General features: G+C 37.1%; 3 protein-coding genes and 1 pseudogene across 14 annotated transcripts; 2 read left to right on the top strand and 2 right to left on the bottom strand.

Annotated features, from left to right (window-relative positions):
• Window positions 1–15,923: 15,923 nt before the first annotated feature.
• KLHL23 (kelch like family member 23) lies at window positions 15,924–38,713 on the bottom strand. Of its 3 annotated transcripts, XM_077154100.1 has the most exons (5): window positions 38,453–38,713; window positions 36,212–36,299; window positions 33,365–34,579; window positions 29,822–29,974; window positions 15,924–20,139 (listed from the first exon to the last, which is right to left on the bottom strand). In XM_077154100.1, the coding sequence occupies exons 3-5, from the start codon at window positions 34,575–34,577 to the stop codon at window positions 19,829–19,831; spliced, it is 1,677 nt and encodes a 558-aa protein (XP_077010215.1). In that variant the 5' UTR covers window positions 34,578–34,579; window positions 36,212–36,299; window positions 38,453–38,713; the 3' UTR covers window positions 15,924–19,828. The 3 variants fall into 3 exon arrangements, with proteins under 3 accessions (XP_077010215.1, XP_077010213.1, XP_077010214.1); XM_077154098.1 differs by lacking the exons at window positions 36,212–36,299; window positions 38,453–38,713 and adding an exon at window positions 35,998–36,161; XM_077154099.1 differs by lacking the exons at window positions 36,212–36,299; window positions 38,453–38,713 and adding an exon at window positions 35,510–35,713 and having other exon boundaries at window positions 15,925–20,139.
• Window positions 38,714–63,419: 24,706 nt separating this feature from the next.
• Window positions 63,420–73,845, bottom strand: PHOSPHO2 (phosphatase, orphan 2). 9 transcript variants are annotated; one of them, XM_077154092.1, is made up of 4 exons: window positions 73,145–73,845; window positions 72,529–72,563; window positions 70,672–70,817; window positions 63,420–69,028 (listed from the first exon to the last, which is right to left on the bottom strand). In XM_077154092.1, exon 4 carries the CDS (start codon window positions 69,000–69,002, stop codon window positions 68,277–68,279), a length of 726 nt encoding a protein of 241 aa, XP_077010207.1. In that variant the 5' UTR covers window positions 69,003–69,028; window positions 70,672–70,817; window positions 72,529–72,563; window positions 73,145–73,845; the 3' UTR covers window positions 63,420–68,276. The 9 variants fall into 9 exon arrangements, with proteins under 9 accessions (XP_077010207.1, XP_077010206.1, XP_077010204.1 ...); XM_077154091.1 differs by lacking the exon at window positions 70,672–70,817 and having other exon boundaries at window positions 73,145–73,265; window positions 73,556–73,845; XM_077154089.1 differs by lacking the exon at window positions 70,672–70,817 and having other exon boundaries at window positions 73,145–73,276; window positions 73,659–73,845.
• CFAP210 (cilia and flagella associated protein 210) lies at window positions 73,836–137,833 on the top strand. 2 transcript variants are annotated; one of them, XM_077154086.1, is made up of 9 exons: window positions 73,839–74,029; window positions 87,810–88,036; window positions 93,560–93,733; window positions 93,866–94,059; window positions 117,756–117,912; window positions 123,106–123,245; window positions 126,493–126,685; window positions 127,408–127,572; window positions 137,345–137,832. In XM_077154086.1, the coding sequence occupies exons 1-9, from the start codon at window positions 73,981–73,983 to the stop codon at window positions 137,687–137,689; spliced, it is 1,644 nt and encodes a 547-aa protein (XP_077010201.1). In that variant the 5' UTR covers window positions 73,839–73,980; the 3' UTR covers window positions 137,690–137,832. The 2 variants fall into 2 exon arrangements, with proteins under 2 accessions (XP_077010202.1, XP_077010201.1); XM_077154087.1 differs by lacking the exon at window positions 87,810–88,036 and having other exon boundaries at window positions 73,836–74,029; window positions 137,345–137,833.
• On the top strand, window positions 112,256–114,436 carry LOC143676797 (E3 ubiquitin-protein ligase RNF13 pseudogene; annotated as a pseudogene).
• Window positions 137,834–144,179: the final 6,346 nt, after the last annotated feature.

Here is a 144,179-nt window from a genome sequence, read left to right as displayed (position 1 = left end):
AGTTTTTCCTCCATATCAAATGTAAGTTTATTCAGATATATTCATACACCATTGTAATCCATCCAAAGTATACAATGGTTCACATAGTTGTGCATTCATCACCACGATCAATCTTCAAACATTTTCATTACTTCATAAAAAGAAATAAAAAGAAAACCCCAAATATCCCATACCCTTAATCCCCCTTTTACTGAGCCTCCAGTATTGCATTCTACCCAATTCAAAGACTTATAATAAAGGTAAGTTAACTTAGACAGTGTTAAATTGTCAGAGAGATATATATGGATCAGTCTCACATGTTTTTTCTCTTGTTTTTTTTCTTTTTTTTTATTGTATAGTATAACATATATACAAAGCAAAGAAATAAAAAAGCAATTGTTTTCAAAGCACTCTTCAACAAGTGGTTACAGGAAAGATTCCAGAGTTTGTCATGGGCTACCATATGATCCTCTTGTATTTTTCCTTCTAGCTTCTCCAGAGCATAGGAGGCTAGAGGGCTTAAATACTTTTTTATCATCACAATCAACTTTTTTCCCTTCTTTTTTGTGAAAAATGACATATACAAAAAAACAATAAATTTCAAAGCGCAGCACCACAATTAGTTGTAGAACATATTGCAGGCTTTGACATGGGTTACAATTTCACAATTTTAATTTTTTACTTCTAGCTACTCTAAAATACTGGAGACTAAAAGAGATATCAATTTAATGATTCAGCATTCATATTCATTTGTTAAGTCCTATCTTCTATGTATAATTCCACCTTCACCTTTGATCTTTCCCTACCCCTCTTTAGGGTTGTTTGGGCTATGGCAATTCTAAATTTTTTATATTGGAAGGGTCTGTCACTAATATGGGGTAAGGAGATGGAATTATCTGATATTCTAGAGGGGCTGGGCTAGGTTTCAGGGTTATCTGAACCAGAGACCCATTTGGAGGTTGTAGGTTTCTGGAAAGTTACTCTAGTGCCTGGAACCCAAGTGGAATCTTATATATCGCCCTTGTGTTCTTTAGGATTGCCTGGAATGGTCCTGGTTAGGGCTTGGCAGGTTATGATAGGTAGCAAGGTCTAACTGAAGTTTGCATAAGAGCTATCTCCAGAGTAATCTCTTGACTGTATTTGAACTCTCTCTGGCACTGATACTTAATCAATTACACTTCTTTCCCCCCTTTTTGTAAGGATGTAATCGCTGATCCCATGGTGCCCGGTCTGGATTCATCCCTGGGAATCATCTCCCACATTACCAGGGAGACTTTCACCCCTGGATGTCATGTCCCACATAGCAGGGAGGGCAATGATTTCACTTGCAGAGTTGGGATTAGAGAGATTGAGGCCACATCTGAGCAACAACAGAGGTCATCCAGAAGTAATTCTTAGGCATGCCTATAGGTAGTCTAAGCTTCTCTGCTACTACATAAGCTTCACAAGAGTAAGCCTCATGATCGAAGGCATGGCCCATTGATTTGGGTATCCCTAAACTTTGACACAGTATCTGGGGATTCCCTAATGGTAAGGTTTAATAGTTCCATAGTCTTTCTCCCCTCCTTCAGGGGACTTTGCCAATACTTTTTTTTTTTAACGGGCAGGCACCAGGAATCGAACCTGGGTCCTCTGACATGGCAGGCAAGCATTCTTGCCTGCTGAGCCACCGTGGCCCGCCCTGCCAATACTTTTTGATTATCTGCTTAATATACTCTAGGATGTATCCAGTCATTACAATAATCTATACAGGATTAAAGGACCTCTTTCTTATTCTGTGCTTCCTGTGTTTCAATTGTTCAAACAAACTATACAGATAGGTTGAGTTAGATTATGCACTACAGAAAATTTCAGTTCCAAATCAAATAAACATTTCTTCCATTGGTCTCAAAGAGTATGTGTGGTTCTAAAATATAGAAACTGTCTTCCTTACCCCTATGTTCTGAATTACTTTAACCCCAACCTGTTTGGCTTCGTTCTTATCTCTAAATATCAGGTTATATATATAAAACAGCCTCTCAAAATCCAGAAATAATAATCACCACTCTGAACTTAATGTGTCTTTTCTAAAAGCTTGCAATCTAGTCCCCAGTTTTCTTATAAGCATTTTCTAAAGGTGACCATACCATTGTTGTTTTTTTGTTTCTGGCTTATTTTGTCTCACCAAATGTCCCCATGTTCATTCACATCGTTGTATGCCTCACGACATTGTTCCTTTTTGTAGCAGCACAACCTTCTTTCATAAGTACACACCATTGCTTGCCAATCTACTTCTCCATCAGTGAATCCTTCAGCCATCTGCATTCATTGGGCATCACGTAGCATGCCCAAAGTCCACAGTTCATCAACATTCACAATTTTAGATAATTTCATTGTTCCCAAGAGAAAGAACACCAATAAATACCCTCGCCAAATAGGAAATCTAAACCTCCTTTTAACTCTTGTTCCTCACCCCATTATTTACCTCTGCTGTTGCTGTGGTAGTGCTGATGGTTTCCTTTTGAACAGAGCTCATTGCATGCAGTAGCAGTACCCAGGACTTAAACAATCTTCATACAAGAATCATATCTTTGAAGTAATTCTTATGAGAAGTCATTCATATTTCTAGTGTGAATCAATGGGACATGTAAGTTTATACAACCCCTTTCAATCTTGTTTATCTTCAATATGGTAATATTACTTCTAGGCCCACTAGAGAATCACCTTTGCTCCAATCTATTCCCTTACATTGGAGTTCAACCTCATTAGCTAACAGTTCACCCATCTCTAGCTTCTATGTATCTCTATGTCCCCTATATTCTGTTTTGTAAGCCTCTGATTATACCTGTATGCTGGTCATAAAAGTGGAATCATACAGTAGCTATCTTTTTGTAACTGGCTAATTTCACTCAGCATTATGTCCTCAAGGCTCATCCATCTTGTCATGTGCTTCAGGAAGTCATTTTGTCTTACTACTGTATATTATTCCGTTGTATGTATATACCACATTTTGTTGATACACTCATCAGTTGATGGTCACTTGGTTTGTTTCTATCTTTTGGCGATTGTGAATAATGCTACTATAAACATCAGTGTGCAAATGTCTGTTTGTGTCATTGCTTTCAGTTCTTCTAGGTATATACCAAGTAGTGCTATTGCTGGGTTATAGGGCAACTCGATATTTAGTTTCCTAAGAAGCCGCTAGACAGTCTTCCATAGTGGCTGCACCATTATACATTCCCACCAGCAGTGCATAAGTGTTCCAGGTTCTCCACATCCTCCCCAACATTTAGTTTCCTGTTTGTTTAATAGTACCCATTCTTATAGGTGTGAGATGGTATCTCATTGTAGTCTTGATCTGCGTTTCCCTTATAGCCATTGAAAATAAGTATCTCTTCATGTGCTTTTGAATCATCTGTATTTGCTCTTCAGAAAAATGCCTATTCATATCTTGAGTCTATTTTATATTTGGGTTGTTTGTTCTTTTGTTGTTGAGTTGTATGATTTCTTTGTGTATACAGGAAATTAAACCATTGTCTGATATGTGATTACCAAATATTTTCTCCCATTGAATTGGCAGCCTCTTCACCTTTTTGACAAGGTCTTTTGAGATACAGAAGCATTTGGTTTTGTACGGTTCCCATTTATCTCTTTTTTTCTTTTGTTGCTTGTGCTTTCGGTGTAAAGTTTAGGAAGTCACTCCTATTAGTAGGTTTTGAAGAGATTTCCCTGCATTTTCTTCTAGAAGCTTTATGGTACTAGTTCTTATATTTAGGTGCTTGATCCACTTTGGGTTAATTTTTGTGTAGGTTGTAAGATAGGGGTCCTCTTTCATTCTCTTGGCTATTGATATCCAGTTCTTCCAATTATTGAAAAGACTGCTTTGTCCCAGTTCAGAGGATTTGGGGGCCATAGATTTGGTGGTATGTTTCTGCACTCTCAATTCAATTCCATTGGTCAATGCTTCTATCTTTGTGCTAGTACCATGCTGTTTTGACTACTGTGGCTTTATAATAGGTTTTAAAGTCAGGGAATGTTAATCCCCCCACTTTGTATTTCTTTTTTATGATACTTTTAGCTATTCAGGGTCTCTTTCCCTTCCAGATGAATTCGGTAATTAGCTTTTCCAAATCTTCAAAGTAGGTTGTTGGAATTTTGATTGGTACTGTATTGAATCTGTAGATCAGTTTGGGGAGAATTGACATCTTAACTATATTTAGGTTTCCTATCTATGAGCAGGGAATGTCTTTCCACCTATTTAGATCTCCTTTGATTTCTTTTAGCAATGTTATGGAGTTTTCTGTGTACAAGTCCTTTATATCCCTAGTTAAGTTCATTCCTAAGTATTTGATTCTTTTAGTTGCTATTTTGAATGGAAATTTTCCTTAACTGACTCCTCAGCTAGGTCATTGCTTCTGTATAGAAATGTTACTGATTTTTGCACATTAATTTTTTATCCTGCCAGCTTGCTGAATTTGTTTGTTAACTCAAGTAACATTGCTATAGATTTCCTAGGATCTTCCAAGTATAGTGCCATATCACCTGCAAATAATGAGAATTTTACTTCTTCCTTTCCAATTTGGATGCCTTTTATTCCTTTGTCCTGCCTAATTACTCTAGCTAGAATTTCTAGCACAATGTTGAATAATAGTGGTGACAGTGAACATCCTTATCGTGTTCCTGATCTTAGAGAAAGGCTTTTAGTCTCTCTCCATTGAATATGATACTGGCTATCAGTTTCTCATATATTCCCTTTATCATATTGAGGTAGTTACCTTTGATTCCTATCTTTTGAAGTGTTTTTATCAGAAAAGGATGCTAAATTTTGTCAAATGCTTTTTCAACATCAATCGAGATTATCATGTGATTTTTCCTTTTTGATTTGTTAATGTGCTGTATTATATTCATTGATTTTCTTGTGTTGAACCATCCTTGCATTCCTGGTATAAACCCCACTTGGTCATGCTGTATAATTCTTTTGATGTGCTTTTGGATTTGATTTACTAATATTTTGCCGAGAATTTTGCATCTCTGTTCATTAGGGTGATTGCCCTGTAGTTTTCCTTTCTTATAGCAACTTTACCTGGTTTTGGTATTAAAATGGTAGTCACTTCATAAAATGAGCTAGGTAGAGTTCCTTTTTCCTCAATTTTTTGGAAAAGTTTGAGCAGGATAGGTGTAGTTCTTTTTGGAATGTATGATATAAAATTCCCCTATGAAGCCGCCTGGCCTTGGACTTTTCTTTGTAGGAAAATTTTTAATGACTGATTGAATCTCTTTACTTGTGATTGGTTTGTTGAGATCTTCTATTTCTTTCTCCCACAGGGTCCATAGCTCTGTGCTTCCATGCCAAGCTCCAGCTTTCAACTTCTCAGTTCCTTGGCCTCTGCAACCAGGGCTGCCACATGTGGTGCAGAAGGCTCTTCAAGATCAGTCACAATCCCGAATTGCCACCTTAGTCACCCTCCTGCCCCTCTCTAACTTTTCTGTGGAGCAATGCTTATTTTGAGCTACTCTTGTAGGCCATCTTCCCGGAAGTCCTCACAGTTTTTTTTAATAGCAGGGTTCATAACTTACTAGATAAATAAGGATTGTTTAGTTATAAATTATATTTAGCATCAAGATTCTTCGTTGGCTGAAGCCCAGGGTTGAGTGGGTAGCTTTTGGCCCTTGAGTGTCATGTTGGGTACTGTATCAAAATTAGAGCATAGAATCTGGTGTGGTTTGGGGAATGGAGAGAATAAAGATTTGGATTCCATCCAAACTGTGTTTACTTTGTGTTACTTCTGGATAAGATGACAAGCAGAGAAAAGAATAAAAGCAAGATACAGATACAGGAAAGTGAATGTGGCTCCCTTGTATCTCTGAAAGGTGCACCTAAAGTTTGCATTTCTTGGCAATTCTGCAGAGTGAAATATATACCAAGTCAGAGGAGCATAGAACGACAAGTTTGCTGCCTTCTATATTGTATATTCCCAATTGCATCAGTATACTACCATATTAGGCAATAGTTCTGAGACTCAGTGACTATGTCATCAGGACAGCATCCAGATTTGGGGCCTTGAAATTCTTGTGGTGCCAACATCCAGGCAGTCTCTTCTTTTTTGTAACTGTATGGCAGGGTCTGGGACTTCTCCATTTTGCTCTGTTAGGGTTTTTCATAGGCATGTGTGCTGGTTTGAACCTATTATGTACCCCAGGAAAGCTATGTCCTTTACTCTTCATTTAATATTTCTGGGTGGGAGCTTTTTGATTGTTTCCATGGAGATGTGACCCACCAAATTGTGGGTGGTAACTTTTGATTAGATGGCTTCCATGGAGATGTGTCTCCATCATTCAAGGTGGGGTTGCATACTGGAGCCCTTTAAGAGGGAACCACTTTGGAAAAAGCTTTTAGAGCCACCAGAACCGACAGAGCCCCAGGGAAGCCATTGGAGAAACCTGGAGAGAAAGCTAGCAGACTTTGCCGTATGCCTTTCCAGTTGAGAGATAAACCCTGAGCATCATCGACCTTCTTGAACCAAGATATCTTTCCCTGGATGCTTAATTTGGACATGTCTATAGCCTTGCCTTAATTTGGACATTTTCATGGTCTTCAAACTATAACTTGCAACTCAATAAATTCTCCTTTTTAAAATCTGTTCCATTTCAGGTATATTGCATTCCAGCAGCTTGCAAACTAGAACAGCATGCCTAGCCAAGGTCTATGTATTTGGAAAAACAATGAGAAACCCATACATAAAACTGAACCCAAGTATCATCATGCAGTGTAGAAGAATTATGGTGGCTAGTGCTTAGTTTAGCATTAATTATTAATTCCAAAAATATGTTTGGAAGTCTTACCATGTGCTTCACCCTGAAGACACAAAAAAAGTAAATAAAATTTAGCTCTGCTTTCTATCTCAGAAAAGTTCATATTCTGGTTAAATTCATCATGCCTCTAATGACAATTTCTTTGTAAAAGGTAGAGAGGAAAAATACAGGCTGCATTGGTTTGAAACTCATTTAAAAACATTATTATTAATTCCAGGTGGTTTAATAATCTTTTGATTCCCTTTTCCCCTTCCATCCCTCCTCTGCAGTTTCCCTTAAAATAACCCTCAGTGTGCACTCATTGTCTATTTTCATTAAATGAATGTTTATTCTAAAAACAAAGCTAGAACTATCAACATAGAACATTTTCCTGCCCAGGCCTCCTTTGTCTCTGGCAAAAGCAAATTTGGGGATATTCACAGAAGTTGCAGAGAGATGTTTGTTCTGGTTCTTAGAGTCTGGTTCTTGGGTCTCTGAAAGAAATAGAACTTAAATTCTCTTAGATTTTAGAAGTGTCACTGTGGAAGACCAAATGTATTGATGTGGGTCTGCATGTAGACTCTGCACAATCCTAAATTCCAGATTCATCTGAAGTAAGTCATGTTTTCATGAAAATTCACTTTTTGATTTTCTTATTGATGGATTACTTTATGAGAGCATATATTTATTAATATCATTGTTCCTTGATTTTGTAGATATAAAATATTCTAAAAGAATTAATTAAACACAGGAAAATCATTTCAGATAACAAGTGTACAGATTCCACGTACATAAGGCTCAGGGCCTTTGCACCTGTTTCCAAGATTCTAGTCTCATTTCTTTCAGACCTCAGCATAAAAAAAGAGAAGCCTTTGTGAATCATCTTATATAAATTGCACCCCCCCCCCCCACTTATTCTGCTCCATCTTCCTTATTCTGATTGTCATGGTTAGGGACAGGTGTCAACTTGGCCAAGTTGTGGTACCTGTTCATCTGATTGGGCAAGCGCTGGCCTGTCTGTTGCAATGAGGACATTTCATAGGATTAGGTCATAATCACGTCAGCTACATCCACAGCTGGTTCCATTTGTAATCAGCCAAAGGGGAGTGTCTTCTGCAATTAGTGATGCTAAATCCAATCATGGGAAGCCTTTTAAGGAGGACTCAGAGGAGACAGGTTGCATTCCTGCTTTGGCTGGTGAGCCTCTCCTGTGGAGTTCGTCCAGGCCATCCATTGGAGTCATCGGCTTCGCAGCCTGCCCTGTGGATTTTGGACTCTGCATTCCTATGGTCACGTGAGACACTTTCATAAATTTTATATTTGCAAGTGTTCCCTGTTGGTTCTGTTTCTCTAGAGAACCCTAACTAATACACTGATGTATTTTTTTCAAGATACTTACCACCACCTGATATCTTAGAATGGGCACATTCAAGTTTTATGGAGCTTGAATCTTATACATTTGTGAAGGGGTGGGGGGAGTAGCTTCTTTAAGAAACAAAATACAAAAATTACAATTACAAAATTAAATATGACCATAAATATTTATTTAGAATGTGAGAAAAACTCAAACAAATTTCTGGAGCCTTGTAGATGCAGTTCTTTCTTCTAAGATCACTTTGGTTCCCTGGTTCTTTGGCAATTTACCTGAAATGCTTATATAAGAATACATAGTGATTGCAACCTGGCTTTTACTGGCCTCAGTAAAACATTCTACAACCCTCAGTAATTCCCAGCCCTCTTTGGGCATCATATTATATATTGATTTGAGCGTGTTTATTGTCAGGCTGCATCAATAGAATGTCTTAAGCTTCTTGAAAGCAGCAACTTTGTCTTCTTTGTTGAGTGTTTCTTGCCCAATATCCATAAACGGGCTTGGCACAGAGGGGCACACTACACATTTGTTGACTAAACTTATCCCCCCTGTGGTGATTTGAACTTGTATGTAGCCCAGAAAAACTTGTTCTTAAATTTAATCCATTCCTGTGGGTGTGAACCTATTGTAAGTAGGACCTTTTGATAAGGCTACTACAGTTAAGGGGTGACTCATCTCAATCAGGGTGGTCTTAATCCTATTAATGAAGTCCTTTATAAAAGAGTGACCTTTAGGCAGAGAGAGAGAAAGCCAATGAAGCAAGAAGCTGAAATCAACAAATTTTCATTTTCTTCAAACATGATCACTTTTTAAAATGATCTTACCTGCTTATTTACTCGTTTGTCCATCTGCCCTGCTAGGGTAGGCTCTACTAAGAAGAGGGAAGGTTCATCACTGTTTTCCCAAGTTTAGAGCAGGGCCTAGCATAGAGAAGGCTCTCAATAAATATTTTCTAAATAAATGAAATAAGGTAGGCACTCCCCTGCCCTATGAGTACACTTCTTGTTCAAAAGCAGTTTTCACTTGTAACTTTGATTTGTTTTCCTCAGTTGCCCTCCAGAAATGTCCCAGTTATCTTCCTTCCAGGTGAGCATGGAGACCCAAACACATATGAAAATTCAGTATATGATACAGGTCTTTCAATTACTTGTTGTCTATTCATTTCCCAGTGCCTCGGAATTTTTCTTTAACTTTCCTTCTTTATTTTGAAATGTAACATACTGGAATTTTAATTATGAAGAACAGCATGCTCTAAAACTTCCCTATTTGTAATGTGTGTTTAGAGTTTCTGGGTGGAACTCATTACCATTAGTTCCTTCTGTCTGGATAAAAATCCAAATCCCAGGTGGTAGATAGCCAATGTCAACCTCACCTTCTTATCTGTTTACTGCTTATAATTTCGAAGAAATCCGAAATTCATACCCAAACTGAAAACCAGTATTGTTATTCTGAGAATGGTGTGTGTTTGTGCATGTGTGTGTGTGTGAAAGAGAGAGAGATTTAGAATAAAGGAAATGAGTTACAATATGACATTCTAATTCTATTATCCCAGGTGACCTTGAGAACCAGGATACTTTCTGTAGGAAAAGAGGACTACAGTTGTTAGGGAAAAAGATTTATAAACTCCCTATGGTGCTTTGACCACTTTCTGGCAAGGCTAGATAGGATCTTAAATTTTAATTCCAGTTACCCTTCTCCTGACTTTTGTTTTATCATCATGTTTTTAAATTTAAGCTTAAAACGACAAATTCAGTAATGGTTAAGTAGCCCTTGCACCGAGACTGTGGTCTTCAAATTCCATTTGCCACTGAAAGAAACCAGGGCTTTTGGTGAAAAAGAAACCATGGCTGCTTGGAGAAATGGTTGGCTCTAGGTCTGAAGCAGGAAATATGCAAGATGAGCATGGGCATCTTGTCAAGCCAGATATCAAAGAAGTTGTCAAAAACCGTTAGGTGGGCTGTGTGACAGTGGCTCAGTGGAAGAATTCTCGCCTGACATGCTGGAGACCCGGGTTCGATTCCCAGTGCCTGCCCATGCAAAACAAAACAAAACAAACCTGATAAACAGAGGTAAGAATCAAACTTTTGTCCTGTCTTTCATATACAAACTATTCCTCTGGGTAAACAGATAGTAAATGAGGGGAAGTTTCCCTTTATGAAAGTACCTAAATAACACCAAGAAGAGATGATACCATTGGGAATATTACCATTTTGCAACCCCTAATGAATTAAGGATCTAGGTATTGAGCACCCATGGCTGCTAATATCACAGACAACCAGACATTATGCCTTTTGACAAATGCACCACCACCTATGAAGTATTTTTGCAAACAAATCAAACCTGTATCTCTTTAAGCTTCTAATCTACCAATTTATAGGAAATATAGAGGACAGAGGAATGTAATCTGTAAATCCTGACTTGGAGAAAGTAGGGAAGTAGAAGAGCCAGCTTTTTCAACAAATAAATTTCAAGGGGTTAGAGAAAAAAGAGGTTATTTGAAACCTATAGACAAAGAGACCTAAAAAGCATTATAAAAATAAATAGGCAGGAGGTGCACGGTTAGTTCAGTGGTAAAATTCTCACCCGTTGTGCAGGAGACCAAGGTTCCATACTTGGCCCCGGGCACTAAAAAAAAACAAAATTAAAAAAATCAACAAAATGGTGTTGCAATAATGAGATATTCACATGGAAAAGAATAAAATGTGACCCCCACACACACACTGCAAGCATACTAAATAAATAAGTAGAAAAAGCTAAACTGTAGTATTTAGGGACTTACACTTGGTTAATACCATCCCGAAGAAGAATGACAATGATCACCCTAGTGAAGACAGAGGTTGTGTTTGAGGGGTGCACGCGGACAGCGTCTGTGGTAGGAGGCAAGGCTCCCTCTCCTGACATGGATGCCAGTTATAAAGGGCTTCACCTTAGAATAATTCATCAAGCTGAACATGTGTTTCACATGGTTTTCTGTACTTGTATTATGTTAGCAGTAAAAAAAAAATTTTTTTTCAAAAAATCATACCAAAACTAGTGCTCTTATCTCAAACCTCCACCCTGTGCACAAGGTCTAATAAACTCTAACAACCTTCTCTGTGTAACTCCAGCATCACCTTTGATCTTTCTCCCGCTCTTTAGGGGTATTTGGGCTATGCCCATCCTAACTTTTTCGTGTTGTAAGGGGCTGTCTATACCATGGGGAAGGGAGACGGGTCTAGCTGATGTTCTGGAGAGACTGGCCCCTCTAGGTTTCAGGACTTATCTTGTCCAGGGACCCATCTGGAGGTTGTAGGTTTCTGGAAAGTTGCCCTGGTGCATGGAACCTTTGTAGAATCTTGTATTATTGGCTGGAATGTTTTTGGTTGGGGTTTGGCAAGTTAGGATAGGTAGCAATGTCTAACTGAAGCTTGCATAAGAGTGACCTCCAGAGTAGCCTTTCTACTCTATTTGAACTCTCTTGGCCACTGTTGCTTTATTTGCTGCACTTCTTTCCCACCTTTCTGGTAGGCTTTTTAAGTTCTCAGATTACATGTGTCCAGCAGGCTTTATAAATGTTGGTGACCAAAGTGAGGGGAGGGGTACAGGGAAAAATTGGCTATACCTATCCCTATTAAGGCTGATGTGTGCAGTGCTGGTATTTCAGATTTTCCAACAAAGATAAACTCTGTAGGTATTTGCAGATATATAGAGGTAAAACACTGTGTTCTGACTTGAATTTTAAAGGTAAAAGTTGAAATGTTGGCAATCTTGCTTATATACAAAAGGGGATAGTTTACATGGACTCTTCCAAGGCCAGCACAGCATACCCGTGGAATAAGGCTAATTGGAATCTACAATAGTCTCTGGGGTTTAAGCAAGATGTTTATCAATACTACTCCAGTGAAGCCCCAAAGATATTCTTACCTTTTAAGCCAGAGGGCTAAAGTTAAGGGTTAACAGCTCATGACTCGCAATTTCAAAATGTCATTGAAACTTAGATGTACAGTTAAAGACTGCCTGATAACACCTCTAGCATATGACTGATGTTCCTTTGTTGAGGACTTTACATTCATTGCTGTGTATTCCATGAAGTTTGTGTCCTAGTTAACTGCTTTCCCCATTCTTAGATTTTTGCAGTTTATGTATCACCAGCTTTATTAATGATTACTATATGTTGGTAGATGTTCCAGTTCGAAGTTATTATGTACCATGTCCTTTAATCCTTCTTCAGTATTGCTGGGTGTGAGCTTTTTGATTGTTTCTGTGGAGATGTGACCCACCCAATTATGGGTGGTTATTTTTTATTAGATAGTTTCCATGGAGATGTGTCTCCATCCATTCAAGGTGGGGTTGCTCTTTAAGAGAGAACCACTTTGGAAAAAGCTTTAGAGTCACCAGAACTGACAGAGCCCCGGAGAAGCCATTGGAGAAGCCTGGAGAGAAAGCTAGCAGACTATGCCTGCTGTCTTTGCAGTTGAGAGAGAAACTCTGAACATTATTGACCTTCTTGATCCAAGGTATCTTTCCCTGGATGCTCTAATTGGACATTTCTATAGCCTTGTTGTAATTTGGACATTTTCATGGCCTTCAAATTGTGAACTTGCAACTTAATAAATTCTCCTTTTTAAAAGCCATTCCATTTCTGGTATATTGCATTCTGGCAGCTTTTACAAACTAAGACAGAATTTGGTACCAAGAGTGGGGTGCTGCAGTTTGCAAATACCAAATATATTGGAACAGCTTTTTAAATGGATAAGGGGAAGATTTTGGAAGAGTTGTGAGGAACTTGATAGAGAAGGCCTAGAATACTTTGAAGAGACTGTTGGTAGACAGTGGACTCTAAAGATATCTCTGATGAGGCTTTAAACAGAAATGAGGAATGTACCATTGCAAATTGGAAAGAAGGTGACCCTTGTTTTAAAGTGGCACAGAATCTTGCAAAATTGTGTACTGATGTTGGATGGAAGTTAGAATTTAAGGCAATGACCCAAGATACTTAGCTGAGGAAATTTCCAAACTAAGTGTGGGAAAGGCAGCCTGGCTTCTCCTTGCAGCTTATAGTGAAATGCAACAGAAAAGAGATAAGTTAAGAACTGAACTCTTGGGTACAAAGAAAACAGAAATTTGTGTTCTAGAAAATTCTGGGCTTCCAGAAAGGGAAACCCCAGAGAATAATGCCCCACATGAGGATTTAACCAAACATTGAACCAGTCAGCCATTTCAGAAAAAGCCAGAATTGGAGATGGAGTTATCCAGGAAGTTTGTGGAAACTCCTTTTGTCTGATAGGCATGATCCTTATCTACTACAAAGAAAGGCAACAAGAGTGTTGTGGGATCTGTATAAACAGAACCACTGCCAGTCTGAATGAGGAAGGGCAGGAAGGGACATATTGGAGGAAAAATACCTTCAGAGACAGAACCTTGGAAGCTAAGGTCTGAAGTCAAGAGACCTCAGGCTGGGAAAGTGGGCCCTTCCAAGTACATGGAGAGGGTGAGTTTGCCCCAAAGGCAGAGGATGGGCTTTCCACCACATTGTAGTGGAGGAGTTGTACTGCCTCAGGATGTGAAGAGGGTGGAGCACATTCCTTGGGGATTGGGGAGAGGCTGGCTGCCATCAAATTGTTGTGGAGGGGTTGAATGTGTGCCCTGGAGATGGCAGAGAGCCCGGGTGCAGCCTCGATGCTTGGAGAGGGTGGAGTCAAGAAAAAAGTGGTCTCCCCACTGTCCCCCAAGATTGCATTTGGAGAGAGATTGGCCCTCGGAAAGGACGGGACTGCTGCTTTCTTAAGATAAATGACACTCAGACTTTGAAATCTAGTGGACTTTGCCCTGCAGGTTTTCCAAGCTGTTTGGGTCCAGTGACCCCTGTGTTCCTTCAAATCTCTCCCTATGGAAATGGGAATATGTATCCTATGAATGTCCCTCTTTTGTATATTGGCAGCAGATTGTTCACAGCTCCAGAGCCAGAGGAAAATTTTGCCTTAAGATAGACCATGGCTGCAGCTGACTTTGATGAGATTTTGTACCGTTTTTAACTTTGTATTGTATTTGTATGGCTACTGAAATGGTTTAGGGCTTTCTGATATTGTTGCAGAATTAATGTTTTTGTTTTTTTTTTACATGGGTAGGCACCGGGAAACAAACGAATTAATGCATTTTGCATTTGGAAAGGACATGTCTTTTTGGGGTCCAAAGAGTATAATATGCCAGTTTGAAGCTATTATACCCCCAGAAAAGCCATGTCCTTTAATCCTCATTAGTATTGCTGGGTGGGAACTTTTTTATTATTTCCATGGAGTTGTGACTCACCCACTTGTGAGTGGTAACTTTTGATTAGATGGTTTTCATGGAGGTGTGTCTCCACTCATTCAAGTTGGAATTGCTAGTGGAGCTCTTTAAGAGGGCACCATTTTGGAAAAAGCTTTAGGGCCACCATAGCCACGAGAGTCACCAAAACCCACAGAACCAACAGAACAGACAGAGCCCTGGGGAAGCCATTGAAGAGAAAGCTAGCAGATCTTGCCATGTGCCTTTCCAGCTGAGAGAGAAACCCTGTCATCGGCTTTCTTGAACCAAGGTATCTTTTCCCTGGATGCCTTAGATTGGACATTATTAAAGCCTTGTTTAATTTGGACATTTTCAAGGCCTTGTTACTGTAAACTAGCAACTTAATAATTTCCTCTTTTTAAAAGCCATTCAATTTCTGGTATATTGCATTCTGGCAGCTTTTGCAAACTAAAACAGTATGTAAAACTGTACAATTACTTAACTTCAGTAAAAATTTAAATTCCTTTTATTTTCAACTTTCATTTCTTGACAATGGAATTAATTTCATATTGAGCTCATTAAACATGAAATATTAAGTTACATTTTAAATTACTGTAGTAACTAATGAAGCCCTAATATCAGCATTGATATTTCATAATTCCACAAAAATAATGTTCTTTTCTTATATTGTTTATTTCTTAGCAGTTAACTGTCACTGCTGTAACTACAACACCTTTGAAATACTTGATATTCTTAAGTACTTTGGGGCTATCCTTTGTATACTGACCCTTAATGATAATCTGTGAATAAATTGTAAAAGGAAAATCTTTGTATATTAACCTCAAGAAAGATGAGATCTTTACTATGTTGAGTCTCACCTAACCATCCTCTAAGAGCAAAAAAAACTTTCCTGGAAGTCTCTCATGTCTTTAGAGGTTAGAATGTCTTCACACACATTCCTAATTCAAAAGCTAGCAGGGAGGGTTGTATAGTCATGTCTGGCTTAGACTAATTAAGTTCAAGCACATGACTTCCTCATACAGAAAAATATCTAGAAATGTATCAAGAAAGTCTAGAACCAAGACTTAACACCATCCCCCATCCCTAGTCAATGTTTCTTCTCTGTATCAGTTCTCTTCACTCACACCAGGTTGGTTCCCATAGAAGGGAACTTGGCCAGTCACAATTCTGGTCTCATCATTGGCTGGGGATGAGATGCTATGATAGTCCTGGCTTAAGTGCCCCATAGTGGGTAGGTGTGCCATCAGCATAAACAAGGTCTTCTGGAGAAATGTTTTGAGGCAAGCAGAAATCCCAAGGGGTATATTATAACCTAAGAAATGAAACTATATTTATAAGGTTTCAGACATGTTCAGACTAATGAAACAGGTGATTTGCGTTGCTTTCTCTGTTTGGCGAAGAGAGCGGGGAGAGGGTAGAGGAGCAGGTCCCCTAGAAGCAGCAGCTAGAAAAATAATGATAAAACTTCTGGGCACCAGCAACTTTTAAAACTTGGATACTTAGAAATTAGTGGTTTTTTAAAAGCATACTAGATATTTGTATGAAATAATGCTAGACTTTGAGAATACTATGAAGATATGGTCCATGATCTTAGTTATAGCCAGGAGGCATACTATGCATATACAAATGATGAACTCTCTAAATGTATCAATAGGAGTTTTACTGTGGCTAGACCTGTCAGGAGAGAACTCCCAGGGAAGGTTACCTTCAGTCAAGATTTTACAGGACTTAGATAAGCTAAAAGAAAGTAAAGGTGATTGCAGTTGTTCTTACCTAGTCCATAAAGCAGATCTCTAAAGCACTACTGGGCAACATAAAATTGGCCCATAGCTGATTGCTGAGTGTTCTTGAGAACAATAAAATATCATCTCTTTTGAAATAGTCTAATTCAGTTGTGAACTTCTTCAGAATGTGCCTTCAACTCAAGTGTTCAAATTCAACCAAATTTTACCATGAATACAGTGATTTATTTATTTTTATTTTATATGAAAAGTAATATTTAAAAATTTAAATAAATTAAAACTTATTATCCCCAATCACTAACACAATGAATTTCAATTTTGCATATTACTTTCCACATGCAAAAATTTTTACAAACTCACAATCACAGTATATATATTATTTTGTATTGTGCTTATTTTACTATATCATAGACATGTCCCATGTTTCTACATCATCTTTCAAATAATTATCTTTATTAGCCCACTTCTTCTTCTTTTACATGTAATTTGTTTCCATTTTTTTGCTATTATAAATCATACAGACATAAAAACTTTCATGCATTTACCATTTCCTCTTTTGAATTATTACTTTGGATGGAGCAAGGACATGGTCATTTTTATAGTTCTTTCTGTATTGTATCGTACTGCAGTCCCAAAGGGTTGTTCAAAATGCCTTCTGAATGAATGCCTTCAACAGTTTCTTTCCAAAATTATATATATCCAAATATATATATATATACACACACACACATACATTCACACACATACCGAGGGATATGTATCAGAAGTGTTAGGTAGCTTTAAACTTCAGTATTCAAACTTAAAAATAATTACTGTCTCCTTAAAAAAAATGAAGGGAGAAATGGGAGCAAGCATGTAGGAACTCTGCATTTTTCAGTGCTTTCTGTAAAGCTACAACTTCTTTAATTTAAAAGTGAATTTAAAAAATAATGAAGGCCTTCGGGGAATGGTGAGAACCAGGGAAAACTCAACTTCCCTAAGTTGAATTCTTGATATTCTCACAAGCAGTGTGGACAACCAAAGCTATAGGCTGAGCCCCCAGTCTTGGGATTTGTTCATATGAAACTTAACCCCACAGGGGATAGGTCAAACCTACTTAAAATTAAGCCTAAAAGTCACCCCCAAGAGAGCCTTTTTTGTTGCTCAGATGTGGCCTCTCTCTCCAGCCAATACAGCAAGCAGACTCACCACCCTCCCCCTGTCTATGTGGGACATTATTACCAGGGGTGTAGATCTTCCTGGCAGCGTGGGACAGAAATCCCAGAATGAGCTGAGATTCAGCATCAAGGGATCGAGAAAAACTCTAGAATGAGCTGAGACCCAGCATCAAGGGATTGAGAAAACCTTCTCCACTAAAAGGGGGAAGAGTGAAATGAGACAAAGTGTCAATGGCTGAGAGATTCCAAACAGAGCCGAGAGGTTATCCTGGAGGTTATTCTTATGCATTAAGTAGATATCACCTTGTTATCCAAGATGTAATGGAGAGGCTGGAGGGAACTGCCTGAAAATGTAGAGCTGTGTTCCAGTAGCCATGTTTCTTGAAGATGATTGTATAATGATATAGCTTTCACAATGTGACTGTGTGATTATGAAAACCTTGTGTCTGATGCTCCTTTTATCTACCTTGTCAACAGATGAGAGGAACATATGGAATAAAAATAAATAATAGGGAGAACAAATGTTAAAATAGATTTAGTTTGAAATGCTAATGATCAATGAAAGGGATCAGTAAGGGGTATGGCCTGTAAAATTTTTTTTTCTTCTGTTTGTTATATTTTTCTGTTGTCTTTTTATTTCTTTTTCTGAATTGATGCTTATGTTCTGGGAAATGATCATGATGATGAATATGCAACTATGTGATGATATTGTGAATTGCTGAGTATATGTGTTGGGATTGTTTGTTTCTTGTAATTTTTTTTAGTTAATAAAATTTAAAATATATATATAAGAATCCTACTATTCTGAAAATTAAATGTCTTATCCATAAAAAAAAAAGATCTAATGGAGACTGGAGGGAACTGCCTGAAAATGTAGAGCTGTGTTCCAGTAGTCATGTTTCTTGAAGATGATTATGTAATGATACAGCTTTCACAATGTGACTGTGTGATTGTGAAAACCTTGTGTCTAATGCTCCTTTTATCTACTTTGAAACAAACAAGTAGAATATATGGAATAAAAATAAATAATGGGGGAACAAATGCTAAAATAAATTTAGTTTGAAATGCTAGTGATCAATGAAAGCGACAAGGGGTTTGGTAGGTATAATCTTTTTTTTTCTCTTTTTGTTTTATTTGTTTTTCTATTGTCTTTTTATTTCTTTTTCCGAATTGATGCAAATGTTCTAAGAAATGATGAATATGCAACTAAGTGATGATATTGTGAATTACTGATTATATATGTTTGTGTTTTATTTGGTTTGTTAATTTTTTTAAATTAATAAATTTAAAAAAATAATGAAGGGTTTGGAATAGAGGGCCTTGCAAATTACTAGAAGTTTAGATGAGTTGAGTTTTTTTTTTATTTTTTAATACATGGGCAGGTACTGGAAATTGAACCAGGATCTCAAGCATGGCAGGCGAGAACTCTGCCACTGAGCCACCACTGCCCGCCCTAGAGGAATTAACTTAAGCAATGTTTTAGTACACATGGAAAGTGGTATTATAGGCCCACTGGGGTAAAGCAACAGAGATGTTTCTGGTCCAGAGGCTGCAGCTCTGCAGGTCTTCACCTTCTGCCCCAAGAGGTGAGGTGATCCATTATCTAGGCATACGTATAACTCACAGTGCCAGTTCACAAGGGTTGAAAAGCTCTAAATCAAGGAGAGGTTAAATGGCTTCACCTGAGCTGTGAACAGAACTTAAATCTGACTTTCATCAATGTATTTTCTACCAAATCAGAACTGTTGTGCATACTTTCTAGCTCTAAAATTCAATTTTATAAGCAAACATATATCTATAATTAAGAATACAGAATTTTCTGACATGCTCAAACTAAAAGCATCTAAACTACTAAGTTTACATCAAAGCTGAAAATTAAAAATAGCCTTTAGCATTAGCAAATGTATAACTATTTTCTCTGCAATTTTTCAGATTTGTAATTTTTAATTAAATTTTTAAATTATGTGCAGAGAATTGATCTTTTGCACAGTATTTTGTATATCGCTGTCATTAAATGAAGAATAACAATAGTTATATACATTACAAAGGAAAAAACTAAACTTAAAGTAAATCCACATTGTAATAACACTAAAGATGAAAAAACATTTGTTGATTTTATAGAGGTAGAAAAGATTCCCTCTTTCAATTTCAAATTCCTGACCACTAAATGGAACCATAATATATACTTTCTGTGGCATTACAGAGACACAAGAAACATTTCAGTCCATTGAATGATTTTGAACTACACCCAGTGTTGATGCCACCTGGAGGAAAAGATTCATCACAAAGGTATTTCACCTTTTACCAAAAGTCCAAGGTTTCACATTAATTTTTAAAAGCAGAGATTTGGGGGGGTGACCCTGCTGATTTTACTGCATATTTACATAAGTTTTCCTTAATCATTAATCATTGGGTTTGAAATAAAATTTAGTAATCCCCTACTATATGCTCAGTTGCAATAACAAGTAAGAGACACCAAACCCTGCATTTTTAATGCTATACCCCAAACAGTGATTATTCAATCATTTCTGTGGATTTGGTCAGACATTATACACACAAACACATCCATGGGACCGCATGGCACTTGGAAGATTACCCACTATTTCCCACTTATTAAGATCTGGATCATATTTCTCAATGCTCTGAAGATATGTTCCTTTTGAGTAGGAATACCCTCCAGTGACATAAATGCATCCATTCATGATCACAGCACCACATTCCATCCTCCGTTCCATCATGGGAGCTATTTCTCTCCATTCAGTTTGTTCAGGATCATAGCATTCCGTGATTGTAGTTTGTCCGCCAACTAGATAGAGCTTATTTTCAAATGGAACTGAACACAGTCCATATTCTTTTAAACAGAAAAAAAAAAAAGAGAGCAAAATCTTATTAGGATGACAAAAATAAGAGATACCATAGCATGATGATGTAATAATTCTTTACAATTTAGTATACATGAATAAAGTATGGTGGATAGCCAAAACCATTTTGAAAAACAGGAACAAAGTTGGAGAATTTGCATCTCCTGATATGAAAATTTACCACAAAGTCACAGTAATCAAAACAGTGTAGGGCTGGCACACAGACAGACATACAGACCAATAGAATTAAAATGAAATCTCAGAAGTAAACAGCCATGTCTATGGCCAACTGATTTTTTAATGTAATTGTATTGAGATATATTCACATACCATAAAATCAACCAAATTATGCAATCAGCGCTTCATAGCATCATCATATAGTTGTGCATTCATCACCATAATTATTTTTGAACATTTTCATTACTCCCAAAATATAAAAATAAAAGTAAAAGTAAAAAAAGGATACCCAAAATATCCAAAAACCCTAATCCCCCTATTATTTATTTATTTTCTGTCTTTATTTTCTTACTCTTCTGCCCATACACTGGATAAAGGGAGTGTCCCAAGTCACAAGGTTTTCACAATCACATGGTCATGCTGTAAAAGCTATATAATTATACAATCCTCTTCAAGAATCAAGACTACTGGATTATGGTTCAACGTTATGCTGGTTTGAAACTGTTATGTACTTCAGAAAAGCCATGCTTGTTTAGACTTAATCCAGTATTGTGGGGGCAGCCACATTCTTTTAATCCCAATTCAATATTGTAGGGTGGGACCTGTTGATTAGGTTGTTTCCATGGAGATGTGACACATCCAATTATGGTGACCCCTTTATTAGATTGTTTCCCTGGGGGTGTGACACACCCAACTGAGGGCATCTTCTTTTGAATAGATGGAGATGTGACTCCACCCATTCAAGGTGGGTCTTGATTATTTTATTGGAGTCCTTAAAAGAGCCAGCACAGAGCTCAAATGCAGACATTTGGAGAGGCTTGGAGTGCTGACAGAGATGCTTGGTAGCCAATATAGAAAAAGCTTAGACACAAACGTTTGGAGATGTTTGGCAACAGACAGAAGCTCAGAGAGGAGGCCACTGGAACCAGGAGTTGAAAGCAATGAAACCTGGGCACAAAGGACCAACAGATGCCAGCCACATGCCTTCCCATGTGACAGACATCAGCCTTTCTTTGGAGTCAAGGAATCTTTCTCCGGATGCCTTAGAACTGTACATTTGTAACTTAATAAATCCCCTTTATAAAAGCTGACCCATTTCTGGTATACTGCAGTCTGGCAGCTTTAGCAAACTAAAACAAATGGTTTCAGGCACTTCCTTCTCACTACTACAAACACCAAAAACTGAAAAGGGATATCTATGGAATACATAAGAATAACCTCCAGACCTCTCAAATCTATTTGAAATCTTTTAGTTACTGAGACTTATTTTGTCTCATTTCTCTCTTTCCCCTTTTAGTCAAGAAGGCTTTCTCAATCCCTTGATGCCGGGTCCCAGCTCATCCCGCCATTTCTGTCCCATGTTGCCAGGGAGATTTACACCTCTGGGAGTCATGTTCCTCATACGAGGGAGTACAGTGAGTTTACCTGCGGAGCTGGCTTAGAATGATAACATCTATGGCCAACTGATTTTTTTTTGTCATGGGCAGGCACCGGGAATTGAACCTGGCTCTCCGGCATGGTAGGCGAGAATTCTGCCACTAAGCCACCATTGCACTCCCCAGCTAATTGATTTTTTAAAATTTATTTATTAATTAAAAAATTAACAAATGAAATAAAAATTAACATAGGTAATCAGTAATTCACAATTATCATCACTTAGTTGCATATTCATCATTTCTTAGAACATTTGCATCCATTCAGAAAAAGAAATAAAAAGACAATAGAAAAAGAAATAAAATGAAAACAGAAAAAAAAAGATTATACCTACCATACCCCTTACCCCTTGCTTTCAATGATCACTAGTATTTCAAACTAAATTTATTTTAACATTTGTTCCCTCTATTATTTATTTTTATTCCATATATTCTACTCGTCTGTTGACAAGGTAGATAAAAGGAGCATCAGACACAAGGTTTTCACAATCACACAGTCACACTGTGAAAGCTACATCATTATTCAATCATCATCAAGAAACATGGCTACTGGAACACAACTCTACATTTTCAGGCAGTTCCCTCCAGCCTCTCCCTTACATCTTGAATAACAAGGTGATATCTACTCAATGCGTAAGAATAACCTCCAGGATAACCTCTCCGCTCTGTTTGGAATCTCTCAGCCATTGACACTTTGTCTCATTTCACTCTTCCCCCTTTTAGTGGAGAAGGTTTTCTCAATTCCTTGATGCTCAGTTTCAGCTCATTCTAGGGTTTTTCTCAATCCCTTGATGCTGAGCTTCAGTTCATTCTAGGATTTCTGTCCCACGTTGCCAGGAAGGTCCACACCCCTGGGAGTCATGTCCCACATAGACAAGGGGAGGGTGGTGAGATTGCTTGTTGTGTTGGCTGGAGAGAGAGGCCACATCTGAGCAACAAAAGAGGCTCTCTTGGGGGTGACTCTTAGGCCTAATTTTAAGTAGGCTTGACCTATCCTTTGTGGGGTTAAGTTTCATACGAACAAACCCCAAGACTGGGGGCTTAGCCTATAGCTTTGGTTGTCCACACTGCTTGTGAGAATACCAAGAATTCAACTTGGGGAAGTTGAATTTCTCCCTATTCTCACCATTCGCTAAAGGGGGCTTTGCAAATACTTTTCCACTCACTGATCAAATCACTCTGGGATTCATTGGGGGATCACTCTGGACAAACCAACAAAATCTCATGTTCTACCCGAGATTCCAAGTACTTATGATGTTCAGTCAAACTACCTACATAAGTTATATTAGGAAATGCACTAGTCAAAATATAAATTTTGTACCAAATAAACATTTTTTGCTTTAGTCTCACACATAAGGTGACCAGCCAATTGATTTTGACAAGGTTGCCAAGCCCACTCCATGGGGAAAGAACAGCCCCTCCCACAAAAGGTGCTGGGGAAACTAGAGAGCCACATGCACAAGAATTCACCTCTACCTTACACCATATACAAAAAAATCAACTGAAAATGGATCAAAGACCTAAATATAAAAACTAAAACTATAAAACTCCTAGAAGAAAACATAGACTATCTTCAGGACTTTGTATTAGGCAACAGATTCTTTGACTTTACACCAAAAGCATGAGCAACCAAAGAAAATATACATAAAATGGACTGCATCAAAAATTAAAACTTTTGAGCATTAAAGGAGATTATCAAGAAAGTGAAAAAAGACAACTTATAGAATGAGGGGAAATATTTCAAAACCATGTATCTGATACAATCCAGAATATATAAATAATTCCTACAACTCATCAATAAAAAGAGGAATAACTCAATTAAAAACTGGGTAAAGCTACCCCCTACATGGGACATGACTCCCAGGGTGTAAATCTCCCTGGCACTGTGGGACTGAGAAAGTCTTCTTGACTAAAAGGGCAAAGAGAAAAGAAACAAAATAAAGTTTCAGTGACTGAGAGATTTTAAATAGAGTTAAGAGGTCATTCTGGAGGTAAACTCTTCTTATGCATTATATAGATATCCCTTTTTAGTTTTTAATGTATTAGAATAACTAGGAGGAAATACTTGAAACTGTTAAACCGTAACCCAGTAGCCTTGATTCTTGAAGATGACTGTATAACTACATAGCTTTTAGAATGTGAACATGTGATTTGAAAACCTTGTGACTGATACTCCGTTTAGCCACTGTAGGACAAACAAGTAAGAAAATAAAGACGATAAATAAATAAATAATAGGGGGGACACAGGTATGGGATGTTATGGGTGTCCTTATGTTTTTTTAAACTGGGTGTCCTTATTATTTATAATTTTTTTTATTGTGAAAAATAACATATATGCAAAAAAGCAATAGATTTCCAAGTGCATTTTAACAAATAGTTATACAACAGATTTTTAAGTTTGGTATGGTTATAGTTCCATGATTTTTCATTTTTTCTTCTAGCTGCCTCCAAGATACTGGAGATCAAAAGAAATATGAATATATTGATTCAGCAGTCATACTCATTTGTTAAATCCTATCTTCTCTATTATGCTCTTCCTTCTCTTTTTTCTTTTTTGTGAAAAATAACATATAGCAGAAAAAGAATAAATTTCAAAGTACATCACAACAATTAGTTGTAGGACAGATTTCAGAGTTTGGTATGGTTACAATTCCACAATTTTAGGTTTTATTTCTAGCTGCTCTAAGGTACTTGGAGACTAAAAGAAATATCAATATACTGATTCAGCACTCATACTCATTTGTTAAACCCGACCTTCTCTGTATAACCCCACCATCACCTTTGATCTTTCTCCCACTTTTTAGAGGTATATGGGCTATGCCCATTCTAACTTTTTCATGTTGGAAGGGGCTGTTGAGAATATGGGATAGCGGGATGGAACTAGTTGATGTCTGGAGAGGCTGGCCCCTCTGCATTTCAGGACTTACCTGGTCCAGGAACCCATCTGGAGTTTGTAGGTTTCTGGAAAGTTGCCCTGGTACATGGAACCTTTGTAGAATATTATATAATACCCTAGGTATTCTTTAGGATTGGCAGGAATGGTTTTGGTTGGGGTTTGGGAAGCGTGCTGGTGAAAGGATGTATGTACCCTAGAAAAGCCATGTTTTAATCCTAATCCCATTTTGTAAAGGCAGCCATTTCTTCTAATCCTTATTCAGTACTGAATGTTTGACACTAATTAGATTATCTTCCTGGAGATGTGACTCAATCAAGAGTGTTTGTTGAACTGGATTAGGTGGAGACATGTCTCCACCCATTCCAAGTGGGTCTCGATTAGTTTACTGGAATCCTATAAAAGAGGAAATAGTTTTGGAGAAAGCTGGAGATTCTGAGAGAGCAGAACAACAGAGCCACGAGAAAGCCACAACAGAGAATGCCACGGAACCATGAAGCAGAGAGCCCACCAGTCAGCGATTTTTGGAGATGAAGAAAGAAAATGCCTCTCGGGCAGCTGGAGAGGAAGCTAGCAGATGATGCTGTGTTTGCCATATGCCTTTCCAGATGAGAGAGAAACCCTGACTGTTCACTGTGTGCCTTCTCACTTGAGAGAGAAACCCTGAACTTCATCAGCCTACTTGAATCAAGGTATTTTTCCTTAGATGCCTTAGATTGGACATTTCTATAGACTTGTTTTAACTGGGACATGTTCTCAGCCTTAAAACTGTAAACTAGCAATTTATTGAATTTCCCTTTTTAAAAGCCATTTCATTTCTGGTATATTGCATGCTGGCAGCTAGCAAACTAGAACAGAAAGTTATGATAGTAGTAATGCCTAACTGAAGCTTGTGTCACAGTGACCTCCAGAGTAGCCTCACAGCTCTATTTGAACTCTCTCAGCCATTGACACCTTATTTGTTACACTTCTTTCCCTCCTTTTGGTCAGGATGGCATTGTTGATCTCACGGTGGCCAGCGCCAGACTCTTCCCTGGGGGTCATCTCCCATGCCACGAGGGAGACTTTCAATCCTGGATTAAGGGTGTTCTTTTTATTTTTATTCTTATTTTTAATTTTTTTGGAAGTAATGAAAATGTTCAAAAATTAATTGTGGTGATGAACGCACAACTATATGATGATACTGTGAACCACTGATTGTATACTTTGAATGATTATATGATATGTAAGTAAATCTCAATAAAATTGCATTTTAAAAAACTGGGCAAAAGGATTTGAACAAGCTTTCTCCAAAAAAGTTACCCAAATTGCCAATAAGCACATGAAGAGATCTTCAATATCATTAACCATTACGGAAAGCCACAAGATACCATTTCACACCCACTAGAATGGCTAATATTTAAAAACAGAAAATCACAAGGTAGGAGAGGATGTGGGGAAATACATACACTCATATATTGTTAGTAGGAATGTAAAATGGAGCAGCCACTGTGGAAAACATTTTGAGAACAGAAAGTTAGGAATAGAATTACTCTATGACCCAGAAATCTTACTTCTAGGTATATACCCAAAAGAACTGAAAGCGAGGACTCACACAGATATCTGAACACTGATGCTCAAAGCAGCACTATTCACAATTGCCAAAAAGTGTAAGCAACCTAAATGTCCATCAGTAATGAATGGATAAATAAAATATGGTGTATACGTACAATGGAACATTATTCAGCCATAAAAAGGCATGAAGTTCTTATATATGCTACAACATGGATGATGCTCGAAGACATCATGCTGAGTAAAATAAGCCAGACACAAAAGAGCAAATATTGTATGATTTCATTTATATAAAATAATTAGAATATGTAAATTCACAGAATCAGAAATTAGAATACAGGTGACCAAGAGCAAGCATGATGGTGGGGAATGGGAGATAATGCCTAATTGGTACAGAGTTTCTCTTTGGGGTGATGGAAAAGTTTTGGTAACGGATGGTAGTGATGGGAGCACGACATTGTGAATGTGATTAACATCATGAATTGTAAACTTCAAAGTGGTTAAAATGGGAAATGTTATGTTGCTACAATAAATTAAGAAAAAAAAAGAGCAGCTTAAGACATTGGTTCTGGCACACACCCCAGCAATGCTGCAGCTAAAAACTTACCCCCTCTCATCTGATTGAGATTACCTGCTCCTGCCACATACCCATTATCCCATCAGCTTAACCTTAAGCTCTCTGTACAAAATGCCATCCTTAGACCACCCACTTCTGGAATTCTCCCAAATGGATACCTTTTGATTCAATTCCTATCTGTAAAAGAGGGTATCAATAGAGCACACTATACTCCCCAATCCCATTCTAGCCTTTTCCATTGCATTCATATGTTTAACTCTCCGGTATCAGAATACATATGAAACTTTCCCTTTTGTCTTCCTTCATTGGGCTTGCTTTCTGCCAGAAAATTCCTTCCTCAGAAACTACCTTCATTATTTGTAGCCATTCTTTAAGGCCTAAATCAGAACACACCTCCTCCTGGAAACCTTCCAAGATTGCCTTTAATTAGACTGATGCTCTTGACCCTGAATTCCAACATTTGTTTGTATAGAACTTACCAAAGATTTTCCTGTATTCTCTTTACATATGTATATTTGCTAATAGAGTGTGAGGTCCTTTAGCAGAACAGACTACCTCTTAATCACCTCTGTGTGTGTTACATAATAACTTGACTAGTACACCTTTCCAAATGTAGGATTTCAATAAATGTTTTCTTGAGTATAAAGGAATTATAGTTAAATGTTTTCAACTACACAAAGCTACCTCTCTTAAATGAAATAACATTTAAATTTCCTTTAAATGGCAAGGAAGACAGACTAGTGGAGTGATGCAGGCTAGGGATAAGAACAATAGCACAGGCCCTAAAGGTCTGGGGATGCTAAAATAAGAATGGGGGTGCGTGTGCAAACCTCATCTAAATGCAGCAGCCATTACTTGACTCCAGAGAATTGCTGCCAGGAAAGAATAGAGGTTCAAGTTTGCCAGATCTTCTAATTTTCTAAAGACCAGAAATTACAATTTTTATTTGAAATTTCCTGATTTTTAAACATTGGCAACAAGCCAATTCAAAAATATTTTAAGCAGTGTGAGAGCCAAACAGAATATATAATGTGCAATGCCACTTTAATATCTATTTTTAATATCATATCAGGGAAAAGTTCAATGCAAATAAAAACTTTATAAATGCAATTATATGTTTCCATTGACATGCTGTAATTTAATAGTTACTTCTGATTGAATTTTCAATCTGACATGGCTTTATTACATTGGCTTAAGTTCACCATCTTTTAGATTCTCTTTCAAGTAGCTGAAATGTTATATGAAACTTAAAGTATGTTATGGGACATTCACTTTTAAAGTAATCACTTTATCCACTTTATCAATATATACTCCAACTATAATGTAAATAACTGCTATCTACTTTGTAATTTAATTTTTCATATATTAGATTTTCTTTGTTAAAAAAAAGGTGTCCACAAAATAGGCAGAGCAGTTTCTAAATCATAAGGTTAACATGAGGCTCAAATAAGGTGCTTAATTACATAGTTGTTAAAAGCATGGGCTCTGAGCCAAACCCTTGGGTTTGAACCTCACCCCTTATAAGCAAGTACTAGCCAGCAGACTTTGGGAAATTTGTTTAATCTCTATATGCCCAAGTGACCTATAAAATGAGATAATAATAGTACCTAGTACACAGGGTTGGTGTGTGGTTTAAATAAATTAATACATGTGAAATTATTAGAACAGTGTCTGGTGCATAAGCACGCAGTAAATATTAGTAGTTACTACTCAATATGAGCCGTTATTACTACTTTCCATTATAACTTCACTGGTCACAACAAAAAGTGGTGGGGAGTTGGACATAACACATCTGGGCTACTAGGAGGCAGAAGTCTCTCTATTCCATGGCTGAAGTTTCTTCTTACACAACTACCCGTGGCACATAAAGACGTTTGTCACCATATTTAGGTGTGCGCCCCCCCGAACAGTGAGGTGAGATACATGATGAGTGGAAGTAAGTGCACTGATCAAAAGCAGGAGAGCCTGGACGATACTAACACTCCCATAAGTAGAAGCAGATGGCTTAGTTGTCACAGTAAAGGTTATAAAAATTGGATTGCCTGCCATTTGAATCCTGGTTCCATGACTTCAAGCAATGTGGCCTTGGACATTTTACTTATCATAAGCCTCCATTTCCAAATATGTAAAATGGGGGTGGGATGGGGTAAACAACAACTATTCACAGGGTTGAAGTAGGATTTAAGGCAATGCAAAGTGGCTAGCCAGTGCCTGACCTACAGTAAGTACTCCAGAAGGTTAGCTATTACTATCACTCTCAGATGGTTCAAGCCTATAAATTTCAATTTCCCTCTCCAGTGACCCACACAGAAGCCTCAAGCTTCACATGGGAAAGGAATCAAAGTACTAGGTAATATGAATCCTTCCTAATGTAAAAAAAATTAAACACATGGCATAACGGTAACAGGCTACAGCTCATGCCTTCCTGTGAGCTATTCACAAAGAGAGAAGTCAAAGAACAAAAGATGTCACAGAAGGCAGGCCAATCCTTTAACACATCCCTTTTATGACTGTTAAGGCCTAACATGGGGTGGTGCTTCGTGCATTGTAGGTGTGAGTCCTTAATGGTTACTGAAACCCAGAGAGAACATACTTCTAAAAGAGAAACCAATTTCCTGCTAAACTTCAATCAATGGTTACCTTTCCTGACTATTTTGGCTGGCTAGCATTTTTTAACTATCTTTAAAAACTATTATTTTATACAATGAATAAAGAGAAAGAAAGCACATATAGGTACAGGAAACACAAAAGAACAACTAAATTAAATTTAAAACAAAAACAACTACCATTTTCAACCAGACAGGCTTAAAATGTGTGTCATATAAAGACATTAGGGAAAATATTTGTGGATGTGATCTAACCAGGTTATTGTTTTTGATGGCTATTTGAATATTTTGAGCATTTTAATTACAATCATGTGTAGTCTATCATAAGTTTAGCATTTTCTATCTCCAGCCCATTTTTAGACATCTCTTATGCTGATCATGTATCATGTATCAGCTGTATCATGGCATAGACTATTTGAGATGATATTTTGTTACCTGGATGGGGACTGGAGGTGATGAGGCTCCATTCATTGATATCCGAGTTATAGCTCTGGACCTTGTCATAGGTGCAGCTTCCTCTGTAGCCGCAGTGGCCACCAATGACGTAGATAACGTCATGTAAGACACAGGCAGTAGCATTTCCCACACCTGTGTGTGAATCAAAATCACATCTTTAGATTGATTTTTCATTCTTTTTTGCAATAAGCACTGAGCTCAGTTTATTAACTGCTCGGTTATTGCTGATAGTAGATGGAAGGCCTGGTAACTAGGTGCTCTGAGTGATAACACAGATGAAAAAGGAAGGCTCCTTGCATTCAGAATCTACACTCTGTTAAGAATGAGACAGACACAAATAATTAGCATTTTCTATCTCTAGCCCAGAATGGAAGAAGTACCAAAAAAGAACAAATGGATGCAATGAATGGTCAGAGCCAGGAGACACTGCTTTTGATATCATGGCAGGCTTAATGGAAGAGGCAAAACTTGACTACATTCTCGGTAGTGAGGACAGCCTTGGCTGGCAGAGATGAGAGGAAGCCATTCTAAACAGGGGGAAAGGCAAGCGCAAAGGCTTACTGGGCAGTGCCAAGTAGTCCAAGCTGACCAGTGCATGTGGCACATGTGGGGTTGCTGTGTGGGAACTAAGGCTGAAATGTAAAGTTGAAACCACAAGGTAAAGGATCCTATATGACCAACTAAGAATTCTGTGTTTAATTCAACAATTATTAAGGTTTTTAATTGCAAAAAGGGAAGAACTGAAAAGATGGAAGGACGGGAGGCAGAAAGCTCGAGGTACTGGCCCAGATGAGAAGCATTAAGGGGCCCAAATTAGAAGGGGGTTTGGGTATGGAGGGATGGGCATGGAGACAAGAGACACAGGTAAAACGGCCAGTCTTGATGACTGACTGCATTAGAGACAAACAAGACTAATGCTGAGGTCTTGAGCTGGGAAAACCAGGAGACACCTGCCACAGAAAAGTAAGTGGAAGAAGAAGGAAGGAAGATGAGGAGGTCACTTTAGTTGAAAATCTCAACTTCATCTTTTCAACCGGCTTTTCCTTAGTACCTGCTATATGCCAGATGCAGCTCCATCTCCTTACTCATTTCTACTCCCAAATAAAAGAGGGTTCATAAGGAGAGCAGTTATAACAAAGGGAAAAAAAATTGGGGAGTTCCTAAATAGCCTAGTATTTATTTATTCTCTGTACATCCTTAAACCAAAAAAGGAAACAAATTTGACATTTGACCTCTGTGGAAAGCTGTTAGTCTGCTGCATGACTGTAAAATAAAACCAACTGGGAAAAATAATGTTACTCATTCTACAGAAAAAATGGGAAACTAAAATGTCAGCATGAGTCAACCCATCAGAACCTGGACTGGTCAAAATAGCACACCACTGATAAAGCGTTACCCTTTCCTGAGGTGTCTAGATTTAAATAAGTATTAAGGCTTTAAGTTAAAAGTATAAAACTCTGGGAATTTCAGATCCAGCTGGTAGGCGGGGAAGGATTTTGAGATCTGAGGGTCTCCCACTCCATGCAAGACTAAGGCAAGAACCCACACAGCTGTCTTTCAGCATCAGTGTACCACTATGGCTATTTCAGAAATCATTGTTCAAAATCTGATAAAAAGAATTCAGATACAATTTACTCTCAAACACTCATAAAATAAATACTTAGAGAGATAGAAGAAGGGAGGAAGGGAAAGAGGCAGGGAGGTAGGGAGGGAAACAAGGAAGGAGAGGAAGGGAAGGAGGAAGGGGCAAATCTAGCAAAATGTTAAAAGTGTGGTTATGGGTATTTGAGGGAGGGTTGTTGGAATTCTTTGTATTATTTTTGCAATTGTCTTGTAAGTTTGAAATTATTTCAAAATAAAAAGTAAAAAAAAAAAAAAGAATTCAGAAAAGTAATAAACTTCCATCCTAAAAGAAATAACTACAAACCCACTGAAATTATCTCACCATTAAAAAACAGACGCAGAATTGTGCATAGGTTTACAACAGCTGCTAAAATACCTGAACTTTCCTTGTTTCTTTTGCTAGAGCAGAGTAAGACTGGCACTGAGAACCATCTGGGGAAGGTGTCAGGGAATAAGTAAGTGGAAGTCAAACTCAGGCAGAACCTAGAACCTGGGCAGCAACAGCCATGGGCTTTTCCTTCTCCCACTCTGTCAACTACTGTTAAACTTGCAGCATGTGTTATGCATATGAGAGTGGTCATGATTTAATAAGGAAAAAATTTATGCCCTATCAAAGCTGACATGTTCTTCTATATTCTTCTTAGTTATCTAATGTTATCTAATGATATTCATGACAACAAAACCTAATATTTTTTTAATTCTGTACCAGATCAATTGCTTTCAAATCCTGCTTACTCTGTGCCAGATAACTGTTCTAAGCACTTCATGTGCATAAATGCATTTATCCTCTTGATAACCCCAAGCTAAGTACTGTCATCCCCATTGTACAGATGGCAAAACTGCGACACCCAGTAGTTAAGCAATTTGCCCAAGTTCACCAATATGTAAGGAGACAGTCAGGATCTGGACCCAAGCAGTGTGGTTTCAGAACCAGTGGGCCTGATCACCAGACCATTTCTGCCTCTCAGGCTTTCTGCCTGTCAGCCAAGGATCACACCAGGTCAGATTCCCAAAACAGGTCAGATTCCCACACCCTTGCTAGCATTAAAAAAGAAACAGAAAGGCCTGGGAAGAACATTTGGAACAAAATGACACCAATTTGGTAAGAACCAATCAGTTTTATACAATTCCCCAGTACCAGTGAATACGTGTAATTAAATAAGAATCCAGTTTAACTTTTTGCCAGTAATGAGGGAGAGGAAGGCTAATTAATTGCCAACACAGCTGAAAATACTAAGTTTATCAGGCAGATATTGAGACCCAGTGGTGTGCCTGGCACTGTGGGCCTTAGGAGGGAGGGTATGGATTCTGTCTCTCTACTGAGATAGGGCTTGATTGACCAAAAGCAGAAGTTATTGGTCTGGGGAGAATGTACCCTTCAAGGTTTTAATGAAGAGCCTCTTAAATGACAGATAAGCAAAGCATTTTGAGAGGAAAAGAAGTTTAATATTTAAAAGCAACTGATCCAGTACAGAATAAAAAAGGATTCAATTTCATAGTGCTATAAAAAAATACATGTTTAAAACATAAACTAATAAAACCACCCGGTTTTCTCTCTTCGTTTAAACTTTGACTTAAATATAAATTCTTAAAACTCAAAGCAAAATTTAGTCTCAGAATAGGTGCAAGAGTAAGCAGAATGAATTCTACCGTTTTCTTATATAAATATTTCTTTTCTAGCCTGAGTACTGTGTTCTAATGATATAACTTTGATAAACTATGCTTTGATTTTACTTGGAACATTTGGTGCAATACTATTTGTGTAATCCACTATAGTTCTTGAGATAGCAATCCAAAGAGATGAATTCTTTTTAAAATTAACATGCAGAAGTGGTAAAACCATTGGCTTAACCTCAAACATGTAAAAAAAAATACAGAATAAACATAATCCGTACTTACCTTTAATCATGTTTGCAATAGGAATCCATTTTTCTTTTAATGGGTCATAGAACTCAGCCTCCTCTGCTGGAGCCCCTTTTCTATAACCTCCTAAAGCATAGACACAACCACCCAATGTGACCGCACAGTGGTAATACCTGGCATTGAGCATTGGCAAGCCTTCTGTCCATTCATCACTTTCACTGTTATAGAGCCATACTGTGTCAAGAGCTTCTATGTTATCCGTCCTGTAACCCCCAGTAACATAAATGTGGGGTCCCAAACATGTTACACCATAGCTTTCCCTAGTATAATCTGGTATTTCTGCTCCTTGAATCCAAACATTTGTCAAAGGATCCCATATGTGAACCTCTGATAAAGGATGCCAGTAATAGCCTCCAATGATATACATTGTGGCTGTGGATCTCTGGGAAATCTCTTTATGCATGGGATTCAAAGCGTTGTATATTAGAGATCGTATCTTGTTTTCGGTTAATAGGCAGCTTCTTTGAAGACCTAAAGCTGTTTTTAAGTATACTGGATCTACATCTATGTTGATATAGCTTAGTAGATTATATAAGCATTCAATTCGATTTTCTACATCATGAGCAGTCCACTTAATAACTGGCTCTATGACAGCTTCTTCTTTCCAAACACTAAGATTCTTTCTGGACAAGATAAATAGAAACTTTTCAAGGCTGATTTCCAGAAATTCTTCTTGTTGCCATACTTCCTTAAACCTTGAACATAGTATTCTTCGAGATTCCTTTTCTAGTTCTGGACACACATGAAATTCTGCAAAGGAGTGCATTCCAATACAATTATCAATATCCAGGTGCCTTACTAAAAACTGCTCACAAGCCTTCTTTACTGAAAGGAACTGTAACAAATCTGCTGCTTCAAGCAGGCTCTGAACATTTCTTTTAGTTATTTCAATCTGGGAAGTGTATGCATAATTTACAAGGCCTTCCAGAATATCATGGTGGATGCCAGAGAGTTTGATTTTATTTTTAAATTTTTCTTTCATGTCAGCTGTGAACATTGCCTTAAAATAATTGCTGCAAGCAGCTAAAACAGCTCGGTGACAATGGAAGATTATGCCGGAAGGGCACTGAAGGGTAATATCAGTAAATAATCCATCCAAGTAAAATGTTCTGAATGCATCCAGAGTATCCACTGGATGCGATGAATCCTTGAAAAGATAAATATAATCTTCTTGTCCTTTCAGAGCCATGGCTGCAATAAATGAGACAATAAACGTGTTTTCAATTTTGTATGTTACCCCAATGCTAACTAGTCCAATCATTTTATTGATTAGAACCTGATATACTCCAAAATGAGACTAAGCCCAGCATTCTAAGTTACAAACACAAAATGTGGACCGACTGTTTTGTAATTGACATGATAGCCAATTTAAATTGAGGGAAACTCAGAGCTTGAAAGAAGGCTCCCAGGTTTCTCAATACTCCTTTTGAGAAGAATTATTGATTCGCTATTCCATTCACCGCGTGGCCACCATCCGCCCTGGACTGCGATCGGGAAGAAAATCCCACATTCGGCAAGCCAAGCGCCCAATGGGTTCTCCCCAACTCAGGGCCCGAACCGGTAGCCGCCTCGGCTGGCCTCAACTCAATCTTTCTCCCTAGCTCCATCACCCTCTTAAATCACAACGGGATGCCCAGAAAGGAATGATCGAAATACAACTGAACAAAAAGAAATCTCGGAAAGGAAGGGAAACCGTGTGCCTTTTTCCCTTAAGGATTAAGAGAAAGGAGAACGGCCTCCCCCGCCGCAGCCGGTCCATTCCTGCACCCCCTCCCCCGCGGCAGCCGCAGGGGTTTCCGCGAACCCCGGGCCCACTTTCCCGCTGGGAGATCGCCCCACCCGGGACTGCCGCGGGCACTCGGCGCGCCGAGGCTCAGGGTCCGCCCGCCCGTCCGGTGTCCGCGCGCCTGTCCCCGGCTCCGCACAGGTGTGAGGACAGCGCCGCGGGCCGCCCCGCGCACCCCGCTCGGCCCGGCCCGGAGCCCGCGCGGCCATTGTCTCCACGCCTCCCCCGCGGAGCGGCACGCAGGCTCTGTCGGCCGCGCGGCCTCCCTCTCCCGCGTCCGGCCCCGCTGGCTCTCTGCCGGCTGGCCTCGGGCGGCGGGCCCACGCCGCACCTACCTCCGGCTGCGGCTCCCGGCGCGGTGCGGGCCCGCGGGCTAGCGACGAGCGGGGGCGGGGGCACCTCTGGACCCTCTGACCATCTTTGGAAGAGGCGCGGCGGAGGCTGCCTGCAAGTGCAGCTCCAGCCCACTAGCGGTTCCTATTTTAGTGCCTCAGCTCTCCCCTGCCTCTAACCAACCCCGCAGCGCGTTCTGGGCACCGGGCCACTCGGGGCAACTCCCCCGTCACCCCGCTGCAGGCGGGGCGGGCGGGCGCCGCGGCCCCTCCCAGGAGGCCCCCTCCACACTCCAGGCCGCAGGTGGCAGGAGCGGCTTCCCCGAGGAAAACTCCCGCGCCCCTGACTTTCTGCTCCTTCCTCTGGGTTTCTGTATCTCACACACAGACCCACAACTCGTGCGTTTTCTCTCCTAGGCGAACTTTCAAAGTCCTGAATTAAGACCATATCGGGAGAGGAGAAACTTTTTCCTGTCCTCAAAGGTTCTCACCAGCCCGGGCTCTCATGGTGACGGAGAGGTGGAGGAGAAAGCGCAGAATGAATGCAGAAAAACTAAAGGTCCTCGCCAACGACTTTCCATAAATGCCATCCCATCCAGCAGAGCACTCAGTGGTTGATTGGCATACCATGGGTTAACCTGGAAGCTTTGAGAAAAGCCGGGGCCAGCCGGGGCCAAGTCCCTGTTGTACTAGGATTCAGGTTACCTCATTTAGAGCCTCAGAACTGGAAGGAGCCGCCTTTAACTTTTCTTCCTGGTGATGGCCAGTCCAGTCACGTAAAGTTGTCCACGTGCTACAGTAGAAAGTTTATTTTCTTATTCCAACAAAAGCCAAGATCAAATATTTTCATTTATCTTCATTCACTCACTAGCATGGTTTTATTAAATGCTTTCTGAGTGTCTGACAACTAAGCACTGGAAATAGAGTGGTGAGAGCTCTATAGCTCTCATGGAGCTTACAGTCTAGCCCTCTTTAGGGAGAAGGAAGGCTGGATAAAAACACCACCAAGATCAGTGTGTTTCTCAGAGTATGGTCAAAAAGGTGGAATGTACACATGGACAATAGCCCGACCATAATATGACAATAGAATGAACCGCTTAGGAAACCCAAGAAGCTAAATCATAACCTCTGCAGAGATCTGACCAGAAAGGTCAAGACAGCCAACTTTCCTATTTTTATCCCTCCTTTCAACTCAGCACCAAGCAGAGAAAGTCAGTCACATAAGATGAACCAGTCACATAAGATGCCAAGCGTCTAGTGAGCCCCTCTTCAGCTTCCGCATGCCCAACAACCTCTAATCAGAGCATACCTGAGTCCTTCCCTTTTTTTTTCTTCCACTACAGAGCATTCTCATTCCCTTGACTGCCTTTGATCTTCTGCTAAAGGCAAGAGATGGTGGCTGACACTCTGGCGGTGGGTAGCTCTGGGCAAAAAGCCTATTTGTTCTCAATTGAGTAGTCATTTAATTCTACAGGTTAGACTATCTCAACTGAATTATCTAGGATTCTGGTTATGCAGCTGAATCATAGCTTCTGGGGAATATGCCTAGGAATACGCATTGTAATCAAGGACGCCAGATTATTCTTATGAAAAGTTAGGAGAACGTGTATGGAGCTCCAAATGGAAGAAAAATGAAAGATTTAACTTCTCAACATCTGGTGAACAGTTTGGTGGAGAAGGAAAGCATATGAGATTTAGTTTCAGGCTTAAGGTTCATCCCTGCCACTTATCTAACATGCAACCTTGAGCAAGTTACAGTACTTCCTCAACTTAATCATTTTTAAGTTATTGAAAAGATAAAATAGTGAGTGTGAAAGAACTTAATGATGGCCTGCAAATGTTAGCTATTATAATGAAGGGACATTTATGTTTAATTTTCAATAGCAACCTCAATTTGGAAATCAGTATCTTATTAACATTTCTTCAAAAAAATATGAACTTTGTAACTAATTGTAACTGTAGACAGTTTGTCCTTCAAAATGGATAGTGATATTGCCAATGTTGCCATTCAAGGATACAAGCATGACTGATTGAAGATAGGGTTTTCTTTCCATTTTTGTCACTGAAATATGTAGATGGCTGTTATGTTCGTGGCTATAGTTGCTGTTTGTCAAGTCTGATGTAGAGAAATCGTTATGGGCTCCACCTACCAGCACAGGGACTTCTAAAACGTAAAAGCATTCAGCAAATGATTCTTGAAAATTGAATTCACTTCATTGTCACTTATTCACAGTTATTTCAAATTGTGTATGGACCAATGAAAACTTTTCCCTCTATTGCCCGATGGTCCCTGGTTGTGAATTATTGCTTAAAGGTGTGTATCAGTGCATCCTAGACTGCTTCACCTTGCTGCGAGAAGAGCAGGTCCTGAAGGGTATTACCAGGAACAGTTTCTTTTTACCACATGCTTTATCAAAGAGACCACTGCAAATGCCAATTCGATGCATTTGGAAACATATAATTAGTATTCATAAGTTAAATAAGTTAATGACACTGTTCAAGAAAACAGATGTGCCATCTGTGAATTCAAATCTTCAGGAAATAAAGAGTCACCACAGAGATGAGACATGAATGACTCTTGGCAGATATCGAGCTTGGCGCATGGTTAGATGTCTTGTTGGCAACATACTACACCTTTTAAAGGACTCTAGGTTTCTGAAAGTAACTGTTCTATGTATTGTTTCTACTTTATTAGTACATCTTTCCACTAAATAGAGCCATGTCATTAAATGTTTGATATACTAATTGTAATATCATTATCACCGTGTGGAGATGAGCATATATAGTGAACTTTATTTCATTTACATACTGGATTAAACAAGTTGCTGCTAAGTAAAGAAAAAAACGTCAGTATATTTTAAAAGGCTACCACATCCAGCTGTGTGAGTTGTTCATTACACAATTCCAGTGCATGCCACTCAAGCAGAATGCAATATGAACACTGACCTTAGGGCTTGTATAGTACACAGCCAGCATAACTTCATGTGACTGCTCTGGATCTGATACATCTTGATATACTTCCTGGAAAATAAGAAAGTAAGTATTCCAGTGACCAGGAAACACAGACTTTTGCAAGTCAGAATGTTTCTAATTCCCTTCTCTTCAACAAAAATCAAGAGTATTTCTGACAAATAACTTGGAATGAATTATATTATAAAACTCTTTCCATTCCCATCTATTTGTTTTCTGAGGGATTATTACACTATAAAAATGAAAATCAGGAATCATTGATCCTGAACCTTTTCTCATTCCAGCAAAAAAGAAATAGTCGTTGTTATATGATCAAAATGAAAGGAAAATAGCCCCAATCTTCAGATGTAAATAATCTTTATAAGTGTTTACTTTTGGTTTAATTTAAACATATTTATGTTGTTTGATCAATTATAATAATAATCATGTTAACCAAGACAGAATTTTTACTACTTAAAGGATTAAGGATATAAACACGTAAAATTTTAATTTATGCACATTTTTGTTTCAAAGAAGTTTAAGAGATTATTAACAAAAAATTTTCAAGCATAAAAATATACAGTCAGTCCTAACTTCCAATGGATCCAATATGCATCAATTTTGGTTACCACAGTTTAGTTAAGTAATACCCCCAACAATGAGGTTCAAATTTCATTTACCATGGTATGTTAAATGCTACCTCTTCCATCCACAAATTACTACAAAAATAACAGATGGCATGTTATTGGTGACCAATCACGTCTCTTATTTCAAAGTCTGTCGGTGAGTTGTTCTGCCCATTGCATATTCAGTTCATATACAGGCAGCAAAGCTTATAGTTGCATTGTCTCCTTGTCTGTTAGTGAACCCATGAAACTTTTATAAAATTAGATAACTGAAAGAGGAAATTGGCCAGCAAACATGAAAATGCAGCAAAGAAATGGATGTGTTAATTTGCAATGAAATTTGAATTGAATATAAAGTTAAACAAGAAACAGCTGATTTTTTCAATATATTTTTATTGGGAAATATCCTCAGATGTACAGTCCAACCATATTATACAATCAGTGGCTCACAATATCATCACATAGTTGTGTATCCTTCACCATACTTATTTTTAGAATATTTGCATCACTCCAGAGAAAGAAAAAAAAAAAACTCATACATCCCATACCCCTTATCCCTCCCTCTCATTGACCCACAGTATTTCAATCTACCCATTTTTTACCTTTTATCTCCCCCTACTATTTATTTTTTATGCTTTTTTATTAACTCATCTGTTCATACCCTGGATAAAAGGAGCATCAGCCACAAGACCTTCAGAATCACACAGTCACCCTGTAGAAGCTATATAGTTATATAGTCCTCTTCAAGAATCAAGGCTACTGGAACAGAGTTCACAGTTTCAGGTATTCCCTCTAGCTGCTCCAATATACCATAAACTAAAAAAGGGATATTTATATAATGCATAAGAATAACCTCCAGGATAACCTCCCGACTCTGCTTGAAATCTTTCAGCCATTGAGACTTTATTTTGTTTCATTTTTCTATTCCCCCTTTTGGCCAAAAAGGATTTCTATTCCCATGATGCTGGATCCTGGTGAACCTCTGGAAGTCAGGTCCCATGTTGCCAAGGAGATTTTCACCCCTGGGAGTCATGTCCCAGATAGGGGGCAGGGCAGTAAGTTCACCTGCCAAGTTGGCTTAGAGAGAGAGAACACAACTGAGCATGAAAGAAGCTCTCTGGGGGTGATTCTTAGGTCTATTATCAGTAGGCTTAGCTTTTCCTTTGCAGGAATAAATTCACAGGGGCGAGCCCCAAGACTGAAGGCTCAACTTATTGAATTGTTTGTCCCTGCTGGTTGCGAGAATATCAGGACTTCCCCAGATGGGACAGTTGAATATTTCTTCCTTTCCTCCCAGTCCCCACGGGGACTTTGCAAATACTTTTTAATTAACTGCCCAATTTACTCTGGGATATATTGGGCATCACACTAACCTGTACAAGAAGATCTCTCACCCTATTCAAGATTCCAGATCATGGGAATTTTGATGCGACATCATTCAAGTCTCTAGATATGCAGCCACAGGAACACAGTGAAAGTGAACTTATTAACATGAGGAAAAAGTAGTTGTGTGGAAATGGATGAAGATGCATTGGAGGAAGTGATGCTGGCAAAAAAAATTCACATTAAAAGAACTTTTGTGATACTTCAGGATGTTGAAAGTGCAAAGGATAAAACGTTGGAAGCTAATCCAAATTTAGAAAGGAAGATGACAATTCACCCAAGTATAGAAAAATGGTCACTCTCCACAGTCAGTTCTATGAGAAGAAGGTAAGAACTGTTTAAACTATCAATGGTTATTTTTATGAAGAAATACAAACCTTAACTCTCTATGTTTCTAATATTTTAAATTACCACGTACTAAGTAAACATTAGCTTTAACTACGTTTTTTGTTTCCCTATATATTTATAACTGAAGGTATGACTGTTTTTAATATTCTAACAAAAATTGTCACAAAACAATTGTCAGTTTCCCATTCGTTACTAGGATCACTTTGCACAGCTTCAGCTTGCATAGTCATTTTTAGGCTCCTACCCTACCATGCAAAATGAAGACTACATGTATTTACAGTAGGATAACATTCTTTGGGAGAAGTGGTATGGAAATATGAGCTTGAGAAGAAAAAAAGAATGAGATAATTTCCCACTCTTAAAAACAACTGTTTTTGTATTTTTAAATGGATAATGGTAGCTTTCAAATTGCTAGAGTTAACTTTCATTAAATAGATTTAAAAGAATGATTCAAAAGGCTATTATGTCCCAGCCTGCCCAACAGATGGCGATCGTTGGCAAGCTATTATCCACAGCTCTACAGAGAAAAGTTATTTTTTAGCCTTCTGTCCCCCTTGCTTCTGAAGTAGGGGAGAAACAATGGCACTGCAGGAGCTGCTGGCACCTCTCTGGAAAAGGCCAAGGCTGTGGGATCCAGAGGACCAATTTTGCAGCCAACAGTTGTATCATAACTGTGCCACATCACCCTCTGTCCCAGGTGGAAGGGCTTTCCTGACTTTCCTAATCCACAGAAGTCTTCCAGGCAGGGGCCAGGCTGACCAGAAGTTACGGGCCTCAAGGGTGGAGGGTGGGTGCAGGGAGCCATGACAAGCGTGTCACTTATGGCAGTCTTTGGAAGCAGCTTTCCAGATCCTCTCCCCAGAGCTCTTTGGAGCTGGTCTGCACTCCCTGTGTGGATCCCTAATCCTGTTTTGGCAGCAAAACCCTGACGAACCAAATGCCAAAGAAGAGCTTTAACTCAAACCCAATCAACAAGAAAATCTTAGACAAGAGAGGGAAACCAGCCTTCAGAATAATTTCATCAAAACAATTGGATGCCTAGATACCAGGGAAAAATTACAAGACATACTAAGAGACAATAAGATATGGCCCAGCCATAGGAGCAAATTAAGAAGTCAGAGGAGATACAAAATTTGGAACAATTAATCAATGATGTTCAAACAGATATCCTAAAATCAATTCAAGGAGAAGGTTATAAGAGATAACAAATATAAAGAAGACACTGGATGAGCATAAAGAAGAATTTGAAAGCAAAAAATGAAAAATAACATCTTATAGGAATGAAAAACACAAAAAATGAAATTAAAAAATACACAAGAGACACAACAGGAGATTTGAAAGGCAGAAGAAAGGATCAGTGAGCTAGAATACAGAGCCTCCAAATTCAAAAGACAAAAGAACAGATGGAGAAAAGAATGGAAAAATTTGAGCAGGGTCTCAGGGAAATGATCAACAACACAAACGTATGCAGACAGGTGTCCCAAAAGGGAAAAGGGCCAGAATAAATATTTGAGGAAAAAAAATCTGAAAATTACCCAACCCTTATAAAAGACATAAATATGCAAATCCAAGATGCCCAATGTACTACAAAAAGAGATAAATCCTAATAGACCCCCTTGGAGACATATACTAGTCAGAATGTCAACTGCCAAAGATAAAGAAATAGTTCTGAAAGAAGAAAGAGAAAAGTATTTCGGCACTTACAAGAGAAATGCAATAAGATTAAGTGCCAGCTTCTCAGCAGAAACCATGGAGATGAGAAGGCAGAAATATGATATATTTAAGGTGTCGAAAAGAAAAATTACTAGTCAGGAATTCTTTATCTTGCTGAAAAGAAAAATTACCAGCTAGGAATTCTTTATCTGGCAGAACTGTCCTTCAAAATTGAGGTAGAGTTTAAGTTATTCACAGATAAACAGAAGCTGAGAGAGTTCATTAACAAGAGTTCTGCTCTACAAGAAATAGTAAAAGAAGTTCTGCAGGCAGAAAAGTAAGGACAGGAGAGAAAGTCTTGGAGGAGAGTTTAGAAATGAAGATTATCAGAAAGCGTAGCTAAAAGGGTAAAAAAGAAAAAATAGACATGACAAACAAAAGCCAAACCATAAAATGGTTGAAGAAGGTACTGCATGTACAATGATATTGATTAAATCCCCCAATCAAAAGACACAGACTGGATTGTAAAAATTCAGAAATGGATAGCACAATATTACCTAACTGTAATACAATAATGTTAGAACACTGAATAAAGCTGAATGTGAGAATGATAGAGGGAGGAGGCCTGGGGCACAAATGAAATCAGAAGGAAAGACAGACGATAAAGACTGAGATGGTATAATTTAGGAATGCCTGGAGTGTATAATGATAGTGATTAACTATACAAATTTTAAAATATTTTTGCATGAGGAAGATCAAAGGAATGTCAATACTGAAGGATGTTGAAAATAGATGGTAATTCATATTTTAAAACTTTAACTTATGTGTGAGACTAAAGCAAAAAATGTTTATTTGGTACAAAATTTATATTTGACTTGTGCATTTTCCAATATAACTTATGTGGACAGCTTAATTGGACACCATAAGTACATGGAACCTTTAGTAGGACATGAGGTTTTTGTAGGTTTGTTCGGAGTGATGCCCCGATAAATCCCAGAGTGATTTGGAACAGTGAATAAAAAAGTATTTGCAAAGTTCCCTTGGGGGAATGGCGAGAAAGGGGGAAAGCTCAACTTCCCCAAGTGGAGAAATCCTGATATTCTCACAAGCAGTGAGGACAACCAAAGCAATAGGCTGAGCCCCCAATCTTGGGGTTTGTGCATATGAAATTTAACCCCACAAAGAAAAGGCTAAGCCTACTTAAAATTAGGCCTAAGAGTCACCCCCAGAGAACGTCTTTTGCTGCTCAGATGCGGCCTCTCTCTCTCAACCAACATAACAAGCAAACTCACTGCCCTCCCCATCTCTACGTGGGACATATCTCCCAGGGGTGTGGACCTTCCTGGCAACGTGGGACAGAAATCCTAGAATGAGCTGGGACTCAGCATCAACGGATTGAGAAAACTTTCTCGACCAAAAGGGGGAAGAGAGGAATGAGACAAAATAAAGTGCCACTGGCTGAGAGATTGCAAACAGTCGAGAGGCTATCCTGGAGGCTATTTTTATGCATTATGCATTATATAGATATCACCTTTTTAGTTAAGGTGTAATGGAGAGGCTGGAGGGAACTGCCTGAAAATGTAGAGCTGTATTCCAGTAGCCATGTTTCTTGAAGATGATTGTTCAGTGATATAGCTTTTGCAATGTGACGGTGTGATTGTGAAAACCTTGTGTCTGATGCTCCTTTTATCTACCTTATCACAGATGAGTAAAACATATGGATTAAAAATAAATAAATAATAGGGGGAACAAATGTTAAAATAAATTTAGTAGATTGAAATGCTGGTGATTGGTTAGGGGGAGGGGGAGGGGGTCTGGTATGTACGAATTTTTTTCTTTTTATTTCTTTTTCTGGATTGATGCAAATGTTCTGAGAGGTGATCATGGTGATGAATATACAACTATGTGATGATATTGTGAGTTATTGATTATATACCAAGAATGGAATGATTATATGGTAAGAATGTTCATGTTTGTATGTTGCTATGTTTAAAAAAATTTTTTTAAAGAAAAATGGGCAAAATACTTGAATAGAAATTTCTTCAAGGAAAATATGCAACTGACCAAAAAGCCCATGAAAAGATGTTGAACATCATTAGCCACTGGGGAAATGAAAATCAAAACAACACTGAGATACTATTTCACACCACTAGAATGACTACTATTTTAGAAAACAAATACAGAAATTGACAAGTAGTGCAGAGGATGTGGAGAAATCGGAACACATTCATTGCTGGTTGGAATGTAAAATGTTGCATCCATTGTAGAAAACAGTTTGGTGGTTCCTCAGAAAATTAAATATAGAATTACCGTATCACTGAGCTTTTCCACTTCTAATTATATCCCCCAAATAATTGAAAGCAGGGACTCAAACAGATATTTTTCACAACAGTGTTCATAGCAGAATAGTCACATTGCCAAGAGATGAAAGCAACCCAAATGTCCATTAATTGATGAATGGATATACAAGACGTGGTATATATACAAAATAGAATATTATTTACTATTAAGAATGAATGAAGTTCTGATACATATGACAATATAGATAAACCTTGAAGACATTATGTTGACTGAAATATGCCAAATATAAAGTACAACTGTATGATCTCATTGATATAAAATACTTAGAATAACTAAACTCATAGAATCTAGACTATAGGTTACCAGGGGGTGGGATGGGAACAGAGAATGGGAAAATAAGGTTTAAAATATACATGGTTTCTATTTGTTTTGATGGAAAAGTTTGGTAATGGATAGTGGTAATGGTAGCACAACATTTTGAATGTAATTAACAGCACTGAGTTATATATTTGAATGTGGTTAAAAGGGTAAATTTTAGATTGTATATATACAGTTCTAAAAAAATTTAAAATAAATCCATGAAACTGCACAACAACAACAACAAAAGACACAGATGGGCAGAATGGATAAAACAATGTGATCCAGCTTTATGCCGTCTTCAAGAAACTCACCTCAGACCTGAGGTAACAAATAGGTTGAAAGTGAAAGGACAGAAAAAGATATTCCATGCAAACAGTAACCAAAAAAGAGCTGGCAATCCACCAAGAAGCCAATAGCTTCTTGGCAATCCACCAAAAAGTAAAAGCAATCATAAAAATATTTATGCACCTAACCAGGGTGTTCCAAAATACCTGAGGCAAACATTGGCATGTCTCTACAATAATAGTTGGAGACTTCAATATACCACCCTCATCAACAGATAGACATCTAAACAAAGGATCAATAAAGAAACAAAGAACTTGAATAAAATGATAATGAACTAGATCTAAAAGACATTTACAGAACATTAAACCATAAAACAGCAGGATATTCATTCTTCTCAAGTGCCCATTAATCATTCCCCATAATAGGCCATATGTTGGGCCACAAAACAAGTCTCAATAAACTTAAATAGATCCAAATTATATAAAGCACTCTCTCTGATAATAATGGAATGTAGCTGGAAATCAATAACAGGTGGAGAACAGGAAAATTCACAAATACATGGAGGTTGAACACACTCTTAAACAATCAGTGGTTCAAAGGAGAAATTAGTAGATATCTTGAAAGGAATGAAAATAAGACTATAGCAAAATTTATGGAATGCAGTGAAGGCAGTGCTGAGAGGAAAATTTAAATCCCTACATTATAAAGGAAGAAATAACCAACTGCACACCTGGAGGAACTAGAAAAAGAAAAGCAAACTAATTCCAAAGCAAGCAGAATGAAAGAAATAACAAAGATTAGAGCAGAAAAAAATTAAATTGAGAACAACAAAAACAATAGAATCAACAAAATCAAACATTGGATCTTCAAGACAATCAATAAAATTGACTAACTTTTAGCTAGACTGACAAAAAGGGTGAAGATACAAATAAAATCAGAGATGAGGGGGGGACATTACTACTGACTCCACAGAAACAAAGGTCATAAGAGGATACTATGAACATCTGTGTGCCAACAAATTTGGCCACTAGGTGAAATGGACAACTTCCTAGAAACACACAAACAACCTATACTGTCTATAGAAGAAATAGAAAACCTCAAAAGCCAATAACAAGTAAAGGAATTGAATCAGGCATCAGAAACTTACGAACATTTCCCCCTACATGGGACATAACTCCTACGGGTGTAAAGCTGTCTGGCAATGTGAGACATGACTCCTGGGATGAGCCTGGACCTGGCACACCTGGCATCATGGGATTGAGAAAGCCTTCTTGATTAAAAGGGGGAAGGGAAATGAACCAAAATAACGTTTCAATGGCTGACAGGATTTCAAATAGAATCAAGAGGTCATCCTGGAGGTTATTCTTATGCATTATGTAGATATAATTTTTAGTTTTTTTAAATTTTTTTAGTTTTTAGTAGATTAGAATAGCTAGAAGGAAATACCTGAAACTGTTGAACTGTAATCCAGTAGCCCCATTTCTTTTTTGTTTGCTTTGTTTTTGAATTTATTTTTATGAGATATCTTCATGCACATTACAATTCATCCAAAGTATACAATCAATGGCTCACAATATCATCACATAGTTGTATATTCATCACTGTGCCGATTTGAAAGGCTTTGTGTACTCTAGAAAACCCACACCTTAATCCTAATCCAATTTTGTGGGAGCAACTGAATATTTTAAACCCCATTCAGCATTGTATGTTAGAAACTTGATTAGGTTATTTACGTGGAGATGTGACTCGCCCAATTGTGGGTATTAACTTTTTGTTGTTGTTGTTGTTAATTTTTTTTATTTAAGAAAACAAACAATATACTTAGAACCACCAAAAATGGATATCTTAGTTATCTTAACCATAGGCATATTTAAATAAAATATCCATATAATCATTGTAAAGCCTGCGGTTGTACAGTAAGTTTCATAAAGCAATTTAAAATTGAGGCAACAAGGAAAAAATCTACACATTCAGATAGCAAAATTCTGAAATTCTAAGTATTAAACACTAATTTAGATACCATTTGATCAGCTCTCAGAATTGTGAATGCTCTCAAAATATCAAGTAGAAAGTTCTTACAAATATCTGCATTGCTATAGTAATGACCTATGTTACTAAATATTTTCCTTATTTCAGGAAAATACAAAGATACAAATATTTTAAAAAACATATGGAAATCTTAACCACCTAAAGGGTGTAAACTTTTGAGTAGAGGGAGATGTGATTCCACCCATTCCACATACATCTTGATTAGTTTACTGGAATCCTTTAAAAGAGGAAACATTTTGGAGAGAGTCCCTTTTTTAGAACGACGAGAAAGCCACAAGAATGACGAGAGCCCACACAGCCTTTGGAGCTGAAGAACGAAAATGTCCCCGTGGAAGCGTCATGAAATGAGAAGTCTAGCAGACATCACTATGTTCACCATGTGCCTTTTCAGTTCAAAGAGAAACCTTGAACTTCATCAGCCTTTCTTGAGTGAAGGTAACCTATTGTTGGTGCCTTAATTTGGACATTTTTATACACTTGCTTTAACTGGGACATTATCATGGCCAAAGAACTGTAAACTTGCAACTTATTAAATTTCCCTTTTTAAAAACCATTCCATTTCTGGTATATTGCATTCCAGCAGCTAGCAAACTAGAACAATTACCATGGTTATTTTTAGAGCATTTGCATCACTCCAGAAAAATAAGAGACAAAAGAAAAAAAAAACATATATCCCATACTGTTTACCCCTCCCTCTCACTGATCACTAATATTGCACTCTACCCAATTTGTTTACCTCTTATCTTCCCCTATTATTTAGTTATTTATTTGTCCTTATTCTTTTACTCATCTGTTCATACCCTGGATAAAATGAATGTCATCCACAAGGCTTTCACAATCACATGGTATATTAGTTGCAAGCTGCCAGAATGTGATATACCAGAATTGGAATGTCTTTTATAAAAGGAAATTTAATAAGTTACAAGTTTACAGCTCTAAGCCTCTGGAAATGTTCAAACTAAGGCTCCAGGGAAAGATACCTTAATTCAAGAAAGGTCAATGTATCTGCAACACCTCTGTCAGCTGGGAAGGCACTTTCCTTGCTCCTGAGCTCTGTGGCTTTTGGCCTCTGTTTCTGTGGGGGTCCCTCATTTTACTTCTCCAGAGCTGGCTTTCATCTCTTGGCTTCCTTGGCTCTATCCAGGTTCTGGCTTGCTTAACATCTCATGGCAATTCTGCTGGGCTCCAAACATCTCCAAACATCCATGTCTCTGTTCTCCACATGTGTCAGCTCTGCTGTGAAGTTTCTGTCTGCTCTGAGGCTTCTGTCATTTCTGGCTTTTCTCCAAAATGTTTCCCCTTTTCAAGACTCTAGTAATCGAATTAAACTCCACCTGGAATGGATGGCGTCACATTTCCATGTCAATAATCAAAAGTTAATACCCTTAATTGGGTGAGCCACATCTCCATGGGGCTAATCTAATCAAAAGGTTCCAACCTACATTATTGAATCAGGATTAAAATAAATGACTGCCTCCATTGGGGGAATTGGGATTAAAACATGATTTTTCTGGCATACATATTTTCAAACTGGCACACATGGTCACATTATAAAAGCTGTATAGTTATACAATTGTCTACAAGAATTAAGGCTACTGAAATACAGTTCAACAGTTTCAGGTACTTCCCACTAGCTACTCAAGACACAATAAACTAAAAGGGAATATTTATATATATTACATGTGAATAACCTCCAGGATAGTCTTTGACTCTGTTTGAAGTCTCTCAGTCACTGAAACTTTATTTTGTCTCATTTCTCTTTGAGAAAATCAAGGCAGCTTTTGCGATCCCTTAGTGTTGGGTCCAATTTATCTCAAGGAGTCATGTCCCGTATTTCTAGAAGATTTACACCCCTGGGAGTCATGTCTCTTGTAGATGGGAGGGCAGTGAGTTCTCCTGCCAAGTTGGCTTAGAGAGAAAGGCCACAACTGAGTAATAAAAGAGGTTCTCTGGGGATGACTCTTAGATAAAATTATAAGTAGAGTAACCTTGATTCTTGAAGATGATTGTATGACTATATAGCTTTTACAGTGAAACTGTGTGATTGTGAAAACCTGGCTGACACTCCCTTTATCCAGTGTACAGACTGATGAGTAAAAAATAAGGACAATAAATAAATAATGGGTGGGGGGGTATAAGTACAGGATGTTTTGGGTGTCTTTTTCCATTTTTATTTTTATTGTTATATGTATTTTTTTAAGTAATGAAAATGTTCAAAATTGATTGTGGTGATTAATGCACAACTGTATGATGTTTCTGTGAACCACTGATTGTACACTGTGCTGGTCTGAAATGATTTATTTACCCTAGAAAAGTCATGTTTTTTAAATCATCAGTCTTGAGGAAGCAACAGTTTTTCTAATCCCTATTCAGCACTATAGGTTGGAAACTTGATTAGGTTATCTCCAAGGAGATGTGACTCAATCAATTGTGGGTATTAAATTTGATTAGATGAAAATGTGGTCCACCCATTCTACATGGGTCTTGATTACTTTACTGGAATCCTTTAAAAGAGGAAACATTTTTTTGAAAACTTGAGATTCTGAGAGAACAGAGAAGGACGACAGAATGCCACAGAACCACAAAGCAGAGAGTCCACCAGCCAGCGACTTGGAGATGAAGAAGGAAAATGCCTCCCAGGGAGCTTCCTGAAGCAGGAAGCCTGGAGAGAAAGCTAGCAGACTGTGGCCAGGTTTGCCATGTGCCCGTCCAGCTGAGAGAGAAACCCTGAACCTCTTCAGCCTTCTTAAACCAAGGTGTCTTTCCTTGGATGCCTTAGATTGGACATTTCTATAGACTTGTTTTAATTTGGACAATTTCACAGCCTTGGAACTGTAAACTAGTAACTTATTAAATTCCCCCTTTTAAAAGCCATTCCATTTCTAGTATATCGTATTCTGGCAGCTAGCAAACTAGAACATACACTTTGGATGATTATATGATATGTGAATATATCTCAATAAAGTTGCATTAATTTTTTTTGGGGGGGTTGCATGGTCTGGGAATCAAACCCAGGTCTCCTGCATGAAAGGCGAGCATTCTACCACTGAACCACCCATGCACCCTGCATTAAAGACTGTAAAAAGACATATGCTAACAAGTGTTGGTGAGGATGTGGAGAAACTGGAACCCTCATAAACTGCTTGGAGTCTGGCAGTTCCTCAAAAGTTTAAATATAGCATTGCCATTTGACCCAGAAATTCTACTCCTAGGTATATATACCCAAGAGAAATAAAAACATATGTCCACATAAAAGCTTGTACAAAAATGTTCAGAGAAACATTACTCACAATAGCCAAAAAGTGGAAACAACCCTAATGTCCACCTACTGATTAACATATAAACAGAATAGTATTTCCATATAACAAAATATTCAGTCATAAAAAGAAATAATGTCACCTGCTACAACATGGATGAGCCTTGAAAACATTATGTTAAGTGAAAGATCCAGACAAAAAAGGCCAAATATTATATAATTCAATTGATATGAAATGTCCAGAAGAGGAAAATCCATTGAAACAGAAAATAAGATTCATGGTTGCTTAGGTCTAAGGAAGATGGTGATAATGACCGGCAATGTGTACAGATTTCTTCCTGGGGTGATGAAAATGCGCAAAATTGTTGTAACAATGGTTGCACAACTTTGTGAATATACTAAACACCACTGAATTGTATACTTCATGGGTGAAATGTGTGACATGAGAATTATATTTCAATAAAGCTGTTATAAAATTTTTTTAAGAACCTACTAACAAAAAAAACAAGACCAGATGCGTTCACCGATGAATTTCACCAATCATTCCTAGAAGAATTAATAACATCCTTGCTTAAACTCTTCCACAAAACTGAAGAGGAAGGAACATGGCAAACCATTCTATGAAGCCAGCATGACCCTAATACCAAAAGCAGATAAAGATAATGTAAGAAGGGACTTCGGGAAGATGGCGGAGCGAGTGGAGTGAGTTCACTCCTGCTCCGTGAAACAAGACAGGAGACGAGGGTGGGGTGGGGGCTGGGGGGAATGCCCAGGACTGCACGTCCTGGGTGTGAGTAAGCTAGGAGGGTCTTTAGGCAGTTTTGGGAAGGAGAGCATCAGTGGATCCGGGGAGAGCGAGTGGGTCGGTGACCGTGATACTCACAAGGTGTGCTGCGGTGTACTGGGGGTGATGCGGTAGGAGGGAACTGATCCTCCTCAGCTCCAGCCTGCACACCTGCGGGCTGGGGAAACCTCGTCACGTGGCTGTACTGGACAGCGCCGGCCGGGAGGTGGGCAGATTCTCCATGCCGGGCCGGCCTCGCGGGCGGGGAGTGATCACTGAGTTGGGCGTGGGAATAGCTGGCCCGCAGTCGGGAGGTCTGGCAGGCCCGCCAGCGCTGTGGTTCTGCTGATCAGCTGATCCTCACACGCTGGTCGCTGGTCGGCTCCCGAGTCCCTCTGGCAGAGATCTGCTGACTGGTTGCCCCTGGCGGCACAGACTCCCTGCCAAAGCAGCCTCCTTGCCGAGTACGCCGACCTCCAGTCGCTTTGGCCAAGGGGGCAGGGCTGAGGGAGGAGACTCGAGCACGCCATCTGCTGGCCCGATGCTGTAAGTGCACTTCGGCTGTAGAAGACAGGGAGGGGAAATCTTGAAGGCGGAGGAGCCTCACTTTCGCCACCTACTGGGAGGAAGGGGTAAGTGCAGACAAGCTAACTCCCTATCTACCTAAACCTTTATTTTTAATTTTAATTTTATTTTTTAATTTTTCTTAGTATTCTTTTTTCTTTTTACTCCTTTTAAAACATATTCTTTCTATACATTTTGTTGGTAAAATAATTGTTCTTTTCATTATTTTTAAAATTTTTATAGTTTTTTTATTCTTTTATTTTCTATTTTTATTTCACATATTATTTTTATTATTCCATTTCATTTATTTTTATTATTACTATTAATATTTTCTTGAGTTTCATCTCCCTCTGGTGGGCACCAGACTGACTTCATTCCCAGTATCTTCTGGGGTGTCTCCTTTTGATTCTGGGGCCTACTACTGTTGAGGTGTATCTTGTTGTGGTTCCTGTTTTCGTATTTCATATTTTTATTATATTATTACTTTGCTTTATTATTATTATCTCCTTTTTTTTCTTTTATCATTCTTTTTTGTTGTTTTTATGCATAGGCTGGGAGTCAAGCCTTGGTCTTCTGCGTGGTGGACAGCCATTCTGCCACTGGAGTACCCATGCACCCCAGCCTAGCTTCTAATAGATCCTTAAGTTGAATTGTATCCCCTACACGAGATCCAGACCTTGATTCGATGGAGAATAATTGTCAAACAAAGTATAAAAGGAAACATTCAGCAAAAACTAAGTAAATACAAAATTTAGGAGAGTGCAGGAAACCAGTTTGCAAAATAACCACATCAAGATAATCAGATGCCCTGAACACAACAAAAGCACATGAAGATTCAAGCAGAAATGGCCCAGCCAAATGACCAAATCAAAATTCCAGAGAGGACACAGAATATGGACTAACTACTCAAGGATATTTATAAAGGAATGGATATCAAGAAGACACTAGAAGAGCATAAAGAAGAATTCAGAAGGGTAAATAGAAAAATGGCAGATTTCACAGAAATGAAAGATACAGTAGACCAAATAAAAAACATACTGGAGACATACGATAATTGATTTGAAGAAGCAGAAGGAAGAATAAGTGAGCTAGAAGATAAAACAGTTGAACTAGAGTGCACAAAAGAACAAATGGCAAGAAAGAAGTAAAAAATGCAACTGGGTCTTTGGGAAATGATGGACAACGAGAGGTGCATAAATATAAGAATCATTGGGGTCCCAAGGAGAAGAGAAGAGTAAAGGGCTGGGAAAGTTAGTTGAAGATATAATTGGAGAAAACTTTCCAATCCTTATGAAAGACATGAATATGCAAATCAAGGAGGCCCAACAAACTCCAAATAGAATAAATCTGAACAGGCCTACCCCAAGACACATACTAATCAGACTATCAGGTGTTCAAGAGAAACAGAAAGTCTTAAAAGCAACGTGAGAAAAGCAATCTACTACATTCAAGGGAAAACATATGAAACTGGCTTCAGACTACACAACAGGCACCATGGGAGCAAGAAGGCAGTGGTATGATATATTTAAGATCCTGAATGAGAAAGACTTTCACCAAGAATTCTTTATCCAACCAAGTTATCCTTCAAAATTGAAGGAGAGATTAAAATCTTCAAAGACAAAGAAAGATTGAAGGAGCTAGTCAAGAAGACACCAGCCCTACAAGAAATACTAAAGGGAGCCCTATCAACTGACAAAAAAAGACAGGAGAGGGAGGTCTGGAGGAGGGCACAGAATTGAAGAATATGAGTAAAGGTAATTAAAAGGAAAAGAGAGAGAGAAGGAAAATAATATAGATCTGACAAATAAAACTAAAGGACAAGATGGCAGAGTTAAGAACCGCTTTTACAGTAATTACTTTGAATGTTAATGGACTAAACTCACCAATTAAAAGATACAGACTGACTGAATGAATCAAAGAACATAATCCATTTATATGCTGTTTATAAGAGACATATCTTAGGCTCAAGGACACAGTTAGATTGAAAGTAAAAGGATGGAAAAAGATCTTCTATGCAAACTGTAACCAAAAGAAAGCAGGAGTAGCTATGCTAATATGAGACAAATATAGGAAGGACACTACATATTAATAAAAGGGACAATTCACCAGGAAGAAAGAGCAATCATAAATGTGTATGCTCCCAATCAAGGAGCTCTGAAGTACATGAGGAAAAACTGAAGGGAGCTATAGACATATCAACAGTAATAGTGGGAGACTTCAGTACACTGCTCTCCACTATATGTAGAACAACCACTCAAGGTATCAATAAAGAAATGCAGAACCTAAACAAAAGGATAAATGAATTAGATCTAATAGACATATATAGATTATTACATACCTGTGCTGGTTTGAAAGGAAGTATGCCCCCTAGAAAATCCATGTTTTGGTCAAAATCCCATTTCATAAAGGTAGAATAATACCTGTTCAATACTGTATGCTTGAAACTGTAATCACATCATTTCCCTGGATGATATGATTTAGTCAAGAGTGGTTGTTAAACTGGATTAGGTGACGGCGCGTCTCCACCCATTTGGGTGGGTCTTGATTGGTTTATTGGAGTCCTATAAAAAAGGAAACATTTTAGAGAATGGGAGATTCAGAGAGAGAGCAGAGAATGCTGCAGCACCACAAAGCAGAGAGTCCATGAGCCAGCGACCTTTGGAGATGAAGAAGGAAAATGCCTCCCGGGAAGCTTCATGAAACAGGAAGCCAGGAGAAGAAGCCAGCAGATGAGCTGTGTTCACCACATACCCTTCCACTTGAGAGAGAAACCCTGAACTTCATTGGCTTTCTTGAACCAAGGTATCTTTCCCTGGATGTCTTGGACATAGATTGGACATTTCTATAGATTGGACATTTCTATAGACTTGTTTTAACTGGGACATTTTCTTGGCCTTAGAACTGTAAACTAGGAAATCATTAAATTCCCCTTTTAAAAAAGCCATTCTGTTCCTGGTATATGCATTCTGGCAGCTAGCAGACTAGAACGACCCCCAAGACACCAAGATATATATTCTTCTCTAGTACACATGGAACGTTCTCCAGGATAGATCATATACTGGGACACAAACTGAGTCTCTATAAATTTAATAAGATTGAAATTATCCAAAGCACCTTCTCTGATCACAATGGAATAAAGTTGGAAATTAATAACAACCAAAGAACCAGAGCTTTCACAAATAAATGGAGATTAAACCACACACTCTTAATCAATGGGTCAAGGAAGAGATTGCTAGAGAAATTGGTAAATATCTGGAGATGAATGATAATGAGAATACAACATATCAAAACTTATGGGATGCAGCAAAGGCAATGCTGAGAGGGAAATGTATTGCCCTAAATGCCTATATTTAAGAAACAAGAATGAGCAAAACATGATGATTTAACTGCTCACTTGGGTAATTTAGAGAAAGAACAACAAACTAACCCCAAAGAAAATTAAAGAAGAAAAATAATAAAAACTAAAGGAAAAATAAACAAATTGGAGAGCGATAAAACAATAGAAAGAATCAAAACAACTAAAAGTTGGTTCTTTGAGAAAATAAATAAAAGTGATGGGCCACTAGCAAGGCTGACAAAGAAAAAAGAGAGGGAATGCAAATCAACAAAACCAGAAATGAGAGGGCGGTCATCACCACAAACACTGAAGAAATAAAAGAAATCATAAGATGATACTATGAGCAACTATAAGCCAACAAACTAGACAACTTAGATGAAATGGAAAAATTCCTGGAAACACTCAACAAGCTACACTGACTCAGGAAGAAATAGAAGATCTCAACAAACCAATCACAAGTAAAGAGATTCAATTAGTCAACAAAAATCTTCTACAAAGAAAAGTCCAGGGCCAGATGGCTTACAGGGGAATTTTATCAAACATTCCAAAAAAGAACTAACACCATTCCTGCTCAAATTTTTCCAAACAATTGAGGAAAAAGGAACACTACCTAACTCATTTTGTGAAGCTAATATCATTTTAATACCAAAACAAGGTAAAGATACTACAAGAAAGGAAAACTACAGGCCAAGCTCCCTAATGAACATAGATGCAAAAATTCTCAACAAAATACTAGCACATAGAATCCAACAACACATTGAGAGAATTATACACCATGACCAAGCGGGGTTTATATCAGGATTGCAAAGATGGTTCAACGCAAGAAAATCAATTAATGTAATATAGCACATTAAAAAATCAAAAGGGAAAAATCACATGATCTTGATTCATGCTGAAAAAGCATTTGACAAAATTCAACATCCTTTTCTGGTAAAAACACTTCAAAGATAGGAATCAGAGGTAGCTTCCTCAATATTGTAAAGGGCATATATGGAAAACTCATAGCCAGCATCATACTCAATGAGAGAGACTGAAAACTTTCCCCTAAGATTGGGAACAAGATTAGGATGCCCTCTGTCACTACTATTATTCAACATTGTACTAGAAGTTCTAGCTAGAACATCAGGCAGGACAAAGAAATAAAAGGCATCCAAATTGGAAAGGAAGAAGTAAAACTTCCATTACATGCAGATGACATAAACATCCTGAGGAATCTACAACAAACTTAATTGAGCTAATAAACAAATTCAGCAAGGTGGTGGGATATAAAATTAATGTGCAAAAATCAGTAATGTTTCTGTACAAAAGCAATGATCTAACTGAGGAGTCAGCTAAGGGAAAAAATTCCATTCAAAATAGCAACTAAAAGAATCAAGTACCTAGGAATGAATTCAACTAGGGATGTAAAGGATTTGTACATAGAAAATTATATAACACCGCTAAAAGAAATCAAAAAAGATCTAAATAGGTGGAAAGACATTCCCTTCTCATGGATCTTAAATATAGTTAAGACGTCATTTCTACCCAAACTGATCTACAGATTCAATGCAGTACCAATCAAAATTCCAAAAACCTACTTTGAGGACTTGGAAAGAGTAATTACCAAGTTCATCTGGAAGGGAAAGAGACTCCAAATAGCGAAAAGCATCCTAAAAAAGAATAATGAAGTGGGAGGATTAACACTTCCTGATTTTAAAACCTATTATAAAGCCACAGTGGCTAAAACGTCATGGTACTGGCACAAATATAGAACTATTGACCAATGGAATCAAATTGAGAGTGCAATAACAGATCACCAAATCTACGGTCAACTGAGTTTTGACAAGTCCCTCAAATCCACTGAACTAGGACAAAATAGTCTTTTCTATAAATGGACATAGGAGAACTGGATCTCAATAGCCAAAAGAATGAAAGAGGACCCTTAGCTTACACCCTATACAAAAATTAACTCAAAGTGAATCAAACACCTAAATATAAGAACTAGTACCATAAATCTTCTAGAAGAAAATGTAGGGAAACATCTTCAAGACCTAGTAATAGGAGGTAGCTTCTTAAACTTGACACCCAAAACACAAGCAAGAAAAGAAAAAATAGATAACTAGGAACTCCTCAAAATCAAATGCTTGTGCACCTCAAAAGATTTTGTCAAAAAAGGTGAAGAGGCAGCCAACTCAATGGGAGAAAATATTTGGAAATCATACATTGGTCAAAGGTTTGATATCCTGTATACATAAAGAAATTGTACAACTCAACAACAACAAAAAACAAGCAATCCAATTATAAAATGGGCTGAAGATATGAATAAGCGTTTCTCTGAAGAGCAAATAGATGGCTCAAAAGCACATGAAGACATTTTCATTAGCTATAAGGGAAACGCAGATCAAGACTACAATGAGATACCACCTCACACCTATAAGAAAGGCTGCTATTAAACAAACATGAAACTACAAATGTTGGAGAGGATGTGGAGAAATTGGGACACTTAACCACTGCTGTTGGGAATGTATAATGGTAAAGCCACTATGGAGGACAGTTTGGTGGTTCCTTGAAAAACTAAATATCGAGTTGCCCTATGACCCAGCAATACCACTACTCAGTATATACCCAGAAGAGCTGAAAGCTGTGACACAAACAGACATTTGCACACCGATGTTCATAGCATCATTATTCATAATCGCCAAAAGATGGAAACAATCCAAGTGCACAGCAACAGACAAGTGGATTAACAAAATGTGGTATATACATACAATGGAATATTATATATAGCAATAAGACAAAATGATGTCCTGAAGCACATGACAAGATGGATGAGCCTTGAGGACATAATGCTGAGTGAAATAAGCCAGATACAAAAGGACAGATACTGTATGACTCCACTTTTATGGCCATGGTAAAAGTAAAATCAGAGGCTTATAATACAGAATATAGGGGACTTCGAAATACATAGAACCTAGAGATGGGTGAACAGTTAGCTAATGAGATTGAACTCAAATATAAGGGAATAGATAGACGTGAAGGTGGCATACTGGTGGGTCTATAAGTAATAGTACCATATTGAAGGTAAATATGATTGAAAGGGGTTGTATAGACTTATGCGTCCCACTTATTAACACTACAAATATAAATAAGTTCTTGCATGAACTACTTCAAAGGTATGATTCCTGTACAAAGAGTGTTTAAATTCAAGGTATGGGGAAAACTGCTGTTGCATGCTATGGGGTATGTTTAATAGGAAAACATCAGTAGTACCACAGCAACACCAGGGGTAAGTAATGGGAGAAGGGACAAAGGTAAGGGAAGGTTTAGATTTCCTATTTGGTGAGGGGTGTGTGTATTGGTTATCTTTCTCTTAGAAACAATGAAATTATCTAAAATTGAGAGCACTGATGAATTGTGGTCTTTGGACATTATAAATGATGCCTAATAAATGCAAGTGGCTGAAGGACTGAGAAGGAGATTGGCGAATGATGGTGTATACATATGATCAAATATTGTGCTGCTACAAAAAGGAACAAAATTGTGAGGCAGGCAACATTGCGATTGAACCTGTGGGACATTTGGTGAGGCAAAATAAGAACAATTATTGTATGGTCTCAATTTAGAAAATGCTTATAATAAAACAGGGGCGTAGAGTGTAAGCTCTTGTGTGATCAAATTTTGTCTGGAATGGTAATTATTATTTCTGGATTTTTAGAGGCTGTTTTATATGTGTATAACCTGGTATTCAGAGATAAGAACAAAGGTGATTAGGTCAGGATTAAGGTAATTCAGAACACAGGGGTAAGAATGACATTGTTTATATTTTAGAACCTCATCTACTCCTTGAGACCAAAGGAAGAAAGGTGCTTATTTTGTTCAGAATTTAAATTTTCTGTAGTACATAATCTAATTCAACCTGTCTAGATAGCTCATTTAATCAATGGAAACACAGGGAATAAAAATAAAGAATAAAAATAAAGGGTCTTTAATCCTGTATAGCTTAATGTGATGCCTGGATATATCCCAAAATATATTAAGCAGATAATCAAAAGTATTGGCAAAGTCCTTTGAGGGATGGGAGAAAAAATATGGAACTATTAAACTTTACCACTGGGGAAACCCCTGATACTGTGTCAAACATTAAGGACACCCAAATCAATAGGCCAAACCCTTGATCTTGAGGCCTGCTCTTGGGAAGCTTATGTATGTAGCAGAAAAGCTTAGCCTACCTATAGGTGTGCTAAGAGTCACCTCTGGAGGATCTCTTTTGTTGCTCAGATGTGGCCTCACTCTCTCTAAGCCCAACTCTGCAAGTGAAATCATTGCCCTCCCTCCTACGTGAGATATGACATTCAGGGGTGAAAGCCTCTCTATTGGCGTGGGAGATGACTTCCAAGGATGAGTCTGGCCCTGACACTGTGGTATCAACAATTACATCCTGACCAAAAGGGGGAAGAGAAGTGTAATTAATAAGGTATCAGGGGCTGAGAGAGTTCAAATAGAGTCGAGATGCTACTCTGGAGATCACTCTTTTATGCAAACTTCAGTTAGACATTGTTACCTACCATAGCATGCCAAACCCCAACCAAAACCATCCCAGCCAATCCTAAAGAACACCTAGGGCAATATATAAGATTCTACAAAGGTTCCATGCACTAGGACAACTTTCCAGAAACCTACAATCTCCAGATGGGTCCCTGGACCAGACAAGTCCTGAAACCTAGAGAGGCCAGCCTTTCCAGAACATCAGCTAGTTCCATCTCCCTACCCCTTATTATTGGCAGTCCTCCAGCATGAAAAAGTTATAATGGGCATAACCCAAATACCCCTAAAGACTGGGAGAAAGATCAAAGGTGATAGTGAAGTTATACAGAGAAGGTAGGGTTTAACATGTATGATTTTTGAATCTTTATGTTGATATTTCCTTTAGTCTCCAGTATCTTAGAGCAGCTAGGAGTAAAAAACCTAAAATTGTGGAATTATAACCCATACCAAACTCTGAAATCTGTTCTACAACTAATTACCGTGCTGTGCTTTGAAATTTATTGCTGTTTTGTATATACATTATTTTTCACAAAAAGGAAAAAAAGTGATGATAAAAATATGTATATTCCGTAATTGGAGCTGAAGGGATACAGACTGTGCAACAGGACTAGATACAAAAACTCAAAAATGGACAGCACAATACTACCTAATTGTAATGTAATTATATTAAAACACTGAATGAAGCTGCATCTGAGCTATAGTTTTGTTTGTTTGTTTGTTTGTTTGTGTTTTTTGTTTTTTTTCTTTTTCCTTTTTTATATATATTTTTTATTTATTATTATTATTTTTATTTTTTTCTCTATATTAGCATTCTATATCTTTTTCTGTTGTTTTGCTAGTTCTTTTCCTAAATCGATGCAAATGTACTAAGAAATGATGATCATAAACAAACAAACAAACAAACAATATATATATATATATATATATATATATATTCCTTCTAGCCTCCAGTGTTCTGGAATAGCTAGAAGCAAAAATCTGAGATAATGGAATGGTAGCCCATGTCAAGCTCTGGGATCTGTCCTGTAACTACTTGTTGAAGAGTGCTTTGAAAATGATTGCTTTTTTTATTTCTTTGCCTTGTATATATATCATACAATGAAAAAGCTAAAAAATTTATATGGAAGGGCCCCGAATAGCTAAAAATATCCTAAAAAAGAAGAGCAATCTGGCAGGTATATCACTTCTGACTTCAAAGCTTACTTTAAAGCCATAATGGTCAAAACAGCATGGTAAAAAATGACTGACCAGTGGAATAGAATCAAGAATGCAGAGACTGACCACCAAATTTATGGACATTTGATCCTTGATAAGGCCCCCAAATCCACTGAACTGTGATAGAATAGTCTTTTCAATAAATGGACAATAACCAAAAGAATGAAAGAGGACCCCTATCTTACACTGTGTAAAGGAATTAATTCAAAATGAATCAAAGACCTAAATGTAAGAGACATTATCATAAAACTTCTAGAAAAAAATGTAGGGAAACATCTTCAATATCTAGTAATAGGAGGCAGCTTCTTAAACTTTACACCTAAAGCAAAAGCTGCAAAAGAAAAAACAGGCAAATGGGAATTCCTTAATATCAAGAGTTCTGTGCTTCAAAGGACTTTGTTAAAAAGGTGAAGAGGCAGTCAACTCAATGGGAGAAAATATTTGGAAACCACATATTGCATAAAGGCTTGATATCCTGTGTACATAAGGAAATTATACAAGTCTACAACAAAAGAAGAAACAAACCAATTATAAATGGGCAAAGGACAGGAATAGGCACTTTTCTGAAAAGCAAATACTGATGGCTAAAAGCACATGGAGAGCTGCTCATCTTCATTGGCTATACGGAAAATTCAAATTAAGATGACATTAAGGGAAATGCAGATCAAGACTATGAGATATCACCTCACACCTTTAAGGATGGCTGCTATTAAACAAACAGGAGACTATAATGTTGGAAAGGATGCAGAGAAATTGGAACACTTATTCACTGTTGGTGGGAATGTAAAATGGTTCAGCCACTGTCAGCCTGGCAATTCTTCAAAAAACTAAATGTTGAGTTGCCCTATGACCCGGCAATACCAATACTCAATAAATACCCAGAAAAATTGAGGGCAGTGACACGAACAGACATCTGCTCACTGATGGTCATAGCAGCAATATTCATGATTGCTAAAAGATTGAAACAATCCAGGTGCCCATCAACAGAGTGGATAAACAAAATGTGGCATTTATAAATGATGGAATATTATGCAGCATTTAGACAAAATGATGTCCCGAAACATATGACAACGTGGATGAACCTTGAAGACACAATGTTGAATGAAATGAGTCAGACACAAAAGGGCAGAAGCTGCATGATTCCGTTATTATAGCTCTGATAAAGCCTGCCAGTGTTTTGGAGAGGCTAGAAGGAAAAATCTGAGATGAGGACATGGTGGCCCATGACAAACTCTGGGATCTGTTCTGTAGCTCCTTTTTGAGGTATGTGTTGAAAATTATTGCTTTTTTCTTTGTACATATATATGTTACATTTTATAACACAGAAAAATGGTAAAAAAAAAAAACTATAGGCAGCTTTTGTAATATTAGATAAAATAATTGCCTGAAATAAAAAATTTGGAAATCTTTGGTAGCATAGTTCACTACTATAGCAAAGTGGATATTTGTAATAACTTTTTACTTGATATTTTGAGAACACACAGTTTTTTTTGTTGTTGTTGTTTTTTGGGGGTGCATGGTCCGGGAATTGAACCTGGGTCTCCTGCATGGAAGGCGAACATTCTAACCACTGAACTACCCATGCACCCTAACACACACAGTTTTGATAGCTAATCAAATGGTACTTAAGATAGTTTCTAATATTTAGAATTTAAGATATTCTGATACTGTATAGATATTTTCCTTCTTTAATTTTTTTCCCTTGCTTTAATTTTCATTTGGTTTATGAAATATATTGTACAAACAGGCTTTATGATGATTACTTAGTTTTTTTTTTTAAGAAATGCCTAAGCTAACTAAGATACACATTTTAGGTAGTTAAGATTTTCATATTTAATTGTAAAAATATTTATATGTTCATATTTTCCTGAAATCAGGAAAATATTTACTAACATATGTCAGTATTATAGCAATGCAGATATTTGTAAGAACTTTCTACTTGATATTTTGAAAACATTCAGTTTTGACAGCTGATCAAATAGTATAAAGCTAGTGTTTAATATTTAAAATTTAAAAACTTTAGTATCTGAATTTGTAGATTTTTTTCCTTGTTGCCTTAGTTTTAAATTGTTTTATGAAACTTACCATGCAAACATAGGTTTTACAATGATTATATGGATACTTTATTTAAATATGCCTATGGTTAAACTAAGATTTCCATTTTTGGTGGTCCTAAGTGCATGGCTTGTTTTCTTAAATTAAAAAAAAAAGGTTAAAAAAGATACTACAAGAAAAGAAAAGTAAAGACCAATCTTTTTGATGAACATAGATGCAAAAATTCTCCACAAATACTTGAAAATTGAATCCAACGACACACTAAAATCACACACCATGATCAACTGGATTTTATTCCAGGTATGCAAGGGAGGTTCTACACAAGAAAAACAACAAATGTAATACACCACTTGTATTAGTCTCTCTAGGGAAACAGAACCAACAGGAAATATCTGTAAATATGAGATTTTATAAAAGTATCTATGCAACTGTGGGGATGCACAAATCCAAATTTCAAAGGGCTGGCTGCAACCTGGCAATTCCAATGGTTTCTAATGAATTCTCCAGGAGAGGCTGGCTGAAGTTGATACAAAAGTTCTCTCTTCTGACTGCTTAAATCATCACCCCTCCCTAAAAAGTCTTCAACTGATTGGATTACATTTGACTGATTTGATTCTCTCATTGCAGAAGACACTCCCTTGAATTATCTCATCGTAGAAGACACTCCCCTTATTTGCTCATAGAAGTAATCAGCCACAAATGCTAGTCCTAGCTAGAGTTCTTGGGCAAGGCAAAAAAAAAAAAGAAAGAAGAAAGAAAAAGGCATCCAAATAAGATGTTTGCAGATGACATGATCCAATGTTTAGAAATTCCCAAAGAATCTATAACTTTCACTGTTTGCAGATGACATGATCCTATGTTTAGAAATTCCCAAAGAATCTATAACGAAGCTAATAGATCTAATAAATGAGCTCAGCAAAGTTGATACAATATCAACACACAAAAATCAGGGGTATTTCTATACACTAGTAATGAGTACTCTCAGGAGGAAATCAAGAAAAATTTCCATTTACAATAGCAACTCAAAGAATCAATTATCTAGGAATAAGTTTAACTAAGGATATAAAGGACCTGTATTTGGAAAACTACAAAACATTGTGACAAGAAATCAAAGAAGCCTTAAATGAATGAAAGGACATTCCATGATCATGGATTGGAAGATTAAATATAGTTAAGATGTCAATTCTACCCAAATTGATTTACAGATTTAATGCAATCCCAATCAAAATCCCCATGGCCTACTTTGCAGAAATGGAAAAGCCAATTATTAAATTTATTTGGAAGGGTAAAGGCCCCCAAATAGCCAAAAACATCTTTAAAAGAACAAAGTTGGAGGACTCACATTGCCTGACTTTAAAGCACATTACAAAGCTGAAGTAGTCAAAATAGCATGATACTGGCATAAAGATATACATGTTGCTCAATGGAACTGAATTGAGAGTTCAAAATATGGATGGTTGATTTTTGACAAGGTAGCCAACTCGAATCAACTTGGACAGAACAGTTTCTTCAACAAATGGTGTGGGCAGAAATGGATATCCACATGCAAAAGAATGAAAGAGAACTCCTTTCTCACATCCCATAAAAAAATGAACTCAAAATGGATCAAAGACCTAATTAGAAGAGACAAGACCATAAACTCCTAGAAGAAAATGTAGGGAAGTATGCGGTTTTGCCCAACCGCTAAGCTATCGGGGACCCTCTACTCCTCAGCTTCTCACTGCTTGCTAGAGGACGCTGCCGCACGCAGAAAAGGGGCTCGAGCCGGGGGTCTGGGTCCAAGGGGCGCGCACAGGAGACCTCGCTGAGGGTCTAAAGGACTGGAGGCCGAGCCAATTAAGGCATGAAGCGAGGTAGCTTTATTGTTGGTAGACGCTTATGCCAGGGCAGCCAGAAGCTAAAGACCACGAGGCTTGACGAGCCCTGGATTATATACAGTTTGAGGAGAGGTGGAGTTAGGGCGTGGCCTCCAGGGGAGGGTAGCCAATCACACAGGGAGGACGGATGAGTGACTGTGACCATAGAGATGCTGTTCCTGAGTGTACCCGTAGCAGAGGATGTTGGGTAGGTGGAGGACTAAGGAGAAGACCAATAGGGTTAGAGAGACAAGGCTGCATCATCACTAGTCGCTAGTGAGGCTTGTAATTCAGAGGCTTAGAAGAACCAGACGTGCCAAAATTGCGAGGGAGGGAGAGAAAGAGACTAAGCCACCAGGCCAAGAATAAAATTATGCCACAGAAGTATCTACAAGACCTTGTGGTAGGCAGAGTTTTCTTAGACTTGACACCCAAAGCCCAAGTAACAAAATAAAAAATAGATAGATGGGACAGACTCAAAATTGAATATTTTTTGCATCACAGGCCTTTTTCAAAAGGTTAAAAGGCAGCCTACTCAATCAGAGAGAATATTTGGAAACCACATATCCAATAAGAATTTAATAACCAGAATATAGAAAGAAATCCTACAACTCAATAATAAAAAGGCATACAAGTCAATTGAAAAATGGGTAGAAGAGATCTAGAGAAAAGGCAGAAAATGACTTGGACAGTGTTTCCAGGGCACAAGCAGCTGGAGAGGGACTTCTACAACAGAAAGAAATTTTGGTAAATTTTACTGGAGAAATTACGACTGAAAGGACAGGATGAGTTTATTTAATTGTGACCACCTCTGGACTGGCAGTTACACACCAGCCTGGAGTAGGTGAGGGAGGAGCTGAGCAACTCCCACATTCCCACTGCCACAACCAGTTTGGAGGTTCATCTCACAGTCCTATAGCCAAGCGCTCCAAACTGGGAATTTGGGTATCAATAGACTTACTTTAGCTACACAAAGAGACCTTACTGCAGCGTGCAGTGCCTACTCAAAACTGAGGCAGGCCACTGTGGGCACTTGTTTAGGGGAATATTTGGAGCCCTTCCCTTGGGAGGGGAGGGGATGCAGAGCAGAGCAGGTGTGACAATTTAGCATGTTAGAGAGATACTCTATGTTCCTCTACCTCTATCATTTCTTCATGGAGGTCCATGATGTTCATGGTATGCATGGGCAAAGAGGTGGGGATAAGGAAGAGAGCCACGCAGAGGCATCAATAGCTCATTCCCCATCCCAGTGGCCCACAGGTACATGTGGGCAGGGATCTTGTGGGCTGCCAAATAGGAGTGCACTTCTGGGCTGGCTGAGGTCTGGCAAAAGTGAAGATCTCAGCCACAAAGCCCAAGGTTCTTTACTCAGAAGCCTGGGAATCACCAGACCCATTGTGCCATCAAGCTGATTCACTAAAGTACAGAGTGCCCACTACTGCATCCCTGGGGATGGTGGTCTCCAGCATACAAGGAGACTTTTAGGTATTTCCTTCTAGCTGTTCTAATACACTAGAGACTAATAAGAAATATAGACATAATGACTTAGTAGTCACAATACTTTGTTAAATTCTATCTTCTCTGTTACAACTCCTCCCTCTCATTTGATCCTTCTCCCAAACCTCAGTGATATTTGGACAATGACTGTTCTAACTTCTTCATGTTGAAAATATGTGTCAACATTATGGGGTAGGGGTGTGCAACTATTTAATGTTCTTAGAGAGATTGCTGCCTCTGGATTTCAAGGCTTACTTGACAAGGAATAATCTAGAGGTTTAAGTTTCTGAAAAATAAACGTAGTGAGTGAAACTTTTATAGAGTTATAGATAGAAACCTTTAGGGTTTTCAGGAATACCGCTGATTGGGGCTTGACATACTGTGGCAATTTGCAATATCTAGCTTGCATGAGAGTAACCTCCAGAATAGCCTTTGGACTCTATTTGAAATCTCTTGGCTACTGAAACCTTATTTTGTTATATTTCTTTTCCCCTTTTTGGTCATGTAGCATTGTTGAGCACATGATCCAGGGCTTGGCTCATCCCTGGCAGTCATGTCCCACATAGAGGAAAGTAATGAGTTTATTTGCAGAGTTGGGCTTAGAGAGAGAGGCCACAACTGAGCAACAGAAGAGCTTCTCTGGAAGTGACTGTTAGGCATAATTATAGGTAGGCTTAGTTTCCTCATTACAGAAATAAGTTTAATATAGATTAGGGAGTAACAATTTTTTTCCCAATAAATTATACTGAATCTTTTTTTTTTTTTTGGAGTTTCCATCATTTGGGAAAGAAAGTCATATTATTACTATTATATACTGGATATTTATGCGTTTGACACAATGAGTCCAGAAATTGGCATGAACTTATTAAATTCTCTAGAACAGTTGATAGTTTGCTAATATCCCTACATGAAGTGATCTCTTAAATGTTGAACATTGCTAGAAATTATATATTTTATCATTTAAGACTGCACATTGAGCAAACTAGCCCGCTGGAATTATATTTTGTGATGCTTATATAAATTTAAAATATTTGAATAACATTAATTTGTGTTTCATTTCAAAAGGAAAGACTGAAGTTGATGAAAATCTGGGAAACAGGATAAAGCATCTCTATCATTGAGATACCCTGATTTATGAGGACACTGTAAACATTTGGGAGCCTTTCAGCTCATGTGACTAAAACACCAGGCTAATTTTTAAGGCATATAACTCTAGATATGCTTCTCAAATAAATATCTAAGAAAGTAAAATATACGATTACTTGTTCTGGTAATAACAAAAATATAATCTACCTATCAACCACATTTGGTAGAGACTGCTAATTTCACCTATCTCAATTCTGTTTTCCCATTGATTTTTCCCTTGACATATGACCACTAAAGTAAAAGCACTATTTTCTATCCTTCTTTGCAGTTAGGTGGAACATTCTAAGTTTTGGCCAACGAAATTGAAATAAAAGTATTGGGTCCAACTTCAGGGAAATGTCCTTAAAGAAGGGGATGTAACCTTCTTGCCGGCCAGAACATTAATGTGTGGAGCTGGAAAACCAATTTTGGATCATAAGCATGTTGGTAGAGTAACACACCAGTCCTGAAATACTTACCTCTGGAATTCTTTTAAGTGAGAGAAAAAAAAAATCTCTTTTGTAAAAGCTACTAGTATTTGGGATTTTAGTTATAAACAACTGAGTCTAATCTTAACTGATATACATTTCAATTGCTGGCATATTACTTCTTTATTAGAAATTGTAAATAAGAAATTATTTCAATACCTGAAGCCCAAACTACAATAGAGGATTTCACAGGATCAAGGTTTTGAGACATTCTGGAAAGAGTTTTCTGCAAAGTATATCCTTTCCGTGGCATGACAACATCATTGCTCTTTAAAAAGGTTACTGGACAGAAATCATTTCCACCATCACCTATATAAATAATTTGTGTATAATTTACTCCTTGTTGTAACTGTTTATCTACAAAATCTACCAAAACTGCTTTTTTGCAAAGATTCTTTGGGCACCTAGTGCAAGAATGAGCATGATAATTTTCTACAGTGAGATGACCGTTGTTATTAAAAGAGGCTGGATTTGTAAACACTTTTTCAAACAAATCATGAATATTAGCAGCTTGCAAAACCCAATCTATGAAGACTGAATTTGAATCTGATATAATGATACAGTCAAATTTGTCCTTATCTTTTCTAATAAAGTTTAAAAGTTCCAGCATTCCTGGAGTGAAAGGCATTGATACCACTGCTCTTTTCATTTCATCTTCTCTTACACCTTCTTCTCCCAAATATTTAAAGACTCTGCCCATAAATTCTGTCCAAAAGCCTTTTTGATAAGAATCTCGTAGTTCAATAGGAAGCCTTTTCTCTGGAGCACATTGTACAATCCAGGTGTCACTATTGTCATTTATGATTGTACTATCGAAGTCAAAAACCAGCAATATTTTCATGGTTCCAGAAATGGGTTTGGGTTGTCCTGGAAAAAAAAAAAAAGAAATATTCCCTAAACATTCTCTGTTTCACTTCTATGCTTATTTAACAAACATTACTGAGTGCTAACCATGAAACAGGCAATCTGTTAAAACCAAGTTGTTAAAACCAAGGAAATATAAAAACAAGTTAAAATGATTAAACAGTTTAAGACCACATTTTTTTCCCCATGAAGTAAAGTTCATATTTGAATATATTAAGTCAATGGAAAACAGAATAAAGCACAGTCATAGCATTAGTGTTTCTGTTGGGATGATACTTTCAGCTCTCAGAATGAAACTACAGAGGCATCCAGACAGAAATGCTGAAACATTATTATTCTCTTACAGTCTAATTTATATCATTATCAATAAAAAACAGAAAAAATGTAGGGTAACGCTTATTATTATTTATCATTAAATTAGCATTATTGTAAAAATATTTACAATGAAAAATATTGTAATATATTTACAATAATCCTCATATTAAATAATAGTTCACAGGCAATATAGATTCACTGTGAACTAATTAAAATTGATATCAATCTGATGAGAAAAGGAAAGAATAGCCTGGTCAGCAGATGGTATAAATGAAAATTATCAAGTAAAAAAGATATATAATTATACAGTATACCCAGGAAACGCTACAATTAGTGTGTGTGAACATAAAACAAACAAACGAATATTTGTTTTGATAGATCACTATGTGCCAGACACTGGGCTAAGAACTTTACAACCATTATCACATTTAATTGTCACAGCCCTATTAAGTAGGAATTATTATCCTTGTCTTAAAGATGTGCAAGATGGAGCTTAAAGTGGTTAAGTATTAGTTAAACGTCAGAGCTGGAATTTCAGACTCAGGTCAGCCTGACTAGTTCATGCTTTAAGTTCTATACTATAGGGCCTAGGAAACTAAGTAAAGACTATTCATCAATTGAACAATAAACTAATGAGTAGGTCATTTTGGCTAAAAGATGTTTAATTACATAAAAATATTCGTCCATTTCAATACACACTAACCATAAAACTGTAACTGTAATAGTGGAAGTCTGAGAATAGAGTTCCTGACTCACATAAGAGTCTGTCCATTTAGAATATCCGGAGAATGACCAACCTAGAAGAGCATGTGAATTTAGATAGTAGATAAATCCCTGTATCTCTAACTATCAAGTACAGGTTTACCTGAATGGCTCCCAGAGAGTTAAGTGCAAAATTCACTTTCCCATATAAACAAGGTAAAACATAACAATATTAATACTGTACTTTGGCATATTTTAAATTAAATATCTTTTCTGAATACTCTGAATTCAAGCAATATAGAAATAAAATATTCAAATGTAACTAACTCATTGTTGGTTGAACATTGTCTCAAGTCTGGGCTTATTTAATTAGCCACTAGTTACTAAAATTCTTGAATTATTAAGCTCAAAATAGTAAGATACATCCTATGCCTGAAATTAACATGGTTTGACTACTGACCTACTGATATCTAAGTAACAGTATAACTTTTCTTAAATTCACATCTGTCTTTTCTTAACTTTCAACATTTCTGTATTTTTCTCAAGTATGAAAACCTTAATCATCCCACGAACAGACCTCTATTAAAAATATTTACCCAAAGTAGTATTTCCAAAACAATGATTCTTACTTCAGTATAGGGCTTAAGGTTAAACAGTCATGAAAATCTTCAGTTTTAAACACAGGCCAGTTGTTCCTAACCAACATATCTCCTGCTCTGTATATATGGAACAAAGTCTTCTGGTTTGGAGTAAAGGAATGGAATCTTCTTAACTTCTAAAATTAATAAAAGTATTTTTAAAAATTTTAATTTGTGTGTTCTAATTATCCTGTTTCCTCTTCTATAAGAAAAACATTTATTGGCAATGGGAAAAAAAACAAAATAGTGTTTTTATTTCAAATACAACACTATTTCAAATACAAATAGTGTTGTATTTGAAATAAGGATGTCTCCAAAAATTAACGATGTGCACAAAGATTTATTTATAAGGACACAAATCTCTACTTTGTAATCAATTTGTTAAAATTCCAAAAAGTCCCTTAACTATTCTCTCCAAAAGCATGAGTAGTATACATTTGGAATATCTGCAATGTTTTTATCATCTTACAATAGCCTATGGGTTTTACAATAATGAAACAAGATACTATATAGAAATCAAGAATTCAGGATTAAAGTATGTATGTCATAGTCATGTAATGTAATGGAGTATTATTCACCAGTAAAATTAAGATGTTCAGTTTTAAATTAAACAAGTAAGTCACAATAACAGTGTGTATAGGATACTCTCATTTTTGTCAGAAAGAAATCTATTAGGGTATAGATTTCTATACCTATAATGGGTGGCTCAATTATTGTCTATACTTTTTCTATCTGACTTAGTAATAAAAATATTTTCCAGAATAACTAAACTCTGTATCAGATCAGAATACACAGGATACCCTCTTAATTTCACAACAAAGAAGAGAAGGAGGGGGACATAGAAGGACAAATAACTCTAGATCAACTTGGTTGCAAGAATTCTTGGCTTAGGATTGGAATTGAGCCTTGGAAGTAAAATATCTGATCACCATGTCATACTGGCAAATTACTGACATCAAATCTTATGAGATTCAATACTTTTTGTACCCAATTTAGTTTAAAACTACAGTTTTGGGGGTGCACGGGTGGTTCAGTGGTAGAACGCTCACTTTTCAAGTGGGAGACCTGGGTTCGATTTCCGGACCGTGCACCCCAAAAAAAAACAAGAACAACAAAAAACTACAGTTTTTGTTGGGAGATGATTTTCCATGGGTCTCTAGTGGTTCTGCAAGTCTTATGAACAAGATATTGACTGCTCTTTGTCCTTGACAACTTTTTCAATGATGTTAGCATAGTGAACAAGCTTGAAAGGCATGCCTCCTGTCCATTATAATTAAGATTCAGCTTCCTTAAGCTCAAGACTCCTCTCCTGTAATGCAACACATTGCATGTGCAATGTTGAACCTGTGGGAATGGGGTTTGGAAAGACAGTGCAAAATTGCTGATATTCTGGGGGAGTGCAAGGATAGTTCAGTGGTAGAATCCTTGCCTGCATGTGGGAAACCCAGGTTTGATTCCCGGTCCATGCACTTTGCAAACCAACAAACAACCCTACAAACAAATGAATGAAAAAAAAAAAAAAACCCAAACAAACAAAAATTCAGCAAATGGTACTGCAATGGGGATACTCACATGGAAAAAGAATGAAATGTGCCCATCACCATAACTAGCATAAAAAAAAATTGCTGATACTCTGGTTACTATTATTTCTGTAAGTCTCTGACTCAGAAGCCTTGTAATACTACCAGCATCTAAGAAACTGTGGCATGCTAACTTGTTAACTTGCAAGTAGGGTAAAATCTCTGATTCTTCCCTCTTTCTCACACTTTAAAAAAAAAAAAAGCCTCCTGAAAAGCACCATTGTTGTACGGGCATAAAATAATTTTTTATTAATGCTTCCATACTTACCAGCATCATTATGGTGGGACATCTGATAGAAAAACCTTAAGAAAAATAGTACAACTATGTGTTAGAACTTGAGTTATTAAAAATCTTACTCCTTTTTAAAAAAATCTTACTTCATTTTGAGCAAGTCTAATTTGGTGCCTCAAGTGCATGTGCCCCAGCCAACTGGCTTGTAATGAAATCATGTACTAGAAAAGGATGTTAGAAAAGGATCTTCTGAAACCAAGCTCACATACACTCTTAACAGATTTTTGCATCCTTAGAGGTCTGACTGTTTCCAAAAACATTCTCTCAATTGAGTATTGTGAGAACTGACCCAGAGGACAGCAAGGACGGAAAGTATTGCCACAGAGAATCAACATCTCCAGACTTTCAGGCACTCTTCTGGGGACTTTCCAACTGGCATTTCTCACCCTCCAGCAGCTGCCTTTTTGTGATAAACTCCCCTACTCAACCTGCAAAGTTTACATTTTTGCGATGAATTTCCTTGCTCTATATCCGCCCTCCGGTACTTACAACCGCGCATAACCAAGGCAGCCTTTAAGCTGCCAGATCCCCCAAACCCATCAGTAAAAAGAAAAACCTAACCCCTACCCCCAACTCCCTTTAAAACTCCTACCAGAATCAAGGCCGGAGAGAGTTGATTTCTTGAGTCAATTCTCCCTGCTGTTCCTCTGCTAGTAAGTCTTCCTTTCCCCGCTGCCGGTGTCCTGTCTCCGTCTCGCGTCTCCGACCACCGCCTAGTCCGGGGCTTTCAAGTATCATTTATTTGCCAAATAATTTAAAATATCTCAAAGACTCTAACACAAATACTCTGGAAACAACATTACGTTTTAGCATTCCTATTTTGAAGAACTTAGCTCCACATAGCCCAGATCATGCTTCCGAATCCAAGGGATTTTAAAACAGATTTTGTGTCAGTTAATCAGGGGGTTTCTGTGGTTAAGGATGGGCGCTGCCCTTCACGTTGCACGCGCGAGGAGGTCCGGAGGGCGCACACACTGAGCCCAGGCCTCGCTTTCTCACGCACCTGCCGGGTCTGCCCCTAACTTGAGGGCTGCCGCGGCGTGAAGCAAGCTCCAGGTGGGGGCTGCGAAATCGGGACGGGCTGGTCCCGGGGACGCCTCACTGACCTACGCCGGGCACCAGAAGCGGTACGGCAGACCGTGCTGTTCCAGCAGAATCCAGCCCTCCGGCCTCGATCCTGCGGCCGCGGGTGACCCGCCAGCCCTTCCCAAGACCGTCTCAGATTCCCGCGCAGGCGCAGCCTCGGTCCCCGCGTCCCGCGGTCCCGGCCGCGGCGAGTTCCTCGTTGCTCCGCGACAACTGGCGTCACTTCCGTCAGCGTTACTAAGGGACCGCGCAGTTTGAGAAACGCTGGCCAAGTATCAGTCCTGTGCTCGGCGTCCGAGACGTCTTTCCAAATTTGCGAGCGCCGTGGGTACCACGTCAGAGATGCTGGTGCGGTTTGGGCGACGCTGTGGACATGAGAAGAAAATCAGGGGTGAGCTACCTGGGCTGTCCCGGTCCAAGGATTTGTTTCTGGTCCCCAGGCAACGTTGCGAGAGGCCAGGGTGCCAAATGAGGTAATGAGTTACCCTCAGAAATTGGCTTCACAAAGCCGAAAGCAACGCGGACGAGCATCATTGTATTCTGTGTAAATTATGCGGATTTACCCAAGGTGAAAGTGTGGAAGAAAGAGGAAGTCGGGGTGGGTAGAGAAAGTTGACAGAAATAGGGGTGGAGGAAGACAGACGCTGTACTCATTGGCTGATGCGATCCTCAAAACTATGCAGTTGCAGCTCGGAGAGTCTGGGGTTTGTTGAATTTTTGCAACCTTCAAATTTGTTACTCACAAGTGAATTGGAATACCCTTTGGAAATATCCATGACAACTTTTAGAGTCTTGGTTCTACTGCGAACCTGCTGAGTGGTCGTAGGAAAGACTCTGAAGGAAATATTTAAATTTCCCCATCTCTAAAGTGGAGGAAAGGTTTCTCCCTAGGTCAAATGCCTTCGGTAGTTAAAAACATGCCATTTAGGGTATTATAATTCAGCTAATCTGTTATAAAAATAGCTTAGTGGGACTTCTAAAACAGCTTTATCAATTTTCAAATGACAGTTTCTTGAGTGTGTAAATTCCCGATTAATATTGTTGTCATGGTGACAACTAGAACCTTGGAAAATTGAACTGTCTTCATGCCATTGCCCAAGTTTCTGTACTAGTAGCGCCTCTTACTCCAGATGCAGTTTGAGAGCCATCCGCTCTACCGCTGGTGGATACTGGCAGGTTTTTGTGCAGTGGAAGCCTTATGAAGTAGCAACGATAGTCCTCTCTTGTAGGAGAAATACAATACTGGTATTGAAATGCGATTACTCTCACATACTCCCTTTTCTGTATATGCATTCTGCACTAAAAAGACTTTAATTTGCTTAATAGGTATTAAATACTGTTTTGTGTCAACTGGTCCAAAAGTTGACATCTGAAGTGATACGTCCTTTACCTCACAGCTAGATTATTATCTCCATTTGGGGGAGGGTGAAGTAGGGGAGAGTTCAGATATACAGAAAGTGGTCTGTAATCCAAATAATTATATAAAGATTTAGTGGGCTGATGTCAGCTAGATTAGTAGATTCTCGGGAATATACTAGAGCTTTTCAAAGTCTGCTACCCCTGAAAATCCTCCATAAAATCAATAAATCACTGGGGTAAAAAAACTTTTTCAGAACTCTTAAAAATAAACCAAAGCTTGCAACAATCTGGGGAGTGCTTATCCAAGAAAACTTGATTAATCTCTATTAAGAAAACTGAGGTTTTTGGTGTTTTAACTTGCCTTGGAGCCATACTCCTATACCTGACCTGTGGTGGCCTGGTCAGCCTCCTGAGGGAGCACTTCCAATGCCATTTCCCAAATCATTATTGGACCTGTCTGAGAGTTCCAAGGAAAATTCCACTTGCAAGTCTTGTCTTTATTAGACCTCTTAATTCATCCACTGTGAACAGCTGTTTTCCCCAGGGATGTTTGTCAAAAACAATCAGCAGCAATTGTTTAACATAACAACTGCCTGAGGCAATGATAATAGTTGGAAGAAACAACCAGCTGACCAAAAAACTTAAAAGGAAAAGCTAGGAAATGAGATGCCTGTAGCAGACTTTGAAAAGCTCTGGTATATTCCCAAGAATCTAGAAAGCTGAAAAAATACACAAGACTGTGCATATGCTCAGGAAAGACTTGAGAAGACCTGAATTTCTTACCTCTGTCTGTCTTTGAGGTTCTGTGAAAATAAGAAATAAAGGCTAAAACAGAGTTGCAAATTACCTGCCTGAGCATTGAAGACATGCTCTAACGCTCACAGACAGCCCTTCAGCAAAGGTTTGGAAATGATTTAGCTGCAAGCATTTAAGAAAATCTCCGCCCAGTTATTCATCAGTTAACCATTAAGCTAACCAAGCAGAGGCTTTAGTCGATACACACAACAAAGAATACAGACTTTAAAGAATTCATTCAAGAAAATCACTAAACAGGGCGGGCCGCGGTGGCTCAGCGGGCAAAGTGCTTGCCTGCTATGCCGGAGGACCTCGGTTCGATTCCCGGCCCCAGCCCATGTAACAAAAAACGGAAAAACAAAATACAATAAAACAAGAAAATGTTTAAAGTTGTTTCCCTTTCTTCCTTCCTTCCTTCCTTCTATCCTTCCTTCCTTCTCTCTGTCTTTCCTTTAAAAAAAAAAAAAAAAAAAAAAAAAAAGAAAATCACTAAACAAACAGCAACAACAATAAATGGCAACAGCAACAACAGCAAACCCAGGGGTTAAAGAGACTCTGACTTCCAGATTTGCTGCATTCTATTATTTAAAATGTGTAGCTGTCAACAAAAAATCTTGAAGCATGCAAAGAGAGAAGAAAGTATGGCTTATTCACAGGGAAGAAAGTTTCAATAGAAACTGTACTTAGGCCAAGATGTTGGTCTGATTAGACAAAAACTTTAAATCAACAATTTAAAATATTTTCCAACAAAATTTTTAAATGTCCAAAGAGCTACAAGAAAGTATGAGAATTCTCTCTAAGTAAAGGATATCTATATATCTATATCTATATCTGTATCTATATCTATCTATCTATCTATATATATATATATATATATATATATGAAGAGATAGAGATTATAAAAAGGGACAAAATAGAAAATCTGGAGTTGAGAAGTACAGTAACTGAAATGAAGTATTTACTAGAGGGGCTCAAGCGCTGGTTTTAACTTGCAGAAGAAGGAATCAGTGAACTTGAAGATAATCCAATTGAGATCATCTATTATTTCATTTGCTAAAGTGGCTGGAATGCAATATACCAGAAATGGGTTGGCCTTTACAATGGAGATTTATTAGCTTACAAATTTATAGTTCTAGGGCCATGAAAATGTCCCAAATAAGGCCTCAGTATGATACCTTCTCTGAAGACAGTTACTAACGAGCTTGGCACATGGCAGTGTCTGCTGATCCTTTTCTTCTGAGCTTTGTTGCTTCAGCTCCTGGCTTCTCTGTCTGTGGCTTTTTTTTCTCAAAATTTCTCTAGGACTTTTTTCTGTGAGCTTCTTTTAATTTTATTTCTTAGCTTCTGTATATGTTTTATCCTCTTATAAAGGACTCTGGTAAGAGGATTAAGACCCACCGTGAATGAGATGGGTCACATTTCAATTGAAATAACGTAATCAAAGGTACCACCTACAACAGGTCTACATCCACAGGCATGGATTAAAAGAACATGGCCTTTTCTGGGGTACTACAATCTCAAACTACCACATCCAGTTTGAAGAATAGAAAGAAAAAAGAATAAAGAAAATTAACAGAGCTTCAGAGAAATGTAACACACCATTAAATATACCAACATATGTATATGAAGCTTCAGAAGAAGAGGAAATAGAGAAAGGACAGAAAGAATATTTGAAGAAGTAATTGCTGAAAACTTCCCAAATCTGATGAAAAAAAATAATCTAGATCACTTTAAGCCCTACTCCAATCAAGATAGCAGAATGAAAAGCTTCAATGCCCCATTCCCCCCACAGAAGCTTTGAACAACCCTAGCCCTGGCAGAAACATCTTTCTCAAACTTCCAAAAAAAGTTAAAGAATTGTAGTAGCAGAGTGAGCACCGAATCAAGAAAAAGTCTACTTAAAAATGATAGGTCCCCAGTCAAAAGACATAGACTGGCAGAGTGGATTAGGGAACAGGATCCTTCTGTATGCTGTCTACAGGAAACACATCTTAGACCCAAAGATAAGCATAGGTTGAAAGTGAAAGGTTGGGAAAAGATATTTCATGCAAACAACAACCAGAAAAGAGCAGGAGTAGCTATACTAATATCCAACAAATTAGACTTCAAATGTAAAATAGTTAAAAGAGACAAAGAAGGACACTATATACTAATAAAAGGAACAATTAAACAAGAAGACATAACAATCATAAATATTTACGCACCGAACCAGAATGCCCCAAAATACGTGAGGAATACACTGCAAACACTGAAAAGGGAAATAGACACATATACCATAATAGTTGGAGACTTCAATTCACCACTCTCATCAATGGAGAGAACATCTAGACAGAGGATCAATAAAGAAATAGAGAATCTGAATATTACTATAAATGAGCTAGACTTAAGAGACATTTATAGGACATTACATCCCACAACAGCAGGATACACCTTTTTTTCAAGTGCTCATGGATCATTCTCGAAGATAGACCATATGCTGGGTCACAAAGCAAGTCTTAACAAATTTAAAAAGATTGAAATCATACACAACACTTTCTCAGATCATAAAGGAATGAAGTTGGAAATCAATAATAGGTGGAGTGCCAGAAAATTCACAAATACATGGAGGCTCAACAACACTCTCTTAAACAACAAGTGGGTCAAAGAAGAAATTGCAAGAGAAATTAGTAAATACCTAGAGGCGAATGAAAATGAAAACACAACATATCAAAACTTATGGGACGCAGGAAAGGCAGTGCTAAGAGGGAAATTTATTGCCCTAAATGCCTATATCAGAAAAGAAGAAAAGGCAAAAATGCACGAATTAACTGTCCACTTGGAAGAACTGGAGAAAGAACAACAAACTAATCCCAAAGCAAGCAAAAGGAAAGAAATAACAAAGATTAGAGCAGAAATAAATGAAATTGAAAACATGAAAACAATAGAGAAAATCAATAAGACCAGAAGTTGGTTCTATGAGAAAATCAATAAGATTGATGGGCCCTTAGCAAGATTGACAAAAAGAAGAAGAGAGAGGATGCAAATAAATAAGATCAGAAATGGAAGAGGAGACATAACTACTGACCTCACAGAAATAAAGGAGGTAATAACAGGATACTATGAACAACTTTACGCTAATAAATACAACAATTTAGATGAAATGGACAGGTTCCTGGAAAGACATGAACAACCAACTTTGACTCAAGAAGAAATAGATGACCTCAACAAACCATTCACAAGTAAAGAGATTGAATTAGTCATTCAAAAGCTCCCTAAAAAGAAAAGTCCAGGACCAGACGGCTTCACATGTGAATTCTATCAAACATTCCAGAAAGAATTAGTACCAACTCTCCTCAAACTCTTCAAAATAATCGAAGTGGAGGGAAAACTACCTAATTCATTCTATGAAGCCAACATCACCCTCATACCAAAACCAGGCAAAGATATTACAAAAAAGGAAAACTACAGACCAATCTCTCTAATGAATATAGATGCAAAAATCCTCAATAAAATCCTAGCAAATCGTATCCAACAACACATTAAAAGAATTATACATCATGACCAAGTAGGATTCATCCCAGGTATGCAAGGATGGTTCAACATAAGAAAATCAATTAATGTAATACACCACATCAACAAATCAAAGAAGAAAAATCACATGATCATCTCAATTGATGCAGAGAAGGCATTTGACAAGATTCAACATCCTTTCCTGTTGAAAACACTTCAAAAGATAGGAATACAAGGGAACTTCCTTAAAATGATAGAGGGAATATATGAAAAGCCCACAGCTAATATCATCCTCAATGGAGAAAAATTGAAAACTTTCCCCCTAAGAACAGGAACAAGACAAGGATGTCCACTATCACCACTATTATTCAACATTGTGTTGGAGGTTCTAGCCAGAGCAATTAGACAAGAAAAAGAAATACAAGGCATCAAAATTGGAAAGGAAGAAGTAAAACTATCACTGTTTGCAGACGATATGATACTATACGTCGAAAACCTGGAAAAATCCACAACAAAACTACTAGAGCTAATAAATGAGTACAGCAAAGTAGCAGGCTACAAGATCAACATTCAAAAATCTGTAGCTTTTCTATACGCTAGTAATGAACAAGCTGAGGGGGAAATCAAGAAACGAATCCCATTTACAATTGCAACTAAAAGAATAAAATACCTAGGAATAAATTTAACCAAAGAGACAAAAAACCTATATAAAGAAAACTACAAAAAACTGCTAAAAGAAATCACAGAAGACCTAAATAGATGGAAGGGCATACCATGTTCATGGATTGGAAGACTAAATATAATTAAGATGTCAATCCTACCTAAACTGATCTACAGATTCAATGCAATACCAATCAAAATCCCAACAACTTATTTTTCAGAATTAGAAAAACCAATAAGCAAATTTATCTGGAAGGGCAGGTTGCCCCGAATTGCTAAAAACATCTTGAGGAAAAAAAACGAAGCTGGAGGTCTCGCGATGCTGGACTTTAAGGCATATTATGAAGCCACAGTGGTCAAAACAGCATGGTATTGGCATAAAGATAGATATATCGACCAATGGAATCGAATAGAGTGTTCAGATATAGACCCTCTCATCTATGGACATTTGATCTTTGATAAGGCAGTCAAGCCAATTCACCTGGGACAGAACAGTCTCTTCAATAAATGGTGCCTAGAGAACTGGATATCCATATGTAAAAGAATGAAAGAAGACCCGCATCTCACACCTTATACAAAAGTTAACTCAAAATGGATCAAAGATCTAAACATTAGGTCTAAGACCATAAAACAGTTAGAGGAAAATGTAGGGAGATATCTTATGAATCTTACAACTGGAGGTGGTTTTATGGACCTTAAACCTAAAGCAAGAGCACTGAAGAAGGAAATAAATAAATGGGAACTCCTCAAAATTAAACACTTTTGTGCATCAAAGAACTTCATCAAGAAAGTAGAAAGACAGCCTACACAATGGGAGATAATATTTGGAAATGACATATCAGATAAAGGTCTAGTATCCAGAATATATAAAGAGATTGTTCAACTCAACAACAAAAAGACAGCCAACCCAATTAAAAAATGGAAAAAAGACTTGAACAGACACCTACCAGTAGAGGAAATACGGATGGCCAAGAGGCACATGAAGAGATGCTCAATGTCCCTGGCCATTAGAGAAATGCAAATCAAAACCACAATGAGATATCATCTCACACCCACCAGAATGGCCATTATCAACAAAACAGAAAATGACAAGTGCTGGAGAGGATGTGGAGAAAGAGGCACACTTATCCACTGTGGGTGGGAATGTCAAAGGGTGCAACCACTGTGGAAGGCAGTTTGGTGGTTCCGCAAAAAGCTGAATATAGAATTGCCGTACGACCCAGCAATACCATTGCTAGGTATCTACTCAAAGGACTTAAAGGCAAAGACACAAACGGACATTTGCACACCAATGTTTATAGCAGCGTTATTTACAATTGCAAAGAGATGGAAACAGCCAAAATGTCCATCAACAGAAGAATGGCTAAACAAACTGTGGTATATACATACGATGGAATATTATGCAGCTTTAAGACAAGATAAACTTATGAAGCATGTAATAACATGGATGGACCTAGAGAATATTATGCTGAGTGAGTCCAGCCAAAAACTAAAGGACAAATACTGTATGGTCCCACTGATGTGAACGGACATTCGAGAATAAACTTGAAATATGTCATTGGTAACAGAGTCCAGCAGGAGTTAGAAACAGGGTAAGATAATAGATAATTGGAGCTGAAGGGATACAGACTGTGCAACAGGACTAGATACAAAAACTCAAAAATGGACAGCACAATAATACCTAATTGTAAAGTAATGATGTTAAAACACTGAATGAAGCTGCATCTGAACTATAGGGTTTGTTTTTTTTTTTTACTATTATTACTACTTTTATTTCTTTTCTCTATATTAACATTTTATATCTTTTTCTGTTGTGTTGCTAGTTCCTCTAAACCGATGCAAATGTACTAAGAAATGATGATCATGCATCTATGTGATGATGTTAAGAATTACTGAGTGCATATGTAGAACGGTATGATTTCTAAATGTTGTGTTAATTTCTTTCTTTTTTTTTTCTTTCTTTCCGTTAATAAAAAAATAAAAAAAAAATGATAGGATCTATACAAAAATTAACTCAAAGTGTATCAAAGACCTAAATATAAGACCCAGTATCATAAAACTACTAGAAGATAATATAGGGAAGTGTTTTCAAGACTTAGTGATAGGAAATAGGTTCTTAGACCTTATACCCAAAGCACAAGTAATGAAAGAAAAAAATAAATAAATAGGAAATCCTCAAGATTGAACACTCTGTGCTTCAAAGGATTTTGTCAAAAGGGTGAAAATGCAGCCTACTCAATGGAAGAAAATATTTGGAAACTCATTATCTGATAAGAGTTTGATATCCAGTGTCTATAAAGAAATCCTACAACTCAACAATAAAAGGACAAACAACCCAATTATGAAATGGGTAAAAGATATAAATAGACATTTCTCCAAAGAGGAAATACAAATGGTTAAAAAGCACATGAAAAGACAATCATCTTCATCAGCTATTAGGGAAATGCAAATCACAAGCAGAATGAGGTATCATCTCACATCTCACACCCATAGGAATGGCACTACAACAGGAAACTACAAATGTTAGAGAGGGCGTGGAGAAATAGGAGCACTTATTCACTGCTGGTGGGAGTGTAAAATTGTACACCACTGTGGAAGACAGTTTGGCAGTTTCTCAGAAAACTAAATATTGAGTTACCTTAAGACTTGGCAATTCCACAAGTCAGCATATACCCAGAAGATATGAAAGCAGGGACACTAACAGACATTTGCATACCAATGTCCATAGCGGCATTGTTCACAGTTGCCCAAAGGTGGAAACAATCTAAATGCCCATTATCAGATGAATGGATAAACAAAATACATTATATACATAGGATGGAATATTATTCAGCAAGAAGAAGAAATGAGGTCCTGAAGCATGTGAAAACATGGATGAATCTTGAGGTCATAATGCTGAGTGAAATGTCAGACACAAAAGGACAGACATTGTATGATTTCTCTAATATGAATGAACTAGAAATGTAAACTCAAGAGTCTTAAAATGTAAAATATAGGATACCTAGAAATAGACAGAAGCTGGGAAAGGGGGAGTGGTAACCTAATATGTTCCGAATGTATAATGAGGTTGAATTTAAAATGTTTGGAAATAGATTTGGGGTAAGAGTAGCTTGTTATTGGCAATATAAGGGATAGTGCTATATTATAGGTGAATTTGGTTGAAAGGGGTTGTTTAGAGTCATGTGTGTCACTGATTAACACTACAGATTTAAATAAGTTCTTGTGTGAACTAATGCAAATGTGTGACACTGTTTCAAAAAGTTAATAATAGAGTGGTATGTGAGTAAAAAATACCTATTGCAAGTTACAGACTGTAGTTAACAGTAATACCTTAGTATTCTTTCATCAACAGTAAATGATGTATGTTCTAGTTTGCAAGCTGCCGGAATGCTATATACCAGCAATGGAATGGCTTTTGAAAAGGGGAATTTATTAAGTTGCAAGTTTACATGTTCTAAGGCCATGAAAATGTTTAAATTAAAGCAAGGCTATAGAAATGTCCATTCTAAGGCACCCAAGGAAAGGTACCTTGGTTGAAGAAGACCAACGATTTTCAGGCTTCCTCTCTGAACTGGAAAGGCATGTGGCAAACATGGCAGCATCTGCTAGTTTTCTCTCCAGGCTTCTTGTTTCATGAAGCTCCCCCAGGGGTATATTCCTTCTTCATCTCCAAAGGTCCCTGGCTGCGTGGGGTCTTGTGGCTCTGAAGCTTTCTCCAAAATGGTTCCCTCTTAAAGGGTTCCAGTAAGCAATCCTACCTTGAATGGGTGGAGACACATCTCCATGGAAACCATCTAATCAAGAGTTACTACCCACAGTTGGGTTGGGTCACACCTCCATGGGTAATCAAAAAGCTCTCACTCAGCAATACTGAATGAGGATAAAGGACATGGCTTTTCTTGGGTACACCACAGATTTAAACTGGTACAGTGTACTGCACCAATACTAGATGGGGTTCAATAATAGGGGAAATAAGGTATATGTGGTATTCTGAGTTTTCTTTTTTCTGTGTCTATCTGATAATTTTCATTTTGGAACAATGAAAATAGCCTAAAATTGAGTGTGGTGATGATTGCATAACTAGGTGATTATACTGTGAGATATCATATGTTCATGGATTGAAAAAAATGAATATTGTTAAGATGGCAATACTCTGCCAAGTGATCTACAGATTCAACACAGTTTCTAGGAAAATCATAGCTAGCCTCTGCAGAAATTGACAAGCTCATCCTAAAATTCACATGGAAATGCGAGGCACCCACAATAACAAAAAGAATCTTGAATAAGAACAAAATGAATGACTACAGTTCCTGATTTCAAACTTTACTACAAAGCTACTATTTTAGTCAGGTTTCTCCAGAGAAACAGAACCATCAGGATATATATGTGTGTAAATATTATGAAATCTATTATAGGAATTGGCTCACTCAACCAAGGGAATTGGCAAGTTTGAATTCCCTATAGAATAGGGCAGGCTACAAGTTGGAAACTCTGAGGAAGGTTTTGATGAATTCCCCAGGAGAAGCTGGTTGGTTGAAGCAGAGATGGAAATTCTTCTTTTGACTGGTAAAATCATCAGTTCTTTTAAGATCATCAACTGATTGGGTGAGACTTCTCTCATTGCTGAAGGCAGTCTCTTTTGTTGATCGTAGATGTATTCAGCCATAGATACAGTCAGCTGACTGATGATTTAAATTTATTTGGGGGGGGCATGAGCAGACTCCAGGAATTGAACCCAGGTCTCTGGCTCAGCAGGCAAGAATTCTAACCACAGAGCCACCATTACACCGCCCCTGACTAATGATTTAAATCCATGAAATACTCTCACAGTAACAATTAGGCCAGTGCTTGCTTTACCAAACATCTAGACTCTATAACCTAGCCAAATTGACTAGTCCTATAACTGATAAGGTTCTAGTGTGCTGTCTTAGTTTGCTAAAGCTGCCAGAATACAATATACCAGAAATGTATTGGCTTTTATAAAGGGGATTTATTAAGTTACAAGTTTACAGTTCTATGGCCATAAAAATGTTCAAACTAAGGCATCCAGAGAAAGTACCTTGACTCTGAAGAAAAGGCCAATGGCATTGAGGGTTTCTTTGTCACATGGGAAGCCACATGGCCAGTGTCTGCTGGTTCTTTCTTAGCTTCCCTGGAACAACTCTAGATTTATTTTCTTAGCTTCCCTTGGCTCTTTCCGGCTTGCTTAGCATCTCATGGAAAGGCACATGGTGACGGCTGCTGGCTCTGGTTCCTGTCTTGCTTCTGGTCAGCTCTCCCAGCTCCTGACTTCTCCTGGGGCTTCTGCATTTCCAAACGTCTGTGTCTCAGCTTTCTCTGTATTGGCTATCCAAGTATCTCTGTCAGCATTCCAGGTGACTCCAAATGTCAGCATCTATGTCAGCTCTGAACTCTCCCCCCCCACCTTGACTCTCTTAAAGACTCCAGAAAACTAACTCAGACCCACCTTAAATGGGTAGAGTCACCTCTCCATCTCATCATAAGGTCACACCCACAATTGGCTGCATCACAGCTCCATGTGTAATCCAGTCAAAAGATTACACTCACAAATGGGTGTGTCACATCTCCATGGAAACAACCTAACCAAAAGTTTCCATCCTACAATACTGAATCAGGATTGGAAGAATAAAGCATTTCTGGGGTACATAACAGTTTCAAACCAGAATATATACTGATTATAAAGAGCTCTTATAACTCAACAACAAAGGACAAATACCTGTTGTTTTTTTTTAAGTGAGCAAAGTATTTGAACATTTCTCCAGAGAAGATATTATATGGATGGTCAATAAGTACATGAAAAGATGCTCAATGTCACTATCCATCAGAGAAATGAAAAACAAACAAAAAACTACCCCACAATGAGATGCCACTTCACACTTCATACTCACTAGGATGGCTAGAAAAAATTTTTAAAGGGCAATAGTAAATGTTGCCAAGGATACAGAGAAATTGGAATCCTCATTTATTCTTAGCAGGACAGTAAAATTGAGAAACTGCAGTGAGAAACAATTTGACAATTTCTCAAAAAGTTGAATACAGTTTACTTTATGAACCAGTAATTCCACTCCTGGGTATATATCTGAGAATTGAAAATATATGTTTACACAAACATTTGTTCGCTTTCATACAGCATTACTCATAATAGCCAAAAAGTGTGGGCAACCCAATTGTCCTTCATCTGGTGAATGGATAAACAAAATGTGGTATATTCATACAATGGAATATTACTCAGCCATCCAAGTCCATAAAAAGGAATGAGGTACTGATATACGCTACAAAATGAATGAACCTTGAAAACATTGTGTAAGTGAAAGAAGTCAGACATAAAAGGTCACATATTGTGTATGTATATGAAATGTCCAGAATAGGCAAATCCCCCAGAGAGAGACAGTAGATTTGTGGTTGCCAGGGGCTATGAAAAGTAGAGAATGGAGAATGATTGCTACTGGGTACAGGGTTTCTTTCTGAGGTAATGAAAATGTTCTGGAATTAGTTGGTGGTGATGATTGCATAACCTCATGAATAGACTTAAAAAAAAAACACTGAATGTTATACTTTATAATTGAACAAATTTAATGGTATGTGAATTATATCTAAATAAATATTTTAATAATCCATGACAAACATGTCAAAGATGGCAGGCACATGGACTGATTTCACATACCTTTAGGCCATTTGCCACTGCTTTTCTCTCCTTTCTACTACATGAGAGTCTGTAGTTCAGATTCTCCTTCATTCTCTGTGTGGGTCAAGTTGAGGGGCCTACACAATGCTGGTTGCCATGGGCCTCTCCTAGAACCTCATGGTATGATTGGTATGATGTTTCTGGATGTACAATTTTCAAGGATAACTCTTTCTGGACCTCCAGGAGATCCAGTAGTCTATCTAAAATCTCTTTATGAGTTCCTTTTCTCCTTATCTGCTATACAACTATAAATCTTGAATGATTGAAAGGGTGGGAGCATTTCTCCGAGGAGAGCTATTGTGAGTTTCCCTGTGTCATTCAGGATGCTCTCAAATTCACTTAACTTGAATACCCAACACAATCATGTTTAAGAATAAGAATAATTATTTGCTCATATAATAGGAGCTCCAGACTTTGGATTGAGTTGTTCTAGTAGCTCCATGGGGTCATCATTGCCACAGGTTTTTTCTGTGTTTCTTCTTTGCAATTCACAGTAATAGCGTCATCCTAAGACCAGCTCCTCTTGTGGTCACAGGATGTCTGCCTTTCTGGCCTTCAAGCTTCCTTTTTCATATCTACTTGAGAGTCACTCTCAGAAGTTTCCAGGAGAACAAGGAATAAGTTTTCTAAAAGGTTTAAACTTCTTATAATGTCTTTGCCTATTACCAAATTACTCATTTGCTAGGGAGATGCAAGTATTCCCTAGAACTCCTGAGACTGTAGTCCGATCTCCAGATGCATTGTTCTTGCTTAATGGGGGAGAGGTAGAATAGAGTCAGTCACAATGTCTACAACCTGAAAAATGAACATCCTCAAAATTATCTCCTTATAAACTACCACTTGGTGAACTTTGAAAAATGTTTTTATAACAACCCATTAGGGGTAGGTATTATTGATCTTAACTTTACAGATGAGGATACTGAGATCCCCAAGAGGTTAAATAACGGGTAAGTTTACTCAGTCAGGAAATGACCAAGCAAGGGCTAAATTCTGTTTTCTGATTTCAAGGCCTTATGTTCTTTCCACTGTTCTAAAGAGCACAAAAACTAAGTGAATATTTGAAGTAATTTCAGGATATCATGCCAATATAGAAATGTCTTTAAAAAATTTAATGAATTAAAGTCTTCTCGAAAACCTTTAATAATTTTTTAAAATTTATCAGAAATAAAGACCCCTAAGGAAGATCAAGTCCTCTATCCACCTCTTCTACCAAGCAAAGTAGATCTCCGTCAGGTCACCATAATTCCAAACAGTGAGTGGAAAAGGATTCAAGATAGTCTTGACAGTTTGATAAGAGAAGCAGCATGCCTTCGTGCGGAAAGAAAGGCAAAGAAAGAAATGCACTTCAAATCCCAAGAAGTGGTAAAACATTGGACTAATACATATGCAGTAAGTATTAACATCCAGGAGTACACATGCACTAAGGACTTTCTTGTTTTTTATACATAAAAGATAAAAATGTTATGATTTTATGAAAGATATGTTAATAGCTTTATTGATGTACAATTGGCATTCAATAAGTTATACATATTTAAAGTGTACAATTTGATTAGTTTTAACGTATGAATACACTTGAGAAACCATCATCACAATCAAGATAATGAACATATTCATCACTGAAAAGTTTCCTCACACTCCTTATTACTTCCTCCCATTCCTCCCCTCCCCTTTTGCCCTGCCCAGCCAACTATGGTTTGGCTTCTATTATTCTAGATTAATTTGCATCTAATTACATTTTCTATAATTTTATATAAATGGAATCATATGGTTTATACTTTATATATGTATTTTTTTTGTCTGCTTCTTTTACTCAGCATAATTATTTTGATATTCATGCATGTTGTTGGGTGTATCGATAATTCCTTTATTTTTATTGCTGGGTAGTATTACTTGGCATGGATATACCATAGTTTATCTGTTCACTTGATAGATTTTTGGGTTGTTTCCAGTTTGGGGGCATTACAAATAAAGCTGCTGTGAATATTTCATGCGTATTTCTTTATATGAACTTCTACTTTTGTTCTCTTGGGTAAATATCTAGGTATGCAATAGCTGGATCATATGGTACATGTATATTTAACTTTTCTTTTCTGTTTTTACTGTCTAATATAACATATATGCAAAGCAAAAAAGAAAGAAGCTACGGGACAGATCCCAGAGTTTGTCATGGTCTACCACACCATCATCTCAGATTTTCCCTTCTAACTGCTCCAGAATATAGGAGGCTAGAAGGAATAAATACTTTTTTTATCATCACAATCAACTTTTTTTCTCTTTTTTGTGAAAAATAACATATAAAAAAATAAATTTCAAAGCACAGCACACCAATTAGTTGTAAAATAGATTTCAGAGTTTATTATGGGTTACAATCCCATAATTTTAGGTTTTTACTTCTAGCTGTTCTAAGATTCTGGAGACCAAAAGAAATATCAATTTAATGATTCAGCAATCATATTCCTTTGTTAAACCCTTCCTTCTCTGTATAACTCCACCTTCACCTTTGATCTTGCTATCCTGCTCTTTAGGGGTATTTGGGTTATGGCCATTCTAACTTTTTTATATTGGAAGGGGGTGTCAATAATATGGTGCAGGGAGCTGAAACTAGCTGATGTTCTGGAGAGGCTGGGCCCTCTAGGTTTCAGGACTTATCTGATCCAGGGACCCTTCTGGAGATTGTAGGTTTCCAGAAAGTTACCCTAGTGCGTGGTAACCTTTGTAGAATCTTATATATTGCCCTAGGTGTTCTTTAAGATTGGTTTGAATGGTTTTGATTGGGGTTTGGCAAGTTATAATAGGTAGCAGTGTCTAACTGGAGCAACCTCCAGAGTAGTCTCTAGACTCTTTTTGAACTCTCAGCTTCTGATACTGTATTAGTTAACAGTTCATTTCCCCCTTTTGGTCAGGATGGAATTGTTGACCCCATGCTGCCAGGGCCTGACTCATCCCTGGGAGTCATCTCCCACGCCACCAGGGAGACTTTCCCCCTTGGATGTCATGTCCCACATAGTGGGGAGGACAGTGATTTCACTTACAAAGTTGGGCTTAGAGAGAGTGAGTCCACATATGAGTAACAAAAGAGATCCTCCAGAAGTAGCTCGTAATAAGCTTCACAAGAGTAAGCCTGAAGATCAAGGGCTTGGCCTATTGATTTGAGTGTCCCTAATGTTTGACACAGTATCAGGGGATTCCCTGATTGTAAAGTTTAATAGTTCCATAGTTTTTCTTCCATCCCTCAAGGGACTTTCCCCATACTTTTTGCTTATCTGCTGAAATATATTCTAGGATGTATCCAGGCATTACATTGAGCTATACAAGATTAAAGGCCCTCATTCTTATCCTGGGTTCCCTGTGTTTCAATCGTCGAATGAGCTGTCCAGACAGGTTAAGTTAGATTATGTGCTACAGAAAATGTAGGTTCCAGACAAGATAAACCTTTTTTCCTTCGGTCTCAAAGAGTAGGTGTGGTTCTAAAATATAGACAATGTTTTCCTTACTCCTGTGTTCTGAATTGCCTTAATCCTAATCTAATCAGCTTCGTTCTTATCTCTAAATACCAGGTTATAGATATATAAAATATCCTCTCAAAATCCAGAAGTAATAATTACCACTCCAGAGTCAATATGCCTGCTACAAGAGCTTACAATCTAGGCCCCTGTTTTCTTATAAGCATTTTCTAAAGGAGACCATACAATAATTGTCCTTTTGCTTCTGGCTTATTTTGCCTCACCAAATGTCCCACTGGTTCATTCACATCATTGCATGACTCACGACTTCATTTGTTTTTGTAGCAGACAATATTTGATCATATGTATACCTTATCGTTTGCCAATTTACTTCTCAGTTGGTGTATCCTTCAGCCACCTCTTAGATGCATATTTAAGTTTTTAAGAAATGTTCAAACGTTATCCAAAGTACTTGTAATTTTTTATTTCTATCAGCAGTATATGAACATTCTGTTTCCTCCACATTCTCACCAACACTTGATATGAACATCTTTTTTGTTGTTAACTTTTTATTTTGAAATAATTTCAAACTTTCAGGACAGTTGTGAAAATAATAAAAACCCCATCCAGAGAATTCCAACATATCCTCACCACATACCCCCAGACACCCAGATCCACCAATTTTAATATTTTACCACCTTTGAAGTATCATTCTATCTATCATTGTCTATCTATCTATTTTATGAACATTTGACAACAGGTTGTACACACTATCCTCCTTGAACATGTAATATTTCCATGTACATTTCCTATGAACAAGGATATTCACTCATGTAATCACCTTGAGTACAAGAAATTTAATGTTGATAGAAAGCCTTCATTGACATTCCAATTTGCTTCTTATGTCCAAATAATAGGCATTTCTTCTGTATCGTTCCCATTCTTAGATCACATCTAGTATCATGTATGACATTTATCTTATTATTTTCTCTTTATTATTTTTTTAATTGTGGAGACATATATAACAAATCTTCCCATTCCAAACCCCTCTGAAGCATACCATTCAGTGGGAACACATACACAATATTGTAGTACCCTCACCACCATCCATTACCATTACTTTCCCTTCACCTCAAACAGAAACCCTACCCTCATTTTGCACTAATGCCCCTTGGCCTCTGTTACCCATCCCTGATACTTTATGCACTCTACTTTCTGACTCTATGAATTTTCGTATTCTGATATTTTCTTTGTGATTATCAAGGGGCTTAAATTTAACAACCTAAACCTATAACAGTATCATTTGCTTTGATAACCTTAACAACTTCAATTGCATACATGAACTATGTTCCTATACTCCTCGATCCCCCAGCGTTATGTATATGCAAATATGTAAATTACATATTTACACGTTATGAATCCAAAACAAATTATATGTCATTACATTTTATGCATTTGCCTTTTAGATCCCATAGGAGGTAAAAAGTGAAGTTATAAATCAAAAATACAATGGTACTACTGGGGATTTATATTTACATATGTGATTATCTTTATCCAAGATCTTTATTTCTTCATGTGACTTCAGTCAATTGTCTACTGTTCTTTTATTTCAAACTGAAGAACTGCCTTTAGCATTTCTGTAGGGCTGGTTTAGTGATGATGAAATTCCTCAGCTTTTGTTTATCTGGAAATGGCTTGATTTCTCTTCTATTTTTGAAAAGACAGTTTTGCCAGAGTTCTTAGTTGGCAGTTTTTTGCTTTTGGCACATTAAATGTCTCCCACTGCCTTTTGCCTCCATGGTTTCCAATGAGAATTGTCATTTAATCCTATTGAGACTCCTTTGTATGTGACATAGTGCTTCTCTCTTGTAGCTTTCAGAGTTCTCTCTTTATCTTTGGCATTTGACAGTTTGATTATAACATGGTGCATTGTGGGTATTTGGCTTATCTTTGATGCTTTTTGAGATTTTCTATGCTTTACTGGTTTTAAGCAATTTGAATATGTTGCACCTTGGTTTCATTTTTTTCTGTTTCTTGTTTCTGAGTTTTTTTTGTGTTTCCTGGTTCTGAGGGTTATAATTTCTTTCATCATACTTGTAAAAATTTTGGCCATATTTCTTTATCTCTCCCCCTCTCTCTGCCCTTTATGGATTCCAATTACACAAATATTAGTCCACTTGAACTTGTCTCACAGCTCACTGATATTCTTTTCTGTCCCCCCGCCTTTAAATTTATATATCAAAATAGTCTTTTTTTCTCCGTTGTTCATTTTGAGTTACTCATATTGCTATATCTTCATATTTACTAATCTTTTCTCCTGCAGTGCTAATGTAATACTAATCCCACCTAGACACTGTATTTTTCATCACAGACATTGTAGTTTTCATCTCTAGAAGTTTGATTTGGGTTTTTTTTTTTACCTCTTCTCTGCCTCTACCCATGTTCAGTTTTTTTGTTCAGAGAGTTTCCCAGGATTTTTTTTTTAAAAGCATTGATATTTCCTTACATCATTGCAAGTTACACTATCTTTTTGGAAGGGACATAGAAATCTTATGGTATCTTGCTTTAGTAACAATGTTCATACTTTATTGTCTTTTTTCTATAATACTGAAGAATTATAGAATAATGATGATATTGTATATGTTTTGTAAGACATTCTGAAAAGGCAAAACTACAGGGAAAGAAAATAGATCTAGCTGCAGGTAGGGAAGGGGTTGATTAAAAAAGGACATGAGGCAATTTGGGGTTGGGGAGATTGAACTTCTCCATTTTATTTTACATAAAAATAGCACACTATACTTACACTTAATGCTCTACTCCTCCATGAGTATTAAAGAAATAAAAGAAGAAAGGAAGGTCTTGCTAATAAACCTACAGTAGTTAAAACTGATATTAAGCACAGAAATATTCAAATTTCTAGGTTAGAAGAGAGAGCCTAGAAACAAATCCATGTTATATATGGGAATTGGATATATGTCAGAAATGTCATTACAAATCAAAAGGGAATAGATGAGATATTCAATAACAGATACTGGGATAATTAACTATCCATATCAAAAAGATGAAACTATTTCATTTCAATACAGAATACACAGAAGTTAATTTCAGCTGGATAAAAGACTTAAATGTAAAAAGCCAAACAGTAAAACTTTTAAATAAGTCATAAGAGAATATCTTCAGGATATAATAGTAAGTAAGGATTTCCTAAGGAGATTGCATATGGAAGTTAGAGTTGGAGGGTGAGTTTTCACTGTATACCTTTATAATATTTTGGGATTTTTGGACAGTGTAATTATTACCTATATAAAAAATTCAATTAAAAATAAAATCATATTTTATTTATTAATAATATGTGAAAATACAATAGAAAACCATAACAAAAGCTCGCATTATCATATTGCAGTGTTTCATTTTGATAAAATTGAACTGGGAAATTAAAAACAAAAGATTGCTTTTATCTCTTTTACAGGGCATGAAAGAGCAGAAACTTGAAGCCAAAAAGAAGCGTAATGAAGAATTAGAGGCAGAAAGACAAATTCTTGATATGGAAGAAGCAGTATACAAACAAGGAGAAAGAAAAAAGGCTATGGAAAATGCAAGACAATATCAATTTTACCAGACAGAAAGAGTGAAAAAATTTCATGTACTACTTCAATTTTCTCTTATTTTTTATTATTTACTCTCTCATTCATTCATTTATGCATTTATTTATTTAAAGTATCTATACATAATTAAACTTCATTTTCCTAAAATACTGCAATTTCATTTTTTGTAGTCAGGACTTCTTCTTAGTCGAGTTATGAAAGAACGTGATGCTCAGCTTGAATTCCAGAAGAGTAAAATAAAATCAGATAAGAAATGGGAGGAACAATTGAAACTCAATATTGAAAAAGCTTTTAAGGAAGAACAAGAAAAAGCAGACAAACGCCGCAAAGATAGGGTGGCTCTAGCCAATGATCATCTAAAACAGTATGTGACATAAATCATCCCTTTCTTTCTATCCTCTTCTTTCTTTTAGTGGATAAAGCTTTTTTTTTTCTGACTATAAAGTAATGAAATGCTTATCTTAGTCTTCCATGTCTGCTATGACAGCTACCACACAATGGGTTGGCTTAAGTAACCAGAATTTATTATCTCACAATTTGGGAGGCTGAAAGTTCAAAATCAAGGTCTTGACATACCTTTTCCCAGAGTCTTTCCTGGTGCTGGCTTGCCATAATAATCCTTAGGGTGTCTTGGTTTGTATCGCTGCTTCTATCACATGGTCTTTTCCTATGGTTTTCTCTGACTTCTGGTTTCTACCAGAAATTTGGACATAATTTCCTCTATAAGGCCTCCAGTAATATGGATTAAGGCCCATCCTGATTTAGTTTGGCTACACCTAAATAAAATCTTTGAAGATCCTAATCACAAATGAGTCCACACCCTAACCTACCTTAACATATTCAAGGATACTATTTATAATGGGTTCGCACCCACATGAGTGAAGATTGACTTGAATATGTCTTTTTTGAGGTATCTGATTGAGTCCCTAACAATGCTAAAATAACTAATTAGTAGAAATATTTTTTTTTAAAAAGTTAAAAATCACTATCATCTCTTTACCCAGAGACAATATATTGGTTACTATCATCACAGTAATGCTGCATAGTAACCATATTAGTCTAGTGCTGTACAGCAATAAAAATCTATTTCTCATGCACTTGAGGTTGGTTGCTATAGACTGATTCAGGAACTGTTCTTTAAGCTACAGGGCTAGCTCGATTTGCTCCTTGCTGTAAGTAAGGATCTGATCTGTTAAATGTGTTTTATTCTGGGATCCAGGATAAAGGGGCAACAGCCACCTCAGGGAACCTTTTCTTATGGTATTTACAGTGGTGCAAAAGAGCTAGCTGAAGCTTGCTAGCATGGGACTAAACCCAAAGTCAAGGGGAAAAGAAATATACTTAACCCACCATGAGTCTAGAGTGTGTCACCTGGTCAAGCCCAACAACATTGGGACAGAGAAGTTGACTCCCATGGAATTGGGGGATGAAGGAGTTAATTTTTTTTTCAACAATTATCTACCTCAGGAAGTTACTGCTATTATTGTGGTGTATATCCATAAAGGCTTTGGGGAGGTATTTATTGAGGTATAATTTGCATACAGTAAAATTCACCTTTTAAAAGGCATATAGCTATATAACCACCACCAAAATTAAGATATAGATCATTTATATTATCCCAAAAAGTTTACTCTTGCTCCTTTGCACTACATTCTATCTCCTATCTCTGGCAGTCTATTCATCCACTAATATAGACTTTTTCCCCCCTGAGCACATATATTCACATTTTATAAAATTAACTTGGATCAACAGTGTCATTTTATTAAATGCTTTTGTCTTTCTTCTTCTTCTTCCTCTTTTTTTAAAATGTTTCTGTCTACTTACTAGTATGCCATGATCTCTGGCTATGACAAAGACCAATCTGATCTTTTTTAGGGGATGGGGGCTGCATGGTCTTGGAATCAAACCCAGTTCTCCCACACTGACCCACCTATGCACCCCCCCAATCTGATCATTGTTAATGCAGTTTTATTGAGATATATTCACACAGCACAGAAACCATCCAAAATATACAATCACTGGTTCACAGTATCATAAATCATATAGTAGTGCATACAGTTCCATAATCAAATTTAGAACATTTTCATTACTCTAGAAAAGAAATAAAAATAAAAAAGAAAATCCTAATCTTCCCATAGTCCTTATCCCCCATTATTGACTCTAGTGCTGGTGTGGTATATTTGTTACTATTGATAGAAGAGTATTAAAATATTACTGTTAACCATAGTCCATAGTTTGCAATAGGTACATTTTTTCCCATTTGCCCCTCTGTTATTAACTCCTCATAATAGTGTTGCTCTAGTTCACAAAATAACTTCATAATATTTGTACAGTTAATCATGGACGTTATCTACCTCGAGATTCATTGTTATACATTCCCGTGTTTTAACCTTCAGCTTTCTTCTGGTGACATACAGACACTAAACTTCCCCCTTCCACCACTTGCAAGAGCACCTGAAAGAATCAAATATCTAGGAATAAACCTAACCAAGGATATAAAGGACTTGTACACAGAAAGCTTTGATAAAAGAAATCAAACATCTGAATAAATGGAAAGCCATTCTGTTGCCCATGGTTTGGAAGACTAAAGGTTGTTTTTACACACACCATTCAGTGCCGTTACTTATTCTCACAGTAACATCACCTCTGTCCATTTCCAAAAGTTTAAGTTCATTCTGGTTAAACATTCTTCAATATTAAGCATCTGCTCCCTGTTCTTTACCCTCAGTCTATATCCAGATAAGCTATAATCTGTATTTTATGTCTATGGGTTTAAATATTATAATTACTTCCTATCAATGAAATTATAAAATATTTGTCCTTTTATGTCTGACTTATTTCACTTAACATAATGTCCTCCAGTTTCATCCATGTTGTCACATGCTTCAGGACTTCATTCCTTTGTACTGCTGAATAATATTCCATCTTATGTATATATCACATTTTGCTTATCCATTCATCTGTTGATGGACACTTGGATTGTTTCCATCTTTTGGCAATTGTGAATAATGCTGCTGTGAACATCCATGTGCAAATGTTTGTTCACATCCCTGCTTTCAGATCTTCTGAATATCCTGAGTAGTGGGATTGCTAGATCCTAAGGCAACTTTATACTTAACTTCCTGAAGAACCACCAAACCATCCTCCACAGCAGCTGTATCATTTTACATTCCTGCTAACAGTGAATCAGTGTTCCAGTTTCTCCACCTCCTCTCCAACACTTGTAGTTGCCTCTTTATTTAATAGCAGCCATTCTTAGAGGTGTGAGATGATACCTCATTCTGATTTGATTTGCATTTCCCTAACAGCTAGTGAAGATGAGCATCTTTTCATGTGCTTTTAGCCATTTGTATTTCCTCTTTGGAGAAATGTCTGTTCATGTCCTTTGCCCATTTTTTTAATTGGGTTGTTTGTCCTTTTATATTGAGTTGTAGGATTTCTTTATATATACTGGATATCAAACCCTTATCCAGACAATGTGTTTCCAAATATTTTCTCCCGTTGAGTAGGCTGCCTTTTCAACCTTTTGACAAGGTCCTTTGAAGCACAGAAGTATTGGATTTTGAGAAGGTCCCATTTATCTATTTTTTTCTTTTGTTGCTTTGTGCTTTGGACATAAAGTCTAAGAAACTACCACCTATCACTAGATCTTGATGTTTCCCTACATTTTCTTCTAGGAATTTTATGGTACTGATTCTTATATATAAGTCTTTGATCTATTTTGAATTAATTTTTGAATAGGGTATGAGATATGAGTCTGCTCTTATTCTTTTGACTGTGGATATACAGTTCTCTCAATACCATTTGTTGAAGAAGCTCTCTTCCAGTTGAGTGGGCATAGGAGCCTTATCAAAAATCAGTCCACCATAGATCTGAGGGTCTATTTCTGGGCCTCAATTCAATTCCAATGATTAATATATCTATATGCCAGTACCATGCTGTTTTGACCACTGTGGCTTTATGATGTACTTTAAAATCAGGAAACGTGATACCTTCTGCTTCCTTTTCAAGATGTGTTGCCTATTTGAGGCCCCTTACCCTTCCAAGTAAAATTGATAATTAGCTTCTCCATTGTTGCAAAGTCGTCTGTTGGAATTTTGATTCGTATTGCATTGAATCTGTACATCAGCTTGGGTAGAACTGACATCTTAACAACATTTAGTCTTCCAAACCATGGACAACAGAATGGCTTTCCATTTATTCAGATGTTTGATTTCTTGTATCAAAGTTTTATAGTTTTCTGTGTACAAGTCCTTTATATCCTTGGTTAGGTTTGTTCCTAGATATTTGATTCTTTCAGGTGCTCTCGCAAGTGGAATTTTTTCCTTGATTACCTCCGCAGATAGCTCATCACTAGTGTATGGAAACATCATTGATTTTTTAATGCTGATTTTGTATACCACCACTTTGCTGAACTCACTTATTAGCTCAAGTAGCCTTGCTGTTGTTTTTTCTGGATTTTATAAATATAGGATCATGTCGTCCATAAATACTGACAGTTTTACTTCTTCCTTTCTGATTTGGATCCCTTTTATTTCTTTTTATTGACTAATTGCTCTAGGTACAACTCCAAGCACAATGTTGAATAGCAATATAACAGTGGGTGTCTTGTTTTGTTGCCATTAGAGTGAGAGATTTCAGTCTCTCACCATTAAGTATGATGTTAGCTGTAGATTTTTCATATATTCCCTTTATCATTGTTCTAGTTTGCTAGCTGCCAGAATGCAATTTTCCGGAACTGGAATGGCTTTTAAAAAGGGGAATTTAATGAGTTGCTAGTTTACAGTTCTAAGGCAGAGAAAATGTCCAAGAAATCTAAAGAAATGTCCAATCAAAGGCATCCAGGGAAAGATACTTGGTTTGAGAAGGCCAGCGAAGTTCAGGGTTTCTCTCTCAAGTGGAAGGGCACATGGCAAACACAGAGTTTCTCTCTCATCTGGAAAGGTACATGGTGAACACGGGTCAGGGTTCCTCTCTCATCTGGAAGGGCACATGGCAAACATGGCATCATCTGCGAGCTTCTTCTCCTGGCTTCTTGTTTTTATGAAGCTCCCCAGGAGGTGTTTTCCTTCTTCATCTCCAAAGGTCGCAGGCTTGTGGGCTCTCAGTTTTTTGGTGCTGCAGCATTCTCTGCTCTCTCCGAATCTCTCATTCTCCAAAATGTTTCCTCTTTTATAGGACTTCAGAAACTAATCAAGACCCACCCAAATGGGTGGTGATATACCTCCCAACAACCACTCTTGATTAAATAACATCTCCAGGGAGATGATCTAATTACAGTTTCAGGCATACAGTACTGAATAGGGATTAGAAGAAACGGCTGCCTTTGCATGATGGGATTAGGATTAAAACATGGCTTTTCTAGGGTACATACATCATTTCAAACCAGCACAATCATGTTGAGAAAGTTTCCTTTAATTCCTATGTTTTGAAGTGTTTTTATTATGAAAAGATTCTGAATTTTGTCAAATGCCTTTTCTGTGTTGAGATCATCATGTGGTTTTTCCCTTTTAATTTGTTAATGTGTAATACATTAATTGATTTTCTTATGTTGAACTACCTTTATGTACATGGAATAAAACCCACTTGATCTTGGTGTATAGCTATTTTGATATGCTGTTGGATTCTGTTTACAAGTATTTTGTTGAGAATTTTTACGTCTATGTTAATTAGAGAGATTGAAGTTTTCTTTTCTTGTATCTTTTTCTGTCTTTGGTATTAGGGTAACATTGGCTTCATAGAATGTGTTGGGTAGTATTCCCTCTTCTTCAATTTCTTAGAAGAGTTTGAGCAGGAATGGTATTAATTCCAAAAATAGAATGCTTGATAAAACTCACCTGTGAAGTCATCTAGTTCTGGTCTTTTCTTGGTAGGTTTTTTTCTTTCTTTTGCATGGGTGGGCACCGGAAACCGAATCTGGGTCTCTGGCATGGCAGGCAAGAACTCTGCCTATTGAGCCATCATGGCCCTCTTGGTAGATTTTTGATGCCTGATTTGATCTCTTTACTTGTGCTTGGTTTGTTGAGGTCTTCTATTTCTTCAGCATATGTTGTTCTTGTGTTTGTAGGAAGTTTGTCCATTTCATCAAAGTTGTCTAGCTTGTTGGCATACAGTTGCTCATGATCTTTATTATTTCTTTGGTGCCCATGGTAATTTCCCACCTCTTCTCATTTCTGATTTATTATTTGTAGCTTCTCTCTTTTTTGTCTTTGTCAGTCTAGCTAAGGGTTTGTCAATTTTATTGATCGTCTCAAAGAACCAACTTTTGGTTTTATTAATTTTCTTTATTGTTTTGCAGTTCTCCATTTCATTAATTTTTCTGCTCTAATCTTTACTTCTTTGTTTTTGTTTGTTTTGGAATTCACTTGCTGTTCTTTCTCCAGTTTCTCCAGTTGTTCAGTTAGGTTGTTGATTTTAGCTCTTTCCTTCTTTTTAAGATAGGCATTTAGGGCTATAAATTTCCCTCTCAGCACTGCCCTCACTGCACCCCCTAAGTTTTGTTATGTTGTGTTCTCATTATTATTCGTCTCAAGATATTTATTGATTTCTCCTGCAGTTTCTTTTTTAACCCACTGATTAAGAGTTTATTGTTTAATCTCCATATATGTGTGTATTTTCCAATTCTCCATTATTGATTTCTAGCTTCATTCTATTATGATAAGAGAGAATACTTTGCCTAATTCAGTCCTTTTAAATTCATTAAGACCTGTTTTGTGCTCCAGCGTATGGTCTATCCTGGAGAATGTTCCATGAGCACTTGAGAACAATGTGTATCCTGCTGTGTTGGGATGAAGTGTTCGATATATGTCTGTTAAGTCTAGTTCATTTATCATGTTATTTATGTTCTTTGTTTCTTTATTGGCCCTCTGTTTAGTTGTCCTATCTTTTGGAGAGAGTAATATGTTGAAGTCTCCGACGATTTTGGTAGAGTTGACTATTACTCCCTACAGCTTTGCCAGTGCTTCCCTCATGTATTTTGGGGCACCTTGTTTAGGAACATAGATATTTATGATTGTTATTTCTTCTTGTTGAATTGCCCCCCCTTTTTTTTTTTACTATATTGTGCCCTTCTTTATATCTTATAACATTTTTGCATTTAAAAATTTATTTTATCTGATATTAGTATAATTACCCCAGTATTCTTTTGTTTAACACTTACATGGAATATCTTTTCCCATCCTTTCATTTTCAATGTATTTGCATTTTTGGGTCAAAAGATGAGTCTCTTATAAACAGCATATAGAGGGATCGTATTTTTAATCCATTCTGCCAATCCATTTGTTTTGATTGGGGAATTTAATCAATTAGCATTCAGAATTATTACTATAAAGGCATTTATTGATTCAGTCATCTTATCCTTTGGTTTTTATTTGTCAGATCTATTTTTCTCTCTCTTTTTATCCTTTAAGTTATCCTTACTAATATTCTTCAATTCTGTACTCTCTTCCAGACCGCTCTCCCTCCTGTCTTTTCCTTTCATCTGACAGGACTCCTTTAGTAGTTCTCGTAGGCTGGTCTCTTATTAAGTGTCTGTTAATCAGTGAGTTATTTTAAACTCCCCTTCTTTTTTTTTTTTTGTGGGGAAATGCACTGGCTTGGAATTGAACCTGTGTCTCCCGCATGGCAGGTGAGAATTCTACCACTGAACTACCCTTGTACCCTGCCCCCCCCACATTTTTGAAGGGCAGCTTTGGTAAATGGAAAATTCTTGACTGGCAATTTTTCTCTTTCAGTATCCTAAATATATCACACCACTGCCTTCTTGCTCCATGGTGTCTGATGAGAAATCAGTACATAGTCTTATGTGGCTTTCCTTGTATGTGGTGAATTGCTTTTCTCTTGCTGCATCCAGAATTTTCTCCTTCTCATTGGCATTTCACATTCTGATTACTGTGTGTCTTGGAGTGGGTCTATTCAGATTTGTTCTGTTTGGAGTACATTGAGCTTCTTGGGTTTGTGTATTTACTTCTTTTATAAAGGTTGGGAAATTTTCAGCCATTATTTCTTCGAATAATCTTCTTGTCCCTGTTTTAGTCAGCCAAGGCAACATACCAGAAATGGATTGGCTTTTAATAAAAGGGGATTTATTTAGTTAAAAGCTTATAGTTCTTCAGAAGCAAGGCAGTTAACTTCCATCTGAGGTTCTCTCTTACACAGGAAAGCGCAGGTCGATGTCTGCTGGCCTTCTCTCCCACCTTTTGGGTCCCAGAAGCTTTCCCTGGGGTGATTCCTTTCTGCATCTCCAAACCCCTGGGCTGAGCTGTGAGTGCTGAGATGAGGTATGCTGAGTTTTCTGGGCTGTGCTGCATTGAGCTGTCTTCTGATCTCTCTCTTAAGCCTCCAACTAATTAAATTAAACATCACTCATTGTGGAAGACACTCTTCTTAGCTGACTACAAATGTAATCAGCCATAGATGAATTTCATATGCTAATAACTCAAGTCCAGCAACAGAACTAGGCACCATCACTTAGTCAAGTTGACACCTAAACCTAACTACCATAGTCCCTTTTCCCTTTTCTTTACCTTCTGTATACTCATGATGAATATATTTGTGCAGTTTGTGTTGTTAATCATTTCTCTGTGACCCTGTTTGAATTTTTCCATTTTTTCTCCATCTATTCTTTGTTTGTTCAAATTTAGATGCTCTGTCTTCTAGCTTGCTGATTCTTTCTCCCTTCTCTTCAAATTTGCTATTGTGTTTCCAGTGTATTTTAAATTTCATCTATAGTGTCTTTTATTTCCACAATATCTGTTATTTTTCTATGTATTCTTTCACATTCTTCTTTATGCTCTTTTAGTGTCTTTTTAATATCATTTATCTCCTTATATACATTTTCCTTCATTTCTTTTAATTGTTTCAGGAGATTTGTTTGCACATCTTTGATTAGTTGTTCCAGCTTCTGTATCTCTTCCAACTTTTTGATCTGTTTCGTTTTAGTATGCCTTGTGTTTTTTTTTTTGCTGATATCTGGTCATCTGATTATCTTGATGAGTCTATTCTGAAAGTTGATTTTCCTCTCTTGTCTAGGATTTAGTTGTTGCCTGGGTTTGTATAAGGGCACTGCTTTGACAGTGGTATCGTCCTAATTTCTCAGCTAAAACGGGGCTAGGTACTTGATCTAGGGGTGTAGAGCAGCTCCAATGAGCCTGAGATAGGGTCTGGAAAGCCTCCAAAAAGCCCTACAATTCCTATACACTTTCTGGCTTGCCCAGCAGATGGTGCTGTTTAAGGACCTCATCATCCTCAGAAGTTGTTTATTTCTTCAAGCCCTGGCGGCATCTGACTGAGTGGGGCTGAAACTGCAGGGCTCCTGTGCCCTCACTTCACTGGCCAAGATCCTGCTTAATATGGGCCTGTGCCCCCCACTTTATTTGTGGTGGAGGATTCCCCTAGCTGCCTCAATTTTCAACTGCCCCTTGCCCCATGCAAGGATTGGGCCTGCCTCTGGTGTCTTCCTCAAGGGTAAGGGATAGGCGCCAGGACCCAGGGTTGGAAACAGTCTCTATCCACATTTTCTCAGACTCTTTGTCCCTCACTGACTTGGGCCTTGAAATGTCTTCCCTTGTCCCCCATGTCCCCAAAGAGTTGATTTGGGTAGTTTCTGCCTGGGCACTTGCTGCTTTTAGGGAATATTTTTCAGTTCTCTCCCTGATCCTCCATTTTGGAAGCTCTTCCTTGCTGCCCTTTTGTATTCTGTTCCCCCCCCACCCCCCCCCCCCACACACACACATAGTTTAAGTCCTGCTGTGGGCCCCTGTTGGATTGGATCTCTGTGTATGGATATAGGTAGGGGTCTGTCTCACTGTCGTGAGAGATTTTGAAGTCTGTGTCCCCAGTGGGAGATGGGAGTGATCCTGGCTGCTGCCTCTGGGAACTTTCTGAGCTGGGTGGGACCGAGTGAGGGGGAGAGGAAAAGCTGGCTGGTCCAGGACCAAAGTTTCTTACTTGATCATTTTCTCTTTCTTCTATTCAGTGTTTCTGAAATCCTTCTCTACTCTATACCTTCCTCCGGAGTTCTGAACAAGTGAGAATTGTCGTTTTTTTCACTGAATCTCTGGGGGAGAGGTTTGTAGTAGCTGTTTACATTGCCATGTTGATGAAGTCACCTGTCCTACTTTTTTTTAAAGCAGCTACTATATACACGTTTGAATGTATGCATGTGTATAATTTTGTTTTTTTTTTTTTGATTAGCTAATATATACAAATGGTTAAAGGCATAAAAGGAGATTCAGTAAAAAGTCTCTTCCTTGTCTACCAGCCACCTGTTTCTCCTTTGTAAGATTTTACTGTTTTCTTTACATTTTAAATATGCATGCATTGTTTGGGTGTGCAACAAAGCTTTTTAAACAATATTGATGGACATTTTTCCTATTTTTTCAGCCTGAATAAAGCAGCTATTAATGTCCTGCAGCAAAATGCATTAGTGATTTTAACTATGCATTAAAATTTTCATTTTATGTCAAAAAGAGAGTATTCACCTTTATCCATGGTTTTTCTGAGTTTTGTGTAGTTTGTCACCCTGATGACCATTCTGGAACTGTTCCTTCTCTAAGGGCCCTACAAAGCTCAGGTTGCTTACTATGGGTCATCTTTGCTCACTGAATACCAGCCAAAGTGCCCTGACTGCTACCACTGAGAGAGTACATGTCACGGGTTGGCAAGGGGTATAAGTGACAGCCTAATGTGGAATTTCCCATTTTTCCCATTTTAAGAGAGAAATTTTATTTTTATGGTTTAAATTTATGCCATTTATATGTGATCATTATAGAGTTAGAAAACTGAGTTAAGCAAAACAGAAAAATGAATTTAAAATCACCTGAAACCCTGTGAGCCAGAGCAGGCACTGTTAACATTTGGGTGTACATTCTTCTGCTCTTAAAAATTATTTTTTTAATTTTGCAAATAATTTGAATAAATGATGTGTTGCTTTGCAAATTGCTGAATGTGGTATACCAGAACTAGAACAGCTTTTAAAAATGGGGAATTTAATAAGTTACAAGATTATAATTCTAAGCTTGTAGAAATGTCCAAGCTAAGGCATCCAGGGAAAGATACCTTTTTTTTTTCAGTAGAAATTACCATTTAATAATGTCCAGCTTTGATAACCAAGAATAACATTTACAGCCCTGAAGGGGTTGCAGTTCAGGGAGAGGAAACCCATCCCCCACCTGGCTGCATGGGGCCCACCTACTAGCTCAAACAGGTCCATGCCTCAATACCACTGCAGATCCTTACTTCTGGAAGGGTCTGGCCCTACTGCATTCCTCACACAGGAACACTTAAATCCTTTGTGCAAATCCATTAAGGTCACTCTTCCACACCAACATCCAACCTCCTTAACACCGCAGAGAAGACCCAAATGATCTGATCCCTTCTAACCCCACTGCCCACCCCACCACAGGCATCTCCCCTACTATCTCCAGGCTTTCCCACCTGCCTCCTCTTGGAACACTTGTTACCTATCCCACCAAACAAAGAATGATGACCAGATGTGATGCTTCCGAAGGGTACAGGGAATGTGGACTAGGTAGTGGAGAAAGGTTTGCAGGTCTTAGCCTAGATGTCACTCCCTCTAAGGAACCTTGCCTGACTCTCCACCCCCAAACCTCCAATGCCTGCATTCCCTGCTTCTCACCTGCTCTCATCTGTGGTCACCATAGGAGGGTAACCCCCTTGAGGACAGTTGCACAATGGGCATTGCCATTCCTGTATCCCAACACTCAGCATGATAGGAAGCATAATGAGACTCTGGGCTTAGGTAGGGAGCCCACAGTTAGCAGGCATTTTAGAAAAGTGACAGGTACTGAGCAGAACAGAAACCAGACAGCCGTGGTAGAAAAGCTTTAGGGCGTCAAGGGAGAACAGTTGACTTCTCTATTTCCCTGTCTTTCTTCCCAACTTTCACAGCCCCTGGCACTTAGGAGATGTACCACCCATAATGGACTCTGAAAAATATTTGAAATGATCCAGCAAATGTTGGACAGCAAGGAGACCCCAGGGAAGGGTAGAATGCCTCTGGAGTTTGTGATGTTCTCTAAGAAAACTGCAGCCCGAAACAACAGGGTACAACATGGTGACGACAGTAGAAGTCAATGGAATAGCTTCATCCTGGAGTGATTCTACTGAAAAAGATGGTGACAGGATGTTGGCAGTATGGGTAGAAGCTGGAGACAGGATTCCTGCCCCTCTCCTGTGTTTCCTAGCTGGTACCTCAAATCCAATCATACCCTAAAGACAGCCAGTAAAACAGGAAAATGTTGAGAGTTAAGACCACACCAAGGAGGAGTGAAAGAATGGAGAGGGTGGAAAAGTATAATAAAATGGAGCTTTAAGTGTGGGTTTTGGAGATGGAGCAATAACGGCTGCAGTGGACTGAGCTCATTCCAGGAGCCCATAGGAGATGGAAAATAGACTGGAAAGTGACTGCTAGTGTGGTCCCAGGCTCTTCTCTTTGCCATACTTGATGGTAGTTTAGCCTTTTCAAGGAAAGATACCTTAATTCAAGGAAGGCCGATATGTCGGCAACACCTCTGTCAGCTGGGAAGGTGCACTGGTCCATTGTTCCTGGGCTCTGTTGCTTTCAGCCTCTGTTTCTGTGGAAGTTCCTCACTTTACTTCTCCATGGCTGGCCTTCATCTCTTGGCTTCCTTGGCTCTCTCTAGGTTCTAGCTTGCTTAACATTTAATGGCAATATCTCCTGGGTTCCAAGCATCCCCACACATCCATGTCTCTGTTCTCCACATGTCCACATCTGTGTCAACTCTGCTGTAAAGTTTCTGTCGGCTCTGATGCTTCTGTCATTTCTCTCTTTTCTGTCATTTCTGTAGGCTCTTTCCTTTCTGAGATTTCTCCAAAATGTTTCCTCTTTTAAAGGATTTGAGTAAGATAATCAAGACCTACCTGGAATGGGTGAAGTCACATTTCCATCTAATCAAAGGTCACATCCACAGTTGGGTGTGTCACATCTCCGTGGAGATAATCTAATTATGTTTCCAACCTACAGTACTGAATAGGAATTAAAAGAAACAGTTGCTCCCACAAGATTGGGTCAGGATTAAAACATGGCTTTTCTGGGGTACGTAACAGATTCAAACCAGAACAAATGCTTATTGCTTACAATTTTTTTTTTTTTTTTTTTTTTTTTTAAGGAAAGACAGAGAGAAGGAAGGAAGGAAGGAAGAAAGGGAAACATAGACAGATAGAAGGAAGGAAGGAAGGAAGAAAGGGAAACATCTTTAAACATTTTCTTGTTTTATTGTATTTTGTTTTTCCGTTTTTTGTTACATGGGCTGGGGCCGGGAATCGAACCGAGGTCCTCCGGCATAGCAGGCAAGCACTTTGCCCGCTGAGCCACCGCGGCCCGCCCTACAATTTTAAAATATAGGAAGATTTGGAGTGAAAATTATAAGCTCTACTTCCTATTCACTCTTTTTGATACCTATCTCTTTAGATCCCATTTGCCTCCTCACAGATAACCATTATTGAAAGTTTAACTATTCTTTTAGAATTTATTCTTTACATTTCCAAATATTTATATACAAGATATATATATGTATAATTTTTAACAAGAGCATTATACAATACATGTATTTTTCTGTGACTTCATTTTTTTCACTCAACATATACCTTGAATATCTTTTCATGCTAATACATATGGATCTCAGCCATCTTTTTAAATAATTACATTGTATACCATGAATGTACCATTATTTACATAACTATAGTCTTTTTTTTGAGGGAAATTTGGATTTTTTTCCTACTCCTTCCCACTCCCACTACTTCTAATAGTATTGCAGTAAATATTCTTGAACATCTATTTTTTGTAAGTTTTGTGCAATATGAGTGTTTATGTAGGATAGAGTTCTTGAAATGTAGGTGAGTTTTTTTTTTAAGAAATACTGCCAAATTGCCTGTTCTGGTTTGCTAGCTCTCAGAATGCAATATACCAGGAACGGAATGGGTTTTTAAAGGGGAAATTTAATAAATTGCTAGGCTTAGAAAATGTCCCAATTAAAACAAGTCTATAGAAATGTCCATCAAAGGCATCCAGAGAAAGATACCTTGGTTCAAGAAGGCTGATGAAGGTTTCTCTCTCAAGTGAGAAGGCACATGGTGAACAAAGTCACAGTTTCTCTCTCAGCTGGAAGAATACATGGCAAACATGGCATCATCTGCTAGCTTTCTCTCCTGACTTCCTGTTTCATGAAGCTCCCCAGGAGGCATTTACCTTCTTCATCTCCAAAGGTCGCTGGCTGGTGGACTATCTGCTTCATGATGCTGTAGCATTCTCTGCTCTCCCTGAATCTCCTGCTTTCTCCAAAATGTTTCCTCTCATATAGGATTCCCATTAACTAATCAAGACCCACCTGAATGGGTGGAGACACGCCCCCACCTAATCCAGTTTAACAACCACTCTTGATTGAGTGACATCTCCAGGAAGATGATCTAATTAGTTTCAAACATACAATACTGAATAGGAATTAGAAGAAATGGCTGCCTTTACAAAATGGGATTAAGATTAAAACATGGCTTTTCTAGGGTACATATATTCTTTCAAACTAGCACATTACCCTTTGAGAAGTCTTTAACAGTGCATTCACCAATGATGTATGAGAATGCCCTTTTTAATATATATATGCAATTTTATATTTTATATATATAAACTGGATTATTCATATTATGTAACTGGATTATACATATATATATTCTGGATAGTGCATTTTTGTGTTTAACAGACAAAAATGATACCTTTTTAAAATTTACATTTCTTTTGATTTCTAGTGAGACAGAGCATTTTTTTCATTTGTAAATGTTTGGTTTGGTTTTTGTTTTTAATCCTGAATTGGCTACTGTGCTGGTTTGAAAGGACTCTGTACCCTAGAAAAGCCATATTTTAACCCTGATCCAGTTTGTGGAAGCAGCCATTTCTTTTAATCCCTATTCAGTACTGTGGGTTGGAAACTGGATTAGAATATCTCCACAGAGATGTGACACACCCAATTGTGTGTATTAACCTTTGATTAGAGGGAGATGTGACCCACCATTTACTGGAATCCTTTAAAAAAGGGAGACATTTTTGGCAAGTGCAACAGAGCCACAAAAGCTACAGAGCCCATGCAGCCAGAGACCTTTGGAGATGAAGAAATACACCCCTGGGGGAGCTTCATGAAACAAGAAGCCTGGAGAGAAAGCTAGCAGATGTTGCCATGTTTGCCATGTGCCTTTCTAGTTGAGAGATAAACCCTGAATGTCATCGGCCTTCTTGATCCAAGGTATCGTTCCCTGGATGCCTTGGATTGGGCATTTCTTTAGCTTTGCTTTAATTTGGACATTTTCACAGACTTAGAACTATAACCTTGCAACTTATTAAATTCCCCCTTTTAAAAGCTGTTCTGTTTTTGGTACATTGCATTATGGCAGTTAGCAACCTAGAACTGCTACTCCATTGCTCTCTTATGTAGGTTGTCTCATATTGATATGTATGTTTGCCATTGATTAATAATTAGTTATTAAATGTGATGCCCAACCCAAACCATTCCTCCTAATCTTAAAGTACACCTAGGGTATTATATAAGATTCTACAAAAGTTCCATGCACTAGGGTAACTGTCAAGAAACGTACAATCTCCAGATGGGTCCCTGGATGAGATAAGTCCTAAAAGGCAGAGGGGCCAGCCTTTCCAGAACATAAACTAGTTCTATTCCCCTGTCCTGTATTATCGATGGCCCCTTCCAATATGAAAAAGTTAGAATGGGCATAGCCCACATACCCCAAAAGAGTGGGAGAAAGATCAAAGGTGATGGTGGAGTTATACAGAGAAGGTTGGGCTTAACAAACAGTTATGACTGCTGAATCATTACATTGATATTTCTTTTAGTCTCCAGTATTTTAGAGCAGCTAGAAATAAAAACCTAAAATTGTGGAAGATAACCCATACCCAAACTCTGAAATCTGTTTGACAACTAATTGTTGTACTGTGCTTTGAAATTTATTGCTTTTTTGTTTATATGTTATTTTTTACAAAAAAAGAATTGTGTTTTGTAGAATGTTGGCTTGATAATTGATTTCAAGATCTTTTTTGGTAATTTAAATATGTAAAGTATGCAGAAAGTGCATACTTAAGGTAAAATAACTGATTATTGCAGAATGAGAAACAGGAATGTGTAGGACAAAATGGATGGATATAGAAAGTTGTAGAAGTCTTGTTGGAAGTGAATTTTATTGGTTGTGGTTAAGGTTGGTTAAGATTTGATAGTTTTATGAGATATTTAATAGTTTCTTAGCAGATGTAGCTTCATGCAAAACAAGAATTTGTTTTTCACTTTGTTAAAATGACAATGTTTTATTGGATTATTTATTTGTTCTTAGTGAGAAGCTGTAAAAGGTTTTTAACCATCTAAGTAATCTGCCTTCATGACAAAGATTCTTGTTTATTTATTTATTTGCATGGGCAGGCACCAGGAATCAAACCCGGGTCTCTGGCATAGCAGGTGCGAACTCTGCCTGCTGAGCCACCGTGGCCTGCCCCAGACCAGTATATTTATTGATATGTGTGATCACCATCTCCTTCCTTATTGTTTTAGACAATACCTCCTCGCTTTAAAAAAAAATTGTCTTTTTAAAATCATGTTAACTCTTCTATTTACTTTCAAACTTTTATGTCATTTGATATAAAGAACGAAAAAATAATAATAGTTACTATATATGATGGGTATTAATCATTTATAGATATAGTGAACATATTTCATCATAGTTTCTGAACAGTTTTCAGTATTTATATTTTCATTTTTATGTGCTCAAATCTACCTCTTCTTATTATGGTTTTGTTTTTTGTTTTTATGTGCTCAAATCTACCTCTTCTTGTTTTTATGGTTTTTTGTTTTTGTATGTGTTATATGTGTATGCATTACTTTATTTCTAAAAGTCACAAATGTTTAAATGACTTAGATATCAATTCTCAGGATACATATGTTACCAAATTATGTAAATGATTCTTCAGTTCTTAAAATCCTTAGTAAAAAGAAAAGAGAAAGCTTTGGATTTATTGTAATTTTTCCTTTCTCTGTGGTCTTTAGAAATAGGTTAGAGGTTTAAGCAAGTTTTGGATTTGTATCTTAGTTGTTTCTTTGGCTTATTTTCAGTGCAGTCTAGGAGATATTCATTAGATACTATGGGAGGCAAGTATGTGACCTGTGAGAGTCTATTTAAGAAACCTCTCGTATTTGCCTTTGCATCTCAGAAACCATTCAAAGTAGCAGCTTGAGCTCCAGAAAGCTACCTGAGAACTTCTAACACTTTCACAGGCCATCTGCCAACCTGTAGCCTTTGCAAGTGGGCTCTCATTGGCTATAGGCTCCCCTTACCTTGTAGTTTTTGGCAATTAATTAGAGATTCAAACTGGTTTGAGTTTTTCCCCTAGTTGTTTCTACAGTTTAACCTTGGTGCTATCCAGTAAAAAATTCACTAGGCCCTGAGGTCAGCATAAATTCCTTCACTTACTGCTTACAGTGTGTTCTAGCATTATGTATGGTTGATGTTGGCCAAGGTTACTTATCCTTACTGCACTCTCAACTGCCCAATTTTCCCCTGAAATTTCTTGAAAATTCATGTAAATGGTAGGACCCTTCTTTAGTTTCCAGTTGTGGTATAGCATTTTCCCCTTTAGTTGCATTGTGGGAAATTAGGAGTAGAATATTTGACATGCAAGCTTGGGTTGCCTGTTTTGTTCCAGAAGTCCTACATCTTAAATTTAATGAGAAACATTCAATTCTGTATTTGAAAACAAGCTAAGAAAATGTAAATATATTATTATAAATATTTTTAAGGACATGAATTTACAAAATTATCACTAAGTATTCTGTTGAATATTGATTCATATGTCAGTTGTATAGAACTCAGAATACATGTTACATTAAGTACTGTCAGGAATGGTTATGAATCCATAAAAAGCCTCTAAGCCAACAATGGAACTGGAATAGTAACAATGGTATTAACCAGTTGTGGGAACAGAGGGCCACATGATAGAAAAGAGAGAAGAAGAAAAGTTTCTTTCCCCTTTTTTGAATAATAAGAGATTGTTCAAGGGCAAAATTTCAAAATAGGTTATATATTCATTCATTGGGGGGTATATCATTCATTCAGTCATTCATTCATATAAACCTTTATTGCACAACCTTCATTTGCCAGCCACTATTCTAGTCAAAATTGAGAATATACAGATGTTATCATAGTATTTTTCCTTAGGAATTTCACAGTCTAGGGGAGGGGAGTACAGAAATGAAACAATAAGAATATGAGAATAAATATTTTGGTAAAGATATGAATGGGCGTCAAGAGCAGCTGACCCTGGGATGGTTAGAGAAGGCTTTTCAGAAGAGATTGACAACTGCACTTAATTCTAAAGAATGAGTAGGAATAAGTCATGCAAAGGGTGGGGATAGAGAGGTATTTTAAGCAGAGGAAACAGCATAAGTGAAGGTCCCAAGGTGAGATAGAGCCATGGTAGATTTAGGATTACAAGTAGTTAAGATGGCTGTAGTATAGAGGACTAAGGGGACAAGGTCCAAGATGAAGTTGGAGAGGTAGGCTAGAGCCAGATTGTTCTAGTTTGCTAGCTGCTGGAATGCAATATGCTAGGAATGGAAAGACTTTTTAAGAGGGGAATTTAAGTTACAAGTTTGCAGTTCTAAGGCAGCAAAAATGTCCCAATTAGAGCAAGGATATGGAAATGTCCAACTAAGGCATCCAGGGAACAATACCTTAGTTCCAGAAGGCTGATGACATTCAGCATCTCTCTCTCAGCTGGAAGGGCACATGGCAAACATGGCAGCATTTGCTAGCTTTCTCTCCAGGCCTTCTGCTTCATGAAGCTCCCTGGGAGGCATTTCCCTTCTCTATCTCTAAAGGTTGCTGACTGGTGGACTCTGTGGTTCTCTCGTTCTTCTATTGTGGTCCTGCAGTTCTCTCCTCGTTTTCAAAAGGGAACTCTCTCCAAAACGTTTCTTTTATAGGATTCCAGCAAACTAATCAAGACCTATGTAGAATGGGTGGAGACATGTCTCCATCTAATTAAGTTCAACACCCACAATTGATTGAGTCACATCTCTGTGGAGATAATCAAGTTTCTAACCTATAGTACTGAATATGGATTAGAAGAAATCGTTGCTCCCACAAGACTGATTAGGATTAAAACATGGCTTTTCTAGGGTATGTAAATCCTTTCAAACCAGCATACATATCATGATGCATCTTGTAAGCCACATATCTTAGGGTCTGCCAAAATTTGGAATGGCTCCTCTCTTTGGGCAAAGACCACATTATAATTATTTTATTAACAAACAAAGGGAAATTACAGGATACCATGCGTTTTAGGTCCTTTTCATGATATCGCCAAGTGCTACCCAGATATCACCTTCTGATGGCTTAATATAGTCCATGTATTTTTTGGTACTTCTCCCATCAATAATTAGGTTGGAGAGGCTCTGTGGGTAGGTGCAGATATTCAGTCATGAAGTCTCGGTAGCAGCTTCTCTCCCAGTGATGCTGCGAGTGAGCCTGTTTGTGTTCTGAGACCAGGCTTCCAGAACATCTGCAGATCTGATGCAATGTGATTTTACGAGATGCTGCTTTCCATAGAAATATTCATGTTGTCAGCCATACAAGTCTACAACATCTTGACAGTCTAGTTCTTTGTCTTCTTAAACCTACTGCCTGTAGAAGCAGATATTTTAGCATATAATTTTGAAAATGCATCTCAGACATTTGATGATCTTCCTGCAAGATTTGGATATAGACTTACATCTGAAGGTTTAAAGGGTTTTCTGATTAACTCAAAACCAGAGAAAGCTTGTGAACCTATAGTGCCTCCACCACTAAAAGATAATTCATCTGACACTTTCATCATATTAATTAGAAGACTTGATTGCAATTTTGATGTAAAGGTTTTAAATGCACAGAAAGCAAGATTCAAAGCAGCCATAGTTCACAATTTGATTCCGATGACCTCATTAGCATGGGATCCAACGACATTGATGTGTTAAAGAAAATTGACATTCCATCTGTCTTTATTGGTGAATAATCAGCTAATTCCCTGAAAGATGAATTCATATATGAAAAAGGGGGCCACATTATTTTAGTTCCAGAATTTAGTCTTCCTCTGGAATACTACCTAACCCCTTTCCTTATCATAGTGGGCATCTGTCTCATCTTGATAGTCATTTTCATGATCACAAAATTTGTCCAGGACAGACACAGGGCTAGAAGAAACAGACTTCGTAAAGATCAACTTAAGAAGCTCCCTATACATAAACTCAGCAAAGGAGGTGAGTATGATGTATGTACCATTTGTTTGGATGAAGATGGAGACAAGCTCAGAATCCTTCCCTAATCTGTAGATAGTAATCAAGAAGAGAATGAAGCATCAGGACATATCCCTTTACTTAGACCTTTGGCTTCTGTCAGCACCTAGTCATTTGGAAGTTTGTCGGCATCCCACTCACATCAGAACATGACAGAATCTTCAGACTACGAGGAAGAGGACAATGAAGACAGTGATAGTAGTGAGAAAGAAAATGAAATTAATGAATATAGTGTTGTGGCACAACTATATATAGCCTAATGGTGAACAGGATTACAACATACAGTTTGACCTTCAGAGAGCAATTGATTTATTTCCTTTTAAAATGTTTATTTATATGTATGATTTTTTTCTCCCTTCTTCTCTTCAGAGATTTCTGTAGAAATAACTTATTTGGTATTCTACAGTTTAATCAAATGACTGAAACAGGTTTTTTGATATAATATTTATCTGCAGGAGTGTACTTCGTTTTAATAAGTAACAGAAAGGTGCCATACCTCAAACATCAAAATCAGCTCTCTTTTTGGAGTGAAATATACAGCCAAAATGTTAAAAAAAAAAATTATTTAGCAAAGCCTGCAGACTTAGGTCACAGTATGCCAATGTTTTGTTTTACCAGCATGGGCCTGCTGCCACCTAGCACCAGCTAAGCCAACTGCCACCTCCATAAAATTACATAAAATGATTGAGTTGAATAATACCTATTTTCCTGGCATCCCCAAATTGCTAATATTAGTGAGAGGCAGCAAGGTACTATAATACCTTTTTCCTCCTAAAAGCACCATAAAGAAAAACATATATGTAAATTTCTCTTTCCTTCCTATGTCTAAGCTGTCTTATTCTGATAAAACAGTCTATAATGGTGCAGATCTCAAAAGTTTTGTAAGGTTTTAATACTATAGTGTTGGGCAGGCAATGGTGGTGCAGTGGGCAGAGTGCTTGCCTGCCATGCCAGAGACCTGGGTTCGATTCCTAGTGCCTGCCCATGCAAATAACTAAATAATACTATAATGTTATTATGAATTTGATTCAGCAGCTAAAGTAATAGGTCTCTGAACTTTACTTATTGAATTTCAGTATCCTTAAGGGTTTTATGTAGTTGTGATCAAAGCAAAAAGAAAATACTGAATAAAAATAACGAACTTCAGCAACTGCTGATACTCAAATCATATGCCTCTTTTTTCTTTAATTCTTTTTTTACTGTAAACTACAAACAAACATACAAATATTCTTTTTTCCCCAATTAAAAAAAATTTTTTTTAAATACAAAAAACACCAAACGCAAACATTCTTATTTTGATCATTCTGTTCTACATATATAATCAGTAATCACATTATTATATATATATATAAACAATATCATCACATAGTTGCATATTCACCATCATGATCATTTCTTGGAACATTTGCATCTATTCAGAAAAAGAAATAAAACGAAAACAGAAAAAAATTTATACATACCATACCCCTTACCCCTCCCTTTCATTGATCACTAGCATTTCAAACTAAATTAATTTTAACATTTGTTACCCCTGTTATCAAATCATATACCTCTTAATAAAGAGTATCTTATGCTTATTAGCCCTGCTAAACTATGTACAGAAGAAAATTGTTTATTTCAAGTATTGGATTTGAAAATAGGTGCTTATGTTTACAGAGGAGAGATTTTATTAAACTGAAATTTGACCATTTTATTCCCCTGTCTAAAAAACACTTCAAAGGCTTTCCATTCATTTAAAATAAAACCCACATTTTACCAACTACTGCAAGGTCTTGTATGAACTGGTTTCACCTCATCCCCTACCACTTTTTACCCTTGTTTATTTTTCCTTTGTAAGCCAATCTTCCAAGTCCTCAAGCATGCCAAACCCTTGCCTGCCTTGGGACCTTCTCCCATGCTTTTTCTTCTGCCTGGAATTTCCCTCTCATTCTTCACCATGGGCTTGACCAAGACTCAGCAGTAATGAGTGTGTGTTGATTATTGATATCTGCTGTGGGCATGGGACTTGGTAGTAAATAAATGATGGTTATATATTTCTTCCCTGGTCTAGTAGGAACTCAGATTTCCTTCACTGTATTAACTTATCATTAAGCCAAGTTGATGGCAGATAGTTGAGCGGTTTACCCAAGCTAAGGTAAAAGTGTACTGATAATCAGGTAATTAAATTTTATTTAATTCATACAAATTATTATATAAGTCATTGACAACATTACTTCCTCACTAACATAGAGACATTTTTATTCTTATTTATTGTCTTAGAATAGGTCTTTTTTTTTTTTCCAAACCAGTGAGTTATCCTATATGTGCATAGATTTAATGTTAATAATTTCCAGATTTGCTAAGAAATGTTCACAGTTACAGGTTTTTTAATATCTTGGTTTTTTTCCTTAAAATAGCAATTAAAAAACTTCAATAATTTATTTTCTCAAAATCAGATACATTTCTTCTTATAATGTTCTTTAAATCTTGATTGTTGACTTGTGAGTTTGCTTCTAAGAGCTTAATAGATATAAAACATCAAATAGTTCTAGTAAAATGAATAAATACATACTGCATACATACATAAAATCTAAAAGCCTAGTTTTCCTTAGGGCAATTATAAACTTGGTTTATCTGTGACCGCCAGTGACCTTTTTCTTAGCTCTTTCTGAAAATAGTGACCCTGATGGTAATGCTGCTTATGCTTACAGATGAGTCAGTTAGGGATCACCTACCTTGAATTGGCTTAACACAAAGTGAACTTATTGGCTGACATAACTGTATATAGGCCTTCTTGCTACAGAGGAAAGGAATTTTTCCCCTTCCTGAAACTTAGTGAGGGGACTCTAAGAAAAATTGTCTTCAAATTGGGTACATATACAAAAAGGGTTCACTCCTCAGTCATATGTTTGTAGGTGGAGTGTTGAGCCACCCCATGCCTACCTGTGCAGGTGAAAAGAAACTTGAGAGTGAGATGGCAGACAGGTAGCGGCCTACATACTTGCTGATTGGCATGACAAGGATGTGTGAGTTTCCCATGGGCTTGAACTATCACGCCAGTATTACAGAAAGTTGGCTGTCAGATGATGGGTCTTCAGCAGCCGGTCTTCAGTAAACTTCTGATGGTGGTAGCTTCTAGTAATATTGGGGTGAGGAAGGATAGGTTGGGAGGGTCGACTGAAGAGGTAGAACGGGAGCCCAGCTCAGAAGAACCCACAGATAAGCCCAGAGAGAGAGCCAGCATTTTGAAGCCTGTCACTTAAAGGGCATCAACAACTAGTCAGTTTTATCCAAGGAAAAAAATGACAACGAAAGTGGCCAATTTTTAGGTAAACCTTGTTCTCTCTCTTTCCATTAGACCCCATCTCTGAGGGGCCTGAGGGGCCATTTATTTCTATTAAATAATATCACCATTCCCCTTCACTGTCATTCATTTAACTGGTTCTTTCCAAAAGAAAAGAGCACTTGAATCTAGTATAGGACTTATTTTGATGAAGAGTGAAACAAATTTTGAAGAAAGGCTAGCATTGGTAAATTCTGAGGTTATCAATATTGAATTTGGTTTTAGTCTTTGTTATTATAAATGTCTGTTCTTTTCCCCTGAGAAATTCATAATTCTCCTTTGCAACTTCAGATAATCTCAGGTAAGAATCTAATTCATTCCTTAAAAACATATCATTTTTCTGTTTTTGTCTCAATTATAATTATGTTTATGCCTTAGAATAAAGGAACATGAAGAGAAAGAGGAAAGAAGGAGAAAAGAAGAAGAAAAGGATGCTGAGGAAATAAAGCGACAGAACTCATTATATGAACTGGAAATGAGAAAAAAAATTAAAAAGAAAAAAGAAGAGATTCGTGAAAGCAGGAGGCTGTTTTTTGTAAGTTGCAAATATAGCATATTTTCAGAAATTGTACCAAGTCAAATGCTTTCCTTTTAACTTTTTAAAAATAAAAGTGGGGTAGAAAACAAGTTGCTATTAAGTTGGGTTTCTAAGAGAATATGTACTCTTTGAGAGGGCTGTATTTGCTATGGTATAATGTGTGTATACTTTCATGCATGAAAAAGAGAGGGAGTAGAATGAGTATTTTTCCAAATGAATATATTTTCTTATAATGAGAATTGTATGGAACGAATGGGGAAGTATATGTATGTTTGTTGTGTTCTGTGCTATTATGTACTCAATAACTGGTAATTATAATTTTATGGCTATTACAATTTATTTATTTTAAAAGCTTTTACATTTTTCTTTAAAATTAATTTTATTCTTAAATAAAGCATGGAGTTAAAATATCAAACAGCACCAAAAGGATTAAAAGAAGATTAGCTGTTTTTCCTTTACTCTTACTCCCTGAAGGCAACTACTTCCATATTCTTTTAGGTGTTTCTTCTAGTATAAAATCCTATTCTAAATATATATTAGTCGTGTATATTGATTTAGCAATTTTAAACATTATTTTCTGCCTCTCTCTTCTGATAGTTGAGGGGTTAGTTCTCTTCCATAACTGCCCCCTCCCCCTCTTCTTCTTGTGCCCCCCTCTACAAAACAATGTCCCATCTTTAGTTAAATCATTGTTATTATGTAAATATTGTGTCCTATAGAACCAAGTAATATACTGAGTAAATTTTTTGTTTGCATAGTGTTTGTTTCTTTATGATTCAAATCATCTTTTAGTTTACTTTGTTCACTAATAATTCAATTTTTTCTAAATTTTATGTAAATTCTTTCAAATGTATATTGATATTTTCAAATGGTCAACTAGGTGATATTAAATTATCTATTGATTCCATTATGCTGTTTTTCTTGGAGCTGTCCCTTTCAGAGTGTTCCATCCTTTTGTTCCTTCTGGACTGCTTGTTCTTTAGGCCTGCTGCACAGCTATCATCTGGGGACTTCTCTATACCATTTTCCTTGGCTGCATGTCCTGTTTTCTGAATCTTATCTTCTTTCATGGTAAACTTCCTTATCTTGCTGAAAAACATCTTCAAGCAGCTTCCTAAGAAAGGGTGTATGGCAGGAAAAACTTTTAAAATTCTTATTGGAAAGGATTATCTTCTAGAGTCATACTTGATTTTCACTTTGGGTATAGAATTCTGGGTTCAGAATTCAGAATTTTGTATTCATGATTTTATATCAATCTCTTTCTGGTATTGCTGTTGACAAGAATGATGCCATTTAGTACATCCTTTGTATGTGATCTTTTTTTTCCTTCCTCTCACTCTCTTTCTGTCTCTGAAAGATTTTAGGATCTCTTATTTCTGGTGCTCTAAAATTTCACTGTGATGTACCATGATATAGGTCCTTTTCAACCATTTTTCTGGACACTCATTCGATGCTTTCAGTCTGGAAACTCATATTCCTTTAGTCCTGATAAATTTCTTTGTTTTATTCTTGGATAATTTTGTTTGCTTCCATTTTTGTCTATTTTCTTGTTTTTGAACCCCTTCTAGATATATATTAGACTTTCAAAATTGATTTTATAATTAAAAAATTTTTTTGATTAGAAAAAATCTTTTCTTAATTTATTAGTTAGGAGTAGGTTCAAAAGCATATTTTAAAAAAAGAAACAAAATAATAATAGCTTAAACAAATATAGGTTTAAAGTACAAATGGTTGTCATTCCAGGACTGACCTTCAGGGTCAACAGAGACTGAAGCACCTTCTCTATTTCTACTCAGGTTTTCTTGGAACATGGATGGCTTATGTTCTCAGGGTTGCCTAATGACCCTGAATAGCTCTGGAGATCTAGCTGGCATGTCCACAGTCCAGGCAGCACGAGGGAATAAAAGACAAAAAGAAGTTACCCTAGTTATCTGTCCTGCATTTAAGGAGTCTTCCCAGATGTCAGCTTTCCAATTTATACTTAAGTCTCATTAGTCATAATTTAGTCACACTGAGCTGAAAAGAAAACATGGGACTGTAGTCTTTTAACTGAGTATATTGTCACCCTGAGTAAAAATTGGGTTCTACTTCTAAGAAAGGAGAGACGAAAGAGTTTGGGGTAGGCAACTAATTTTCCTCCTACTTCTGCTACTTTTTTTTTTAACATATGATCATTCCATGCTTCTGCTATTTAAAATTTTTTTTGTTTTGTTCTAATTTGAGACTTTTCCTCAATTTTGTCTTCTAAGCCTTCAAATTGAATATTTTAGCTATCAAAATTTTAATTTCCCAGAGTTTTGCTTATAATAATATTGTTCCTTTTTAATACAATTTTATTCATAGTTAAAAGTTTCAAGAGTTTTTTCTCTTTCTAAGTCACTTTGGAGTGTGACAAACCTGGTTTTAGATTCTAACTCTGTGCTTGCTAGCTGCATGATCTTGAGCTGAGGCTTTCGAGTTTTAAAGATGAGAATTAACTCTATGTTTAATTAACTCCATATTTTTTCCTATAGACTATAAAAAGTCTATATGAACATTATAATAAACTTGGAAAAACAGTAAAATAATGCTTTTTAAAAACTACTCAAAATAATCGCTTATTTAAAGTTTGGTGTTTTCATTCATTTTTCCATGTTGACTAATTTATCTCCTAAACAGATTTCAGCCTTTTAAAGGTAGCATCCCATAAAATGGAAGAGTACTTAAGATCTTAAGATGCTAAGCACATAGACCATGAGTTGTGAATATATTGAAAAATGAATGTTACCTCTAACAGCGCATCAGTACAGCTTTCCCCGTGAATTGGTTTCTATTTATAATAACAGAATACATAATTATATACCCAGGCTATTGCGTTTATAGGCCCCTATTTTTATGATTGCTAACTCAGGCTGTGGTCATGGAACATATGCTGGTATGAACAGATTTTTATTTCGGCCTACTTTTCTGTCATTACTTTTTTCAATGTTTTTTCATTGTGAAAAATAACGTATATTAAAAAAAGCATTAAATTTCAAAGTACATTTTAACAAGTAGTTATACAACAGATTTTAAAGTTTGGTTTGGGTTATAGTTCATGATTTTTTATTTTTTTTTCTAGCTCCTCTAAGACACTGGAGATCAAAAGAAATAACAATATGTTGATTCAGCAGTCATATTCATTTGTTAAATCCTATCTTCCCTACTATACTCTTCCTTCTCTTTTTTTCTTTTTTGTAAAAAATAACATTTATTTAAAAAGCAATAAATTTCAACATTTATAAAAAAAGCTGTATTGATGCACTGAACTGATTTCAGAGTTTAGTATGGGTTACAACTCCACAATTTTAGGTTTTTATTTCCAGCTGCTCAAAGGTACTGGAGACTAAAAGAAATATCAACATACTATTGAGCTCTCATACTCATTTGTTAAACGTGACCTTTTCTATATAACTCCACCATCACCTTTGATCTTTCTCCCACTCTTTAGAGGTATTTGGGCTGTGGCCATTCTAACTTTTTCTTGCTGGAAGGGGCTGTTAATAATATGGGATGGGGGATGTAACTAGATGATGTTCTGGAAAGGCTGGTCCCTCTCCCTTTTAGGACTTATCTGGTCCAGGGACCCATCTGAAGGTTGTAGGTTTCTGGACAGTTACCCTAATGCATGGAACCTTTGTAGAATCTTATATAATGCCCTAGTATTATTTAGGATTGGCAGGACTGGTTTTGGTTGGGGCTTGGCAAGTTATGATAGTAGAAATGTTTAACTGAAGCTTGTATAAGAGTGACCTCCAGAGTGGCCTCTCGACTCCATTTGAAATCTTTCAGCCACTGATACCTTCTTTGTTACGCTTCTTTTCCCCCTTTCAGTCAGGATGGCATTGTTAATCCCACAGTGCCAGGGCCAGGCTTATCCCTAGGAGTCATATTCCACACCACCAGGGAGACTTTCATCCCTGGATGTCATGTCCCACGTTGGGGGGAGGGTAATAATTTCACTTGCAGAGTTGGGCTTAGAGAAAGTGAGGCCCCATCTGAGCAACAAAAGAGGTCCTCTGGAGGTGACTCTTAGGCACACCTATAGGTAGACTAAACTTTTCAGCTACATACATAAGCTTCACAAGAGCAAGCCTCAAGAAAAGGGGCCTATTGCTTTGGGTGTCCCTAGTGTTTGACACAGTATCCGAGATTTCCCTGGTGGTAAAGTTTAATAGTTACATATTGTTTCTCCCATCCCTCCAAGAACTTCGCCAACACTTTTTGGATACATCTAGGATGTATCCAAGTATATTAGGCAGATAATAAAAAGTATTAAGCTATACAGGATTAGGCAGATGATATAATTTTATTATGCTATATAGGATTAAAGTCTCTCATTCTTACAATAGTGATCTATTTTTAAATTTGTTATTAGAATACATCTGAATTTGCTTGTAAATATGCAAAAAGTCTGAACAAGAAACTAGTAACTGTGATTATTTGAGTCTAGATCAGGAATAGGCAAATAGTGGATAGGGTAGGAAGGGGACTTTATAAATTAAAAAGTAGTTTTGAACCATGTAACAATTAAATATCCAAAAATTAAATGAAACTTGTACATATTTAATGTATTTTTCTGATTATATAATTTTTTTGGGGGGGAGCATGGTCTGGGAATTGAACTCAGGTCTCTCGCATGTAAGGCGAGCATTCTACCACTGAACCACCTGTACACCCTACAATTATTTTTTTTCCATATTTTTAAAGAAATGAGATATTTGAAAAGAAATACAGAAAGGCATTAAAAGGGTGTGAAATTCATCCATAATCTCATAATTGAAAAATAGCTACAGTTAGCATTTTGATACATTTATTCCAGATATATGTGTGTTATAAATTTGTACTGATAAATATTTATAAAAACATTGTATAATGTTTTATATCTCTTTCCTCCCACTTACTGACTGTATTATTTATATTTTCCCACATCATGAGAGTATTATATTTAACCATTTTTCTATTGAATATTTAGCAGATATTTCCAATTTTTGCTATTACTAATTGTGAGATAAATTTTATGGTATATAAATATTTATGCACCTCTCTGATCATCTCTTTGGGACACATTTATAGGAAAGAAATAACTGGGTCAGAAGTTGTGATCATTTGACAGGTTCTTGTTAAGAGTATTTTCTCTGTGATAAGATAATACAGATTTTTTCCCCTAAGGAACACATGAAGGATAAAAATATCATCAAAGCTGTAGAACAACAGCAGGAAGAGGAAGACAATGAAAAGATGAGAAATTTTATTAAAGCAAAAAAGCGTCTTACACAAATGGGAAGAGAAAAAGAAGCTGAAACACACAAGTAGGTTATATTTTATATGATTAATAAAGCACTTTCTGAAATTGTTAAAATTTAGAAGTTGTGATATTAGAGTGGTCTTTAGGAATAGAGAGCTCATTATTTTTTATATACCTAGGATGCTTCGTGACATGAAGATTTCAGTTTGGGGCATATGGGTTACCCATGTAATATCCAAGACATCTGTTTAATAGCTGGTTGGAAATACCAGTCTGCTCTAGGACAAAAGTGTGAGCTAGAGATGGATTTGAGAGCCATTGGTATGCAAATGTTATTTGGAGGTGTGGATACTGATGAGGTACTGATGAAGTCACATAGAGAGAGTAGGTAAGAGGAAAGGCGATATAATCTCTAGGGACTACAGTGGATCACATAGAGAAAGAATATAATGTGAAGACCAAAGAAGTTTCCAGAGATTGGAGGAAAACCAGAGAAACTTTAAGGGAGAATAGTTTTAGTAAGAAGCAGGTAGATATCAGTGGTAGATCTATACAGGGATTAAATGAGATTTTAAGAATGGGGCATTCATCAATTTTAGAAATCATTGCTGACCTCAGTAAGCAGTTTGAGATGGGGGATGGCGGTGGGGTGGAGAAAGAGTAGGTGTCAAACTGTAGTACACAGTGTTCCTATCCAGATTATGCTGTTCTCTTGTGTTAAATCTTCTGTATGCCTCACCTCTTAGAGTCTTTACAGTGGCCCATAAGGTTCTACCTCAGCTCACTCCAGTTCCATCTCTTAGACTCTTGTCTCTTACAATTCTCTCCTTCCTTTCCTTTGTTCCACTCACATTGGCTTTCTCCTGTACCTTCTCTGGCAAATGCCTACTGCCAGAGAACCATATAGCTTGCCCCTTTAACTCTTTTCTGGTCTTTACTCAAATACTACCTTCTCACTGAGGCCTTCCCTCACTGTCCTATATAAAATCACACCACTCCCACTCCAATTGTTTCTCCCTTTAATTGCTTTTTTCTTTATTGCGTGATATAACACTATGTATTTTAATTATTTTGCTTTTTTTGTCCCTCTCCCACAACTATAATGAAAGTTCCACGAGGGCAGAGATTTATTCTATTTTTTTATTATACTTTCCAAGTATATTACATAGACATATGTATATAATCTAAGGTCATATATTCTAAAGATATGTAGAGCTTCAGAGAACTCTAAAATTTCATTCAGCACATGCACTGCTAGTTGTCATATTGGTAGAATTATTTTTAAATAATCAAACATTCATTGTGGGATAAAGCATAAAGTATTTATACTAATATTGCTAAGAATCAAAGGGGCAGAGATTTTTGTTCACTGTTATTTGCAGCACTGGAATAGTATCTGCAAATAGTCAATAGTCAATAAAAATGCTTAAAATATGATTTTAGAAAGCCTAAGAGAAATGTCATCTTTTCCATGCAACCTTCCTTTTTTCTCCTTTGTCATATCACCTTATATAGCTTTCTCATGTCATTTATCATCCTTTCCCTTGTTGGGTATTTGCAGAAATATCTTTTTTCCTCTTTAGATTCTAATTTCCTTGGGGGCATGAACTAGATCCTTTCTTATAATTTCTCCCACCTTGCTTTGCATTTATTCGTAAATTAGCATTGAATAAAGCATTCGTTCAATAAATTAGTGAAAATTCACATATAAATTTTTTTTTTTGCCCAGTTTCCCAAATGAAAATGCTCCATTCTTTCAACAAACATGTATTAGCTGTTTTTTGTATGCCAAGCACCATGCTTGGCCCTGGTCTAAATAGGAGACCTAACCAGTCCCTGACCTCAGGATTCTCATAGTGTGTAAAGGGAGACAGACATATAAACTGATTAATTCAATAAAGGGCTATGAACAAATTGCATACAGGGTATAGTAAGAGGATGGATATTTATCAGGATTTTGATAACTTTTATGTAGATATTTTCACAGTTTTATTTAAAGAAAGGCCTTTGGTTTGTTTGGTTTTTTTTGGTATTTAAAAAAAAATTTTTTAATTAATAAAAAAAAAAGAAAGGCCTTTGATTTACTTTATAGCCTAAGTCTTTAATGCTAGAGTAAGCAGGATAGTCTAATAAAGTATTTCAAAATATTTTTCATTGTGGAGAATTTTAACACACACATATATAGGTAAGATCACACTATATGTATGATTCGTCTGGGAGTTTCTAATAATTCTAATTGAGATATAAGTTACAATTCACCCATTTAATTGTAACTTATATCTCAATTAGAATGAATTTTAGTATATTCACAAATGTGCGCAACCATCACCACATTTTTATCACCTCAAAAAGAAACCTATACTCTTTAATTGCTAACTTCAAAGCCCAACCCCTCCCATGCCTTCCCAATCCTGTGCAACCACTCATCTCTTTTGTCTCTATAGGATACCTCATTCTGAACTTTCATATGAAGGCTTATCCACATTATAGAATATATCAGTACTTCATTCCTTTGTATGACCGAATAATATTCCATTATATGGATGTACTATGTTTTGTTTACCCATTTGTCCTTTGATAGACATTTGGGTTGTTTCTACCTTTTGGCTATTATCAACAATGGTGCTATAAACTTCCATATGTAAGTATTTGTGTGGACGTATGTTTTCCTTTCCTAGGAGTGGAATGTCTGGATCATACAGTAACTCTGTGTTTAATCATTTGAAGAACTGCAAGACTATTTTCCAAAGTAGCTATACCTTTTTACATTCCCATCAAGTGTATGAGGGTTCCAGTTTTTCCACATCCTCATCAACACTTTTCTGACTTTTTGATTCTAGCCATCCTTATAGTATGAAAGGTTTTCTCATTGTGGTTTTGATTTGCATTTCCCTAATGACTAATGATATTGAGCATTTTTTCATGTTTTTATTAGCTGTTTATATATCTTCTTTGGAGAAATGCCTATTTATATCCTTTGCCCATTTTGCAATTGGGTTATTTTTCTTTTTATTATTGAGTTGAGAGAGTTTTTTTTAATATATTCTAGATTAAAATCCCTTATCAGATTTATGATTTGAATTATTTTCTCCAATTTTGTGGGTTGCCTTTTCACTTTCTTGATGCTATTTTATAATTATGAAAAATAAAGTAATTTCCACTTAAAACAACTTATGTGTAAAAGAACAATGGGCTCCTTTCAGGTTTGTAAAAGTTTATAAAATATATCAGATTTTGTAATTAAATGATACTGCCTTTGTAACATGTCTATTCATGAAGATTTGACAAGATAACGGTTGTTTTTGTTGTAGGCTAATGGAGGAACGGAGAGAAAGAATTAATAACTTTTTGAGTAAACTAATGAAAGAGAAACTTGACAATGAAGATTTGATTATTGCCAGAGATAGTGCAGAAGCTGAAGCTGAATGGGAAAAAAGAGAAAGAGAAAAATACGAGAAAAACAAAGCAGAATTAAAAGCAATTGCAGAATATAGAGCCATTGTGGTAAACAATTCAATTATGATATATAAAAATGAAAAGACAATTCAAGTCTTTTCCACTGTGACCATCTCTCTGACCAAAAACTGGAAGATATTTGAAAAACAATGCATAATATATTGTATTATATAATATTCTTGTCAGGCCATGTTTATTCTCTAACAGATGATGGCATGATAATTATAAATAAGATATTTAAAGATATAAAGTAGTATTTTTTTCTGTTTCAGGGCCATCTGAAATAGCAAAGATTATTATTCATGTGATGAATATTTTCATCTGAATGCTTTTAAGAAAAACCAAGTCAATATGACCCTATTGCATTTCTGTATTTCTTAATCCTTTAAAAATATCTCCGTATGATTAACTTTATAACATTTAAATTGAGTCTTTTACAAACATCATACCAATTAATCTATCATATACAAATATTTCCCTGCCTTGAGAAGATCTTGCTTTTGTGTTGCTGTATTTTCTTTTTTTAAACCAATAGAGATTGGTCTGTGTCACTCTACTAGTGCTTTCACTGGGTGTTTCCTGCTATTCAGGAAATAGAATAAAACCAAAGTAAACTGGCCACATGGGAACAAAACAGGTGCATACAATATTCTACTCCTCTATCACTTCTGGCTGACCCTCTGCTTGGAGCGTTCTAACTCCACGCCTTATTAGAGAATATTGTATGTTAAAATTGGTTTTAATTTTTTCCTTTGCCTTTTAACATCTAGATGAAAAATAAAGAGGAAGAAGAAAGAAAAAGTAAACTAGAGGGTAAAGAACAATTGCTAGCTATCGTGAAAGCAAATCAGATTTTCATGGAGTATGAAAAGGAGAAAAAACGCAAAGCTGACAAAGAACACCAAGAAGTTCAAGATGCCCATATCCAGCAGATGGTAATTATTCCTAAATGTTTATACTTATTTAGCAATAAATATGGAATATATTCTAGTTTTCTACCTTCTAACAGTTTCTTTTATTAACAACAAATAGTTGTTATGGTTATGATACAGTAAATATATTAAAAGTATGGCAAATTAATTTCTGTTGTTACCTTTTTGAACTTCCCATATTAAGGGTTTGCACACCTATTTATTCTTTTGTTTCTACTGTACTTTTGTAAATGTTAAAGAAAAACAAATGCGTATGACAAGCCATGAAGCTGGTCTTTGTTTCACTTTTTTAGTGCTTATATGTATCCCAGACGCTATGTCGATTGAGATCTCATAGGTTTCAGATTTGAGATGAGTGGGAATAATAGATTTTAAATGCATGGAGGAGCTGGCATCCATTCATTTGAACTAAAACCTGTTTTCCAAAATGGCTCTGCCATTTTCCATTCCTGCCAGCAGTGCATGCAAGTACAAATTGTTTTACACCATACCAGCCCTTGGTATTGTATCCTTTAATTTTTTTGCAGTTTTTAAAATATATATTCACTCACCATTCAGTCCATTAAACATGTACAATCAGTGGCTCACAGTATCATCACATAGTTTTATATTCATTACCAAAATCAATTTTAGACAATTTTCATTACTCAAAAGCAAAGATTTTATACCCCTTATCTCTACCCACCCTACCCCCATTACGGACCCCTAGCTTTGGTGTGGTATGTTTGTTATTATTGATGAAACAATGTTAAAATGTTATTGTTAACTGTAGTCCATAGTTTGCAATGGGTACATTTTTTCCACTCTTTTATTAATTCCTTGTAATAATGATATACATTTGCTCTAGTTCATGAAAGAGTATTTTTATATTTTTACTATCAATCACAGTAATTGTCCACCACAGTGTTCACTGTGTTTATACATTCCCATGTATTATCCTCTAGCTTTCCTTCTTATGACACACATGACTCTAAGCTTCCCTTTTCAGCCATAGTTATGGACATAATTCAGTGCTGTTAATTATACTTACCAACCACAGATGTGATTCAGTGCTGGTAATTATACTACCATCATTTCTATCCATTCCCAGACATTTAAATTCAATCTGATTAAAAATTCTGCACATATTAAGAATCTGCTCCCCATTCTCTACCCAGATTCTGTCTCCTCGTAACCTATATTCTAGATCTCATCCCTGTGAGTTTATTTATTATAGTTAGTTCATATTAGTGAGAACATACACTTTGTACTTTTGTATCTGACTTATTTCACTCAACATAATGCCCTCAGGGTTCAACCATGTTGTTACATGCTGCAGGATTTCATTCCCTCTTACTGTTAAATAATATTCCATCATATGTATATACCACATTTTGTTTATGTATTCATCTGTTGATGGACATTTGCATTGTTTCCATCTTTTGGCAATTGTGAATAATGCTGCTATGAACACCAGTGGGCCAATGTCTGTTCACATCTTTGCTTTCAGTTCTTTTGGATATATACCTAGTAGTGGGATTGCTGGATCCTATGGCAATTCTATACTTACCTTCCTTCGGAACCTTCAAACCATCTTCCACAGTGGTTTTCATTCCCACCAAGAGTGAATGAATGTTCCTATTTCTCCACATCCTTTCTAATACTTGTAGTTTCCTGTTAGTTTAATAGTATCTGTGACCTGATGTCACATTGTGGTTTTGATTTGCATTTCCCTATTAGCTGGGGATATTGAGTATCTTTTTGTGCGCTTTTTAGCCATTTGTATTACCTCTTTGGAAAAATATCTATTCATGATTTTGCCTATTTTTTAATTGGGTTGTTTGTGTTTTTATTGTTGAGTTGTAGGATTTCTTTATCTATTCTAGATATCAAACCCTTGTCAGGAATGTGTTTCCAATTATTTCTCCCATTGAGTAGGTTACCTTTTTACCCTTTTGACAACGTCCATTGAAACAGAGAAGTATTCAGTTTTGCAGAGGTCCCATTTATCTAATTTTCTTTCATTGCTTGTGCTTTGGATATAAGGTCTAAGAAACCACCTTCTATCACAGAATCTTGAAAACGCTTCCCTACATTTTCTTCTAGGAGTTTTATGGTTCTGTCTCTTCTAATTATGTCTTTGAACCATTTTGAGTTAATTTTTGTGTTTGGTGTGAGATAGGGTCCTTTTTCATTATTTTGCATATGGATATCCAGTTATTTCAGTACCATATATTGACGAGACTGTTCTGTCCCAGTTGAATGGACTTGGAAGCCTTGACTAAGAGCAACCGACCATAGATCTGAAGGTCTATTTTTGAACTCTCATATTGATTCCATTGATCATTATTTCTGTTTTTATACCAGTACAATGCTGTTTTGATCATGTAGCTTTGTAATACGCTTTAAAGTCAGGAAGTGTGAGTCCTCCCATTTCATTCTTCCTTTTAAGATGCTTTTGGCTATTTATCCTTTCAATAAACTTGATAACTAGCTTTTCCATATCTGTAAAGTAGGCTGTTGGAATTTGATTGGGATTGCACTGGTTCTGTAAATCAATTTGGGTAGAATTGACATCTTAGTGACATTTAGCCTTCCAATCCATGAACACAGAACGTCTTTCTATTTGTTTGTCTTCTTTGATTTCTTTTAGCAGTGTTTTGAGTTTTCTGTGTACAAGTTCTTTACATTCTTGGTTAGGTTAAGATTTTTTATTCTTTTAGGCGCTATTGTAAGTGGAATTTTTTTCTTGAATTCCTCTTCATATTGCTTGTTACTTGTATATAGTAACACTACTACTTTTTGTGTGTTGATCTTTTATTCCACACTTTGTTGAACTTGTTTATTAGCTCTAGTAGGTTTGTCATAGATTTTTTGGGACTTTCTAAATACAGGATCATGTCTGCCAATAAAGTTTTACTTCCTCTTTTCTGATTTGGATGCCTCTTATTTCTTTTTCTTGCCTAATTGCTCTCTAGCACAATATATGTTCCAAGTAACAGGAGGCGATATGTAATAACAAAGCCTTCTACTGGACTGTGAGAGTTATGACAGACGCGAGAAAATTAGCACATTTATTAGAGGGCTTAAATGGGGTCCTCATCCTCAGGGGTGGGAGGAGTGACAGTACTTTCTGAGACCAGTTGTCTCCACTGACAAGAGGACAGGGTAATGTTTTATAATATTTGAACAAAGGGAGGTGGAGTTGAGGCATTGGTGCAATGTCATTGGCTGTGAATGCATTCAATATTAAGGTTACAAATTGGCATATCAAGCTTCTACGATACTTTGTTTTCTTCCTGGACATAACTTCCGATGAAGTGCTATTTATTCTACTGGGCATAGTTTCTGACAACACTGCTGTTTTCCTCAAGTTAAGAGTTACTGTTTTACTTATAGGTTACATCCATTCTCTAGATCCCATGGGAAGAGGAAGAGTTGGGGGAATAATGCAAAAGTTCATTTATGTTACAGTGTTGACTAACAGTGGTGGCGGTGGGCATCCTTGTGTTGTTCTCCATCTTAAAGGGAAAGCATTTAGTTCTCACTTGAGTTCTGTGATAACCATAGGTTTTTCTTATATGCCCTTTATCATGTTGAGGAAGTTTCCTTCAATTCCTACCTTTCAAAGTATTTTTATTAAGAAAGGATGCTAGATTTTGTCACATACCTTTTTTGGAGTCAATCTAGATCATGTGGTTTTTCCCTTTCAATTTATTAATGTGGTGTATTACATTAATTGATTTTCTCATGTTGAACCATCCTTATTTACCTGAAATAAAACCACTTGGTCATGGTGTATAACTTTTTAATGTGTTGTTGAATTTGATTTGCAAGCATTTTGTTGAGGATTTTGCATCTATATTTGTTAGAAAGATTGGTCTTTACTTTCTTTTCTTGTAGTATTTTTTATCAGGCTTTGTGGTGTTAAGGTGGTCATTGGCTTCATAGAATGTGTTCCTCTTCAGTTTTTTGGAAGAGTTTGAGCAGGGTTGGTATTAATTATCCTTGGAATGATTAATAGATGGATATCACATTTGGAGGGCTCTTTATTCTAAATTTTGTTACTGATTTTGAATATACTCATAAGTTGACAAAAATCACTCTAAGATCCTTATTTTTTTTGCAAACTCAGCATTCTCTTCAGATGCTGCTATGAAGAAAATTACAGACCAATTATAGACGCAAAAATCCTCAAATGAATGCCAGCAAATTGAATCCAATAGCGCATAAAAAGAATAATACATGATCAAGTGGGATTTATTCCAGATATGCAAGGGTGGCCCAACACAAGAAAATCAATTAAGTTATATACACAGTTTCAGTACAAAGGGAAAAAAAACACATGATATACTCTAATGATGCAGAAAATGCATTTGGTAAGATCCAGCATCCTTGAGCTTATTTGATAAGATCCAGCATCCTTTCTCAATAAAAACTCATAGAAAAACAAGACTAGAGGGAAACTTCCTCAATATGATAAAGGGTAAATATGAAAAACCCATGGATAACATTTTAAATAGTAAAAGACTGAAAGCTTTCCATCTAAGATCTGGGACAAGACAATAATGCCCACTGTCACAACTGTTATCCAATATTGTACTGGAAATAATGGCTAGAGTAATTAGGTAAGAAAAAGAAATAGAAAGCAACCAAATTGGAAAGGAAGAAGTAAAACTTTCACAATTTTCAGGTGAAGTGATCTTATTATAGAAAATCCTGAAAAGCCCATGACAAAGCTACTAAAACTATTAAATAAATACAGCAAAGTGGTAGGGTACAAGATCAATACAGGGTACAATAGCAATACAAAATCAGTAGGTACCCTATACACTAGTAATGAACAATCTGAAGAGAAAATCTAAGAAACTTTTGTGCATCAAAGGACTTTATCATGAAAATAAAAAGACAGCCTACTCAATGGAAGAAAATATTTGGAGACCACCTGTCTGATGAGGGTTTAATACCCAAATTATATAAAAGAATCTTGCAACTCAACAATAAAAGACAAGTCAATTAAAAAATGGGCAAGAGGGCAGTGCAACAGTGGCTTAGTGGCAGAATTCTTGTCTGCCATGCCTAAGACCCAAGTTCGATTCCCAGTTCCTGCCCATGCAAAAGAAAAATGAGCAAGAGACTTGAATAGAAATTGCAAATGGCCAAAAAGCACATGAAAGGATGCTCAACATCATTAGCTTTTAAGGGAATGCAAATCAAAACCACAGTAAGATACCATTTCACACCCACCAGAAATGACTACTATTAAGAAAACAAATGTTGGAGAGGATGTGGAAAAATAAGAACACTCATTCTTTGTTGGTGGGAATGTAAACTGGCACAGCCACTGTGGAAGGCAGTTTGTCAGTTCTTTGGAGAGTTAAGTATAGAATTACCACATGACCCAGCAATCCCACTTCTGGGTATATACCCAAAAGATTTGAAAGCAGGAACATAAACAGATATTTGCATACCAATGTTCAAGGAGTTATTATTCGTCAATAAATGGAAGCAACCCAAGTGTCCATCAACTGATAAATGGAAAAATAAAATGTGGTATATACATACATACAATGGAAAATTATCCAACTATAAAAAGGAATGAAGTTCAAATACATGGAACAACACGGATAAAACTTGAAGACATCACATTGAGTGAAATAAACCAGACACAAAAGGACAAATATTGTATATCTCACTGATATGAAATAATTAGAATAAGCAGACTCACAGAGTTTAGAATATATGGTACCAGGGGCAAGGGTGGGGTTGGGAAGTTAATGCCTAAATTGTATAGAGTTTCTGCTTGAGTTGTGAGTATGGTTGAGGGAAAAGAGCTGGGGGCATGTATGACACCAAAAGGAAAGAGGATAAAGACTGAGATGGTATAACTTAGGAACACCTAGAGTAGACAATGATGGTGACTAAATATGCAAACATAAAAACATTTTTGCATGAGAGAGAACAAATGTAAGTCAACGTTGCAGGGTGTTGAAAAATGGGATGGTATACAGGAAAAGTACAATCAATGCAAGCTAGGTTATACAGTCAACAGTAACATTGTAATATCCTTCCACTGAATGTAACAAAGGCATTGTGCCAAAACTAAATGTCAACAAGTGGGGGGTATGGGGGAGGAGTATTCTTTGCACAAGAAAAGGAACTGTCTTCATATAGATTATGATGGCAAAGGCATGACTATTTACTTAGGGTGGATTGTATGATGCGTGACTAAAACTGTTTAAAAATGAACAGAGAGAAACAAGTGCTAGAGATAATGTGAAGAAAGAGAGGTACATATTCACTGTTCGTAGGAAAGCTGAGAGGTGCAGCCCTTGAAGAAGGCAGTGTGGTGGTTCCACAGGAGGCTAGGGGTGGGGTTGCCATATGATCCAGCAACCCCATGCTAGAATATACCTGGAGGAACTCAGAGTGGGGATGTGAATGGACATTTGCACACTGGTGTCTATGGTGGCAATATTCACTATTCACAGTGGATGGAGGTGGCCTAAAGGTACAACTGAGAAATGGAAAGGGAATTGGTGCATACATAGTGTACTAATGAGTGGCCACAAGAAGGAATGAAGTTAGGAGGCATGCAGCTTGCTGAATGAACCTTAATATTGAATGTGAGGCATGCAGCTAGCTGAATGAACCTTAATATTGAATGAAATGTCAAAAACAAAAAGACATGTTATCATGCCTCACTCATGAACTAAATATAATACACAGACTTGGTGAACTGAAGTTGAGAACATGGGTTATCAGTTTGAGACCTATTGTAATGGGCCCTAGATTGTAAGCTCTTACAGCAGTTACATATATTCAGGAGTTGTAGCTGTTATTCCTAAATACTGAGATACTGAGCTATTTGTGTATAACCTGGTCATTCCCTGAAACTTTTGGTATGTATGTGACACCCGAGACTCTGAGTTAGAGCACTGAAGCTATGAAAGTCAGTATAACCCTATACAGAAATGTTTTAAAAAGTTGAAAAACTGATCAGACTTCAACTAAATATGTGAATGAAGCTGATCTGGATAGGACTAAGGTAAATCAGAATATAGCATAAAAGTGATATGGTTTATGTTTTAAAACTTCAACTTGTGTGTGACCAAAAGAAGGCATTTTATTTGGTGCAAAATTTATACTTTGGGTAGTGGATTATCTAATTTAACTTGTATTGTCAGTTTATTTGAACACCATAATTACATGAAATCTTGAGTAGGGTGTGAGATCTTACTGGTTTATACAGTTTCATGTGACCCCCAATATATCCCAGAGTAATTTGAGCAGAGAATTAAAAAGTTGCAAAGTGCCCTTGGGAGACTGGGGGAAAGGAAGAAATATTCAACTTCCCCATCTGGGGAATTCCTGATATACTCTCAAGCAATGGGGACAACCAGTTCAAAAGGCTGAGCCCTCTATCTTGGGTTTTACCCCTATGGAACATTCCTGGAAAGGAGAAGCTAAGTCTGCTTATAATTAAACCTAAGAGTCATCCCAGCAAACCTCTTTTGTTGCTCAGATGTGGCCTCTCTCTCTAAGCCACTTCAGGAGGTGAACTCACTGCTTTTCCCCCACTCTGTGTGGGACATGACTCCCAGGGGTGTAGCTCTCCCTGGCAATGTGGGACAGGACTTCCAGGATGAGCCAGGACTTGACATCATGGGAATGAGATATGTTGGTTCCTATTGAAATGGACCTCAAAGGATATTAAGGAATGATGAGAAAGAAAGAAAGGAAGGAAGGGAGGGAGGGAGGGAGGGAGGGAGGGAGGAAGGAAGGAAGGAAGGAAGGAAGGAAGGAAGGAAAGAAGGAAAGAAAGGAAGGAAAGAAGGAAGGAAAGAAGGAAAGAAGGAAAAAAGAAAGAAAGGAAGGAAGGGAGGGAGGGAGGGAGGGAGAAAGAAAGACACAGACGGGTTCAGGGGGTCTGAAGCTTAACTTAAACAAACGACAGACTTCAGACAATTTTATTCTTAACCAGATCCTGGTTATATACTGTAGGATGACAATAGGCATGCATGCATTTCCTGAGGGAACAAAGTTCTTATCTTTCAGTGTTCTTCCTTCATACTTAAAATAACCATTTGGGGTAAATAAACATTCTCTTCCTCCTAGACTGTCTTACATAACTCAGATAACATAAAGCAGCTTACTGCCACCACCACCCTAATGCCATCTACTCCCAAGTAGTTCCACAGGTCTTATGTTAATCCTATCTCCTACAGAGATAGCCTTCTTGATGAAAGGGGGAAGAGAGAAATGAGACAAAGTTTCAGTGGCTGAGAGATTTCAAACAGGGTTGACAGGTTTAACCTTGAGGTCATTCTTATGCTTTAAATAAATATCCCTTTTTAGTTTATGGTGTATTGGAGTGGCTGGAGGGAAGTACCTGAAACTGTTGAGCTGTGTTCCAGTAACCTTGATTCTTGAAGACGACTGTTTAACCATATAGCTTTTAAGATGTGACCGTGTGATTGTGAAAGCCTTGTGTATGGTGCTCCTTTTAGCCAAGGTATGGACAAATTAGTTTTAAAAATAAGGAAAATAAATAAATAAATAATGGGGGGGCATAAAAGGTGAAAAAAATGTGTAGATTGAAATACTAGTGGTCAATGAGAGGGCAGGGTAAGGGGTATGGGATGTATGAGTTCTTTCCTTTTTTCTTTTTATGTAATGTATCTGGAGTGATGCAAATGCTCTAAAAATGATCATGGTGATGAATACAAAACTATGTGATGATACTGTGAGCCATTGATTATATATTGTGTATGGACTGTATGTGTATGAAGATTTCTTCAGAAAAACATTTTTAAAAAATGTTCTTTCATGAATTGTAACAAATGTACCACATTAATGCAAGGTGTTAATAATAGGATGGTATATGGGAACTCTCTATTTTATGCATGATTTTTCTGTAAAGCCACTTCTCTAATGAAAAAAGAAAAAAAGATTAAGGGAAGTTTCTGTAAACCTATAACTGCTCAAAAACTAAAGTTTATTTTTAAAAAATACTACAATGAACATAAAATGAAAAGTTATCAGCCAAATTCACAGAGATCTTAAAAATCTATTAAAATTACCTCATCAAAGGTAAATTAGTATGAACATCTAAAAGAAATAGTTTAAAAATAAATATCCTCAGTTAATAGAAATATGTTTTTGTAAAATTTTGTAGATTGACTTTTGGTAGATTGCCTAAGTTCTTCTTCCATCCAACTACATGTTAACTTACATTGGTAAATGTTACTCATTTTTCGAACTTCAAATTCTTGGGAGACAAAGTATGCAATGGATTTAATTCAGTTCAGATATTCACTACTGATTTAATCTTATGTGGCTTGGTTATTTGATATATTGGACTGACCCAGGAACAGCGGGGGTTGAGTAAGTGTCTTAAGAATGGTGGATGTATGGGGAGCAAGGATTGGTATATCTTCTATACCAATCAAAGTTTACATCTTATAAATGGTATAAATAAGATTCTAACTTGAGTTATTTAATTTTATCTAAATTTCCAATTTCTAACTATTTTCCTGTATTGTTTAAAGATGTATCACTGAAGAGCTATTAAGATAAGTTTCATTGAGCCACTACTTGTAACACAGTACTATTCTGAGAAGTATGGGAGAGTTTCTGAAATAAATTATAATACATAATTGTCAAATAGATTTGTTAAAATATCAGTGAATTTAGAAAATTATACGTACAACTTCAAATGCCATCCATATATACTTTAAAAGTTGATCTTGTTAACCACTATTAAAAATTTGTATTTCCCTTCTTTCCTAAATAGGCCAAAAATAAATTTAATGCAAAAGAAGCAAAACAAGCAGAAATAGATTATTGCAGACTTACTGAAGCTTTTGCAGCTGAAAAGGAAAAAGAATTTCAGGCTTATGCAAGAGAAGTGATTGAAGCTGAGTCCCAATCAACAAATAAACATATTTATCCTCTTGCAAAAGCTTTACAGGAAGGACCTGGAGGTGGCCATGGACCAGTTTTTGTGGACAGAGGTAGAATAAGACCCAGCTATCAGACAAATGATATCACTGGAGTCCAGCTCCCTTTTTATAACTCTCATGGATCACAATGTAATAATTTTCAAAAGTCTAAGAGAAGGCTAGGTTTTACATGGTAGAAAATTTTTATTTTAAGATTTTGTTAAAAATTTTAAGACTGAGAAAGCAAAATTGTAGCAAATATTATGACCTACAAATGTAAATGAATGATGTGCCTATAATTCCTATTAATAAAGATGCTCTTCATCGAAATATATTTAAGTCTGATTTATTTTATTCTTCACAATATTTCCATTGTATATTTAAAACACCAGGTTAATTCATTCAGTTCTTATTTTTATTGTAGCAATTACACATAAAAGTTACCATTTTCACCATTTCAAAGTGTACAATTCAGTGGCATTAAGTACATTTACAATGTTTTGCAGCCATCATCAATATTTAGTTTCAGAATTTTTTTATTGCCTGCAAACAGTCACTACCCTTTTTCCATCTCCCAAACGTGGCAACAACTAATCTGCTTGTTGTCTCTCTGGATTGATTTGCCTATTCTATATATTTTGTATAAATAGAATCATACAACATGCAATTGTGTGTGGTTTCCCTCACTTATCACAACGTTTTTCAGTGTTCATGTTGTAGCATGTATCAGTACTTCATTCCTTTATATGGCTGAGTAATATTCCATTGTATGAATAGACCACATTTTATTTATCTATTCATCAGTTGTGGACATTTTGGTTGTTTCCACCTTTTGACTATCGGAAATCGGGCTTCCATGAACATTTATGTACAAATTTTTGTATGAACACCTGTTTTTAACTATGTAGTGTATATTCCTAGGAGTGGGATTTGCTGGGTCATAGGGTAATTCTATGTTTAAGTTATTAATAAACTGCCAAACTGTTTCACAGTGGTCGAGTCATTTTACATCCCACCACCAATGTCTAATAGTTCCATTTCTCCACATTGTTGTCGAACTTATTTTCTGTTCTTTTTAAAATTGTGGCCACCCTAGTGGGTGTGAAATGGTAACTCATGGTTTTATGTGCATTTCCCTAATGACTAATGATGTTGAGCTTTTCATTTTGTTGGCTATTTAGATATCTTTGGAGAAATGTCTACTCAAGTCCTTCACCAATATTTCAATTGGGTTATTTTCTTTTTTTGTTAGTGAGTTGCAGTAGTTCTTTATGTATTCTTGATATTAAACTCTTATCAAATATATGATTTCCAAGTATTTTCTCCCTTTTGTGCATTGTCTTTCATTCTCTTAATAATGTCCTTAAGAGTGGCAACATAAGACATGACCTGGAAAAGTCTTCTTTCAGAATCAACTAATAAAAGGGCAAGTCAAACCCACTTGCTTAGAACTCTGAAGAACAATAGAAACCTAGGAAGGACTCCATACATGCTGAATCAGAGAGAAAATATAATCTCCAGGATCAGGAGGAAGGAAATTTACATCCCAGACCCTCCAATTGGTCCCTTCCCCCTCAGTCCTATGCAGCTTGGTAGTCTCATGGGGGTGGCACAACCCAGGCCCCTCCTGCTATGGGTGCAGACTACAGATTACTCATAGCAGCAAATTAGAATCGCATGCATATCCTTGCACAGGAATCTTAAGTATGCAGAGACCCAGGGCAGAACACAAGCCACTAAGTCCTGCTGCATAAAAAAGGTCCCCGGGATGGGGGGTGAGGGGCGGGGGAGAGACTGCGGTAGAACTGTTGGCAAAAGATGCATGCACTAAATCCAGTTTCTGTTGACTGGTGCACCTAAACACAAAACAGACTTTTCTGAGTGGCTCACATTTCTGGATTGACCCTGTCTTACTCCTTGGGGCAGGATATCATAACAGAAAAGAAAAAAAGCAGAAAAGCCTCACAGTTAAAAAAAAGGGGGGGGGGGGATTTTAATTGAACTCCTGTAAGGCAGAATGAGTCCAGAACTGAAAAGTGTGAGGAAAGAGGGGATTGAATGTGGGGAAGAATGAGGGAGAAAATTCTGCACAAAAACAAAGAGAGCAGGTCAAGACTCCAGGAAAAAGGAACAAAAGAAAGGAAGCTTTCTCCTGGTGGTGAAATAATTGCACAAAAATTGCAGTCCCCAAAATTGTACCTCATCTCCAGGGCAAGAATAAGATGAAGAGCTGAGAAAATCTGAACAAACAAGGGCTACTCTAAACATCTAGAATAAGTTGGACCAAGCATCAAAGAAAAGCCTTAATACAAAGGCAACCAACAATAAAACCCTAGGCAAGAGGGAGAAACTGACCTTCAGAGTTACTCATCAAGATGTCAGCAGAAAGTTACAATCCATACTAAGAAACAGGAACAGTGGCTTAGTCAAGGAAACAAATTAATTCTCAGAGAAGACACAGAATTTTGGAGCAACTGTTCAAAGAAGTTCCAACAAGTCTAAAATAATTGAAGGAGATGAATTATTTGAACCCTAGTTTGGTTCAACTAGGCCAAGTGACTATGCCCAGTTATCTGGTTAGGCAAACACTGGCCTGACCATTGTTGCAAGGATATTTTGTGGCTGACTGATAAACTGGAAAGTTAGTGTATTAAATCATCAGTCAGTTGATTTCATCTGTGATCAACTAAAATGTGCCTCTCATAATGGAATAATCCAATCAGTTAAAGGCTTTTAAGGGAGAAGAGAGACTCTTTTGCTGCTGCTTCATATAGCAAGCCTCTCCTGTGACATTCATTCAGAACCTTCATCAGAGTCACCAGCATCACAGCCTGCCCTACAAATTTTGAACTATTCCATTCCCACAGTTGGGTAAGACACTTTATAAATGTCATATTTACCGATCTCTCTTATTGGTTCTGTTTCTTTAGAGAACCCTGACTAATACAAAGGAAAATATGGATTTAAAGCTAAAGCATATTTAAAAAAAAAAAAAAAGCTAAAGCATATTAGGAAGGCAATGTATGACAATAATGAAGATTTTGAAAGTATAAAAAAAAATAGAAATTCTGGGGATAAAATCCCAGAATAGGCAGAAAGCACAGTAATGGAGATTTAAAGTACACTACAGGCATACTGCAGCATATCTGAATAGGCAGAAGAAAGAATCAGTGAACTAGAAAACAGGATATTCAAAATCATACAGTCTGAAGGACAGATTGTGAAAAGAATAGAAAAAAATGAAGAGTGGCTATATTAGTTTGTTAAATGCTTCCAGAATGCAATATACCAGAAACAGTGGGTTTTAAAAAGGGAATTTATTAAGTTGCAAGTTTACAGTTCTAAGGATGAGAAGATGTCCAATTTAAGATACCAAGTGATTCCCTTCACTTACATTAATAATGGATTGGTTAAATTGTGATCATTCAATGAAATACAATAGAGCCATAAAATATTAAGAAAATATTTACTGTTATGGAATGAATTCTAAGATCCATTGTTAAAAAACAGGGATGTATAGGATTCAAATGTTTGTTCAGAGTTCCAGGAAGATGGCAGAATAGGGTAGTTAAAGTTCAACCCTGCTCCATGGAAAAATTAGAGAAGGGACCGGAGGGCGACTGAGACAGCAATTCAAGAGTGCAGCTGACCTGGGACAGCCTTCTGTACCACATAGGGTGGCCCTGGTTGCAGAGGCTGAGGAACTGAGAGGCAGAAAGCAGGAGCCTGGCACGGAGGCACGGAATGGAAGTGCAAGGACGGGGAGATGGGGACTAGGAAATAAGCCAAGCTGCGTTCCTTGAACACGCTGCCCTCACCAGTGCAGCCCCATGATTCACGACTCACCCCACACCCCACACACCCAAACCCCATCACCCACCCCCACTTTCCGTGCTCCAAGGACCCGCACCCCACCAACCACCAGTGCACATATCTGCCCCACACTCTCACCCCAAGTGTAGCCCAACCCCCCTTCTCCTGCACCACTCTCAAGCACTATCTCCCCCTCCCTGTTCCCTGAAGGCTGTCGTCAGTGCATAAAGGTTGCAAGTGAATTCCTCCATACCCAGGCTTCTCCCACCCCTGCCTATAGTGTCACATAGCCTCACCTGGCCCCCCTGAGCTCCACACATCAGTTTACGGCACTCCTAGACCCCACGCATGGCCCTCAGTCACACATCCCAGTTCTGAGAAAGCGCTGACCTGTGCAGCTGGTTCACATCTGCCCCCAGCCCATGAATGCTGCCATATCTCTACACATGTGCACAAAAGGTCCCATGGCCTAGACCAGCACACACCAGGATTATGCCCCCCAGACCTGTGCACACGCACAGCTACACCCTCCCTGGCCACTGAGTGCCATGTTCACAAGCACCAGCATAATATCCCCAACCTGCCCCTATACCTGTGCGGCAATGCGCCACCACACTGTTGTGCCCCATCCTGTATCCTGCACCCTGCTGCACATCCATCCTGCAAACACAGGCCTTCGACTACTGAAATAAAATCCAAAGTAAATCAATCAATCAAGATATTTACATGTGATGAAAACAGCAGAAGATCATTAAGCATATCACAATGCAGACTGATATAGCTCAGCCTAATGACCAAATTAAAACACCAGAGGAGACAAAGGCATTGGAACAACTAATCAAAGATGTTCATATAACTCTACTTAATAAGCGATATGGCAAATGACATAAAGGAGATCAAGAAGACAATAGAAGAGCATAAAGAGGAATTTGAAAGAATAAATAGGAAAATAGCAGATATCACAGAGATTAAAGAATCTGTTGACCAAATTAAAAACATGCTAGAGGCACACAACACCAGATTTGAAGAGACAGAAGAAAGAATAAGCAATATAGAGGACAGGCTAACTGATTTCGAACACTCAACACAACAAATGGCAAAAATGATGGAAAATTTTGAATTGGATCTCAGGGAAATGATAGACAAAACAAAGCACACAAATATAAGAATCATTGGTGTTTCAGAAGAAGAGAAGAATAAGGGGCTAGGAAGAGTAGTTGAGGATATAATGGGGGAAAACGTCCCAATCCTTATAAAGGACATAAATATACAAGTCAAAGAATCTAAATGAACTCCAAATAGAATAAATCCAAATAGGCCTTTCCCCAGACACATACTAGTCAGTCTGTCAAATGTTGAAGAGAAGCAGAAAATCCTGAAAGCGGCAAGAGAAAAACAATCTACTACATACAAGGGAAACCACATAAGACTGAGTTCAGACTACTCAATTAGCACCATGAAGGCAATAAGGCAGTGGTATGATATATTTAAAATCCTGAAAGAGAAAGTCTTCCAGCCAAGAATTCTGAGCCCAGTCAAATTGTCCTTCAAAACAGAGGGAGAGATTACTTTCACAAACAAACAAGGCCTGAAAGAATTTGTCAACAAGAGACTGGCCCTTCAAGAAATACTTAAGAAAGTTCTGCCAGTTGAAAAAAAAAAAAAAAGACAGGAAAGGGAGGTCTGGAGGAGGGCACAAAATTGAAGAATATTAGTAAGGGTAACTTAAAGGATAAAAAGAGAAAGAAAGAAAGGCATATACAGATCTGAGGAATAAAATCAAAATAAGATGGTGGATTCAAGAAATGCCTTTCAGTAAGTAATTTTGAATGTTAATGGACCAAACGTACCAATTAAAAGATACAGTTTGGCAGAGTGGATTAAGAAATATAATCCAGCTATATGCTGCTTATAAGAGACTCATCTAAGACACAAGGATACAAATAGATTGAAAGTGAAAGGATGGAATACGATTTTCCACGCAAGTTGTAACCAAAAGAAAGCAGGAGTAGCTATACTAATATCAGACAAAACAGATTTTAAATGTAAAGACATCATAAGAAACAAAGAAGGACACTATATACTAATTAAAGGGTCAATTCACCAAGAAGATATAACACTCATAAATGTTTATGCTCCCAATCAAGGAGCTCCAAAGTACATGAGACAGACATTGGCAAAACTGAAGAAAGATAGATGTTTCAACGCTAATAGTAGGAGTCTTCAATACACCACTCTCCTCTACAGATACAACAACCAAACAGAAGATCAACAAGGAAATAGAAAAGTTAAATTTGATAAATGAATTAGACCTAACAGACATATATAGGTCCTTGCACCCCAAAGCACAAGAATATATATTCTCTAGTGCTCATGGAACATTCTCCAGGATTGATCATATGCTGGGACACAAAACAGGTCTTTATACACTTAAAAACATTGAAATTATTCAAGCATTTTCTCCGAACAATGGATGAAGTGGGAAATCAATAACTACCAAAGGATAAACATTTATGTACTGGAGAAATACTCATAAAATATTTCTGAAAGGATACATAAGAAATTAACAATATTTCTTGTTGCCAGAGAGGGAAACTGAGTAACTAGAGGATAGACATGACAGAGAGCCTTTTATTCTATATCTTTTTGTACTTTTTGAACTTTTAACCATGAAAATATATCAACTATCAAATATAAATAAATAGAATGTTTTTTTAAATCTGAAGAAAAAAGACTGATGCTGTCTAGAACATCTCTGTCAGCTGGGAAGGCATGTGACTGACATATGCTAGCCCCTTGCTTCTGGACTCCATTGCTTTCAGCCTCTCTTTATGTTGGCTTCTCCAGGGCTGGGTTTCATCTCTTGGCTTCCTT

This window comes from Tamandua tetradactyla, chromosome 3, assembly GCF_023851605.1.
Source record: "Tamandua tetradactyla isolate mTamTet1 chromosome 3, mTamTet1.pri, whole genome shotgun sequence".
Taxonomy (NCBI): Eukaryota; Metazoa; Chordata; class Mammalia; order Pilosa; family Myrmecophagidae; genus Tamandua; species Tamandua tetradactyla.
Note: the sequence above shows the minus strand (reverse complement) of the source record. Positions and strands in the feature narration are given on the sequence as shown.

Bases quoted from the DNA above. Each gene is read 5' to 3' on its own strand.
- KLHL23 (XM_077154098.1), bottom strand. From the start codon at position 36,136: ATGGTATGCCAATCAACCACTGAGTGCTCTGCTGGATGGGATGGCATT. The intron at 34,580-35,997 runs GTGAGAACCTTT...CATTTATTGCAG, and splicing joins CACCATGAGAGCCCGGGCTG to CCATGGCTCTGAAAGGACAA. The intron at 20,140-29,821 runs GTAACAAAATAT...TCTGTTTAAAAG, and splicing joins CACCTCCAGTCCCCATCCAG to AATATGGACTGTGTTCAGTT.
- PHOSPHO2 (XM_077154091.1), bottom strand. From the start codon at position 72,550: ATGTCCCACCATAATGATGCTG. The intron at 69,029-72,528 runs GTAAGTATGGAA...TTTTTTTTCCAG, and splicing joins GTCCCACCATAATGATGCTG to GACAACCCAAACCCATTTCT.
- CFAP210 (XM_077154086.1), top strand. From the start codon at position 73,981: ATGCTGGTGCGGTTTGGGCGACGCTGTGGACATGAGAAGAAAATCAGG. The intron at 93,734-93,865 runs GTACTACTTCAA...CATTTTTTGTAG, and splicing joins AAAGAGTGAAAAAATTTCAT to TCAGGACTTCTTCTTAGTCG. The intron at 126,686-127,407 runs GTAAACAATTCA...TTTAACATCTAG, and splicing joins CAGAATATAGAGCCATTGTG to ATGAAAAATAAAGAGGAAGA.